The sequence below is a fragment of the Marmota marmota genome, unplaced genomic scaffold, assembly GCF_001458135.2.
Source record: "Marmota marmota marmota unplaced genomic scaffold, marMar, whole genome shotgun sequence".
In the NCBI taxonomy this organism is placed as follows: domain Eukaryota; kingdom Metazoa; phylum Chordata; class Mammalia; order Rodentia; family Sciuridae; genus Marmota; species Marmota marmota.
In genome coordinates, this window is record NW_026000174.1 from 61,037,282 (window position 1) to 61,143,783 (window position 106,502).

At 36.1% G+C, this 106,502-nt stretch overlaps 6 protein-coding genes, 1 long non-coding RNA gene and 3 pseudogenes across 7 annotated transcripts; 3 read left to right on the forward strand and 7 right to left on the reverse strand.

Moving 5' to 3' along the window:
• The first annotated feature begins 2,478 nt into the window (after nt 1-2,478).
• LOC107159844 (olfactory receptor 5B17-like) lies at nt 2,479-3,426 on the forward strand. Its single transcript, XM_015506494.2, has one exon. It carries the CDS (start codon nt 2,482-2,484, stop codon nt 3,424-3,426), a length of 945 nt encoding a protein of 314 aa, XP_015361980.1. The 5' UTR covers nt 2,479-2,481.
• Nucleotides 3,427-15,802: 12,376 nt separating this feature from the next.
• LOC107159851 (olfactory receptor 5B3-like) lies at nt 15,803-16,729 on the forward strand. Its single transcript, XM_015506505.1, has one exon. It carries the CDS (start codon nt 15,803-15,805, stop codon nt 16,727-16,729), a length of 927 nt encoding a protein of 308 aa, XP_015361991.1.
• Nucleotides 16,730-23,550: 6,821 nt separating this feature from the next.
• On the reverse strand, nt 23,551-24,492 carry LOC107159864 (annotated as a pseudogene).
• A 10,696-nt stretch (nt 24,493-35,188) lies between these two features.
• LOC107159871 (olfactory receptor 5B2-like) lies at nt 35,189-37,011 on the reverse strand. The gene is made up of 2 exons (XM_015506524.1): nt 36,956-37,011; nt 35,189-36,146 (listed from the first exon to the last, which is right to left on the reverse strand). The coding sequence occupies exons 1-2, from the start codon at nt 37,009-37,011 to the stop codon at nt 35,189-35,191; spliced, it is 1,014 nt and encodes a 337-aa protein (XP_015362010.1).
• Nucleotides 37,012-43,537: 6,526 nt separating this feature from the next.
• Nucleotides 43,538-44,323, reverse strand: LOC107135388 (annotated as a pseudogene).
• A 2,229-nt stretch (nt 44,324-46,552) lies between these two features.
• LOC125612118 lies at nt 46,553-86,980 on the reverse strand. The gene is made up of 4 exons (XR_007342439.1): nt 86,823-86,980; nt 76,568-76,626; nt 69,160-69,287; nt 46,553-49,132 (listed from the first exon to the last, which is right to left on the reverse strand). It is a non-coding gene; the product is annotated as an uncharacterized LOC125612118 (long non-coding RNA).
• LOC125612117 lies at nt 55,469-58,509 on the forward strand (annotated as a pseudogene).
• LOC107135389 (olfactory receptor 5B3-like) lies at nt 65,829-67,299 on the reverse strand. Its single transcript, XM_015477266.2, has one exon. It carries the CDS (start codon nt 67,202-67,204, stop codon nt 66,266-66,268), a length of 939 nt encoding a protein of 312 aa, XP_015332752.1. The 5' UTR covers nt 67,205-67,299; the 3' UTR covers nt 65,829-66,265.
• LOC107135390 (olfactory receptor 5B17-like) lies at nt 72,288-73,677 on the reverse strand. Its single transcript, XM_015477267.2, has one exon. It carries the CDS (start codon nt 73,626-73,628, stop codon nt 72,687-72,689), a length of 942 nt encoding a protein of 313 aa, XP_015332753.1. The 5' UTR covers nt 73,629-73,677; the 3' UTR covers nt 72,288-72,686.
• A 5,198-nt stretch (nt 86,981-92,178) lies between the features above and the next one.
• On the reverse strand, nt 92,179-93,105 carry LOC107135391 (olfactory receptor 5B3-like). The gene has a single exon (XM_015477269.1). It carries the CDS (start codon nt 93,100-93,102, stop codon nt 92,179-92,181), a length of 924 nt encoding a protein of 307 aa, XP_015332755.1. The 5' UTR covers nt 93,103-93,105.
• Nucleotides 93,106-106,502: the final 13,397 nt, after the last annotated feature.

Below are 106,502 nucleotides of genomic sequence, written 5' to 3' on the forward strand. Positions count from 1 at the left end.
TCTGCTGGTGGGTCGCAGGCCCGCCTACCTTGCAGGAGTGATTGGAAGCTCTGTTCAGCCGTGGGCCACTGGGCCTTTTCTGCTGGTGGTCACCGTTCCGCCTACCTGGCAGGCGCTGGGGGTGGGGGGCAGCTCTCGAGATAATTTCATCATTTTATTCCTTGAATGAGGAAGCTATGTTTGGCAGCAGGTAAATAACCTCCAAGTGCACAGGAAAGTCCAGAGTGCATGACAGTTCTATACCCAGGCTTCCTAGATCCATTGTAATGATCCTACATCTCTTCATGCCTCAAAGAACTGTAAACTCTTGGACAAATATGTAAAAAAGAGAATATTTTCCAATATCATTTATATGCCCTTCTCAGGATAAATTTCTGATTTCAGACCCACAATTCAGGATTTCTTTTCCCTTTTTTCCAAGAGCAAGGTAAGTGTCTATAATCATATGCACTTTCAGCAAAATATGTAATTAACATAGAAGCCATGGATCAACTACATCTTCTGAGAGTTTTTGAGCTCAGATTTGTTTGTTTCAACACCTTTTAGAGACACTAACATAGGAGGGGCTGGGGAATGTATCTCAATGGTAAAGTACTTGCCTACCAAGGGCAAAGCCCAAAGCACAATCCCCAGGATTATCAGGATTACACACACACACACACACACACACTTAGATATCTGGGGTTGGGGTTTAGAGTTCTTGCCTAGTATGCATTGCAAATATATATATGGAGATGACGTTATATGATTAATGCAAAAAAATTTAACCAATAGAAAGTGTACAGTGATATTTATAAAATGATATACCATGTTGATTTCCTTAGGAGGAGAGCAAAGACCTAGAATAGATGATGCTCTGATTGAGTAGGAGGTGAACAATCCTGTTTCTGCATGTCAGGTTGTCACTGAATGGTCAGCTCACCTGCTCTAGGTGCAACAATACTTCTGTTGTTCTGGATGAATTAAGAGCCTCCCTAGATCACTTCTCCATTTTCACTATCAGTTCCCCACAATCTTGCTGTTGCATTATTATTCATCTAGAAAATCTGGCATTGCAGAAATTAAAGGCACAGACTTAGAAGATATAAGATGTGGATTTTAATGTTGAATTAATCTCTAAATAGGTATAGAGTTTGAGGAAAGCATATGATCCTGCTAATCTCCATTTTCTTAACAGTAAGTGAGGCTACATGTATGAGCATGTTTATGTGTAAATACTGTCTTTTCCCTGATTCACTGATAACCATCTATCTATCTTCCAAGAGACACAACTGACTCAAAATCATTAAGTTAAAGCTGTTGGTAACTTCAAGAAATTTGATTTAGGAAAAAAATGTATTTCTTATGCTTGATCTTGACAAATTAATACTTTTTTCTGTTCCACTGTTTTTTTTTTTCATATTCACAATAGTAAGTTGACTTCTAATCTGTGAAGACATCTCAGCCTCAGCAATGTCTAACTCTGGAGATAATTTACCTACTATACATTGCATTCAAGCCCAGTATGTCAGCTTAATAATAGCCTCCCAAAATATCTGCATTTTTATTCCTGAAACTTATGGTTATACTGCCTTACATAGTAAAAAGAATTCTTAATTGTGATGAAACTGGAGATTTGACAAGGTGAGATTTTCCTGGTTCATCCACATGGGCCAATGACAATATATTAGTTATCACAGAATATAAAAAAGGCATTAAAAATATAAAAATTGTAGCACACATTGTTAAGTGGGGGGATATGTTGGCTAATAAATAATTTAATACCCTGATATGTCAAGTGAAGTACCTGGATTCTCAAGCAGAATGGTTGATACAGACTCATCTGGGAAAGGATAGAGCATGCTGGAAATTTTGTTTTCGTGAAGATAATGTGAAATTTAAATTAAGTAAAAATAAAATAATTTCAAATTCATTTACGACATTTAGGTTCAAATTATTCTGTTTTTTTTTTTTAATTTAAACCTTGGTCTATCTGCTAATGCTTGTGTAGTTGTAAGTTATTTATCCAATCTTTTTGCTACCAAGTGTCTTCATATACAAACAGACATAATAGCTAATCAGTTTAATGGAACTGATGAGAGGATAAGTGAATACATACATATAAATACTGACATATGAGATGGAAGCATAGCTGTTAGACTCAAAAGTTCTTATTTTTGAGATAGGCTTAGGTTATATTTCTGACCTTGTCCAACTCACAAAACCTTTCCTGTGACTCAGTTTACTCATAAACAAAATTAACAAATTGGGAAGACCATCCATGAAACCCTTACTCTTCAAAAGCAAATTATTGTTTTGATAAATGGTTCACTACATTGTATGGTCAGGCCAATACTTTAGATCTAGAGAATACTGAAAAATATCATCATCATCATAAAGTAACGCTTACACTTTTCCATTTCTGTTCAACTGAGTTTTGCTTTTCAAAATCAAAAATTTCCTCTTTGCTACACAGCACCTGGTGGTTCTCATGTACCACCCATGGAGAATAACACAGAGGTGAGGGAGTTCATCCTGCTGGGACTGACCAGCGCCCCACAACTGCAGCTTCCCCTCTTTATACTGTTCACTGTCGTCTACCTCATCACTCTGGTGGGGAACCTGGGGATGATCACGTTGATCCTGCTGGACTCCCGCCTCCACACCCCCATGTACTTTTTCCTCAGTCACCTGTCTCTGGTGGACTTTTGTTCCTCCTCAGCTGTCACTCCCAAGGTCATGGCTGGCTTGCTGATGGAAGACAAGGTCATCTCCTACAATGCTTGTGCTGCTCAGATGTTCTTTTTTGCACTCTTTGCCACTGTAGAAAATTACCTCCTGACCACAATGGCCTATGACCGCTATGCAGCAGTGTGCCAACCCCTGCATTACCCCACCATCGTGACAAACACTGTGTGCACTCGTCTGACCATAGGCTGTTATGCCATTGGTTTGGTGACTGCTTCTGTGCAAACTGGAGACACGTTCTGCCTCTCTTTCTGTGTGACCAATGTGGTCCATCACTTCTTCTGTGATATTCCCGCTGTCATGACTCTGACTTGCTCTGAAAACCACATTGCCGAACTCATTCTTGTTCTTATGTCAACTTTTAACGTGATTTTTGCATTTCTTGTTATCTTGATTTCCTACCTGTTCATATTCATCACCATTTTGAAGATGCACTCAGGTAAGGGATACCAGAAGGCTTTATCCACCTGTGCTTCTCACCTCATTGCAGTTTCCACATTTTATGGGACCGTCATCATCATGTATTTACAGCCGAGTTCCCGGCACTCCATGGACACAGACAAGTTTGCATCTGTATTCTACACTATGGTCATCCCCATGCTGAACCCTGTGGTCTACAGCCTGAGGAACAAGGAGGTCAAGAGTGCACTCAAGAATGTGGTTAAGAAGGCAAAATCCTCTCTAGGTTTAGTCCTTTAATGATGTACAACCCATGGAATGTGGTTTCATTCCTCTTAAACAACTGCATCAGTAATCCAAATGGTAAATACCTTGTGGTATGCAGAAAATAAAACCATCTAATATTATTTCTTTAGTCCAGAACAGTTCTAAGTATCCACAGATTTGAAAATATGATAATTGTTTTAATGAAGCTTATTAAAATATATGTTCTTGATGTCACGCTTTATCCAGATACAAATAATGACTTCATCTTAATAAAAATTCAGCCACTACTAGTTTCTTTGGTTTGATACAGCTTATCCACATGACAATTTTTAAATGATGAGTATTTATGTTAAATTTAAAAGGAAGAGGAAATTAAACCATTTTACCTTATCCTTTATGACTTACCAGGAAATTCATAAAGGTAGGAATAATATTGAGTAAACTATCTCTACTTTTGGATAATGTGAATTTTAGTACATAAATCATAAACAATCTACTAGAAATTATTGGAACTAATAAATAAAGTAAGAAAAGTTTCAAGGTAGGAGATCAGTGTATGACAAGTCATGTTTAATTTTATGAACACTTAATATTCTGAAGGTAAAATTAAGAGAATATCACTTACAAAATAATAAAAAATGATGAAAACACCATAGTGGAAAATGACAAAAGAAATGTAGTGCTTTTTTCAAGTGTTTTTGAATTTTTACTTTTTTTATATTTTGGAAGCAAAATTAAAATTTCTATTTTTCTCATTCTTAGTTGACCTAACAGATAATGGTTTGCTCAAAAACAACAATATCTTCCTTGACCTGCAGTACTTTAATCATAAAGTTAAATGACAAAGTGCTTCATTATATGAAACAGCTATTAAAAAGTTCACTTGTCCCATGAATACAAATATTTTATTATTTTTATCTTAATTACACATATTTATGGGATAATTTGAAACATGTATACAGTATGTTTTGATCAAATCATGGTATTTACCATTTGCATTGCCTTAAAATTAAAAACATGATTAATGTACAATAATTGTATATATATAGATACAATGTGATATTTTAATTCATGCAATGTATGTAGATCCACTTGGGGTAATTAACATTTTCATCTCCTTTTCATTACTTTTATATTTGGAGCCTTGAGCCCTATAGTTCTTGGTAAGACAGATAATAGGTTATTGTGAATGACAGTCATTCCAGTGTTCTGTGGAACATTACCACTTATGACTTCTATTGAAAATACAGGGACACTAAAACTTCACAGATTAGACATTCTACTGCTACAATAAACTCAACCTAAAGACAGCACACCTAGCTTCACACACAAATAAATGACACTCAGTCTTCAGCTATACTTTAATAAAATGAATACAAGAGACAAAAAACAAAATTAATTGTTACACTATGTAATTCCCATGTCATTCAAGTTGGAGTGATCATTAATACACTAGAAAATTTATTATACACTTGCTTTTGAATACCTGACCTAAATCCCAGCTTTTTTAAAAAAAATGTTGGTAATGTTAAATGCTGACCCCACCATTCCTATATGGGTGACAAATAGTATTACAGACATCAAAGTAGACACCAGACTTTTAACATGAAGTTGGACATTTGTTGCCAGCATTAGTGCCACTCCTGGATCCCTCTCCCTCTACAGGGGCTGGAAAGAGATTGGACACTGAAGGATCCCAGAGACCCTGCAGCTGAGATATACTCTCTTCTCAATGAAGCTGCAGTGAATCACACCCCCACACAATCTTACTCCAACTAAAAGAAGGGAGGAGACAAAACCCCAAAACCAGAAAGGACCCAAAGAGGAACAACCAGAGAGGGAATTCAGGTCCCACCCCTAGGCATCTACTATGTATTAAAGCCAGAGAGAAGTCCTAGTACAAATAAATTAAGTACATATATAAGGGCAAGTATTAAAAAGAGATAAAGGAATTCACCTCCATTGATGCACAAGTTCAAGAGCTCTGAAAACATGAGGAACAGGCAACAAATCTCCCTCCCAAATACACAATCCCCAACAAAGGATCCCACTGATAGAGAGGTGAATGAAATCCTGGAGAAAAATTATAAAAATTGATTACTAAAATGTTCGATGAACAAAAAAAAAAATCTAAAAAAGGAAGTAAGAGAGTAATTACAGGTGATTAAAGACCACTTTTATAAAGAAGTAGAAATAGTGAAAAGAAACCAAGCTGAACTCCTAGAAATGATACCATCAATGAAATAAAAATCTCTCTTGAAGACATCCCTAACAGATTAGAACACATAGAAAATAGTCCCTTAGCCCTTGGAGACAGAACTTCAGCCTTGAAGACAGGTTATATGATTTTGAGTACACATAGGGCAATAAAGGGAAAAATATAGAACCTGACCAGAATATACAAGAACTCTGGAACCACATCAAAAGACCAAACTTAAGCCTCATTGGTATAGAAGCGAACATGGAGATACAAATTAGAGGCATAAGGAGCAATTTAAAAAACACACACAGGCTGAAGTTAAAAGGATGGAAAAAATATATTTCATGCATATGGACCATGAAATCAAGCAGGATTCACTACTGTCATATCTGACAAAGAAGATTTGAAGTAAAAATTAATAAGTAAAGACTTAAAAGGCCACTACATGCTAGTCAAGGGAAAAATTAAACAAGAATACACAATGATAGTAATTTGTGCCCCAATTGTCAATGTTCCTAATTATGTAAAAAAAAAAACATACTCCATGACATTAAATCCCACATAGACCCCAACACAATATTGGGAGATTTTATTCTCCCTTATTACTAATAGGTAATCAAAACATAAAATCAATATAGATATTGTCAACCTAAACAACATTAAATCAAATTGATCTAATGGTCATCTACAGAAGGTGAATTTACCTTCTTAACTCTGCATGAAACTTTCTCCAAATTAGATTACATTGTAGGCCACAAAGCAAACCTTAGCAACTATAAAAAGACAATTTAATACCATCTATCCTATCAGATCATAATGAAATGAAACTGGAAGAAAAATAATAGAAACCACATAAAGACAATATGAATGTGTTAAATATCACTGAACAGTCTGCTTAAAATGATTTAAATGGTGTTTATTTTACCATAATCAAAATAAATGCATGCAACACACACATGCACACACACATTCACTTTGAATTCATTCCAGTCCAACTTCTTCAGGGAATGTGATGACATCTATCACATTCACACTGAGATGCAACTAGCTGTATCAATTTTTTCAAAGAATTTTGTAATTATTTATTTATTTTTATGTGGCGCTGAGGATCGAACCCAGGGCCTTGCACATGCTAGGCAACTGCTCTACCGCTGAGCCACAACCCCAGCCTGTATCTATTTTTTTAATTGATTTTATTTTTTTAAATACATGACAGCAGAATGCATCACAATTCTTATTACACATATAGAGCACAATTTTAATATCTCTGTTTGTATATAAAGTATGTCCACACCAATTCATGTCTTCATACATGTACTTTGGATAATGATGTCCATCACATTCCACCATCATTGCTAACCCCCTGCCCCCTTCAGCTGTATTTGTTAAATTCCAGACATTTTCATTACCTACACAATGTACACAGTTATACATTTCAACATATTAGGATGTAACTTCCATGCCCCTGCCCTGCCCTCTGTCCAAGGTGCTCACTAAACTGCTTTTGTATGAATTCACCTATTATGGGCATTTTTTATAAAAAAAAAACCATCATCAAATAGATAAAATTTTTGTCTGATTAATGTTACTTGTTATGATTTCAAGGCTCACCACTACTGCAGCATGTATTGGAAATTTATTTTTTATGAATGAATAATATTCCATTGTGTGGACATGCCACATTTATTTATCCACTCCTCAGATGACAGGTTTTTGGACTTGCTTATACTTTTCAGCAATTGTGGATAATCCTGCAATGGAGATTGTGTAAAAATCTTTGTGTAGCTGCTTTCAATCACTGAGGACATAATTAGGAGCTTCATGGTTGAGTCATATGGTAATTTGACTTTCTGAGGAACTGCCAAACTCTTTTCCACAGAAGCTACACCACTGTACACTCCCATCAGCAATACACGAGTTTTTTTTTCATCTCTCCACATTTTTAACAACACATGTGCCTCATTTTTAAAATAGGAGAGTCATGCTAGTATTTATAAAGTACATTTCATTGAGGTTTTGATTAGAAACTTCATAGTGACTAATGATGTTGCTTATTGGCGATTTGCGTATATTCTCTTCCTTTCTTTTTGTTTCTTTTTTTGGTCCTATATGGGCTTTTTGTTTGTTTGTTTGTTTGGGGGGTTTCTTGTTTGTGTTGTTGTTATTGTTTTGGGCCGGGGCCTTCGGCCTGCTAGCCAGGTACTCAGGTTCTCTACCACTGAGCTCCATCCCCAACTTTGCCATTTGTATATATTCTCTAAAGAAATGTTCATTTAAATATTTTGCCCATGTTTTGGTTGGGTTGCAAGTATTTTTGTTGTTTCTTTGTAGACATTAAAACCTTTCAGAGATGAGAGCTACAAATTGCCACAGTCTGGCTGGGCACAAAATAACTGAGCCACCACACACCTTGTAGATTCAAACAGCAACTCTTTATTCTCGAACTGTCACCGGCACGTTCTGGGAAAATCCACACCCTCCACCAGCTCTGCATACCCAAAACCCTCTGAATCCCTCGAGAACTCGGGAACTCAAGGAGCGGGTGCCTGAGGCAGCAGGATACGCCCTATTCCCAGCAGGATCCACCCTAAACCCAGATCCACCCTAAACCCGATCCGCCCTAATCCCTGAGCAAGGTCACCTTTCAAGCAATGTCACTGCAAATGACCTGGGTCCAAGGCAAGCCCATTTCCACAATGGAGAGTCCTCCCTCTAAGCAACATTGGGTAGGCTGACAAGGAAATTGCCATGTGTCATTCCTACTTGGCTATGGCTCTCGGCAACAAATAGTTTCCCTTATTTTGTAGGCTGTCTTTGCTATGCTTGATACCCAGTGATGAACAGAAGTTTTAAGTTTGGATGAAGTCCAAGTCATCATATTTTATCTTTTGGTTCTTATTATTTTTTAAAATGTTTTTATGAGTGCATTATAGTTATATGTAACAGTGAGACTGATTGTGACATAATCATAGTTGCATATAACACAGCTCGTTCCATATATCAGAGAAAACATTTGGCATTTGTTTTTTGGGGATTGGCTAACTTCACTTAGCATTATCTTCTCTAACTCCATCCATTTACCTGCAAATGCCATGATTTTATTCTCTTTTATTGCTGAGTAATATTACATTGTGTATATATATCACATTTTTTTTTATCCATTCATCTATTGAAGGGCATCTAGGTTGGTTCCACAGTTTAGCTATTGTGAATTGTGCTGCTATAAACATTGATGTGGCTGTGATCCTTTAGTATGCTGTTTTTTAATTCCTTTAAGTATAGACCAAGGAGAGGGATATCTGTGTCAAATGGTGGTTCCATTCCTAATTTTCCAAGAAATCTCCATACTGCTTTCCATATTGGCTGCACCAATTTGCAGTTCCACCTGTAACTCCCCCCTCCCATCCTTGCCTACACGTATTGTTGTTTGTCTTCATAATAGCTGCCATTCTGACTGGAGTGAGATGAAATCTTAGAGTGGTTTTCGTTTGTATTTCTCTAATTACTAGTGATGATAAACATTTTTTCATGTGTTTGTTGATTGATTGTACATCATCTTCTAAGAAGTGTCTCATTAGGTTCTTGGCCCATTTATTGATTGGGTTATTTATTTTTGTGGTGTTTAGCTTTTTGAGTTCTTTATATATCCTAGTGATTAGTGCTCTATCTAATGTATGAGGAGGAAAGATTTGCTCCCAAGATGTAGGCTCTCTATTTACCCCACAGATTGTTTCTTTTGCTGAGAAGAAACTTTTTAGTTTGAGTCCATCTCATTTATTGATTCTTGAGTTTAATTCTTGTGCCACAGGAGTCTTATTAAGAAAGTTGGGGCCTAATCCCACAAGATGGTGATTAGGGCCTACATTTTCTTCTATTAGATGTGGGGTCTCTGGTTTTATTCCTAAGTCCTTGATCCATTTTGAGTTCAGTTTTGTGCATGGTGAGAGTTAGGGGTTTAATTTCATTTTGTTGCCTATGGATTTCCAGTTTTCCCAGCACCATTTGTTGAAGAGGCTATCTTTTCTCCAATCCATGTTTTTGGCACCTTTGTCTAATATAAGATAACTGTAATTTTGTGGATTAGTCTCTGTGTCCTCTATCCTGTACCATTGGTCTAATAGTTTGTTTTGGTACCAATACCATGTTGTTTTTGTTACTATTGCTCTGCAGTATAGTTTAAGGTCTAGTATAGTGATGCCACCTGTTTCACTCTTCCTGCTAAAAATTGCTTTAACTCTTCTTGATCTCTTAGTCTTCCAGATGAATTTCATGGCTGCTTTTTCTATTCCTATAATTCATAGTGGGGTAGGGAGGGGGAGCATGGGATGAATAGACAAACTCCAGATAGAGCAGAGGGGTGGGAGGGGAAGTGAGGGGGCATGGGGTTAGAAATGATGGTGGAATATGATGAAAATTATTATCCAAAGTACACGTATGAAGACACAAATTGATGTGAATATATTTTATATACGACCAGAGATATGAAAAATTGTGCTCTATATGTGTAATAAGGATTGAAATGCATTCCACTGTCATATATAAATACAAAATTAATTTTAAAAAGATTACAAGCATAATAATAATAAAAAACAGCTTGCTTCTTTCACTTCCTTGTTCTTCATTCCCCCAGTCAGCTTACTCTATTCTATTGGTATTCCTTCTATTTATTTTTTTAAAGTGTTTAATTATACTTGTATATAAAATCAGAATGCATTGTCATATATTCATACATGAACACAGAAAAATATGGTCAACTTCATTCCCCAGTTTGTCCTCTTTCCTCCACTCCTTCATCACCCTTGCTTGTATTCTCTATGATTTTGCAATTTTAGGAATGTAATTTCCTGTCTTAACCACTTGATACGTTATCAGCATTACTCCATCATATGAGGTAAAGTGCTAGCCTCCAGCCAGTAAAAAATGGATTTCTACACATTTAGGGACCTCTTAAAATTTTCTGTTGGAAACAGTCAGACACCTCCCCTCCCTTAAAACTGAAGCTGTAATAAAGTAAATAAGAATATTCAGGGGGCTGGTGCTGGGGCTCAGCAGTGGAGGGATTGCCTAGTATGTGCGAGGCACTGGGTTCAATCCTCAGCACCACATAAAAATAAGTAAAAAAAAAATAAATAAAGGTATAAAAAATCACAACAATCTTAAAAAACAAAACAAAACAACTCTAGCAACATTGCTGAGGTTCCATCTCTGACACTCGGTACAACCACATCTCCCATAGCAGAGGTCATTGTGATACACTGTTGGGGTTGGTTCTTATCATTTTAGTTTGTATCCTAGAATCCATTACTAAATCCGAAGTCATGAATTTTATCCATAATTTCTTCTAGCAGTTTTATGGTTTTAACTTATTTTTTTCTTTCTTTAGTCCCTGATATATTTTGAGTTGATCAGGTATTTCCACTTGTCCTAATGCTATTTGCTGATGAGAATGTTTTTCTCCATTGAGTAAACTTGTCACCCTTGTCAAAATCCAATTGACCTTGAACACATGCTTTCCTGGACTCTTAATTCCATTCCATGGGTTCACTTAAGCCAATCCACATTGCAATGACCATGGTGGTTGAGGAATACATTTTGAATTTTTTTTTCGAGAGAGAGAGAGAGAGAGAGAGAGAGAGAGAGAGAGAGAGAGAATTTGTTTTTTATATTTATTTTTTAGTTTTCGGTGGACACAACATCTTTATCTTATTTGTATGTGGTGCTGAGGATCGAACCCAGCGCCTCTCGCATGCCACGCGAGTGTGCTACCGCTTGAGCCACATCCCCAGCCCCTACATTTTTAATTTGTGATAGTTGAGTGCACCTATTTTGTTTTTCTGCAAGTTTACTTTAGTTGTGGAACATTCATTGAAATTCAATATAGCTTTTTGTATTGGCTTTTACATTTCTGAAAACAAGCCATTAGGATCTTGGTAGGGATTTCCTTAAATCTATAGATACCTTTGGAAAGTGTTGCTATATGAAAAACTAACTCTTAAAGCCCATGAAAATTTAAAGTGTAGGGGTTTTGGATTTCAGCAATTTTTCTTTTGTATGTTCAAGATACATGTGTATAATTCATGTTGGGCAAAATCCATTTCTGAATATTTGATTGACTTAGATGCTGCTATAAATGGTTTTTATTTCCTTGTAAATTTTTTTATTGCCTGTATGTAGAAGTGCAAAAGAATTTGGTTGATGATCTTCAATCCTGTGACATTACTGATTAAGTTTATTAGGGAATACTTTTTACATATACACTTAAATATTTTTGTTATAGAATTTCATGTCACCAGAGAATAGACATAGTTTCCTTCTTTCCAATTTGGTATCTTTTATTTCCCTGCCCCTTGGTCTGCCTTCAACTTCTGGTACAATTTTGAACATGAGTGATGAGAGCAGCAATCCTTGTATCTGATGTTTGGGGAAGTCTTCGGCCTTTTCCTTTGGATTATGATCTTAGCTGTGGTTTGTCCATGTTCTCTTTAGTTTGTGAATGTTCTCTTCAGTTCCTAGCATTCTGAGTATTCTTTTCAAGAAAGAATTAAAACTTAAGTGGGTGCTTATTCCAGATTACAGAAATGATCTTGTTGTTCTCTTCACTATAATAATATGGTTAATTACAAGGCTTTCTTTTTCTTTACCTAAGCACCTTTACATTCTTGGAGTAAATACAACACAGTCATGATTTATAGTTATGTTAATTTATGGATTTGTCCTGTGACTGTTTTTAACATCACTATATTAAAAAGGGGTATTGGTCTATAGTTTTATTTATTAATTTTTTTGGTCTAGCTTTGCTGTGATGTTACGCTGACCTCACAGGACGAGTGAGGCAGTGTTTCCTACTCAATGAAATGAAACCTATCTTTGAAACAAAACAAAATAAAACAAAAAACCCTTAAGGAAAAGAAAAGTAAGAAGTCCTTTATTTTTAACCTCCAAAACTGAAAACAGCATTAATGTCCCTCAACTAGGGAATGTAAATAAAACTCAATATGCGTAATGAAAATTACTGATGTACATAACAGTATGAATAATTCTTGGTTGCATTACACTAATTGAATTAAATATAGGTAATATATTCTAGGGGTCTAGGTTAGGACATTCTTGAAATGGCAAAACCAAAAGGAAAAAATTGATGGTGTTTTCCAGGGCAGTAAGTGGGTGATATAATTGACCATCATGGTTAAGAAAATTGATTATGGTTGATTGTGATAGTAGTTATACTATACATTTGGAAAATAATTAAAGCTCTATATTAACAATTGTGCATACTGGTCTTTCATTTATATACTAAAGATTGAAAACGAAATATAATAATACAATTATACTTGTGCACACAACTATCTAGCTGAGTCTCAGAGATAAGTTTAATTGCTTCTTTCCTTAAAAAGTGAGATGAAGCACTGAAGTTTCCCTTGTGGGAGGACATCCCAGGAGAGCTCTGTGTATACATCATTCCCTGCTGATGTACATGCATTTGTCTCTGAGGTCTGACATAATTCCCCGTGTTTATTTTAGAGGGAGAGGATGGCATGCACTGTCATTATTAATTCATATGGATATTATTATCTGTTAGCGTAGGAAGGTTTTCTTCCAACTTCAAGCCTTGCTGTGAGTGCACAACTGTAGTCAAGAGAAATACCCCAAGATTGAATTCTATTGATTTGACTCTGAAATCATAACCACTAAGCTAGCTGTGTTTAAATTTTATTATTTGCAAGAATACTACTGTAGATGATGTAGGAGATGTAACATTGTAATGTTTCTTTTGCAAATCAGGAGGAGATGAGTCCTCCATAGACACAGTAAGAATACATTGTAGATTCAGGACCCAGATGCTTACTGGTCTTTTCTCCACATGGGACCTTAAAATATTTTGTTCACTCCCCACAAGAGAGCTGCTCCCACCATGTGTTAGTCAATGGAAGAATTTCTGGTTTCAGATTCTCTGTTCAGGACTGACTATCATTTGGGTTTGAAGAGCAAAGTAAGCTTCTATAATCAATGTGAAAGTTACTGAAAACTGCTGTTCATGAAAGGTGGTAGGACAGCTGGACCTTCCATGAGTTACGTGAGCACAGAAGTTGGGGTTGTGACCGTTTTTCTAAAACACTGAAGTGAGGCTGGAGTATAAATATCAAAAGGTCATCAGGACAAAATTTAGTGATATTTATCAAAGATCATCTTTCTGCTTTCTAAAAATATGTTTTAAAGGTTAGATCAAACTCTGAATGAATAAATGGTAATTTCAATTTGTTCACAACCTGGTGGTTTCTCACTAGAGATTAAAAGGCACAAACAGAGAGTGCAGTGGCCCTTCTTTAAACAGGAAGGGACCTAATGAATTAGCAAGATCTGAACTTCATCTTAACATTCTGCCCATAATCCCATTCTTATTCTTATTACTAGTGGCAGGTCTACAAATACTGACGGGGATGTAGCTAAAGTTATGAGCTTTTAACTAAGATTCAACTCAGTTTGAGTATTGATTCTTGAATCTTTTTCAATCTACTTTTGGAATTTTAGAATATCGTTTAACTTCTTAAGTTATCATTTGTCTTAATAGTAAGAAAAAATAAGAAATCCTACATATACAGAGGCACAAATGCACACACAATCACCCAGGTACTTATATCTAAATCTCCTGTTGCACACTGGAGAACACTCTGTGTTAAAAATATATGGATGTTAACATCAGCAATCATAAGGCCTGCCTGGGCTGGACTTGTAAAGTTGCCAAGAAAAGGATGAGAATAATAGGGAATCATTGTTAGGAGCAAATGAGTGTTTTCAAATGTCTCAATTTAAAATTAAAAGATTTGAAATACATGGTCAATGTACTTCACCAAATAAAAAATTTAAAGTTGGAGGTTTCAACCAAAACAGATCTGCAGGCTAAAGTAACCCTGAAAATATGAATATCTGACCACTAATATCTGTGATTCAACTATAGATTTATAGTAAAGAGAAAATGAACACTCTTTCAACTCAAGAGAAAATATATGGACTTCAAAGAAATTAAACAGAAGAGGGGCTCAATGGAATGCCTTCAATTTTATGGGCAGTTCAAGGACAGGGTGTGAACAGAAGGCACATAAAATATCAGTGGACTTGGGGGACTAGTGAGAAAAAGAAACTTAAGGAAGAGGCTTTTAGATGACTGACCTGACCCAAATTTGAAGCCCCCCCTGTTAGTACCCACCTTTCTCAAACCACAGTGACACCCTAAGTCCATCCTTTTAATAATAGTATAGATAGCACTTTGCAGGTTGTTTTAAACACTCTGCATTCACTTGTTTTTCATGTATTATCTCAATTATCACAATGATGACTTGAGGGAGGGTCCATACCATCTTCATTTTGCAAGTAAGAAAATCTGGTACAGGGAAGTTAAGTTATATCAGTGATTCTTAGCTTGTAGATGTAGGGTTGATGTGCACCTCTGCCCAGAGACCAGCCCTGCACTGATGCTGTGCCCTCTCCTACCAGAACTGTCTCCATGGTCCCTGTTATCTCACCGCCTCCACCATGCACATATCTCAGGAGACTGCTGCAAAATCCCAAACACTGAGCTTGGACCAATGGAGACAATGAGTAATTGTAAATTCCAACTCACTTCTAGTTTAATATAGGCCATCGGTCATGGTAACCATTATGTATGAGACCAAAGTTTTCCAATTAATACTTCTAGAAACACACATACATTACTCAGCCTCTGGTGTCACACAATCTAAATTAAATTAACAACTGTCCAACTTCAAAAACTTGTTGAGGAATCAGGGACTATAGATATAATGTCCAGAATCCAGACAAATTCCTGACACATGAGCTATTCAGAAGGAATTTGTGACTTCACCAAGACAGGAAAACATGAACTGATTGAATTATTAATTCCAACACTGTCAAGTATAACCTACTAAATTTTCAAAAAGCTCTCACAGATATCAAATTCATAAATCATGAACATGATCCATGTAGACTCCTCATTCAACATTCTGGAGCTGTAGAGATAAGTAATACACTCAGTTATATTGTTAGGCTCATTTTAAGTTATGAGAAATTTGAAGTACATAGTGTGGCTACAGAAATAAAATAATGCACATGGTACATAAACATTCTGATCTCACTGCAGTCTCTACTATGTTCAGTGCCCCATTTTTATTCCTCTCTGCTACAGTGCATCTCCTGATTTCCCCAGCGACATTGATGGAGAACAGGACAGAAGTGACAGAGTTCATCCTCCTAGGACTCACCAGTGCCCCAGAACTACAGGTGGCCCTCTTTATCATGATCACCCTCATCTACCTCATCAATGTGGTTGGGAACCTGGGGATGATCATACTGATCCTCTTGGATTCTCGTCTCCACACTCCCATGTACTTTTTCCTGGGTAACCTGTCTCTGGCAGATTTCTGTTACTCCTCAGCGGTCACTCCCACAGTCATGGCTGGGCTCCTTCTAGGAAACAGCAAAATTTCCTACAATGCCTGTGCTGCTCAGGCCTTCTTGTTTGGAGGATTTGCCAGTGTGGAAAATTTATTCTTGGCCGCGATGGCCTATGATCGCTATGCTGCAGTGTGTAAGCCCTTGCACTACACCACCACCATGACAACACGTGTGTGTGCGTGTCTGGTTGCAGGCTGCCACCTGGGAGGTTTCCTGAATGTCTCCATCCATGTTGGGGAATCGTTCAGTCTCTCCTTCTGTCAGTCCAATGTGGTGCATCACTTTTTCTGTGATGTTCCAGCAGTCATGGCTCTGTCTTGCTCTGATAGACACGTCAATGAGCTGGTTCTTGTTTATGTGGCCAGCTTCAATGTCCTGTTTGCCCTTCTAGTCATCTTGGTGTCCTACCTATTCATATTCATCACCATCCTGAAGATGCGCTCAGTTGCAGGATATCAGAAAGCTTTGTCCACCTGTGCCTCCCACTTCACTGCAGTCTCCATTTTCTATGGGACAATTATCTTCATGTACTTACAGCCCAGATCCAGTCATTCCATGGATACAGACAAATTTGCCTCTGTCTTTTATACGATGGTCATCCCCATGCTGAATCCAGTGGTCTATAGCCTCAGGAACAAGGAGGTCAAGAGTGCATTCAAAAAAGTTATTGGAAGCACCATTTATTGAAGAGGACGTTCCTTTGGCCATATGATCTTTGCACCTTTGTCAAAAATTGGCTCTGTGTATGCATATGACTTAATTTCAGAGTTCCCAGGTTCTGGCCCATTGGTCTACATGTAATGCCAGGAACATGATAATCTGCTATCACCAAAGTTTTAGTTGTAACTTACATATTTTGAAGTCAGTTATTGTGATAGCTCCAACTTTTTAAACCCCACCACCAAAGCTTAGGATTGTTTTGATTGTTCTGTTTCTTTTGTGGTTCTATCACATTGTTAGTTTTGAAGTCTAATTATTTATGCATATTAATTATGCAAACTTATGTTTTTTACCACGATATTTCAATAAATGCATATGTCGTGCTTTCATCTTACTCCTGCTACTCTTTTATATTCTCCTTGCTCACCAGTCCTCTTTCCCTTCCCTAAAAGTCTCTCTACTGCTTTCAGGCTGTCTCCCCCTGCCACCTCCCAGGCTTCCACATTAAAAGAAAACAAGTATTTCTTGTTTTCTCTTTCTGACTTATTTTGCTAACATGATAATCTCTTATTCTATCCATTTTTCTGCAAATGGCATGATTTCATTTTTTGGTGGATAACACTCCTGTTTGTGCATGTATGTGTCTATCATATTTTCTTATTCATCTTTGATGGAGCATATATCCTGATTCCATAACTTGGTAATTATGAAATATACACAGGAAACATGGATACGCAGGTACCTCTTTTGCTTGGTGACTTTCCTTTAGGTATATACCGAGATGTTGTACAGCTGCATCATATGGTAGATCTATTTTTAATTTTCTGAGAAACAACTCACTCTACAGTTTTCCAGTTTTTGTACTGTTTTACATTCTCACCAAAAATGTGTGAGAATTTCTTTTTTCTCTAAAATTTTCTAGAATTTGTTGTTGTTATTATTATTATTTGTTCTAAGATATGCATGACCGTAGAGTGCATTTTGACATATTATACATACATGGAGTGTAATATTCTAATTAGGATCCCATTATTGTGGCTCTATGTGATGTCACTTGTGGAATACTCATATATGAACACAGGAAAGTTATGTCTGATTCATCCTACTATCTGTTGTATAACCATTCTGACTAGGGTGACATAGAATCACAATGTAGTTTGAATTTGCATTTGATTGATGGCTAAAACTTTTGAGATTTTTTTCACACATTTATTGACCATTTGTACTTTTTTTGAGAAGTGTGTGTCTAGATCATCTATTATTTTGTTGTTTGGATTACTCAATTTTTGTTGCTACATTTTTAAAGTGTTTTATTAAAGCAGTATTGTTATACATGCATGGAATATAATTTGCTCCATTTCAGTCTTTAGTACTTCCTTTTTTCCTCAATTTTCTATCGCAATTCCCCCTTCCTTTTCTCACCTCTTCTGGTCTTCCTTCTATATATTTATTTATTTTTTCAAATTAGTGCCTTTTAGACATACAAAAGTTGAAAGTCTTATTTTGGTGCAGTTCCTGCATATGAGATAAAAATTTTGACACTTAACTTTCTTTCTTTTTTTTTCAGACAATCTTAGTTGCTTTTTTATTGATATACATTTACAAAAATGATCTTAAATAAATGTATTACCTACATTTATGTGAGTTATAAAGCTATAAATCTAACAAAAAATCTTATGTTCATATTTATTAAATATCAGACCATTTCATTAAAAATGTGATATAATCTCACTTCAGTTCGGAAGAATGCAATATATTGTGGAATCTAGAACTAGTGGAGTCCTGTACTTCTTTCTTATTAGGGTACTGTAGTTACACATAATACTGGGGTTCATTTTGGCATAATCATACCAGCATGGAATATGATTTGCTCCAATTCAGTCCCCACTACTTTCTCTTTCTTTTCTCTCTGCCCTGTTCATTTCTTCTACTGGTCTTCTAATTATTTATTGTTTTTTAAATTTTTTTTATAATTATACATAAAGGTGAAATTCACTGTAGTATATACATATACACACATAGGATAGATATGTCCCTCCTCTTTCTCCCACAGCCCCCTCCTCTCCTCCACTGATTTCTATTTTCATAGGATTCATCCCTCCATTTTTTATCCTTATTTTGTTTTGGCTTCTACATATGAGAAAACATTTGACCCCTGATTTTTTGGGTCTGGCTTATTTCATGTAACATGATATTCAGCAGTTGTGTACATTTATCAACAAATATCATAATTTAATTATTCTTTATGGCAGAGCAAAACTCCAATGTGTATACATGCCACAATTTTTCTTATCCACTCCTCTGTTGACTAGTACATGGGTTGATTCCATAACTTGGCTATTATGAAGTGGGCTTCTATAGACACTGATGTGTCTGAATCACTACACTGTGCTGATTTTAGTTCTGGATATATACCAAAGTGTGGGTTAGCTGGGTCACATGGTGGTTCCATTCCTAGTTTCTTGAGGAATCTTCATAATGCTTCCCAGAGCAGTTGTACTAATTTGTAGTCCCACCAAAAATGTATGAGTGGATGTTTTCTCCCCACATCCTCAACAGCATTTATTGTTATTTGTATTCTTGAATGCCTTTTTAAAGTGGAGTGACATGAAAAGCCAAGGTAGCTTTGATTTACACTTCCATGATTGTTAGAGACGTTGAACATTTTTTCATATTTGTTAGGCATTTGTAATTTTGGGAAAAATACCTGTTTGGTTCTTCTGTTCACTTATTAATTGGGTTATTTGTTTCTCTGGTGTTAATTGTTGATAATATTCTTGAATTCTTTATGTGTGTGTGATATTAATCCATTGTCATATGAGTAGCTGTCCCATTCTGCAGATTGTCTCTTCACTCTGTGGACTGCTTCCTTTGCTATGCAGAAGCTTTTTTTGTATTTTATTTATTTATTTTTAGTTTTATTGATTTATTTTTTTAATACATGATAGCGGAATGCATTACAGTTGTTACTACACATATAGAGTACAATTTTTTCATATCTTTGTATATAGAGTATGTTCATGCCAATTCATGCCTTTATACATGTACTTTGGTTTTTTTTTTGCACTATACAATTCTTATTACACATATATACCACAATTTTTCATATCTCTTTATATATAAAGTATGTTGCCACCCAATTTGAGTCTTCATACATGTACTTTGGATAATGATGTCCGTCACATTCCACTGCCCTTTATGCAGAAGCTCTTTAACTTGGTGTAATCTCATTTGTCAGTTCTTGCTTTTATTTCCAGAACTGTTATTCCTGTCCAGGAAATAACAGCCTATGGGTCTTTCCTGTGTGTTTCTTGTCATAATTTCAGAGTTTCAGATCTTACATTAAGGTTTTTGATCTAGTTTGAATTGATTTTTTGTACACGATGAGACCTAGGGATCTAGATTCAAAATTGTGCAAGTGAATATACAATTTTCCCAGCACTAATTTTTGAAGAGGATGTCTTTAATCCAATGTATGTTTTTGTCACCTCAGTTGAGAAACAAATGGCTGTTGATTCATGGGTTTATATCTGTTACTTCTATTCTAGTCCATTAATCTACGCATCTATTTTATGCCAATGTTATGCTATTTTGTTTATATGCCTCTATAGTATATTTGAAGTCAGGTATTGAGATGCTTCCAGCATTGCTCTCCATCTGTGTGGGATTGCTGTGGTCATTTGGCATCTCTTGTGCATTGGCACGTTTCGAAGACTGTCATTGGAATTTTGATAGTAATTTCATTGATTTATTGATTCCTGTTGACAATATGATCATATTAGCAATATTAATCCTTCCCATTCATGAACAAAGGGGATCTTTCCATCTTCATTTATTCTTTCATTGTTTTTCAGTTTTTCATAATTTTCATTGTAGTGGTCTCCCGTATCCTTGGTTAGGTTTATTCCTAGGTAGTATTGCTTTTTTGGAACAATTGTGAATGGGATTGTTTTCCCTTCTCATTTCTCAGTCAATTCACAGTTGGCATAGGGACCAGCTTCAAATATTTATATGTTGATATTAACCTGCGACTTCGCTGAATTTGTTTATTATCTGCAAGAGTCTTTTGGAGGAGTCTTTAGAGTCCTCTAAACACAGAATCATATTATCTGCAAACAGGGATAATTTAACTACTTACTCTACTATTTATATCCCCTCTATTTCTTTTTCAAGCCTCAGGGGCTCTGTCTAAAATTTCGAGTATTATATTGTATAAGATTGGTGAGAGTGGGGACTTTGTCTTGTCCCTGATATTAGAGGAAATGCTTTCAGTTTTTCTCCATTCAACATGATGACGGCTATAGGGTTTTTCATATCATAGCCTTTATTATGTTAAGGTGTGATACTTCTATACTTAGTTTCTTCAGGGTTTTTCAGTATGGATGGAATTGTCAATAATTATGATAAGTACAATAAACAAAGCACAGAAAGACACATATCACTGGATATACTTGTATTCCATTTATATGTGAAACCCCAAACAGTTGATCTCCTAGAAGTTGATAGTAGAGTGTTAACTACTAGAGTGGGGAGGAGGGAGCGAGAAAGAGAGAGGTTAATCAGTGGGCACTAAGTTGCAGTTAGATGACAGCAAGAAATACTGCTGTGCGGAGCAGGTGACCACAGAGAACAGTGATGTGCTGTACATCCCAAGAATCTAGAAGAATGGACTTTGAATGTTTATACTATAAAGAAATGACAAAATGTGAGGAGGTGTGTTTAACCTGATTTAAACATTATACAGTGAATATATGTATCACAGCATCATGGCACTCTATTAATATGTACAGTTTTCATGTTTTTATTCATCATTTAAAAGTACATGTAATTTATAAAAAGATAATCATACTATATACTGTCAATTTGTGCAATTAAAAATAATTAATAATAAAGAAATAAAAAGACAGTTATTACAGCTAGTGAAAGATTACCATACAGACGGTAGTGAATATTCGTGTCATATCACACGGCATAAGAAGTACTAACTTCAGCACTTTAGCACATTCAAATATCATCTTACAAGTACTGAGTAGTGAAAGGCACTAACTGTGTAGAGAATGTAAATTAGACATGAGTGCACATTCCCTTGAATAAGTTTTGTGCTATATAGAGCTCTCTGGTGATTAAAAATTACAAATATTGTTCCCTATGTCAGCATATGGAATGTATGTTATTGTTACAGCTGACAGATATTGTTATGCTCTGTTTTTCATGAATATTTAAAATAATTTCACTTGTTTAATTTATATGGATGAAGTAATTTTACAATGTGATCAGGTATTAAACCTTTAATCTTATAATTTATATTTTTTTAAACAGTTATCTAATTGCCATGTTACTTGTCAGTTAATGAGACCATTTCTAAATACGAATTATGAGATAGTTTCAAATGAATTAATTGAGGAGGACATTTCCAGAAAAATCATCATTTCAAAAAGTGGGAAGGGAAAGAGGGGCTGGAAATGCAAATAACAATATTGATGCAAAGCAGAAAAATCAATGTACCTCCTGAAATTTTCTAGAAGTATACCTACATGGCTTTTCTTATTGCTGATAGTGTATAACCATAAATGATTCAAAGATTCAAAAATATTGATACAATTGAACTCAAAGCTTAATTATTTTATTCATTTAACAGATATTTGTTGAGAATCTACTATGAAACAAACATTCACTTAAGTTTTGAAAATAATGAATATGGAACAAAATAAAACAACTGTACCCATGGGGTTTTAATTGTAGTGGGAGAAATAAACAAGAGAATAAATAAACAGATACAATGTGTGAGAGTTGATAAGGGGTATGAAGATAAACATAGGGAGAAGGGACAGCTTACATGGTGAACAGAAAGTGACAATTTTATAAAGGTGGTTAGGGAAGGACTCTATGGTAAGGCAATATTTAAAAAGACCCAAGTGGAATAAGAACATTCTATGTAGTAACTTCAAAAGCCTTGAAGTGGTACATGGTTGGAGTTGTGAAGAAATAGCAAGGTTGGCAGTGAGAATAACATGAGGAAATAGAAGACTGTAGGGATGTCAAAGATATGCAACGCAACTAAAGTATAAATGAATGAGCATCATTACCAAAGTCAAGTCATTTGAAAAGAAAAAAAAATGTCTAGCATTATTGGTACCCGCTGTATATTTTGAATAGTGTGAAAGTTGATGTTTATATGAATATGTTGAAAATATTTTTATTTTCCTCCAATTTTCTGGTACTCTGGCTATTTTGATTTTGAAAATTAAACTTGAGTAGGTTGGTTATATAAAATGACTCAGCCAAGACAGAAAAATCAATTCATTTAATATGTAATATTTTTTAATCTCTAGGTAAAATGTCAATTTTATTCTTACACCCAAACTCCTAGAACACTTACTCAACTAAATGAATAAATAACATTAGTCAAATTAATTCTCTAATATCTCAATTACTTATTTTTTATCAAATTTATTCACATTCCATTTATGTCTGGTAAATTTTCTCCTCATTTAGATGTGCTCATATGGGTATATTTATGAATTAATAAACGTAAATTTATGTTCACAGCCACAAGTTTGTTCTGGTAGAGTAAGTGAATACTGATCAAGTAAATTAACCAAATATCCTTAATAAGATTTTTTTGATAAGCCAGAAGCAAAATAACTTGTGACTCCTGTCACCATTGTTGTACAGATATTATATTTCTGGATATATTTCCTTGTTCTACACAATAAACTGACTTTTAAGGAGGTAAGTATTTGACTTCAGGAGCTTGACTTTGATATGCACCTTAATATGTGGTTCAGCACATGGAGAAGATCTGAGAAGCATGACATTAAGTTATTATGCATCCTACAATTTTAAAATCAAAATCTTAGAAACACTTTTGCCTCTAAAACTATCTTTTTGAATACGCTCTTGACCTCCTTGTTCCTGAGGCTGTAGACTAGAGGGTTCAGCATGGGGATGACCATAGTATAAAAGACAGAGGCAACTTTGTCAGTGTCCATGGAGTGACGGGAGCTGGGCTGTAAGTACATGAAGATAATTGTCCCATAGAAAATGGAGACTGCAGTGAGGTGGGAGGCACAGGTGGACAAAGCTTTCTGGTATCCTGTAGCTGAATGCATCTTTAGGATGGTGATGAATATGAATAGGTAGGACACCAAGATAACTAGAAGAGCAAAAAAGACATTGAAGCTGGCTACATAAACAAGAACCAGCTCATTGACATGTCTATCAGAGCAAGAGAGAGCCATGACTGCTGGAACATCACAGAAAAAGTGATGGACCACATTGGACTTACAGAAGGAGAGACTGAATGTTTCCCCAACATGGATGGAGGCATTCAGGAGACCACAGACATGGCAGCCTATGACCAGACTCGCACACACACTTGTCATCATGGTGGTGGAATAATGAAGGGGTATGCACACGGCAGCGAAACGGTCATAGGCCATAGATGCCAAGAGGAAATTTTCCATAGTGGCGAAGGCTGCAAAAAAGAACATCTAAGCAGCACAAGCATTGTAGGAGATGACCTTGTGTCCTAGAAGGAGCCCAGCCACGACTGTGGGAGTGACAGCTGAGGAGTAGCCAAAGTCTACCAGAGACAAATTGCTGAGGAAAAAGTACATGGGAGTGTGGAGACGAGAATCAGTGAGAATCAAAACAATCATCCCCAGGTTTCCAACGACATTAATGAAGTAGATGAGGATGATCATGATAAAGAGGGCGACTTGGAGTTCTGGGGCACTGGTGAGTCCTAGGAGGATGAACTCTGTCACTTCTGTCCTGTTCTCCATGTGTGTTATTTGGGAGTCAGGAGATGCTCTTAAGCAAACAGAACTGGAGGACAAAAGAGTGAAGAAGTTTGTGAAATAGATATTGCCCTGAACCTGAACCATGTATATACATCATGTGAATTGTTTTATTAGCATAATAATACACATTTCAAGCTTCACCACATGTAAATGTAAGCTTAACCACAAATTTTAATGCATTGATTATTTATGTAGTTACAAACTTTTGAATTTTAAAATTCAACCCAATTCAAACCCTATTTGTCAAATTTTATATAATTTAAATTAACATTTACTAAATTTTATAAATCTTATGACATGTGGGTAAGCATGTATATAATTTTACATAAATAATTATAATATATATAATATAGTATAATATGTATCATGCTTCACACACACATGTGTACAGATACATATACAATTGTCTGCCAATTATGTTTTCTTGCTCTAGCTTATACCTTTGAATTGATCACTTGATAGGATTGCTCTAGATCCTTTATATTGAATTCTTGATTTAATAATTTAGTTATGTTTACAATGTGTTAATAACAATTAATAACATGCAATCTTCAAATCCAAGCAGAGTGTTTCCCAAGTAAAATTGTCAAAATCACATATAAATCTAATTTTTTTTTAGCTGAATTTGTAGTTACTCATTGTCTTCATTAGTGTAACTTAGCATTTGGGGTTTCACAGTGCAGTCACTGAGGTATGTGCACAGTTCATGTCGTCAGGCACCTGGGGCAGTGGGAGCATGCACAACCAGCAGAAGATGTGGCATCTGATAGATGTGTGGGTTCTAGAAAAAGTTACAAATTAGACCTGCCATTTACCACCTATGAGTCAATTTTCCTAATCCAACTCTGCCAAGCTCATCCTTTCAATGTGCAAAATAAAGAAGTGAATGGTATTTAACTCAAAATAGTATTGTGAGAATTAAATGTGAAAATGCACAAAAATAATATCTCAATTCTGGGTGATTATGATTTTGTAAGTGTCAGCTATAATAATATTCAAATACAATGATAGACTTTATATATACAGGCTTAGAAGTAGATGGTCATATGCCAAGGTTCAGTAGTGTGTGGGCTCTGTAGTCTTGGAGTCTCCCTCTTGATTTATATTTTCTCTCACAGAGGGTTGCTGAGATTTTTGATGCCTTCTAAGTAACTCTTTCTCTGTTGTTCCCCACCCATATGATTGGCTGCCCTAACACTATGACATAGCTGGTTTTTCTGTTGTTGTTCAATTTCTTCCTTGAAATTCATATTTTAGCTGATGCTGAAAGAATATCCATGTCTTATACCAAGTCTTTATCTCTATGGTATATTCACACAGTTGAATCACTGAGATTGAGGGTTGAAAGTTCATAGTTTTGACTTGATGTTAATCTGCAAAGCTTTTTTTGTAGCAAACTGAGTGTTGTAAATTAAAGCACCACATGTACTCCTTAAGTGTACACAATTATATGTTCATTAAAATAAAATTTTAAAGAATACTCAAACTTTAAAGAATGTTCTTTGAATCTCTTTCTATGTAGGATCAATGCTTTAATTCTTTGTATTTAAATATAAAATCTTTGGAAGGTAACCACCCAATGGTAACTAGTATTCCCTACCATCTTCTTCTTAACCTTCAGCAAACTTACTGCATCAACTAAACACTTGAAGGCATTGTGTTTGCCAGTTTTAACACACGTGTCCACTTTTTAGCATAAGTTTTATTCTATGACAAGTGGGGAGGGTCTTTATACAGGAGTGTGTGTGTGTGTGTGTGTGTGTGTGTGTGTGTTATGCATGTGCAAGTACTTTTATTTCACTAGTAAGGCAAATGTATATTTGTGCAATTATGTGATGTGAGGCTATATTATTATACATCTGGAATGAGGAAGATTTAAGATTTAACCCAGTTTGGACCTAATCACCAGTCTGTTGTTTTAGTCACATTAATGTCAATGTGTATAGATGTGTTAGAAATAATGACAGTTATGGAGAATATATTAAAACGAAAAACAGAACTTACTTAATTTGTCTGGTTTCTTCTGTAGATAAAATAGGGGCCATTTCACTTGTCTATTTTTTGTTTATCTCCAATAATAAACTTACATACACTGAAAATGAAATTACCACCTAATTATCCAGAGCATCATTCTATACTAATATTTATGACTCAAATTTCTTAGTACAGAAAAAATAATGATATTTCCCAAGTATCACAAATCTCTACCAATGTGACTTTTGACACATATACCCTACATCCACATCAGTTTTAAAGAAAAGCATTCAAAATCCATTTCTGTGTCAGTAAGTCATAGTGAGTATAGGTGTCCTATGATTTTGTTAGAATTACAGTTTTTACTGAGTCTTTATTGAATATAGAAGCTTACCTTCCTCCTTGGAAACATGCAACAATCTTGAACAGGGAGCTTGAAATCTGAAATTCAACCTCAGATTAATGCTTCCATTAAGTTAGAGAAGCTCTCTGTCTCAGGTAATGGTTAATGGTCCCAAGCTGCCTAAGGCAGGAAGGAAACAATGGAAGCAATGGTATTAACAGGGATTCAAGTCCTGAGCCTCCCATGCATTTTTTCTAGGTTTTTGGAGGAGTCCTTTACGTCCTCCTCAATTGTAAAATAAATGCACTAAAATGACCTCTTCCACAAAATTCATGTAATTATTCTTTTAAGTAGAAAAGAAGGAGCTGTTTATAAAATAACTTATCATTTCAAGTCATTTAGTATAATTTTTATTTTGAGGTATTCCCTTAGTCATGTTGCAGGCTCATAGCGGATCCCCAAATTAGGATAAAGCCTATGTGCATGAGCAACTTTCAACATTCAGATAGATAAATAATGAATGGTCACAGGCAGTAGAATTGAAATCTAGTCCCTCTGAAATGAAGTCACCTGAAGTCATGCTGAATTCCAGAAACTAATATACAGGGACCAAGAGTAAAATATGAACACATGGATGTCTCAGAGGATGCCCCTCAAGGGAGCATTTATAACTCCTCTTTCCTCTTTCCTAGGGAAGAAACAAGTAAACTGTGGGGACCAATTTGGATTTTATATAATAAATGTGATATGCATACTTTTTAGCATAGAGTTTGTACTTTTTGTTAAATATATAGTTATGTTACCACTACTCAAATCACCTGAACTAATTTTCCAAGCTTCTTGGTGGCCAACCTCTTCTTTCACCCAGTGTCCTGGAAACCACTCAACAAAATTTCTATCTGATTTTTCTTTTGCAAGAATGTCTTTCAATAGAACACGTGGGTTTTGATTCTGGCATCTTTCACTTAGCAGAAATTCGTTTGGAGGTCCATGAATGTTGTTAACTGTATCTTTAATGGCACTTTTAACTTTTATGAACTTATGTTTCATAAGATCAACTGTGCACATTGTTTTTATCATTTCCTGATGCAGGACCATTTTTGTTGATTCCACTGTTTAGTGATTATGAATGAAGTTGATCTAAACATTGGCTGACCGTTCTTGTGCAAGCATAGGCTTTTATTTCATTAGGGCAAATACCTAGGATTTGGATCTCTTCATCATATGGTAAATATGTTTAATTGAACTATTTCAAATATTAGCATTCAGATAAATGAAGGATGGTCGAAGGGAGGGGAATTGAAATCTAGCCCTTCTGAAATGAAGTCACCTGGAGTCATGTTGAATTCCAGAAGCTAATACATAGGGACTAAGAATGTTTACAGAAAATCCCAAATAGTTTAACTGGACTGTTTCTATCAGTTTTAATTCTCAAGAGCAATTCACTCCAATTTCATCATATCTTTCTTTGCACTTAATTTAGTTTTTATTTTACTTTCGTGTTTTTTGTTTCTCAAAGATGGCTCAAGCTTTCCCAGAAAAATCTTTATTTTGTGCCTTTTTATTTTTTATTTGACAGATCATAGCTGAATATCATTTGGGGTATGTAGTGTGATGTTTATATTTAGACATTGTGTCTCAAACTTATAACACAAGTTATCCATCATTTAAAATAATTGTTATTTCTTTGTGATGGGTAATATGCAAAATATCTTCTACTAATTATTTTTGTATTTTTTATTTGTTCTAATTAGTAATACAGTAGAATGCACTATGATACATCATACATAAATGGAGTGTAATTTCCCATTCTTCTGCTTGTACACAATGTAGACTCACACCAGTCGTGTACTCATGTATGTACATAGGGTAATAATGTCTGATTCAATCTACTGTCTTCTACTGCTATATCCCTTCCCCTCCCTTCACTCCCTTTTCCCTCATCTAAAGTAACCCTCTTCTTCCCTAGTCCCCCACCACTTATTGTGAATCAGCAGCCGCATATCAGAGAAAACATTTGGACTTTGTTTTTTGGGGATTGGCTTATTTCACTTAGCATGCTATTCTCTAGCTCCATCCATTTACCAGCCCTGCCATCATTTCATACTTCTTTCAGGCTGAGTAATATTCCCTTGTGTACATAAATCACATGACACGATTCTGTATTTAGAAGATCTGAAAATTTTCATCAGGAAACTTCTAGAACTAGTAAATGAATTCAGCAAAGTAGTAGGATATAAAATCAACACCCATAAATAAAACGCATTTCTATACATTAGTGAATATCATTCTTCAACTCTACTGGTCTTCCTTCTACATATTTATAGTTTTTTTTTTAATTAGTGCTTTTTAGACATACAAAAAGATGAAACTGTCTGTGGTATATTCATATAAGTACATAGGATTGCTGGGTCTGCATCATTACACTCTTCCTCCTTTGTCTCTTCCCCCCTCCCTTTTCCTGTCTCTCAACCCTCCCCTGGATTCCCTTCCTTGGCTCCACTGGTGTTCTTTGTAGTTTCATGGGAATCCCTTGCCCTTTCCCCCTATTTTGGTCTAGTTCCTTATATACAGGAGAAAAAAAAAATTGACCCTTGACTTTCTTTCTTTTTTTCAGACAATCTTAGTTGTCTTTTATTGATTTACATTTACAAAAATAATTTTAAGCAAATCTATTTGTTACATTTATGTAAGTTATAAAGCTATAAATCTAACAAAAAAAATCTCATGTTCATGTTACTTAAATATCAGACCATTTCATTAAAAATGTGATATAATCTCACTTCAGTTCAGAGGAATGCAATATATTGTGGAATCTAGAACCAGTGGAGTCCTGTACTTCTTCTTATTAGGGGACTGTAGTTAACACATAATACTGGGGTTCATTTTGACATAATCATACCAGCATGGAATAGGATTTGCTCCAATTCAGCCCCCACTATTTTCACTTTCTCTCTTCTCTATATAGTAAATAATATAGAACATATATAATAATATATAAATAATAGAGACTTATATAATAAAAATTATAGAACACTGGAGTGAGATGGAATCTCAGTGTAGTTTTAATTTGTGTTTCTCTAATTGCTGGAGATGTTGAACATTTTTTCATATATTTGTTGATCATTCGTGTTTCTTCTTTTTGAGAAGGGTCTTGCTGCAGTCTGGCTGGGCAAAATAACTGGGGGGTGACAAGCAACTTGTGAAGATTGAAACAGCGGGAGCCTCTTTATTACAGGACAGCAGAGGGATATATACCCAACTAATTACACACAGGTTAACTCAATTAACATCATCTAGATACAGCAGTCAGTCATTAAGGAATCCTCATCATCTTAATGGCTCTCTGGCATTGCTTCACAAACCACTCCTCCTGGCAAAGTGCCAGGCGCCATCTTGACTTGGTTGTGGCCCTCAACAGGGTCTGTTCAATTCCTTTGCTTATTTATTGGTTGGGTATATATATATATATATATATATATATATATATATATATATATATATATTGGTGTTAAGCTTTTTGTGTTCTTTGTATAACCTGTAAATCAACACCCTCTCTGAGGTGCAGGTGGCATAGATTGTCTCTGATTGCGTAGACTCTTTCTTCGTGCACTTGATTGTATCTTTTGCTGTGAAGAAGCTTTTTAGTTTGATGCCATACCATTTATTGATTTTTATTTTATCTTTTGCTTTAGGAGTCTTATTCAGGAAGTCATTTCCTGTGTCATATGTTGAAGCATTGGGCCTAGCTTTTGATCTAATAGGTGCAGTATTTCTGGTCTAATTCCTAGTCTAATTCACTAATGCCTAAGTGATCCCACCATTATGCCCAACCACAATAATGGTATCCTAATTAGTATAAGATATTTCCCATGCTCATATAATTTTATCAAAGTGGATTCTTGTCATACATAACTAAGAAGAACTAATAAAACAAAAATATAGAACTTTGGGGAATAGAAATTGAAGACAACCTTGGAGGATGGAAAGACTGAAAGACTTCTCATGTTCTTGGATAGACATAATTAATTTTTTTCTACTTAGAGTTGATTTTTGTGCAAGGTGAAGGATAAGGGCTAACTTTAATTTGATTACATATGAATTTCCAATTTTCCTTTTACCATTGGTTGAGGAGTCTATCTTTTATTCAGTGTTTGTTTTGGGCACCTTTGTCTAGTATGAGGTAACTGTATTGGTGTGGATTTGTCTCTGTGTCTTCTATTTTGACTTGTTGGCATTCTTGTCAATTTTGGTGCCAATACCGTGCTGTTTTTGTTACTGTACCTCTGTAGTGCAATATAAAATTTGGGATTATGATGCCTCCTGCTTTATATTTCTCACTAAGAATTGCTTTAACTCTTCAGGGCCTCTTATTTTCTAAATGAATTTGATGACTGCTCTTTCTACTTCTATGAAGCATGTCATTGCAAGTTTGATGGAAGTTGAGCATTGAATCAGCAACCCCTCTGGAAAGCAGCATGGATATTCCTCAAAAAACTAGGAATGAATCCACCATTTGACCTGGTTATCCCATATATCCAAAAGATTTAAAATCAGTGTCGTACAGTGACAAGCTTGTTTATATCAATGTTTATAGCAGCACAGTTCACAATAACTAAACTATGAAATCAACCTAGATGCCCAGGAACACATGAATGGAAAAAGATATTGTGGTATCTATACAGAATGGAATATTACTTATCCATAAAGGAGAATGACTTTATGACATTTGCCAGTAAATGGATGAATATGGAGACTATCATGCAAGTGAAATTAGCCAATCCCCCAAAACCAAAGGTTCAATACTTTACTGATATGTGGAAGCTGAACCATAGTAAAGGCAGGGAGGGGACGAGAAGAAGTTCAGCAGATTAGACAAAGGAAAATAAAAGGAAGGGAGTGGTATAAGAATACTAAAGATAGTAGAATAAATCTAACATTGTTTTCCTATGTACATATATGAAAATACCTAAGTGAATCCCACCATCATGCCCCATCACAATAATGGGAACCCAATTAGTATAAATATTTCCCATGCTTCTATAATTTTATCAAAGTGGATTCTACTGTCATACATAACAAGAAGGACTAATAAAACAAAAATAAATAGAACTTTGGGGTATAGAAATTGAAGACAGCCTTGGAGGATGGAAAAAGACTTCTCATATTCTTGGATAGACAGAATTAATTATTTTTTAATGGGATAAATTAAAAGTGATACATAGATTCAAAGCAAATCTCCATCAAAATACCAATGTAATTCTTCAGATTAAGGAAAAAAAGAGTCCTAAAATTCACACAGAAGAATCAAAGACTCAGCAAAGCAATCCTGAGCAATATGAGCCAGATTTTGCAAGACTTCACCTTGAGATATACTGCAGATCTGTAAAACCAAACCAGCATGGAACTGGCATTTCAGCAAACATGAAGACCAATGGAGTAGAGAACACAGAGACAAAGCCTCACAGATATGTTTGTCAGGGTTTTTAGCCCCCCATTCCCTCCTGACCTGCAGGAGAGATTGCGGGAGCACGCCCAACCAGGACGGGCCAAGAAAGGTAAAGGTCGACTGGCCGCCCCACCCAACTCTCCCTCGCCAGAGGACAATCAGACGTGCCAGGGAGAACAGTCAAAGCAGGATCTCATTTATTGAGAAAACACACACGGCTAATATAATGTACAGGAGCCAATCAGGATAAAGGTCAGCAGGGTGGGGAGAGTTCACGTGTACACCCATCCTACAGGCAGTAATGGGAGACACGAGCTGTCCGTGAGGGCAGAAGGGTTCTGAGCCTATCCTAAAGGTGGTCCGATTCTTCATCACAACCCACGGCAATGCCTTCTGGCTAATCACCAGGCGCTATCTTAGCCACCTGTGGCCTCAGGACTGGGAAGCGGGAAGCAGCCAGCAAGTTAAGTTTCCTCTTTTCTGATGCAACATGTCCCACGTTACATCATGCCCCACAATGTTCACTTTGTCACTGATAATGTTGCCAAGAACATAAGGTGGAGAAAAACAAACAAATGGTGCTGGGAAAACTGGATAGCTATTTGTGGAAGAATGAAGCTGGGAAGTTAGATTCCTATCACCCTGCAGTAAAGTCAACGCAAAGTGTGTGAAAGACCTGGTCACAGATACCACAAAACAGAGGTTCCACACTGCAACATAGAGGCACAGTAATCATCTTCATCTTCACCTTCCTTAGTAAGACACCCAAAGAATAAGAACAAACCAAGAACCAATGAGTGTGATAACATCCAAATGGAAAGCTGCCTATCTCTTGAGTTGTTTTTGTGTTTCCATACCTTTGCTTTCTAAACTGTATTTTGAAAGTTTAAAAATCTAACTTGTATATGTTAATTCTAAATTTAGTTTCATCTAGTTTAATATTTATGCTTTCCATCAAGGTATTTTATATAATTGTTAATATGCATATATTAGTTCATGATTTCTCATTTATAACCTTTTAATATATCATGTTTCATGTTATTCACTAAGAATATATATAAATATATATATATATTTATGTTAGCTTATATACATATATACATATATATTTTGGTTGTACTAAGGATTGAACATAAGTATGCTCTAACATTGAAAACATTGAACTCAGAGGCACTCTACCACATCCTCAGCCCTATTTTGTATTTTATTTAGAGACAGAGTCTTAGTGAATTGCTTAGTGCCTCACTTTTGCTGAGGCTGGCTTTGAACTTGCAATCCTCCTGTCTCAGGCTATAAGCTGTTGGGATTACAGAAGTGCACCACTATGCCTGGCTTATTATTATTTTTTGAGACAGGATTTCATTAAGTTGCTGAGGCAGATCTCAAGTTTGCAATTCTCCTGCTTCAGCCTCCTGAGTCTCTGGAATTATAGACATGTGACACCACACCTGGCAATAACAATATATTTTGTTTCATTTATTTTCACAATTTAAGTGAAATTATGTTTTAACCAGCCTTTTCACTGCTGTGACTGAAAGACATGATAAGAACAATTGTAGAGGAGGAAACATTTATTTGAGGGCTCATGGTTTTAGAGGTATAAGTCCATATACTTCATTCCATGACTTCATTCCTCTGAGCTCCAGGTGAGTCAGAACATCATGGAAGAAGAATGTGGTAAAGGGATGCAGCTCACATGATGATCAGAAGAGGAGAGAGAAACAGAGACTCCACTTGCTGGATACAAAATATATGCCCCCAAAGCATGCCCCCAATGACCCATCTTTTCCAGTCACATGCTGCCCACTTTCAGTTATCACTCAGTTAATCCCATCAGGGAATCAATTCACCGATTGGGTTAAGGCTGTCATGACCCAATAATTTCTCCTCTAAAACTTATTGCATTGTCTCACACATGAGTTTTAGGGGTATACCTCACATCCATCCCATAGCAAGTTAAAACTCACGTAGCATGCTCTAGAATTCACAGTCTTTACCATTGTGTCTGTTAATTTTTTGTAACAAATCCACTAGGATTTGTTACAGAAATCTGGTAAAGCCAAAGGTCGAATACTTTTACTGATATGTGGAAGCTAAACCACAGTAAAGGCAGGGAGGGGAAAAGGAAAAGTTCAGTAGGATTAGACAAAGGAAAATGAAAGGAAGGGAGTGGTATAAGAATACCAAAGATAGTAAAATAAATCTAACATTGTTTTCTTATGTACACATATGAAAATACCTAAGTGAATCCCACCATCATGGTAATACAACCAAAGAAAGTGACATCAGAATGTCAGAAACATCTGCACACCTGTGTCCATTGCAGCACAATTCACAACAGCCAAGAAACGGAAGCAAAGTGCCCATCAACTGATGAAAAGCCAACGAAATGTGACATACATACAAAATGGAACACAATACATTCATAAAAAAACACGTTTCTGTAATTTGCAACAATATGGATGGAATTGTAGATAATTATGGTAAGTCAAATAGGCAAAGGCACAGAAAGAGAAATATCACTGGAGACACTTATATTCATATTAGTATATTTATGAATATGGTCATAACCCAAGTTTGTTCTTGTTTTACATGTGTGCTTTTTACTGGTGTGTGCTAGAGAAAATGTATATAGATCAAATGAATCAATCAAATATCCTTAATGAGTTTTTTTTTTTTTTTGATAAGCCAGAACCAAAACAACTTGTGACTCCTCTCACCATTGTTGTACAGATATTGTACTTCTGGATATGTTTCCTTGTTTCTACACAATAAACTGACTTTTGAGGAGGTAAATATTTGACTTTAGAAACTTGACTTCCATACGCACCTTAATATGTGATTCAGCACATGGAGAAGATCTGAGAAGCATGACATTAAGTTATTGTGCATCCTACAATTTTTAAATCCAAATTTTAGAAACACTTTCCTTCTAAAACTATATTCTTGAACGCACTCTTGACCTCCGTGTTCCTGAGGCTGTAGACCACAGGGTTCAGCATGGGGATGACCATAGTGTAGAACACAGCGGCAAATTTGTCAGTGTCCATGGAGTGACTGGAGCTGGGCTGCAAGTACATGAAGATAATTGTCCCATAGAAAATGGAGACAGCAGTGAGGTGAGAAGCACAGGTGGACAGAGCTTTCTGGTATCCTGCAACCGAGCGCATCTTTAGGATGGTGATAAATATGAATAGGTAGGATACGAAGATAACCAAAAGAGCAAAAATGATATTCAAGCTGGCTACATAAAAAAGAACCAGCTCATTGTCGTGCCTATCAGAGCAAGAGAGAGCCATCATTGCTGGAACATCACAGAAAAAGTGATGGACCACATTGGACTTACAGAAGGAGAGACTGAATATTTCTCCAACATGGATGGAGCCACTCAGAAGACCACAGACATGGCAGCCTATGACCAGACGGGCACACACACCTGTAGTCATGGTGGTAGAGTAATGTAAGGGTTTGCACACAGCGGCAAAGCGGTCATAAGCCATAGATGCCAAGAGGAAATTTTCCACAGTGGCAAAGGCTATAAAAATGAACATCTGAGCAGCACAGGCATTGTAGGAGATGACCGTGTCTCCTAGAAGGAGCCCAGCCATGGCTGTGGGAGTGACAGCAGAAGAGTAGCCTAAATCCGCCAGAGACAAGCTACCAAGAAAAAAGTACATGGGAGTGTGTAGACGAGAATCAGTGAGAATGAGAACAATCATCCCAAGGTTTCCAAGAACATTAATGAAGTAGATGAGGGTGATCATGATAAAGAGGGCCACCTGTAGTCCTGGGGCATTGGTGAGTCCTAGTAGGATGAACTCTGTCACTTCTGTCCTGTTCTCTATCCATGTTATTCGGGAATCAGGAGATGCTCTTTAGCAAAGAGAAATGAAGCACAAGAGTGTCAATAGGTGTTATGAAATAGATATTTTCCCCAAAATGAAACATTTATACAACAGGTGAATTATTTTCTTACAGCAATAATGTAGATTTTAAGCTCAAGAATGTGTAAATATGAGCTTAACCACAGAAGTTAGTGCATTAATTATTTTTGTAGATACAAACTTCTGAATTTGAAAATTCAATCCAAGTCAAACAGTATTTGTTAAATTTTATGTAATTTAAATTAATATTTGACAAATTTTATGAACATACAACAAGACATGTTGAGAAACATGTATATAATTATATATGTGTGTATAATTATATCGTATGTTATTGTGTGTGTGTGTGTATATATATATCTCCTACATCACACAAAAAAAATGAAGAAAGTGATGGTATCTAACTCAAAATATTATTGTGAGAATTTAATGTGAAAATACATAGAAAATAACATCTAAATTCCTGGTGATTAAGACCTTGTAAGTGTCAGCTATAATGATGTTATCCAAATGCAATGATGGACTGCATTGGTATTGGCTTAGAAGTAGGTGGCTGTATGCCAAGCTTCAGGGGTGGGTGATCTTAGTTTAGCAAAATAATGATAATTTCCAAGTATCACGAAACTCAACTGATGTAAACTTTGACACACACATCCCAGATCTATTTCAGTTTTAAAGAAAAATATTCAAAACCCATTTCTGTGGTCAGTGAGTCATAGTGAGTATAGCAGTCCTACTATTTTGCTAGAATTTTAGTTTTTTTTAACTGAGTTTTATTGAAAATAGAAGCTTACTTACCTCCTTGGAAACATAACAATCTTGAACAGGAAGCTTGAAATCTGAAATTCAACCATAGATTAATGGTTCCATTATGTTAGAGAAGTTGTCTGTCTCCCGTAGTAGTTAATGGTCCCAACCTGTCTAAGGCAGGCAGGAAACAATCAAAACAGTCCTATTCTCAGGGATTCAAGTCCTGAGTCTTTCATGCATTCTTCTTGGTCTTTGGAGGAGTTAACTAACCTCCTTCTCAATTGTAAAATAAACACAATAAAACTATCTATTCCACAATATTTGCAGAATTGTGCTCTTAAATAGCAAATAAGGGAATGGCCATGAAACAACAAGCTAACAGGGGGTTATCATTTTCAAGTCACCTAATAAAAATTTTATTTTCAGGTATTCCTTTAGCCATGTTGCAGCCTCAGAGAGAATCCCCAAATCAAGAGAATTCCTGTGTGCACAAGGAACTATCAAAAATAAGGTGAATAAAGGATGGTGGAAGGGAGAAGAATTGAAATCTTGCCCCTCTGAAATAAAGTAACCCGGAGTCATGTTGATTTTCAGAGGCTAATACAGAGGGACCAGGAGTAAATGATAAAGACATGGATGTCTCAGAGGATGCCCCTCAAGGGAGCATCTGTAACTCTTCTTTCCTCTTTCCTCAGGAAGAAACAATTAAACTGCCTGTGGGGACCAATTTGGAAATTTTGAGTATGCACAAGTGTTTTGTATCACATGTTAATTTATCAATAACAGTGATATGCACACTTTTTAGCATACAGTTTTGACTTTTTGTTAAATACATAGCTATGCAACCATTACCAAAATCACTTGAACTAATTTTCCAAGCTTCTTGGTGGCCAACCTCCTCTTTTACCTAGTGTCCTGGAAACCACTCAGCAGATTTTCCATCTAATTTTTCTTTTGCAAGAATGTCTTTCACTAGAACACGTGGGTTTTGATTCTGGCATCTTTCATTTAGCAGAAATTCATTTGGAGGTCCATGTATGTTATTAACTGTATTTTTAATGGAACTTTTAATTTTTTGGACTTATGTTTTATAAGATCAACTGTACACATTGTCTTTGTCATTTCCTAGTGCAGGACCATTTTTGTTGATTCTGGTATTTTGGTGATTATGAATAAGGTTGATATAAAAATTGGGTGACCTTTCTTGTTCAAGCAGAGGCTTGTATTTCATTAGGGCAAATACCTAGGAATTGGATCACTTTATCATATGGTACATATATTTATTTGAACTGTTTGATTTATCAACGTTCATATAAATAAAAAATGGTCAAAGCGAGTAGAATTGAATTCTAGTCTCTCTGAAATGAAGTCACCTGGAGTCATGTTAAATTTCAGAAGCTAATACATAGGGACTAAGAATGTTTACAGAAAATCCCAAACAGTTTATAGAAGTGGTTCTATCAGTTTTAATTCCCAAAAGTAGTTCTTTCTAATTTCATCATATCTTTTTTTGCGCTCAATTTGGTTTTCATTTTACTAAAATAAATTAATTTCCTATTTGCGGTTTCTGAAAGATGGCTCAAGTTTTCCCAACAAAATCTTTATTTTGTGTCAAGTTATTTTTATTTTTTAATGTTTCTTTTTATTTTTTAACTGAGAGATCATAGATGAATATCTTTTGGTATATATAGTGTGATTTTTATATCTTGCCCTTGTTTCTCAATCTTAGAACACAAGTTATCCATCATTTAAAATATTATTATTTCTTTGTGATGGCAATATGCAAAGTCTTTTCTTCTATTTTTTGTATTTTTAATTTGTTCTAATTAGTTATACCTGACAGTTGAATGCACTATGATACATCATACATAAATGGAGTATAATTTCTCATTCTTGTGGTTGTATATGTTATAGAATCATACTATTCTTGTAGTCATATATGAATATAAAGTAATGATGTCTGTTTCATTCTACTATGCTTCTCACCTCTATATGCCCTCCCCTCCCTTCACTTACCTCTCCTTAATCTAAAGTAACTCTATTCTTCTCTAGATCCCATTGTTGTGAATTAGCATCTGCATAGCAGAGAAACACTTGGGGTTTTTTTTGTTTGTTTTTGGATTGGCTTATTTCACTTAGCATGATATTTCTCAGCTCCATACATTTACAGGCAAATGCCATAATTTCATTCTTCTTTAAGGTAAGTAATATTCCATGGCATATATACACCACATCATGTGATTCTTTATTTAGAAGATCCAAAAATTCCACCAAAAATCTTCTAGAACTAATAAATGAATTCAGCAAAGTAGCAGGATATAAAATCAACACCTATGAATAAAACACGTTCCTATTCATCAATAATGAATCTACTGAAAGAGAAATTTGGAAAATGATCCCATTCACAAAAGCCTCAAAGAAAATAAAATACTCAGGAATAAATCTAACAAAAGAGATGAAAGACCTCTACAATGAAATTTTCTAGATATTTTTAATGATATAATATTGTTACTTATTAGCTCTAATTATCCCCAGGGTAATGCATTTTCCATTTTTCTCAACGATATCTCAAGAGTCTTTTCATCAAAATATAAAATCACACAGACTTACCATATCATCCCATTCGAGATCTGGGAGTGTTTTTATTTTATCATATATTTTTACCATATAGAAAATTGATCCATTTTCTCTTTTACAGTGTACTCTGAGCCTTTAATTCCAGGCATGTGCCATGGTTACATGTTTGTCCTGTTTGTTAGATTGCCTGAATTCATACCAAGTAATTCAACTTTATCAAATTTCAGTGTCTTATCAGTAATGAAACTAATAATGTCATCTCTCATAGGATGGTGAAGAAGATTATCAGATCACATATATATCAACTGCAGAACAATTTCTTACATGTATCAGGTGTTCCATAAATTTCAATATATTAATATTTTATTGTTTATAAAAATTGAGGTAGCAGGGGTCATAAAAATAGTGTTGCCCAAGACTTTCAGCTACCTCTTTGCATGTTCTTGCCCTCTGCAGTATGACAGAGACAGGTACTAGCTGTGTCATTTCTGGGTAGGTTGGAGCACATGCATTACCTCCAGGTGTCTCTCTTCTGTCATGGATATTGAAAAGGCTTCATAGTCCACCAGGTGTAATTGCAGATGATGAAGCCCTTATCAGCCTAATGACTACATAGGGAGAGCCTTTATTTCACTACAAAACCTGTGTTCAAATTCTAATATTTTTTTTTCCATCAGTGGAAAAGTTAACAATAAAATTTACATGTAAGGGCCAAGGATCCTGAAGAACCGAGATAATCATGAAAAAGATTTCTTGATTTCAAAGCTGAATACAAATAAAAACGAATTAAAGCAATTTAGTATTGTCTTAAGAATATAGTTCTAAGTCAATGAAATGCAATTGATGCTCTTAAACCTATATGACTGTGGACAATTGATTTTTTTATATGGCTGGATTTCTATTTAATAGGAAAAGAATAATTTTCAACAAATAGTTCTGGGGCAACTGGATAATTGTGTACAAAAGTTGGTTATTGTATACTGAATATTTGCCAAGAGAGTAGACTTTGAGTAGCCTTAACACACACACAAAGGAAAAATGACAGTATCAGATGATGAATAGGTTAATTTTCTTGATTATAGTAATCACAATGTGCTTATACATTGTGCATATAAATCACATTGTATGATTATATCATATACATCATATTATATACCTTAATGAAATAAAAACAGTAAAGCTTCATTCCTACTTCATATCATTTACCAAAATCAACTCAAAATGAACAAAACTTATATTTGAAAGCCACAGACCTAAAACATTTACAAAATTTTGGTAAATATTCTAGACTTTAGGCTTGGCAATGATTTCTTGTGTATGACACCAAAACCCAAAAGAAAAAATACATAAACTTAACATTACATGTTTGTGCCTCAAAGTATACTATCAAAAATGTGAAGATGAAACTATGGAATAGTAAAAGAGATATTTGTAAATCATACATCTAATAAGGGTTTATCATAGAGAATATATAAAGGATTTATACACCTCAGCAGCAGCAATGACAAAAGAAACTTAAATTTAAAAATGGGCAAAGCACTCAAATAGACATTTTTGCAAAGATTTGAAAAAGACCAATAAGTACTAGAAAAGATTTTCAAAATCATTGGTCAAGAGGTAAATGCAAATCAAAACTACAGTCTGATACCTCTTCACACCCATTAGAATAACTATTTATATGTATAAGCCCCAACAGAACAGAAACTAAAAGTGTTGGCAAGAATGTAGAGAAATTAAAATACTTTGACATTACGGATGGAAATACAAAGTTTTCCCATTGCTTTGGAAAACAGGATTGACTGTAATCGTCTTCAAAACAAACAGAATTACCACATTCATGAGCCATTCTACCCCTAATTATATATCCCCCAAATGGGAGCAAGTTCATAAACAATATTTGTATGTAAATGTTCATAGCAACATTGTTAACTATTGACAAAATATAAAATGACCCAAACACCCATCAAGTAAGAATACATGTAGAAAATGCATCACAACACAAATCAAAAGAAATCAGAGCAATTTGGTATTGCTTTAAGACTAGAGATACAGTAATGAAACATATTAAAAGTCCAGAAACACATGCATTTATCTATGGACTATTGATTTTTCCCAAGTGTGGCATGTTTCAATAATGGGAAAGGAAAAGGAACCCAATACAATGGAACATTGACACCCACTATAATACAGATGAACCTTGAAAGCATTATGCTTGGCTGTGATGTGGCTCAGGGTTACAGCACTTGCCTAGTATGTGTGAGGCCCTGGGTTTGACCCTCAGCATGACTAAATAAATAAATAATAGGAATAAAAAGGAAGAAAACATTGTGTTAAGTAAATGACATAAAAGTTTACATACTGTATGATTTCTTACATATGGCATATCCAAAATAAGTAAATCCACGGAGATTGAAAGTAGATTATTTGTTCACAAGATTAGGTGGAAGAGGGAGTGAGAAGGTATGATATATTTGTGAGTGAAAAAACAACTTTTGGAATTAGAAACATGTGATGGTTAAAGGACATTATGAATGCAACAGAAACTACTAAGTTGCAAACTAGTAAATTTTATTTTATGTAAATTCCATATAGGCCATTGCAGTCAAAAGGTAACTTTCCAAAGTGGCAAAGAGTACAAAAAAGAAATCTGGGCAGCACAAGCATTGCAGGAGATGACCTTATCGAGTGAAGATTATGGAGAGGGGAAGCTGCAGTTCTGGGGTGCTGGTCAGTAACCCAGGAGGATAAACTCACTCATTTCTGTGTTATTTTCCATGGATGGTATGTTAGAACCACCAGGTGCTGTGTAGCAAGAGGAAAATTTTGATTTTGAAGAGAAAAACTCATTTGAACAGAAATAGAAAAGTGTAAGCATTACTTTTTATGATAATCATATTTTTCAGTAGTCTCTGTTTTCTCTGCACTTTAGTAAAAGCATTATCCTTTCAGCAGGAAAGGACATAATTTTTATTTCGGCATGTTTCTCCTGCCTACAGTTGCTGAATCACTCAAAATACTCCATTTAGGGAAAGGCCAGGGTGTGTACTTGAAGTTTCAGCAATTCACTTGGGTAAATGATGGCCAAAAGGGCTCTAATTAGAGTTTTCTCTCTTTAAAATAATGTCATGTGGGACTATGACATGATTTCAGAGCCGAATGGATACAACTAGGAAAATTTTTGCAACCATGGTCTTCTCTGGGGAACAGACTCCCTTTTTAACATTTTCATCTCCTTATCATTACTTATATGTGTGAAGCTTTTGAGCTTTTGAGCTAGTTCTTGGTGGGACACACGATGGGTTATTATGAACTATACTCATGCCACAGTTCTGTAGGACATTAGACCTTATGACTTCTACTTAACATGTTTTGGCAATACTGATGCTCAAAATCATCAAACCCAATTGAAAGACATTAAATAAAATCTAAATTAGGAAAGACATCTTTTGTTCATGGCTCAAAGTCCTAAAGTTGGAAATACTCTTCAATGTGTCTTCAGTGTTGATGTCTTCTCTTTCCACCTTCAGCTGGCTTTGCAGAATATAGTAAACGGATCATAAAATTCATATTGGAAAATTGGGGTTACAGGTGTGCTCCTCTGTGTCTGAACACTTTTTTTGTTTGTTTGTTTGTTTTGGGGCTTTTCTTCTTAAGTGTTTCAAGTGTTTTCAAAACAAGCCTCTTGGGACCTCTAGATTCAAGTATGCTCCCGGACACTGTCACAGTTGCAAGAGTCTTAGGGAGCATTATATATGTGCTTGGGTTATTTATTCACCAACATTAAACCCCAGGACCAAAGATTTGAGAAAGCAGGACTCCTTTCTCTATGTTGATTGTAGAGGCAAAGGTGGTCAATGTGAAAAGCAATGGAATTTTCCTTGGAACTGGGCTGTGATGAGAGGTGCCTACCATGATCATAACCTACTGTTTCCTCCCCAGTCCCTTCCTTCCAGTTTCTGCAGGCAGGAAATAATCTTCTCTGAAGACACTTGATAACAGTCCCATCAAATGAAAATACATCCTTCCAATGCACTGCTTTCAGATGTTCTGGGTTTAGTTTAGCTGCAAGATATGCTGATTGATGCCTTCACCCCAATATCCAGGCAAGCCCATCTTCTTAAGGAAGCCCACTCTATTTCTGGTAACATCATGGGCCACAGAGAGGTGGAAAGGGGCCAAGAACATAGTGATCTCCCAGAAATACTCCTCCAGGAAAGCAATTTTATGAATGAGGTCTTCCAGACAAATGACATCAAACCCCTGGAGCCGCTCAATCAATGTGCTGTCTCTCAGCGGGATATTTGTCCATGTTTTGTCTTTGCTTGTCCTTGTTCAAGATGAGTTCCAGGGCAGATCTCAGACCAGATCTCAGATTTGGAAATCCCCAGGTCACATAAGTTTCTACTAAGCATTTTTAGGCTTTGAGAGGTGACTTTTAAGAAAGACACCACTAAAGATTTCCTTCAGATGAAGTCTTGCAATGGTCTTCTGCACCAGTAAACTCATCCCATCAATCCTTTGGATGCTTACAACAAAGGCCAACAAGTGTCTATCAGGCATTTCCAAAGCACAAGATTTTACTTCTAGTCATGTGATATGCACTTGGTCGCGTTTCTGATGCCAGGAATCATGTAGGAATGATTCCAGTCACTTAAATCTGAAGCCTTTTCCTTCTCTCTCCTTCTTTATCCAATGTGCCTACTTTGCCTGGGTAGCTTTAAGGGCCTGCTAATTGTTCCTCTTTTTCAGGAGATTTTCTGGAACCAGGGAGATCTTTTTACTTCGCTTTTCCTCCACCATCTTCCCAGGGCTGTGATTACTGCTCATGTGCCCTGAACACTTTTTTAATGTAAAAAAGCCATAGAGGAGTCTTCTAAAGGCACAAAAGAAGTATTGGCTCATTTGCCATATGAAGTAGACTTTCAAGCTATGATCCAAGTACTTCCTATAGGAAAAAAGTAATTGGAAAATGGGAAGGGTCAAGAGAAATGGAAGATGGCCAAGTAGAGGACAGCTGCCTTCCAAGTTTTTCTGAGTCTCAGGACCAAAGCAGGAGGGTGCAATTTTTCAATGAGATGATTGAAAGATGGATTTTACTACAATTCAATATTGGACATTCAAAGTGGCTTAGGGACTCAGATATTTGGGTACAATAAACATGGGAACCAACCCAGATTTCACATCAGCACTGAACAGTGGACGTTCACCACAGACAGAGGGAGGGAGAATACAGATTTCCTATGGAAAAACCTGAGATAAAAAAATGCTGTGTAATCTTAGCTGATCCTGCAGCTTCACTGTGCACTCCCTTCATGGAGCTGAGGTGGAAGCCATCTTAGGGCAAGTGGGCTGCTGAGAGCTGTAGCCGAGTAGGATGGCATTTTTGGTTGAAAGGTGACACCAGCAAGCCATTGAGATGATAATGGTTATGTTAAAATGTGTATTCAATTGGATATTAGACCCCTGCTGTCCGCCTTGGCCTGCTACTTTGGAGCTCTTGCGGGGATTCCCGGAGAGTTCCCATTGGTTGGGGATGTGCGGTAAGAGGGATTTCCGGAGGAGGGATTTCCTGTTGGTGTGGTGTGTCCCAGGAGAAGGCCGCATGCGTGGCATTTGCGGGAGTTTTGGAAATAAAGTTTGTTCCTGCTTGAGTGGCTTGTGATTTTGTGCCCAGCCAGACTGCGGCAGTGGGCCACAGAGGTGGCTCTGGGAGATGGGAGATCAGAGAAAACACTACTGCAAATCCAACCAGGTGACTATCACATGACCTAGGGTGTGCCTGGTGGGATGTGAGTGAAACAGGTGCCAAATGGACTCTGCCCTGGGATGTGAGTTGGAAGAGGGAAGGGAGCTTGATTCACTTCCCCTTTGGGTCTGCATCTCCCATAAGCAGCTGAAGCAGGCCAGAGGTCTGAGTGGGCAGGATGATACACTCAGGGACTAAGCCAGGAAAGGGTGTGCTTGTGGGCAGCAGTGAGTGGAGGACTGGCCCCACCCTGCCCCACAGTGGAATCCTTGGAAGCTCCTGAGTTCCAGACCCACCTAAGAGATTGGTTACTGTCTTGGGATGGGTCAATCTTGTCTCTCCAAAGAAGGAACCGCCCAACAACGTTCCTGAGAGCTGTCTAAGCCTCACTCACAGAACTCAGAAGCTGTACCCTGGGAGCTCATTGAACTGGTCTCAATGGACAAAATAACAACTCATACTGGTGAGAAGGGAAGTTGGGTCTTATATCAAACAGCTTCAATTTTAGGCCACTCCAACTGACAACTCAGAGAGCAGCAGAGAAATGGAAATGGGTTAAGAACTCCCACTGCTTGCTCTCTTAATGGTACAGAACTGAAGAAGAATTGGAAAGAAAACCTGTTGGATAGAGACAGTGCCACCCAAACTGGCTGACTATTTTGTCCACCTTCTTGGAGGGTTTTTTTCATTCTTTATTAAGAAATTTTTTTCTCTCTCTCTGTATGTTTGTGTGTATACATGTGAATTCTTGCTATGCTGATGACTTCAGGGACATAAATACACACATTTATTTGTTTCATTTTTAGAGTATTTAAAATGTAGTCAATTTTCCTTGCCTTGTTTTTGAGGATTCAGGATTTGGGGATTTGGTTTTGTATTATTTTCATGAGTTTATGTCTCTTGTTTTTCTTCTCCTGCTGATGGCCAAATTCTATTGTTCTCTCTCCCTCTCTCGCAATACTTGATTCTCCTGTTTGTCCCCCATTTTCCATGTAAACATCACCTGCTACATCTCTTTATCATTCTGTTTACTTTTTGAAATCATGTACTCCTTTTTAACTTCCTAATACATTTTCTTTTTTCCTAATTAACCGTACTTTTACCATGTTTCAGAACTAATTGGTTTATATAACTCTGCCCCCATCATCAATGCTGATGAAATCATTACTGCTATGGATGAACATAATTGACACCTGCTGTTTCCTTTAAAGTCTGATCTAGCTTATGGTTATTACTTTTACTGTTGACAATTGCTGAATCCACAATTCTTGTTTAGTGATGGTAATTATTATTGAGGGTGTCATAGTAGGGGCTGGGTATTTACTGTAATGCTGTGTATTGTTTGCAATGGTTCTTTCTATTCTTTATTTCTCCCCATTATGTGAGGTGCTGGAAACCTACAGGGACAGTAAAAGTTCACATATCACATATGCACTAAACTCAACCGAAAGACAGCACACCTTCACACACAAATTAATGACACCCAATTTCCAGCTATACTTTAATAAAATAAATACAAGAGACAAAAACCCAAACTACTTCCTAGACTATACAATTCCCACCCCATTCAAGTTGAGGAGATCATTAATACACTAGACATCTTCTTAGACACCTATTGCTGAATTCATGTTCTAGTTCCCAGCTCTTTGTTTTTGTTGTTGGTAATGTTGTTAAATGCTGACCCCACCATTCTTATATGGGTGACAAATAGTATCACAGACATCAAAGTAGACACCAGACCTTTAACACAGAGTTGTACATTTGTTGACAGCCTTAGCACCACTCCTGGCTCCCCCTCCCTCTACAGGGGCTGGAAAAGAGATTGGACACTTAAGGATCCCAGAGTAGAGACCTTGCAGCTAAGATATACATCTCAGTGAAACCACAGTGAATCTCACCCCTACCCAGTCTTATTCCAAATAAAAGAAGTGAGGAGACAAAAACGTCAAACCAACAACAAAGAACCAAAGAGGAAGAACCAGAGAGGGAACTCAGGTCATATCCCTTGGCATCACATATGTCAAAAGCAGAAGCCCCAGAACAAATGAAATAAGTACACACATAAGGACAAGTGTAAAAAATTGGTGGGGGGATGCAGCTCCATTAATGCCCAAGTTTAAAACCTCTGAAAACATGAGGAAATGGGCAAATAAATCTCCTCCCCCAAATCCACAATTCTCCCACAAAGGATCCCACTGATAGAGAGTTAGATGAAATACTAGAGAAAGATTATAAAAACTGATTACCAAAATGTTCAATGAATTAAGAGAAAATCTCAAAAAGGAATTAAGAGAACAATTACATGAGATTAAAGGCCACTTTCATAAAGGACTAAACATAGTGAAAAGAAACCAAGCAGAACTCCTATAAATGAAAGACACCATCAATGAAATGAAAATCTCTCTTGAAGGCATCACCAGCAGATTAAAATGTGTAGAAAATTGACCCTGAGCCCTTAAAGATGGAACTTCAGGCCTTGAAGACAGGTTGGTTATATGATCTTCAGAACACAGAAGGCAATAAAGAAACAAAAAAAGTATAGAACCTGACCAGAACATACAAGAACTCTGAAACCACATTAAAAGATCAAATTTAAGAATCACTGGGATAGAAAAGAACACGGAGATACAAATTAGAAGCATAAGGAACAATTTCAAAGACACCCACAGGCTAAAGGTACAAGGATGGAAAAATATTTTCATGCATTCAGACCATGAAAATAAACAGGATTGGCTACTTTCATATCTGACAAAGAAAATTTGAAGGAAAAATTAATCAGAAGAAACAAAAAAAATGCCACTACATGCTAATAAAGGAAAAATTAAACAAGGACATACAGTGATAGTAAGGATTTATGCCCCAAATGTCAGTGCAACCAAATACATAAAAAATTATATTCCATGATGTTAAGTCCCACATAGACACCAACACAATATTGGGGTATTTTAATACCCTCTTATCACCAATAGACAAGTCATCAAAACATAAAATCAATAAAGCTATTTCCAACCTAAACAACACTATAAATCAAATTGACCTAATGGGCATCTACACAATACTCCATCCCCAAAAAGCTGAATTTATCTTCTTCTGAGATGTGCATGGGACTTTATCCAAATTAGGTCATATTCTAGGCTACAAAGTAAATCTTATCAAATATTTTAAAAAATCAATATAATTTCATTTATCCTATCAGATCATAATAAAATTAAACTGAAAATCAACAGCAGAAAGATAATAGAAATTGTATAAAGACAATGTGGGTATGTTAAATATTAAAGATTAAAGGACACTTTCTACAGGGGCTGGAAAGAGATTGGACACTAAAGGATCCAAGAGTAGAGACCTTGCAGCTAAGATATACATCTCAGTGAAACCACAGTGAATCTCACCCCTACACAGTCCTATTCCAAATAAAAGAAGGGAGGAGACAAAAACTTCAAACCAACAACAAAGAACCAAAGAGGAAGAACCAGATGGGGAACTCAGATCACATCCCTTGTCATCAACACATATGTCAACATATGAACAGTACACTTAAAATTGTTTAGATGATGTTTACTGTGTTTATCATACCAAAATCAAAATAAGCAAATGAAATACAGACACACACACACACACACATATACACACAAATTCAATTTGAATTCATTCCAGTCCAACTTCCTCAAGGGAGTTCTGAGGGCCAGATGTCCAAAATCAGTATCACTGAGCTGAAATCAAAAAAGAGGGCTATGTTCCTTCCAGAAGCCTCTGGGCAAATTGGTCCTTGTCACCATCTTGAGGTGGCTGCCCTCATTCCTTAGCTTCTGCCAGTGCAAATCCGATCTGTCTCCACTGCCACCTTGCTTTCTTCACTTTGTCTTCTTTAACTTCCCTTTTCCTTGATCTTTTTAAATGCCCTGAAATTCACAAAACATATGAATTACTCCCTTTGAATGTACAACGTGATGACAGTTAGCACATTCACACTGAGGAGCAGCTACCTCTATCGATCAAATTGCAAACATTTTCATTATCTATACAGTGCACACAGAGTTGCACATTTAAACCCATTAGTATATAACTGTTTTATCCTATGTCCTCTGTCCAAGGTGATCACTGATCTGCTTTTGTATGTATTCATCTATTCTGAGCATTTTGTTTTTTTTTAAAAAATTATCAAATAGGTGACTTTTATCTAATTAATTTCAATTATCATGATTTCAAGGGTCACCATTACTTCAGCATTTTACGGATACTTTACATTTTTATGACTGAAAAATATTCATTGTATTGATATACCATATTTGTTTTTCCATTCCTCAGATGACAAGTGCTTGATATAACAATTGTGAATAATTCTACTACGAAAATCATGTACAAATATTTGTCTAACTACTTTCAAATCTTTGAGCGCATAATTAGGATCTTAATGGTTGAGTCCTGGTAATTTAGCTTTTTGTGGAACTGCCAAACTGTTTTCCACAGAAGGTGCACCATTGTATACCCCCATCAGCAATACACGAGGTTTGTTTTTTCTCCACATTTTTAACAACACATGTGCCTCAATTTTTAAAAAATAAGTCATGTTAGCAATTGTAAAGTACTATTTCATTGAGCTTTTGATTAGAAATTTCATAGTGACTACTTATATTGTTTATTGGCCATTTGCATATATTCTCTTCCTTTTTTGTTGTTGTTTGTGTTTTATTTATTTATTTATTTATTTTTGTTCTGAGTTTTTTGTTGTTGTTTGTTTGTTTGTTTGTTTGTGTTGTTGTTGTAGTTTTGGCTGGGGCCTCTGGCCTTCTAGCCAGGTTCTCAGGTACCACTGAGCTCCATCCCCAGCCTGGTCATTTGTATGTAGTCTTTAAAGAAATGTTCATTCAAGTCTTTTGCCTATTTTTTAGTAGGGTTGCAAGTCTTTTTGTTGTTAATTTGTGGAGGTTCTTTATATAATCCAGACATTAAAACCTATCAGACATAAAATTTGTAAGGAGTTTATTCCTTATTTTGTAGGCTGCCTTTGCTATGCTTGATACCCAGTGATGAACAGAAGTTTTAAGTTTGGATGAAGTCCAAGTCATCAAATTTTTTCTTTCAGTTCTTACTCTTTAAAAATGTTTTTATGGGTGCATTATAGTTATACATGACAGTGGGACTCATTGGGACGTACTCATAAATGCATATAACATAGCTTCATTTCACTCCCAGTACTTCCCCTCTTCTTCCCTTCTCCACCCTGCTTCCTCTACTCTATTGGTCTTTCTTCTATCTATTTTTTAATTGGTTAATTATATTTGTGTATGAAATCAGAATACACTGTGATATATCCATATATGAACATAGAATAATTTGGTCAAATTCATTCCCCAGTTCTTTCCTTACTTCCCTCCTCCCTCCCTCCCCCTTGCTTTGTGGGAAAGTGCTAGCCTCCAGCAAGTAAAAACTGGATTTCCACACATTCAGGAGCCTCTTAAACTTTTCTGTTTAGCACAGACTGACAGCTCACCTCCCGCAAATCTGAAGCTATAATAAAGTAAATAAGCGTATTCAGTGAAACTCCAGCAACAATGCTCTGACAGTCCATCTCTGACACTCAGCACAACCACATCTCCCACACAGAGGTCATTATGATACACTGTTGGTGTTGGTTCTCATCATTTAGTTTGTATCCTAGAATCCATTACGAAATCCAAAGTCATGAATTTTACCCATGGTTTCTTCTAACAATTTTATGGTTTTTCACTCTTGTTTCAGTTCCTGATATATTTTGAGTTGATCTGGTATTTCCACTTGTCCTAATGTTATTTGTTGATGAGAATGTTTTTCTCCATTGAGTAAAATTGTCATCCTTGTCAAAATTCAGTTGACCATGGACACATGATGTTTTCCTGAACTGTTAATTCCATTCCATGGGTTTGCATAAGCCAGTGCCACATTGCAATGACTGAGGGTTGAGGAGTGCATTTTGAATTTGGAATGAGTGTGTGCTTCTACTTTGTTCTCCTGCAAGATTACTTTGGCTATTGAGCATCCTTTGAAATTCAATACGACTTTTTGTATTGGCTTTTACATTTCTTAAAACAAGCCATTAGCATCTTGGTAGAGATTTCATTTAATCTATAGATTACTTTGGAAATTATTGCCATTTAAAATACTTACTCTTAAAATCAATGAAAATTTAAAGTGTAGGGGTTTTGCACTTCAGCAATTTTTTTTTGTACATTCAAGATATATGTGTGTAGCTTTTTGGTAAAATCCATTTCTGAATATTTGATTGACTTAGATGCTGCTATCAGTGGAATTATTTTGTATATTTTCTTTTAAGATTACTTATGGCCAGTATGTAGAAGTGCAGTAGAATTTGGTCAATAAATCTTAAATCCTGTGATATTACTGATTAATATTATTAGGTAATACTTTTTAAATACATATTTAAGATTTTTATTGTAGAATTTCATGTCATCAGAAAATAGATATATTTTGCTTCTTTCCAATTTAGTTTCTTTTATTTCCCTTGCCTATCCTCTGGCCTGAACTTCTGGTACAAATTTGAGTATAAGTGATGAAAGCAGAAATACTTGCGTCTGATGTTTTTGGGAGATCTTCAGTCTTTCACTTTGGATTATGATCTTAGCTGTGGTTTGTGTATGTTCTTTTTAGCTTATATATGTTCACTTCAGTTTCTATCTTCCTGAATATTCTTTATGAAAAGAAGTGGAACATTGGCAAATGCTTATTCTGGATTACAGAAATGATCTTGTTGCTCTCTTCATTATAATAATATGGTTTATTACATGGATTACTTTTTGTATACTGAAGAACCTTTACATTTTTGGAGTAAATTCAACTCAGTCATATTCATAGTTATGTTTATTCAGGATGGATTTGTCCTGTGAGTGTTTTTTTAACATTGCTTCACTATATTAAACAAGAGTATAATTTTATTTCACTAATGTTCTTGTCTAGATTGGTTATGAGGTTATGCTGACTTTGAAGAATGAGTGAGGCAGTATTTCCAATATATATACCCAGAAGATATAAAACATACATTAAAATAAAAAAATAGTGAAATGAAGAGTTAGGTTAGCTTTATTTGTAATCTCCAAAACTGAAAACAGCATAAATGTCCCTCAATGAGGAAATGTAAAACTCAATATGCATAATAGAGATTACTGGTATGCATAACTTGGTATGAATGGACCTTAGTTACATTACACTAGTTGAATGAAACAAATGTGTAATATCCTAGGGGCATCGTCAAGGATATTATAGGCAAATGTAAAACCAAAAGGAAAAAGTTGATGGTGTTTTCCAGGAGATACAATTGACTATCATGGTTAAGAAAATTTATTATGGGTGATTGTGATAGTGGTTCCATGAATATACATTTGAAAAACAAAAATTTAAAGCTCTATACTAACAAATATGCATATTGGGGTTTCAGTTATATATTAAAGATTAAAAATGAGAAATAATAACACAATTATATTTGTGCACACTTAAACTATCCAGCTTAATCCCATAGGTAGTTTAATTCTTCTTTCTTTACAAAGTGAGATGAAACACTAAAGATTCCCTCATGGGAGAACATCCCAGGAGAGCTCTGTGTATTCATCATTCCCTGCTGATGTACATGCATCTGTCTCTGAAGTCTGACAGAATTCCAGGTGTTTATTTTAGAGGCTGGCATGCAGTGCCCCTGTGGTCATTATTAATTCATCTGAATATTATTATCTGGGAGTACAGGCAGGTTTTCTTCCAGCCACAAGCCTTGCTGTGAGTGCACATGGTCAAGAAAAATACCCCAAGATTGAAATTATATTGATTGATTATGACACAATAACCACTAAGCTAACTGTGTTTAAATTTTATTATTTGCAAACATACTACTGTGGATGATATTGAAGATGTAACATTATAATGTTTCTTTTACAGAAAAGGAGGAGGTGAGTCCTCCACAGACACAGTAAGAATGCATGGTAGATTCAAGACTCACATGCTTACTAGTCTTTTCTCCATGTGTCCCTTCCTGCCTTAGGGACCTCAGAATCTTTTGACCACCAGAGAGATGCTCCCACCATGTGTTTTTCCATGGAAGAATTTCTGGCTTCAAACTCTGTTCAGGACTATCATTTGTGTTTGAGGAGGGAAGTAAGATTCTATAATCAATATGAACGTTTTGAAAATTGATGTTCATGAGAGGTAGTGGGGCAGCTGGACCTTTTATGAGTTACGTGAGCACAGAAGTTGGGAGAGTGACCATTTTTGTAAAACACTGAGGTGTGGCTGGAATATACATATCAAAAGGTCAGCAGGAAAGAGTTTAGTGATATTTATCAAAGGTCATCTTGCTGCTTTCTAAAAATATTTGTTATAGATCAAACTCTGAATGAATATATCATAATCTCAATTTGTTTACAACCTGGTGGTCTCTCACTAGAGAGTAAAGGGCACAGAGAGTGCAGTGGCCCTTCTTTAAACAGGAAGGGACTTAATGAGTTAGCAATATCTTAACTTCATTGTAACATTCTGACCATAATCCATACTCAGTCTTATTATTTTTGGCAAGTCTACAAATACTGATGTGATGCAGCTAAAGTTACAGGCTTTTGATTAAGATTCAACTCAGTTTAAATGTCGATTCTTATATCTCTCTCAATCTACTTTTGGAATGTTAGAATATCACTAAACTTCACAAATTCTCAGTTGCCTTAATAGTAAAATAATAATAAGAAGAATACCTATGTATACAGAGGTGCAAATAGAATCACACAGGTACTTACATGTAAAGCTCCCATCATGCATTGCAGAAACTCTGTATCAAAAGTGTTATGTATGTTAAGGTCAGTAGTCATAAAGCCCGCATGGGTTGGACTTGTAAAGTTGCAAAGAACAGGATGCGAATGATAGGGAATCATTGCTAGCAGGCAACGAGTATTTTCAAATGTCTCAAATGGAAGGAGATCCTCATGGTTTCACAAAATACATATACGATGGTGTGAGAGGGAAGGGAAGAAAAAAAGAGAGAGAGAGAGATAAGTGTCACAGTTGAATGGGTAGAGAGGTGATGGGAGGGGAAGGGAGGGGAGGGGGGAATAGGGAGGGCAGCAGAATACAACTGACACTAGGATTGCTGTATGTATACACATAGATGTATAACCAATGTGATCCTGCAAGCTGTACACATGGAAAAATGAGAATTCCTACCCTATTGGAATCAAATGTACGATATGTCAAGATCATTGTATTGTCTTGAGCAACTAATTAAAAAAAAAACAGAAAAAAAAAGATTTGTGTGCATGAAAAAAAGTTTTAAAATATGGGGTCAATGTACTGAAAAATAAAAGATTTTAAAGTTGGAGCTTTCTGCTGAATGTTTTCTCTGATATAAGGAGGCTGATTCATAGTGGGGTTGGGAGGGAGAGTAAGGGAGGATTAGACAAACTTTAGATAGGGCAAAGAGGTGGCAGGGGAAGGGAGGGGGCATGGGAGTAAGAAAGACGGTGGAATGAGATGGACATCATCACCCTAAGTACATGTATGAAGACATGAATGGTGTGAATATACTTTGTATACAACCAGAGATATGAAAAATTTTGCTCTATATGTGTAATATGAACTATAATGTATTCTGCTGTCATATATAAAAAATTAGAATAAAAGAATTTAAAAAAGAAAAAAGAAAGCAGGAGCTTTCCACCAAAACAGATTTGAAGGCTAAAGAAACCCCCCAAAATATGAATATTTGACCATTTATATGTGTGATTAATTATAGGTTTATAGTAAGGAGAAAATAAACACTCTTTCAACTCAAGAGAAAATACGGACTTCAAAGAAATTAAACAGAAGGTGAACTCACATGGAATGCCCAAAGCCTTCAACTCTATGGGCGGATCATGGACAGAGTGTAAACAGAAGGCACATAAAATCTCAGTGGAATTGGTGGACTAGTAAGAAAAGCACCTTGAGGATAAGGTTTTCAGATGGATGACCTCACCCACCTGTAAAGACCTCCATGTTGGCACCCACCTTTCTCAAACCACAGAAGGACCCTAAGTCCATCCTTGTAATGACAGTATAGATAGAACTTTTTAGGTAAACATTCAGAATTTACTTGTGTTTCATGTATCACCTAAATTTTCACAATAGTGTGCTGAGGATGTAGAGTCAATAGTATCTTCATTTTCAGATAAAAGAAAATCTGGTTCAGGGAAGTTAGATTATAGCAGTGATTTGTAGCTTGTAGATGTAGGGTTGATGTGCACCTCTGCCCAGAGACCAGCCCTGCACTGAGGCTGTGCTCTCTCCTACCAGAACTGTCTCCATGGTCCCCGTTATCTCACCGCCTCCACCATGCATACATCTCAGGAGACTGCTGCAAAATCCCAAACACTGAGCTTGGACCAATGGAGACAATGAGTAATTGTAAATTGCAACTCACTTCTAGTTTAATTTAGGCCATCGGTCATGGTAACTAAAATGTATGGGACAAAAGCTTTCCAATTAATACTTCTATAAACATACATACATTACTCAGGCTCTGGTGTCACACAATCTAAATTAAATTAACAACTGTCCAACTTCATAAACTTGTTGAGAAATCAGGGACTATAGATACAGTGTCCAGAATCCAGACAAGTTTCTGGCACATGAGGTATACAGAAGGAATTTATGCCTTCACCAAGACAGGAAAACAGAAACTGACTGACTTAAAAATTCCAGAACTGTCATGTATAATCTAATAAATTTTTAAAATCTCAGCTCACACAGATATCAAATTCATAAATCATGAACATGATCCATGTAGACTCCTCATTCAACATTCTGGAGCTGTAGAGATAAGTAATACACTCAATTATATTGTTAAGCTCATTTTTAGTTATGAGAAATTTGAAGTACATAGTGTGGCTACAGTAATAAAATAATGCACATGGTACATAAACATTCCGATCTCACTGCAGTCTCTACTATGTTCAGTGCCCCATTTTTATTTCTCTTTGTTACAGGGCACCTCCTAATTCCCCAGCAACATTGATGGAGAACAGAACAGAAATAACAGAGTTCATCCTCCTAGGACTCACCAGTGCCCCAGAACTACAGGTGGCCCTCTTTATCATGATCACCCTCATCTACCTCATCTATGTGGTTGGGAACCTGGGGATGATCATACTGATCCTCTTGGATTCTCGTCTCCACACTCCCATGTACTTTTTCCTGGGTAACCTGTTTCTGGTGGACTTTTGCTACTCTTCAGCTGTCACTCCCACAGTCATGGCTGGGCTCCTTCTAGGAAACTGCAAAATTTCCTACAATGCCTGTGTTGCTCAGGCCTTCTTGTTTGGAGGATTTGCCAGTGTGGAAAATTTATTCTTGGCCGCGATGGCCTATGATCGCTATGCTGCAGTGTGTAAGCCCTTGCACTACACCACCACCATGACAGCACGTGTGTGTGCGTGTCTGGCTGCAGGCTGCTACCTGGGAGGTTTCCTGAATGCCTCCATCCATGTTGGGGAATCGTTCAGTCTCTCCTTCTGTCAGTCCAATGTGGTGCATCACTTTTTCTGTGATGTTCCAGCAGTCATGGCTCTGTCTTGCTCTGATAGACACGTCAGTGAGCTGATTCTTGTTTATGCAGCCAGCTTTAATGTCCTGTTTGCCCTTCTAGTCGCCTTGGTGTCCTACCTATTCATATTCATCACCATCCTGAAGATGCGCTCAGTTGCAGGATATCAGAAAGCTTTGTCCACCTGTGCCTCCCACTTCCCTGAAGTCTCCATCTTCTATGGGACTGTTATCTTCATGTATCTATGACCTAGCTCCAGTCACTCCATGGACACAGACAAAATTGCCTCTGTCTTTTATGCTAAGGTCATCCCCATGCTAAACCCAGTGGTCTACAGCCTCAGGAACAAGGAAGTGAAAAGCACATTCAAAAGAGTTACTGGAAGCACTATTTCTTGAAGACAATGTGCTTTTTGCAATATGTTCTTTGCTCGTTGTCAAAAATTGGCTCTGTGTATGCATGACTTAATTTCAGAGTTCTCTGTTCTGGTCCATTGGTCTATGTGTTATGCCAGGAGCACGATAATTTGGTAACTATCACCAAATTTAAAGATGTAACGTATATTCTGAAGTCAGATATTGTGATTTCTCTAGCTTTTTTTTTTTTTTCTTTCCCTCCTCTACATCTCAGGGTTTTTTTTTTTTTTAACTTTTCTCTGTCTTTCGTGGTCCCATCATGTTGGTAGTTTTGAAGTATAATAATTTATGCATATTAATTATGCAAACTAATGGTTTCACTATAACCTTTCCATAAATTCATATTTCATGCTTTGATCTTACTCGTACTGCTCTCTGACAGTCTCCTTACTCACCAGTTCTCTGTCCCTTCCCTAGTAGTTCCTCTATTGCTTTCAGACCATACTCTTTTTTCCCCTTAGCTTCCACATTAAGAGAGAACAAGTAATAGTCTTTTTCTGTGTATGACTTATTTTGCTAACATGATGAGCACCTATCCTGATTCCATACTTCTCTTGACATACCTGCATGTGGTGACCTCCCTTCGGATATATACACAGGAATTGCATAGCTGTATCCTATGGTAGATCTATTTTTAATTTTATGAGAAAGAATTCTACAGTTTTCTCTAGTTTTTGTGCTGATTTATATTCTCACCAAAAATGTGTGAAAAAATTCTTTTTTTTTCTTTTTTTTTTCGTGGTGCTGGTGATTGAACCCAGGGCCTTGTGCCTGCAAGACAAGCACTCTACCAACTGAGCCATATCCCCAGCCAGAGAAATTGTTTTTTTCTATGTTCTTGCTAGCATGTGTTGCTGTCATTATTATTATTTTATTATTTATTTGATCTACTTAGATACACATGACTATAGAGTGTTTTTTGGTGTATTATACATACATCAAGTATAACCTATTCTAATTAGGTCCCCTTTATTGTCGTTATAGATGAAGTTTAGTGTCATTGGTGGTGTATTCATATATGAAGATAGGAAAGTTATGTCTGATTCATTTGACTGTCTTTCCTATAAACATTCTGACTAGGTTGATATGGAATCACAATGTAGTCTGGATTTCATTTCACTGACGGCTAAAACTTTTGAGCATTTTCTCACATATTTATTGATAATTTGTACTTTTTCCAGAGGTGTCTGTTTAGATCATTTTTAGATCATTTATTCTTTTTTTGATTGGAATACTCAATCTTTTATTTATATCTTTTAAAAATATTTTATTAGAGCATTATTGTTATACATGCATGAAATATAATTTGCTCCATTTCAGTATCCAGTGCTTTCTCTTTTCCTCAATTTTCTTTCTCAATTTTCCCCTTCCCCTTCCTCAATTCTACTGGTCTTACTTCTATATATTTATATATATATTTTTAAAAAAATTAGTCCAATTTAGACATACAAAAAGGTGAAACCCTTTGTGATATATTCGTATATGCACACAGGATTGCTTGGCCACTTTCATTACACTGTTCCTCCCTTTTCCCATCCCTCATCCATCCAAATATTTCCCCTTCCTCTGCTCCACTGTTGTTTCTTCTATTTTCATGGATTCCCTTCCCCCTTTCCTCATTATTTCGGTCTAGTTCCTGCATATGACAGGAAAAATTTGATACTTGACTTTCTTTCTTTTTTCAATCTTAGTTCCCTTTTTTTATGGATTTACATTTACAAAAATAATCTTAAGTAAATCTATTAGCTACATTTATGTGTGAATTATAAAACTCTAAATCTAAAAACAAATCTTATATTCATGTTTCTTGAAATAAATATCAGACAGTTTCATTAAAAATATGACAAAATCTCAATTCAGTTCAGGAGAATGGAATATACTATGAACTCCAGAACTAGTCGGTCCTGTACTTCTTATTAGAGGATTGTAGTTACATACAATACTGGGGTTCATCTTTTTTTAATGTTCTTTATTTGTAGATGGACACAATACCTTTATTTATTTATTTATTTATATGTGGTGTTGAGGATTGAACCCAGTGCCTCATACCCACTAGGTGAGCGCTCTAATCCTGAGCCACAACCCCATTTTGACATAATCATACCAACATGCAGTATGATTTGCTTCAATTCAGTCCCCAGTATTTCTCTTTCTCTCTCCCCCCCATTCATTTTCCTCTACTTTACTGGTCTTCCATATAGTTATTGTTTTTAAAATTAGTGTTTTATAAATATACATTCACTGTGAAATTCACTGTGGTATAATAAAGGTGAAATTCACTGTGGTATATTCATATACACACATAGGATAGATTGATTAATTTCATCCCACTGTCTCTCCTTCCTCTTCCACAACCCCCTCCTTCTCATCCACTGATTTCTATTTTCATGGGATTCGTCCCTCCATTATTTTATCCTTATTTTGTTCTGGCTTCTACATATGAGAAAACATTTGACCCCTGACTTCTAGGTCTGGCTTATTTCATGTAACACAATATTTGGCAATTGTGTACATTTGTCAGCAAATTTCATTATTCTTCATGGCTGAGAAAAACTCCAATGTGTGTATATATATGCCACAATTTCCTTATCCACTCCTCTGTTGACCAGTACATGGTTGATGCCATTACTTGGCTACTGCAAAGTGTGCTTCTATAAACACCGGTGTGTTTGAATCACTATAGTATGCTGATTTTAGTTCTTTTAGATATACACCAAAGTGGGGGTTAGCTGTGTCATATGGTGGTTCCATTCCTAGTTTTTTGAGGAATCTTCATAATGCTTCCCAACGTGGTTGTAATCACACCAAAAAATGCTTGAGTGTACCTTTTTCTCCACATCCTCAACAGCATTTATTGTTATTTGAATTCCTGACTGCCTTTCTAAATGGAGTGACATGAAACGTCAAGGTAGTTTTGATTTACACATCCATGATTGTCAGAGATGTTGAACATTTTTTTTCATATTTGTTAGGTATTTGTATTTTTGGAAAAAATACCTGTTTGGTTCTTCTATCCATTTATTAATTAGGTTATTTTTTGGTGTTAATTGTAGATAACATTCTTGAATTCTTTATGTGTGTTGGATATTAATCCACTGCCTATCATATAGGCAACTGGCAAAGATTTGGTCTCTTTCTGTAGGTCATCTCTTCACTCTGTGGATTGTTTCCTTTGCTTTGCAGAAGCTTTTTAATCTGGTGTAATCTCCTTTGTCAGTTCTTGCTTTTATTTCCAAACTGTTAGAGTCCTGTCCAGGAAATAATGGCCTATGTCAATATCTTGAGATCTTTCCCCTGTGTTTTTCTCGTCATAATTTCAGATCTTACATTAAGATTTTTGATCTATTTTGAACTGATTTTTTTTTTTTTTTTTGTACAGGATGAGACCTAGGGATCTGTCATGACACACGACTAAACCGGTCAGGGACACTCCAAGTGATTTTTGGGATGACTAAATAAAGATACAGACACAGAAAGCACCTTTTCTTTAGGTTCAGTGGCTGCTCCTCAGCCACAGCTCCCACAAGGGGGGGCCAGGCAGGCAAGAAAGAGGAGGAGCATGCCTCAAACCTGGGTTTCATTGGGGAGAAGCCATTCAAATGAGCAAGGGGTAGGGTTACAACAAACAAGTGGGTGTGATCCAACTCCATCCGGTGATGCCCACTCCTACAGCTGGACCTCTCTTATCCCAGTGGAGGTAAGGTCCAATTGCAGTGCAATGGGTACAATACCAGTTCAGTACCTCTTGACTCAGGACTTAAAGCTGTGTACATAGCTCCTGTCCAGAGCAGCTCCTGACAAGGGTCTAGTTTCAAAATTGTGCTAGTGAATATAAAATTTTCCCAGGACTGTTTTCTTTGAAGAGGATGCCTTTAATCCAATGTATGTTTTTGGCACCTCAGTTGAGAAGCAAATGGCTGTAGATGCATGGGTTTATGTCTGTGCCCTATTTTCTAGTTCATTGATCTACATGTCAGTTTCCATGCCAATATTAAGTTATTTTGTTAATGTGCCTCTATAGTATATTTGAAGCCAGGTATTAAGATGCCTCCAGCATTGCTCTGTCTGTGTGAGATTTCTGTGGTCATTTGGCAATTTTGGTGCTTTGGCATCTTTTGAAGAACGTCATTGGTATTTTGATGGTAATTTCACTGACTTTATTGATCCCTATGGACAATATGACCATATTAGCAATATTAATTCTACCAATCCATGAACACAGGAGGTCTTTTCATCTTCTAGTGTCATCTTTAATATTGTTTTTGAGTTTTTAAAATAATTTTTATTGTAGTGGTCTCTCACATCCTTGGTTAGGTTTATTCCTAAGTATTGCTTTTTGGGACAATTGTAAATTGGATTTCTTTCCTTATTTATTTCTCAGTCAATTCATTGTTGGTATATGAACCAGCTTCAAAAATTTGTATGTTGATATTACCCTGTAACTTTGCTGAACTTGTTTATTATCTTTGAGAGTCTTTTGGAAGTGACATAGAGTACTCTAAACACAGAATTATATTATCTGCAAACAGGGATAATTTAACTTCCTTCTTTAGTATTAATATCCCTTTTATTTCTTTCTCAAGCATGACTGCTCTGTGTAAAATTTCAGGTATTGTATTGTATGAGAGTGGGGAGAGTGGGAACTTTGTCTTGTCCCTGATATTAAAGGAAATGCTTTCAGTTTTTCTCCATTCAGTATGATGAGGGCTATAGGGTTTCTCATATCACAGCTTCTATTATGTTAAGGTGTGATCTTTCTATACTTAGTTTCTTTAGATTTTTTTCAGGAAGGGATATTGAAATTTGTCAACATCTATTTAGATCATCATGTTGTTTACATCCTTGATTCTACTTATATGCTATATTACATATACCTTTCCCTGTTATGAAACAGTTTGAGGAGCCTTAACACTAGATATTCTTTAAAAGTATGGTAAAATTCAGGCCTTTCTTGTAGGGAGACTGTTTATTACTGCTTCAATAATATTGCTTGATATTGATCATTTATGTTTTCTAAATCTTGGCTCAATTATGGCAGTTCATACATACCCAGGAATTTGTACTTCTTTTTTTTAGGTTTTCTGATTTATTGGCATATAATTTTTCAAAGTATTCCCTTATGATTTCGTGGATTTCAGTGATACCTGTTGTAATATGCCCTTTTGCCACCACCACTCAAATTTTCTACATTTGGGTCTTCTCCCACTTTCATTTGGTGATGTTTTCTAAGGACTTGTCAAGTTTGTTATCTTTTGGAAGGAACAACTCTTCATTTAATTGATCTTTGTATTTTTTAGTGTCTATTTAATTTGTTTTTTCTCTATTGTCTTTCAAAAATTCTACTGTTTGGGTTTGGCTATTTCTTGTTTTCTAAGACCTGGAGATGCATCATTAGTTTTTTTTTTTATTGGAGATCTTTCTGATTTTTAAAATCTAGGCAATCATAACTGTAAACTTCCCTCTTAGTACTGCTTTAACTATCCCATAGGTTGTGTTTCCATTTGCATTTGTTTCTAGAAATTCAAAACTTTCTACCTTGTTTTCTTTAATAGCCCACTGGTCATTCAAAGTCATTATTCAAAGACAGAAGGATGTCCGTTCTCACCCCTCTTATTCAACATATTTCTTGAAACTCTAGCCACAGCAATCAGGCAACATAAGTAATTTAATGGAATACAAATAGGAAAAAAATAAGTCAAATTATCTCTGTTTTCTGATGACAGGGTGCTATATTTAGAAGATCCGAAAAACTCCACCAGATTCCTACCCTGATGAATTTAGCAAAATAGCACGGTACAAGCTCAAACTGCAACATCTTTTCTACACACCAACAGAGAACCCAATGAAAAGAAATCAGGAGAACAATTCCATTCATAATAACATTAAAATAAATAAAAAGCCTTGGGAATAAATAAACAGGACCAAAGAGGAGGAAGACTTCTACAATTAAAATACATAGAATACTGAGGAGTAGAAATCGAAGAAACCTTGGAAGATGGAAAGACCTCCCAGGTTCTTGAATAGGCAGACTCATTTTGTCAAAATGGTCTTGTACAAAATGTGATATACAGATTCAATGCAATCTCCATCAAAATGCCAATGTCATTCCTCACATATCCATGAAAAAAAGTCCTAAAACTTCACACAGAGGAATCAAAGACCCAGAATAGACAAAGCAACTCTGAGCAATAAGAACAAGGCTGGAGACTTCATAACTTCCAACCTCAAGTTATACTGCAGAGCTATAATAACAAAACCAGCATGGGACTGGCATATAAACAAACACGAAGACCAGTGAAATAGAGGACACCAAGACAAAGCCTCATAGACATGTTCAGCTTGTCTTTGATAAAGTTTCCAAGAAGGAAAAAAGACAGTCTTTTTAACACACGGTGCTTGGAAAACTGGATAGCCATTATTTATAAAATAATGAAGGTCGATCCCTCTCACCCTGCACTAAATTCAACTCAAAGTGCCTGAAAGTCCTGGGTGACCGACCAGAGATTACAACTGATACAACAAAACAGAGGTTCCACACTCCTACCTACCTATAGGTGCAGCAAATATCTTCCTTAATAAGAGACCCACAGCCTAAGAAATAAAACCAAGAATCTATAGCATCAAAATGCTCTTGTGATAACATCAAATGGGAAAGCAGTCTTTCTCTTTATCGTCTTTTGTATTTCCATCTCTAAGCTGTGTTTTGAAAATTAAAAAAATCTAACTTGTATATGTTAATTCTAAGTTCAGTTTTGTATAGTCAATATTTATACTATCCATCAAAGCATTTTATATAATTTTTATATATATTAGTTTCATGATTTTTCATTTATTCCCTTTTAATATTTCATATTTCATGTTATTCATTAAGAATATATATTTTTATGTGTGTATACACACACACACACACACACACATATATACTTATGATGGTACTAAGCATTGAAACATATGCACTCCTATGTCCATTGCAGCACTATTCACAATAGTTAAGAAGTGGAAGCAAAGTACCTATCAACTGATGAAAAGATAAAGAAAATGTGGCATATATAATATACTTTATTCAGCCATAAAGAGCATGTTTCCAAAATTTTGGTGCAATATGGATGGCACTGTAGATCATTAGGCCAAGTAAAATAAGCAAAACACAGAAAGACAAATACCACTGGATGCACTGGTATTCCATTTATATGTGAAACCCAAACAGCTGTTCTCATACAAGTCCAGAGAGCAGTAGGTCCAGATGCTGGGGTGAGTGGGGAGGATGGAGAGATAGAGAAAGGTTGGTCAGTGGGAACTAAGTTGTAGTTAGTTGAGAGCAAGAAATTCTGCCGTGCAGAGCAGGTGATCACACAGAACAGTGAGTGATGTGCTGTAAATGCCAAGAATCTAAAAGAATGGATTTTGAATATTTATACCATAAAGAAATGACAAAATGTGGGGCTGGGGTTGTGGCTCAGTGGTAGAGCTCTCGCCTAGCATGCAAGAGGCACTGGGTTCGATCCTCAGCATCACATAAATGTAAAATGAAGATACTGTGTCCACCTAAAACTTAAGAATAAATATTAAAAAAAAAGAAATGACAAAATGTGAGGAGGTGTGTTTAATTATGATATAAACACTATACAGTGTGTATATGTATAAAAGCATCATGTTACTCTATTAGTATGTACAGTTATGTATCTTTTAAAAATTCATGTAATATATAAAAAGATAATCATACTGTACAAGATAAATTTGTGCAATTAAATAATGATTTATAATTTAAAAAGACAGTTATTACAGCTTGAGAAAGATCACCATATAGACAGTAGTGAATATTTGTGCCATATCACATGGCCTCAGAAGTACCAACCTCTACACTTTAGCACATTCAAATATCATCTTACAAGTACTGAGCTGTAGAAGGCACTTACTGTGTAGAGAATGTAAATTAGACATGAGTGCACATTCCCTTGAATAGGTTTTGTGCTATATAGAGCTCTCTGATAATTAAAAATTACGAATATTGTTCCCTATGTTAGCATATAGAAAGTACTTTATCTTTGTGGCTGATGGAAACTGTCATGCTCTGATTTTCATGAATATTTAAAATAATTTCACTTGTATAATTTATATGATGGAAGTAATTTTCCAAATGTGATCAGGTATTAAAACTTTTAATCTTATAACTTATGTTTTTCTAAATAGTTACCTAATTGCCATGTTACTTGATAGTTAATGAGAGCATTTCTAAATACAAATTATGAGATAGTTTCAAATGATCTAATTGAGGAGGATATTTCCAAAAAATCACCATTTCAAAAAGTGGGAAGGGAAAGAGGGGCTGGAAATGCAAATAACAATATTGCTACAAAGCAGAAAAATCAATGTGCCTCCTGAATTTTTCTAGAAGTATATCTAAATGGCTTTTCTTACTGCCGATAAAAGTATTACCATAAATGGCTCAAAGATTCAAAATATTGATACAATTGAACTCAAAGATCAATTATTTTATTCATTTAACAGATATTTATTGAGGACCTACTATGAAACAAATAATCATTTAAGTTTTACACTAACACTCTTAGAACACTTACTCAACTAAATAAATAAATAATATTAGTCAAATTAATTATCTAATACCTCAATTACTTAAATTGTTTTTCACCAAAATTAGTCACATTCTATTTATGTCTGGCAAATTTTCTACTCATTTATATGTACTCATGTGGGTATATTCATGAAAATATTCACAGTCACAAGTTTTTTCTAACTTTACATGTGTGTTTCTGCTAATCTGTGATAGAAAAAGTGCATATAGGTGAAATGAATTAATCAAATATCCTTAATACATTCTTTTGATAAGCCAGAAGCAAAATAACTTGTGACTCCTCTCACCATTGTTATACAGAATATTATATTTCTGGATATGTTTCCTCGTTTCTACACAATAAACTGATTTTTGAGGAGGTAAATATTTGACTTCAGGAACTTGACTTCGATATGCACCTTAATATGTGGTTCAGCACATGGAGAAGATCTGAGAAGCATGACATTAAGTTATTATGCATCCTACAATTTTTAAATCAAAATTTTAGAAACACTTTTCCCTCTAAAACTATCTTCTTGAATGCACTCTTGACCTCCGTGTTCCTGAGGCTGTAGACCACGGGGTTCAGCACGGGGATGACCATGGTGTAGAACACAGAGGCAAATTTGTCAGTGTCCATGGAGTGACTGGAGCTGGGCTGCAAGTACATGAAGATAATTGTCCCATAGAAAATGGAGACTGCAGTGAGATGGGAGGCACAGGTGGACAGAGCTTTCTGGTATCCTGTAGCTGAGTGCATCTTCAGGATGGTGATAAATATGAATAGGTAGGACACCAAGATAATTAGAAGAGCAAAAAAGGCATTGAAGCTGGCTACATAAACAAGAACCAGCTCATTGACGTGTCTATCAGAGCAAGACAGAGCCATGACTGCTGGAATATCACAGAAGAAGTGATGAACCACGTTGGACTTACAGAAGGAGAGACTGAATATTTCCCCAACATGGATGGAGGCATTCAGGAGACCACAGACATGGCAGCCTATGACCAGACGGGCACACACACCTGTAGTCATGGTGGTAGAGTAATGTAAGGGTTTGCACACAGCGGCAAAGCGGTCATAAGCCATAGATGCCAAGAGGAAATTTTCCACAGTGGCAAAGGTTATAAAAATGAACATCTGAGCAGCACAGACATTGTAGGAGATGACCTTGTCTCCTAGAAGGAGCCCAGCCATGGCTGTGGGAGTGACAGCAGAAGAGTAGCCTAAATCCGCCAGAGACAAGCTACCAAGAAAAAAGTACATGGGAGTGTGTAGACGAGAATCAGTGAGAATGAGAACAATCATCCCAAGGTTTCCAAGAACATTAATGAAATAGATAAGTGTGATCATGATAAAGAGGGCCACCTGTAGTCCTGGGGCATTGGTGAGTCCTAGTAGGATGAACTCTGTCACTTCTGTCCTGTTCTGCATCCATGCTATTTGGGAGTCAGGAGATGCTCTTTAGCAGAGAGAAATAAAGTACAAGAATGTAAATAGGTGTTATGAAATAAATATTTCCCTGAAAATAAAACATTTATACAAAACAGGTGAATTATTTCATTGCGGCAATAATACACATTTCAAACTCTTCCAATGTGTGAATTTGAACTTAGCTGCAAAATTTAGTGCATTAATTATTTATTGAGTTAGAAACTCTTAAATCTGAAAATTCAATTTAAGTCAAATACTATTTGTCAAATTTTAAATGATTCAAATTAATGCATGCTAAATTTTATGAATCAAACAACATAACATGTCGGGTAATGTGTATATAATTATATATGTATAATTATAACATATAATGTAGTATTTTATATATATATATGTATATCATGCATCACATACACAAAATGAAGAAAGTAATGGTATCTAAAGCAAAATATTATTGTAAGAATTCAATGTGAAAATAACATCTAAATTCTGGGGGATTATGACTTTGTGTCAGCTATAGTAATATTATCTATGTACAATGATGGATTGTATTGGTGTTGGCTTAGAAGTAGGTGGCCTTATACGAAGCTTCAGGAATGAGTGAGCTCTGCAGTCTTGTAGTTTCCCTCTTGATTTCCATTTTCTCTCACTTAGGGTTACTAAGATTTTCTATGTCTTCTCTTTGTTGTTCCTCCATCCATGATTGGCTGCTCTAGCACTACCAAGTGGCTGTTTTTTCTTTTGCTGTTCTTGTTCAATTTCTTCCTCGAAATCCATATTTTGGCTTACACTGGAAGAATATCCATTTCTTATACCAATTCTTTCTTTCTATGGTATATTCATCTATTTAAATCACTGAGATTTAGGGCTGAAAGTTCCTAGTTGTGCTTTACTGTAGCCTACAGATCTTGCATATCATGTAGTCCATAAATATACACAATTATTAAATTAAAATTAAAATGTTAAAAATATGCAAGCTTAATTGTTTTTAAGTACGAATTGTTTGGTAGTAGTGCTACAAATTAGTAACCCATCTTTTCCACTTAACAATAAATAATGAATATCCATGTTAATAAACATTTACCTACAACACCAAAAAAATGCAAACTTAAAAAAATGTTCCTTTGAATCTGTTTCTGTGTAGAAGCAATGTTTTAATTCTTTTTATTTGAATATGAAGTCTTTGAAGGTAAGCACCAAAGGCTAACTAGAATTCCCTACCATCTTCTTCTTAACTTTCAGCAATCTTACTGCATAAACTAAACCCTTGGAGGCATTATATTTGCCAGTCTTCACACACATGAGCACTTTTTGGTATATGATCTATTCTATGACAATTGAGGGGGTCTTTATACAGAAGTGTGAGCATGTGTTATGCATGTGCAGGCATTTTTATTTTACCAGGAAGATAAATTAATATTTGTGCAGTTTTGTTATGCTCTATTATTATATATCTAGGATGAAGAAGATTCAAGATTTAACCTAGTTTGGTCTTAATCACCAGCCTATTATTTTATTCACATAAAAGTCAATATATATAAATGTGATAGAAATAATTACAGTTATGGAGAAAATATTAAAATAAAAGTCAGAACTTTATTCTTAATTCTTTATAACTTAATTTTGTGTGCTTTCTTCTCTGGCTTAAATGAGAGCCATTTTACTTGTTCATTTTTTGTTTATCTCCAATAATAAGCATACATACAGAGAAGGTGAAATTACCACCTAATTATCAGAACGTCATCTATACTCTTGTTTTTGACCGAAATTTCTTAGTTTAGCAAAACAATGATATTTTGTAAATATCATGGAACTCTGCTGATATGACTGTTGACATTACACCCCATATCCACCTCAGTTTTAAAGAAAAACATTCAAACTATTGAGTATAGCTATCCTACTATTTTGCTAGAATTTCAGATTTTACTGAGTCTTTATTGAATATAGAAACTTACCTTCCTCTTGGGAGCATGCAACAATCTTGAACAGGGAGCTTGAAATACGAAATTCAACAACAGATTAACGCATCCATTATCTTAGAGAAGCTGTCTGTCTCAGGTAGTGGTTAATGGTCCCAAGCTGCCTAAGGCGGGAAAGAAAATGGAAAGAGTGGTATTAACATGTGTTCAAGTCCTGAGTCTATAATGCATTTTTTTCTAGGTCTTTGGCAGAGATGGTCTCCTCCTTCTTAATTGTAAAATGAAGACAATATAAAGATCTCTTCCACAAAATTTCCAGAATTATGCTTTTAGATAGCAAATAAGGGACTGCCTATACAACAACAAGTTAAAGGTGGGTTATATTTTCATGTCATTTAATATAAATTTTATTTTTAGGTATTCCTTTAACTCTGTTGCAGGATTCTAGCAAATCCCCAAATCAGGACAAGGCCTATATGCATGAGCAACTATCAACATTCAGATAAATAAAATGGAAAGAGTCGAAGGGAGTAGAATTGAAATCTTGTGCCTCTGAAATGAAGTCATCTGGGGTCATGTTGAATTTCAGAAACTAATATACGGGGACCAAGAGTCAATTATGAAGACATGAATCTCTCAGAGGATGCCCTGCAAGAGAGCATCTGTAACTCCTCTTTCCTAAAGAAGAACAATTAAACTGCCTGTGGGGACCAATTTGGAAATTTTGAGTATGCACATGTGTTTTGTATTACAGGTTAATGTATCAATAACAATGATATGCATACTTTTTAGCATACAGTTTTTGACTTTTTGTTAAATATGTAGCTATGCAACCACTACCAAAATCACCTGAACTAATTTTCTAAGCTTCTTGATGGCCAACCTCTTTTTTCACCCAGTGTCCTGAAAACCACTCAACAAAATTTTTAATTTTTCTTTTGCAAGAATATCTTTCACTAGAACATGTGGGTTTTGATTCTGACATCTTTTACTTAGCAAAACTCATTTGGGGGGGGTCCATCAATTTTGTTAACTGTATCTTCAATGGAACTTTTATGGACTTATGTTCCATAAATCAACTGTAGACATTATTTTTGTCATATCCTGATGCAGGACCATTTTTGTGGACTCCAGTGTTTAGGTGATTATTAATAAAGTTGATCTAAATATTGGTGACTTTTCTTGTGCGAGCAGGGGGTTTTATTTAATTAGGTCAAATAGGAATTGGATTGCATCATCATATGGTAAATATGTTTATTTGAACTGTTTCAACTATCAACATTCAGATAAATAAAGATGGTCAAAGGAAGTAGAATTGAAATCTAGTCCCTCTGAAATGAAGCACTGGGAATCATGTGGAACTTCAGAAGCTAATACACAAGTACCAGGAACATTTACAGAAAATCCCAAACTGTTTATGGAAGTGTTTCTATCAGTTTTCATTCTCAAGAGCAATTCATTCCAATTTCATCATGTCTTTTTTTGCACTTAGTTTTTATCTGATCTTCCTTTTTGCTATTTCTCAACGATGGCTCAAGTTTTCCCAGCAAAATCTTTATATTGTGTCATTTTATTTTTATTTATTTAGTGTTTCTTTTTATTTTTTTAAATTGTCAGATCATAGCTGAATATCCTTTGAGGTATGTGGTGTGATGTTTAAGCATAGTTAGTCATTGTGTATCAAACTTAGAACACTTAAGTTATTCATCATTTTAAATATTTATCATTTCTTTGTGATGAAAATATGCAAAATTCTTTCTTCTCGATATTTTAAATTATATAACACAACATTGTTAACTATAATCATCCTCAGGGCCATGCAGTTTTCTTGTTTTTCAAAGATATATCAAGGGTCTTTTCCTCAAAATCTAAAAACACACAGAGACTTATATATCATCACATTTAAAGTCTGGAAGTGTTTTTATTTTATTATAATTTTTTTTCCTATAAAGAAAATAGATCCATTTTCTTTTCTACAGTCTACTCTGAGCCTTCAATTCCAAAAAGACTCATCACACCTTTCTCATTGCAACCATGTGTAGTAGTATTTAAATGTTTATTCTGTTTACTAAGATGGCCTGGTTTCATATCAAGCAAATTAACTCTATCAAATTTCAGTGCCTCATCTGTAATGAAAGTTATAATAACATCATCTCTTCCTTATAGGATGGTCAAGAAGATTATCATATCACTTATATACAAGCTGGAGAACAATTTCTAGCATGCATAAAGTTAGATACATTAATATTATACAGTTTATAAAAATTGAGGTAGCATGGGTAGCATGGGTCACAAAAATAGTGTAGCTAAAGCCTTCCATCTACTTTCTTGCATGTGCCTGCCCCATTGCAGTGTGACTGAGACATGAGCTACCCGTAGAAAATGAACCATAGGAGGGCTGAGTACGTGTCATTTCTGGGCAGGTAGGTTGGAGCATATGCATTGCCCTCTAGGTATCTCTCATCTGTCATGGAGATTGAAGAGAGTTCATGTTCCAGAAGGTGCAGGTAAATATGGTGAATTCCTTATCAGCCTATATCTTTAAATGACTACACAGGGAAAGCCTTCATTTTGCCAGAAAACCTGCGTTCAAATTCTAATAGATTTTTTTCCATAAGTTGAAAATAATTTATATGTAAGGACAAAAGATCCTGAAGAGCCAAAACAATCTTGATGAAGAACAGAGTAAGACTCACACTTCTTGATTTCAAAGCTGAATACAAATCAAAAGGAATCAAAGCATTTTGGTATTGGCTTAAGAATACAGGTCTAAGCCAATGAAATAGAGTTGATGCTTCCAAAATAATCCCATATATGTATGGTTAATTGATTTTTCATGAGGCTGAATTGTCTATTTAATGGGAAAAGAACAATCTTCAACAAATGGTTCTAGGACAAATGGATAATAATATATAAAAGAGTGAAGTTGGGTATTTTATATTGAATATTTGCCAACAAAGTAGACTTTGAGTAGCCTTAACATACACAAAAGAAAAATGATGGTATAAGATGATGAATAAGTTAATTTGCTTGACTTTAGTAATCACTTCACAATGTACATGCACATAAAACATCATATTGTATACCTTAAATGCAATATATGCAGTGAAGCTGCATTCTAACTTCATATTATTTACAAAAATCAAAATGATTAATAACCTAAATGTGAAAGCCACAGCCATAAAATTGTTGGAAATATGGGCAAATCTTTTAGACTTTAGGCTTGGCAATGATTTCTTGTGTATGACACACCCACAAGAAAAAACAAAGTCATTCAACATTACACTTTTGTGCCTTAAAGTATGTTATCAAGAAAGTGAAAAGGAAACCCATGGAATAGTAAAAGAGATATTTGTAAATCATACATCTAATAAGGGTTTACCATAGAGAATATATAAAGGATTTATACACCTCAGGCAGCAATGAAAAAAGAAACTTCTATTTAAAAATGGGCAAAGCCTTTGAATAGACATTTTTGCAAAGATTTGTAAAAGACCAATAAGTACCATGAAAGATTTTCAAAATCATTGGTCAAGGAGCAAATGCAAATCAAAACTACATAATTAAAAAACTAAACCTAGATAATATTTTGCCTTCTCAACAACTTTTTTGAAAGCACTCTTGACCTCCTTGTTCCTCAGGCTGTAGACCACAGGGTTCAGCATGGGGATGACCATAGTGTAGAACACAGATGCAATTTTGTCAGTGTCCATGGAGCGGTTGGAACTTGGTTGCAAGTACATAATAATAACAGTCCCATAAAATATAGAAACTGCTGTGAGGTGTGAGACACAGGTGAACAAAGCCTTCTGGTATCCCTCACCTGAGTGCATCTTTAAAATGGTGGTAAATATGAACAGGTAAGAAACCAAGATAACAAGAAGTGCCAAAAAGATATTAAAGCTTGAAATAAGAAAAATGATCAATTCATTAAGGTGTTTATCAGAGCAAGCCAGAGTCATGACAGCTGGAATATCACAGAAAAAGTGATGGATCACATTCACACAGAAAGAGAGACAGAACACGTCTCCAATGTCAATAGCAGCAGTCAGAAAACCAAGGATGTAACAGCATATGGCCAGATAAGCACACACCCTTGTGGTCATGATGGTAGGGTAGTGTAGGGGTTGGCACACTGCTGCATAGCGGTCATAGGCCATTGTAGTCAAGAGGTAACTTTCCACAGTGGCTAAAAGTACAAAAAAGAACATCTGAGCAGCACAAGCATTGTAGGAGATGACCTTGTCTTCCATAAGCAACCCAGCCATGACCTTGGGAGTGACTGTTGAAGAGTAACAAAAATCCACCAGAGACAAGTTACTAAGGAAAAAGTACATGGGGGTGTGGAGGCGGGAGTCCAGCAGGATCAACGTGATCATCCCCAGGTTCCCCACCAGAGTGATGAGGTAGACGACAGTGAACATTATGAAAAGGGGAAGCTGCAGTTGTGGGGCGCTGGTCAGTCCCAGCAGGATGAATTCCCTCACCTCTGTGTTATTCTCCATGGGTGGTACATTAGGACCACCAGGTGCTGTGTAGCAAAGAAAGCTAAAAGAATACATTGATGAACAAAAGTCAGTCGAACAAAAATTGAAATGTATAAGCATAGTTTTATTATATAAATAAAACTATAAGCATAATTTTATTATAACAAAAATTTTCTTTCAATATTCTGGCATCTATGGTACGGAATGACAATGCAATTTAGTGGATAACTTATCTGTGCAGCAATAGACTTATGAAGAAGCAGTATCTACTTGTTAAATTTCTGAACGGATTAACTAAATTGCAGGAAAGAAATGGGAGCTATCCAAGGTCACATGCTTAGAAGAAGTCTTTCTCTAGTTTAAGATCTTTTTAGTCTAACTGCTTGCACTTATGAAGTTCTCACACATAAAGAACTGTGTACATATATGTGTATGTTCACTTAATCCTTTCATCAATCCCATTGGATTGATTAGTTATGCCTATGTATACATGAAGTAACTTAGTAGCAAAGAAGATGAATAAATTATTCATGATTACGCACATATTAAAGGACAGACAGATCCAAGATTTAAAACCAACCATAGTGGTTCCTAACTTATATGCTATTGGTGAATTTGAACTGATTTTTTTTTAAAATTTAAATTAATGTTTAAGTGATATATAAATATGTAGAATTATTACATATTGATGGGATAACATGATGTTTTGATACATTTTGTAATTTTGATATGTTGAATATATCTATCTCATCAGTTTTAAAGTGAATTTATTTTAATTTTATTAAGTTTACACTTAATCATTGTTTCTGTTGTAAGAAGCCTAATTATTGCATGGAAGAGAGATTCTCAAATTAATTCATGGTGAATGCAGTAGGGTAAATGCAGCATTAGAGACATGCACAGCCAGCAAAATTCTTTCTGAAGCTTGGTGTGGTGATGCATGCCTGTACTCCCAGCAGCTTGGGAAACTGAGGCAGGAGGATTGCCAGTTCAAAGCCAGCCTCAGCAACTTAGTGAGGACCTAAGCAACTCAGCAAGATCTTGTCTCAAAATAAAATATAAAAAGGGCTGGGGATGTGACTCAGTGGTTAAGCATCCCTGGGTTCAATCTCGAGCTACAAAAAAACCAATTAATTCTGAAGGAAAAATATAGTATCGTGGAAAATCCAGGGCTCTGAGAAAAGTGTATTTGCATCACATATCAGCTCTGTCCTTTATCTCTGGGAGACATTGGTTCTTCAAGGGATCCTCAAAACCTCTCTTATTTAGTATCTTCCTGGAGACCCACATTTTGGCTTATGTTAAAAGAGTCCCCCTTGGATTCATCCTCATCCACATTGCTGTCAGTCTAAGCTGGATCACAGATGTTGGGGGTTACAGGCTCACTGTTGGGGAGTCAACACTCTCACATTAGTTCTTGCGCAGGCATGATATTTAAATCTCTTTATTTGGAACTTCGAGAAGGATATCCATTCTTTTGTAACCACTATTTACTGCCTGCTTACTGGCTCCAAAACCCATCATTTTACATTTTGAGATTTAAATTGTTTGCCAATGACACAATTACACTTGTAATACACACAAAAATGTAAGCTAAGATTGTATCATATGCATATGTGTGTGTGTGTGTGTGTGTACATACACATTTCCTGTGATTATTAATGTGTTCCCTTTAGGCCCCACTCTATAATCTAGAAAAGCTTACCATCTCAAAATATTTAACTTAATCACATGTAAACAATCTCTTTTACCATGTAGGGCAACATACTTATATGTTTCAACAGTTGTAATGTAAATATTTCAATGGTCATTATTCAGGCTACAACAGTCTAATGAAATCAACATGTGGTAGGTAAATTATCTCAGCATTAAAGATTTGGGGGTGAGGGGTACACTTGGGATTGAACTCAGGGACACTCAACCACTAAGCCATATCCCAGCCCTATTTTGTATTTTATTTAGAGACAGGGTCTCATTGAGTCACTTAGTGTCTCACTATTCCTGAGGCTGGCTTTGAATTTATGATCCTCCTGTCTCAGCTTTCCGAGTCACTGGAATTACAGGTATGCATCACCATGTCCAGCCATGTTAAAGATTTTGAAGCTGAGACATTGTTACAGATCACAGAACCAATTTCTTTGCATATCTGCAAAGGAGATTCAGAAAGAAGTCTAAACCTTTCCCTGTTCACATACCTAAAATGAATTCATCTTCCAAAGCAGATCTACCAAGTTTAGTAACAGTTTAGACTTAAATGCTTATTTGAAATTTGTCCCATATAGATGATAATAGGCATATAAGTGATAAATAATAGATACAGTTGGATAGCAGTGAGAGAGGAGGTAGTGTTTATGAAGAATACTCTCACAAATATATGAATGTAACTTCATTTACGGTTAAGGAAAACAGAAGATTTAAGAAGTTATATGCTTCTCTAAAATTCCAAACCTAGTACAAGCTATTCAAGATATAAATCCATGTCTGGCTGATTGCTTTGGTGTGCCTTAAGTCTCTGTCTGCCAGATTTACTGAGTGCACAAGCAATGATAGGGTGAGATTTCACTTAAAATGAAAAGGAGTATGGATCTGGTAGTTTCATGATGAATTTTCTGGTGTTTAAGAATATGCTACTTCAGTGTACTGATGAGTTATCCCTTCAATGATAAGGAAAATATATTTAAGCAGAATGAATTTACCACCTGCTCAAGAAGAACATCATCTATCCTAGGTTCTGCTCTTCCTGTTAAGGATGGTAGTGTGCCATTTTATAAATATCAATTGTATTATTTGTTGGGTAAAATATTCATTTTATTTGAATTCTCAGTTTATGTCAAGGTTTGAAATACAGTGTTCAGCTATATTTGAACTAAAACAACTCACATAATAGTTGTTCCATTATTTGCTTCAATTTACATTTTTCACTAAAAATGTTTATTGAACATAAGTGCTTAGCTTACCTTGCAGGTTGATAAGAAGGGAAAAGCAAGCTTGTGCATCTGAAATCAGAAACTCATCCCTGGAAGAATAAATAAATAATATTGAAGAAACTCTTCCTCTCTCATGTATTGGTCAAAAGGATTCAAATTCACAAATAGCATTATAAAGGCAGTACTAGGAAACCCATCTTTAAATTTCGTATCTACCATGGATTTGTTTACTCAGAAGAGTGAAATACCTTGTGCTGAGTTCAGTTTCCCTATTTGTGATTTAGAAATAATAAAATTACTCTCCCATGTACATCACAGAATTGTCTCTGTATAGCAAATGAGGATGGGGTGTATGGTCTTAGGAACCACCCTTTCCACATGAACCAATACAGTTTTAATCTTAAGGCCACTTTCCCTGCCTGTGGTTGCAGATTAACTATGAATACTCAGTTTGGGGAGAGACTGCTCTATAATAAGAAAATAGCATTTATTTCAATAAATTATGTCCATAGGCTGTGTTCAGAGTCTCGTCTCTTTAAAATAATGTCATGTGGGGTCACTGTGGGATCTCAGGGCGTGACAAAAGGGAACCAGGTGAACCTGGTACAGCTGTGGCTCTCTCAGGAGAACCTCCCTCTGAGGTCCACCACTTCTCAACCTACGTGTGGAGGGAAGAAGCCACTAAACTATGTGCAGGGACATGGTATCCTCTGTGGAATAGCACACACATGGATTTGCATTACTGATTATTACTGGTTTTTTTTCTCCCACTTTTTATCATGGTGCCATTTGATTATACCAGGAGTGGACTTGTTGAAACCATGTACATTTATTGTGACTAATAACATTTAAAATATCCCAAACTTTATGTTATTTTCTATCACCATGACTTTTTAACTTTGTTTGCATCCTTTTTACTCTTTTAGGTGTTATAACTAAATATTAGACTACTTGAAATTTTAGGAGATTGATAAATAATATCCTCATTTTCCTTTTCTGAGTATACAATGACCAGGCAAATATAACCCAACTGTCAGGGAGATGAGGATTAAAATTCACCCCAATCTTGATAAATCTATTCAAAAATTTTCTTCATATGTATTTTTGGCAAGTGAGCTGCTTCTTTATTTTTTAATACTGAAGCCTGGATCCAGGGGTTATTGACCACTAAGCCCCAAACCCAGCCCTTTTTATTTTTTTTTTTATTTTGAGACAGGTTCTTGCTAAGTTGCTTAGGGCCTCACTAAGTTTCTGAGGCTGGCTTTGAACTGGTGATCCTTCTGCCTCAGCCTCCCGAGCTGCTAGAATTACAGATGGGTGCTACCACATTGGGGCGGCAAGTAAGTTCTTTTCTGAGTTATCCTCCTGCATCCAAGACTATTGGTTCTCTATTCATAGACACTTAGCAAATGGTCTCCTTGTACCTGCCAATGCGCATTTTGAATAAAATATTACGAGTCTGTAGCTCCTAAATTGAAGGCTTATTTTGATTCAAGAATGTGATCAGCCCATGTGTGGACCATCTCATTGCTCTGAAGGCAAGTGTGAATACATGTCAGAAGAAGTGGTGCTTACTTCCTCCTTTATGACTTTCATACCTTTTATTTATTTTTTCTTATCTCATTTACCTGGTAAGAACTTCCAGCACTATCTTCTGTGTTGAATAGAATTGGTAAGAAAGGAATCTTTATCTGATCTTAGAAGAAAAAACTTTCAGCTTTTCACCAGTGAGTATGATGTTACCTAATGGCTTTTTATATATGGGTTTTATTAGGTTGAGGTACAATTCTGTTAAGATTTTGATCATAAAGTATTTGAATTTTGTCAAATGCTTTTGCTGCATTTATTGAGATGAGGTGATCATGGAGTTTTTATCCTCTATTCTGTTCATATGACATATAATATCTATTAATTTGAGGGTGATTAATTATCTTGCATCTCTGGGATGAATGTCACTTGATCATGGTGAATGATCCTTTAATGAGATGATGAATTCAGTATGCTAGTACCTTGTTAAGAATTTTTGCCAGTGTTTTCATCATTTTCTATTCTTATGAAGTCCTTTCTGCCTTGGATGTCAGTGCAATTACAATAGCCTGATGTATACACACACACACACACACACAAAAAATAAAGAGTTAGTTGTAGTAAAGCAAATGAACCTATCTATCATTCCACGTGACTATTTTATTCTTGTATGAAGAGACTGTCTAAAATCTACTCTTTTAGCAACAATTCCAAATACATTATTACAAACTATAGTCTTCATGTTGTACATTATATCACTAGAATTCTTCATTCCAATTATCTAAAAGTACATAGGTCCCTGTGGCTGTGAAACTCAGGTATCATCCACCTTACTTTCAGCCTGTGCCTCCAAAGGAATGCCACCACATTTCTTTTGGAAAGTGAACATAGGAAACACAGGACTGTGCCCTGAAACTTGGTGTTTGGATGGTAAAACACTGGGCAGGTCCTAATGGTCCCTATCACTAAGATCATATCCACAAAACTCCTGGACTGAACCCAATACAGGTGAAAAGCTGTGCACTGGTCTATTGAATTCTCGCTGCAGTCAGCATCAAACATGCTGGTTGCAGTAGTCTTAGTCCACAAGCCTAACTCTGCCTCTTGGTACTGACTCTATGCTCCACTGATCTCAATGGGCTATGGGCTTTTAGTGTAAACCCATGATGTTGCAATAGTGGTCAGGAGACTGCCCACTCCATTTCTTATTTAAACCTATGCAGTACCACTGCATATGGAGAGAGCAATTGTTTTCTGGAGAGAAGAAAAGGGAGGTGGGGCCCAAGACTGAAATATATATATTTACTCATTCAATTTTCAGACAACTTTGCATGTCATTCAGCATCAAGAATTTTTGGAGAACCATGACCTCGTTTAACACAAAATAAGTTGCTAAACCCAAACTTATAGCAACTAAGAACTGCAGACTCTGGTGGAAAATTCAAAAGTCCTGTTTTAAGGAAACTGAAGACAGAAGTGATTCAAGAAAATAGAGAAGTGATTCAATGTTCTAAAAGAGAAATTTAACAGAGAGATAAAGTGAAAATCCAAATGGAAACCTCTGAGCTGAAAAGTACCCTAAGCAAAATGAATATTGCAATAGAAGGTAACAATAACAGAATATAGCAAACAGAAGAAAGGTTTCGTGGTCTTGAAAACAGACTGTGAAGATACATAGTCGAAACAAAATGAAATAAAAGCACAAAGAGGAATGAAGAAAACTTATGGGAATATGGGAAAACATTAAAAGAACAAATATTCAGATTATTGGTATTCAAGAAGGGCTGGAGAGGGCCAAAGGGGGTAAATAGCTCATTGAAAAAAAATTATAACAAAAGTTTCACAAACCTTAGAGAATTAAACAAATATCCTGTCACCAGAAGTTCAATGATCACCAATAGATTTATCCCAACCAAGTCTACTTCCAAATATAATATAATTAAGCCCTCAAAGTTTAAAGATAGTGTTCTCAAAGCAGCAAGAAAAAAACGAACATATAATACATAAATTTGTTCCATTTTGTTTGACAGCAAGCTTCTCAGGAGAGAACTTACAGACCAGGAGAGAATAACATGGGATTTTCATGCACTGAAGGAAAAATCCTGCTAGCTGGAAATACTTTGTATCTCTATGGAGAGATACAAAATTGGCCAAATTATGCTACATACATATATGAATATACCACAATAAAGTAAAGCACTGATTAGAAAAACAATAAATAAAGAGAAGGAAGACCAGTAGAAGAAGGTCAAGAGAGGGAGGGACAAGGAGAGGGAAAGAGGAAGCACTGGGTACTGAAGTGGAACAAATTATACTCCATGCAATTATGATTTTATCCAAATGAAATCCATTACTATGTGTAACTATAATGCACCAAAAAAAAAAAACATAAAAGTGGAGTGATAAAGACATTTCCAGACAAACAAGAGCTTTGATAATTTATAACCATCAGATCTGTTCCACAAAAAACTGCTTAAAGAAATTCTTCAAGCTAAAAGAAAGGGATGTTAACAAGTAAGAAGAAATTATTAGATGGTCTAAAACTTACTAGGAACATATCATAATGATCCCCACTAATATGTGTAATTAGAATGCATCAATAAAACATGTAAAAAGAAATTTATTTCTACAAAAGAAAAACTCACTAGAAAGATTCAGAATGATCTAATAGTTTAAACACCATATATAAACATGCATATCTTAAGAATGAAGTTTAAAGAACAAAATTAAAAATAATAAAACCCCATGATTATATTTATAGAAAGACAACATAGGAAGAGGTAGAACAGGGCGTCAAAAATTCAAAATGTGAGTAATGGAGCACAAATGTGAAGCTTTTATTTTATTTTATTTAAAAAAATTTAAATTTATTTATTTTTTAAAATATATTTTTAGTTGGACACAATACCTTTATTTTATTTATCTATTTTTATGTGGTGCTGAGGACTGAACCCAGCACCTTGCACATGTCAGGCAAGTGCTCTACCGCTGAGCTACAAACCTCATTAGTAAAAGCTTTTATTAGTAATTTTAATTTTTTTCTTCTTTTTATGTCTAATGCTAAATTTCTATTATTTCAAAATACTTTGTGTATCAAAAGATATTTAATGTAAGCCTCATGGTGGGAAAATCTATGATAGACACATCAAAAATAAAAAGCCAGCAATCAAAATATTCTTAGAGAAAATCACTGAATCACAAAGAAAAATTATAATCACAGTGAAAAATCACCTCAGCCAGGTTCAAATAGTTACTTTCAAAAAACATTAAGGATAACAAATACTGCTGGGGCTGTGGAGAGAAAGCAACCCTTGCACACAACTGGTGAAACATAAATTAACACTGCCATCATAGAAAACAGTATGGAAGTGTTATGCTCGAATTCGGAACCCCCAAAAGACCACCAGAGACTAAGATCCATGTAAGCAACAAAGAAGTGTTTATTGTGAGCTAGCTCGGTCCTCCACACACACACACACACAGCAACTGATGACGCTGAGAGGCCCCGAACCCAGGGTTTGCAGCAGTTTTATACACTCTTTGGGGAAGGCAGGGACCCCACATACATCATAGCATCTCTTAGCAAATCATCACACACTGCGGGAAAATCAAATAACAACTCTAAAACATAATTAGCACATTCACTGGCGGGAACAAGTTGGGTAGGGGTGATTGGTTACTACAAGAGGGGGATTCATTTGAACTGATTGGTTTAGGCCATGAGGGGAGTAGTGCTGAACTACATGGTTTCCCAACACGTTATCAACCACCATAAACTACTGGGAGGGTCATCTGGCATCCCAGGTATTTTCCTGTCTCATGCTGATTGGTGGCTGCTAGGGGGTTGCTATGGGTCCCCACCTAGCCTGACTGAGTCAGGGACACCTGGCACAGCAGATCTCTCCTGTTATTTGTAGATAAGCAACTCAGCAGGGTGGGAATGTGCCTAGGAGTGCTCTGTGGGTCTTTCCAAGGACAAGGGTCATGCCCCCTTCCTTGGATAGGGTTTGCTCTGAGGTAGAGGCTGGTTTTTCAGAAGTTTCTCAAAAAATTTTAAAATAGAACTGTCCTATGATTCAACAATCTCACTTTCATGTGTGTGTACAAATGAAATACAATCCAAATGTTAAAGAGTCCTCTTCTCTCTTTTGTTTATTGCAGTACAACTCACCACAACCAAGGAATGAAAATTACTTAATGTCCATCCACTGATGACTGGGTAAAGTAAATGGATACATACACAATAAACTTCTATTTTTCTATAGGAAAGAATGACATCCTGTGATTAGTAATAACACCATTGGAAATGGAGATCATGATATTAAGTGAAACAAATCACACAGAAAGAAGTTACAATGATGTCACTCATAGGTGGAATTTAAAAACAAATCTCATAGAAATTGATGGTAGTATTGTGTTTATCAGAGGCTGTGGAGAGTAGAGAGAGAGGGGTACTATGTAATAATTAGGAGAAATAACTTCTGGTGCTCAATTGCATAGTAGGATTAGTCTGGATTATGACCAAGTGATGTGTATATATTTTTAACAGTTACAAGACAGATTTGAGTTTTTCCCATAAAGAAATGATAAACGTTTGAGAAGGCAGATACGTTTACCATAATTTGAATATTACACAAAAATACACATGTATCAAAACATCACAGGGTACCCCACTACTATGTAGGACTCCAGAGAGTCCTACACACATCCACCTCTTGACTTTGGACTGGCAGTAGGGTGACATCAGACTTTCAAGTCCTCACTGCCATGGCAACCCTGGGTTATCTTGGCCCATGCTAACTAGTTCTAATTGCATTCTTAATCATACATTCTTAGAGATTTTATTGTTAAGAGAAACTATCCTTACCTTTCAGAATCTGATCTATGAAAGTGTCACAAAATTTTCTCCCTTCAAAGCAACTTGGGTTTCTCATCAATGTTATTTCCTGCCTGTTATTTCCTTGCAGATAACAGGTAGTTTGGTGAGGAATGTGGCATATCCTGTCCACTTACACCAGGCAGGAACTGTAGGCAATTTGCTTTTAGGCAAAGATAGCACTTGGAGGTCAGCACTGTAGTACCATTTTATAGAATTATTCTCTCAACCTTGTGTTCCCACCATCTTCAAGTTTATTGTCATAATCAGGAGCAGAAATCAGATCACAAAGATTGAGAAAACTTGCAGTTTGGCTGGAAAACTGTGAGTAAACCTGGGAGGAAGGAATGTGTGGTTGGTTGTTAAAGACTTTACAACCACTAAGGAAACACTAAAGACTTTGCCAAGAGACAGTAGAAAAGATGCCTTGAGGGTACTTCAGGAATTAGCATCTCAGGCTCAAAGGCATAAAAGTAAAAATTCCTTTGAGAAGAGACACCAGTGGGACACCCTGCCTGCACAGAGGGGTGAAGGGAGTTGCCCAGCCACCCAGGCACTCAGAGGCTGATGCAACCATGATCCTTGGAGCTTGACTACTGCTCCAGATGGAGACAGAACTTGGCATGTGTAAGGATGGCTTTAGGCCTTAGCCTAAGCAACTCCATTTTAAAATAAACCTGCAGTCTCACCAGGTAAACCCACAGAGCCCTCCAGTATGTCATCAGGCATTGCCTGATAAAAGCAAGTCACTTTCCACAAACCTGGTAAGAGTCAGGGTAAAGTCACAGGTCATTTGTCATAACCCTGATAAGAGTCAGAACCCTGATATCAGGAGAGAAATCACCAAAGCACATGTCCTGACTCTAAGATGTTAGATGTCACTAAGAAACCTGGTAATAGCCGATAGGGACCCAGAGGAAGAGCAAAAGCTCCACAAATTTAGTATAAATGATGGAGCAAATGAACAGACATTCAGCCAGCCAACACTGATGCACACACGCTGGAGAGCCTGACGAGGACCTGGACTGACATCCCAACTCTTCTCATCATCTGCCTGATCCTCTGCCTTGTCCTCACCACTCTCAAACTCTATAGCAGCCTCTTGACCCTGGTGACCCTTATGACCATTCCTCAGCCAGCCGTCAACTCCACCCCAGGAGAAGCCTCTGTTGGTTCTTGACCTGACCGCTGTGGTCTGAGTGAGTGTGCATCTGCTGGACTTAAGATCTAAGACTCGAGATTCTAGATCTGGCACTTAAGCTTGGCACGCAGAGGGAATGTCTGTAAAAGGTCTGTCATGATTGAGTGTGTTTGCAGGGCTTAGAGTTAACTTAGAATTGATTATGTCTATTGCAGTGCCCAGCATTAAGGATTGTCATTTCCTTGATTAGGAACCTATAGAGTGAAATTGTTTGAGTGATTTTGAGTGAATAAAGCATTGGAAAGGGCACTAGGGCATGAGCATTCGTTATCTCTCCCCTCAACAGCAGATGTCGCACTTTTGCCTGTGGCGACAGCGTGGTACAGGTTCTGCAAGACTGAAGGATGCTGGAGTTAGGGGGTCATGGAGGTTTCCACCAAGCTTTCAAAGGAAAGCCTTGAAGGCCAGGCAAAATGCTGCAGCATCAGAGTCCCTGCAGGCTGCCCCTGAAAGTGCAATGTGATAGGGAGCCTACATCATGGGAACAAATCTTTACTCCTCACACTTCAGATAGAGCCTTAATATCCAGAGTATACAAAGAACTCAAAAAATTAGACAATAAAATAACAAATANAGATAGAGGATAGGAAAGGCAGCAGAATACAACAGACACTAGTATGGCAATATGTAAATCAATGGATGTGTAACTGATGTGATTCTGCAATTTGTATACGGGGTAAAAATGGGAGTTCATAACCCACTTGAATCAAAGTGTGAAATATGATATATCAAGAACTATGTAATGTTTTGAACAACCAACAATAAAAAATAAAAAAATAAATAAATGTTAGGTGTCCCCCAAAAGCTCATGTGTGAGACAATGCAAGAAAGTTTAGAGGTGAAATGATTGGGTTATGAGAGCCTTAACCTAATCAGTGAATTAATCTCCTAATAGGTATTAACTGAGTGTTAATTAAAGGCAAAAAGGAATGGCTTGCGAAGAGGATCTTTGGGAGATGGTATGCTTTAGGGATAGATATTTTGTCCTTGGAGAGAGGAACATTCTCTGCTTCCTGGTGAGATGTTACCAGTTGCTTTTCTTTGCCACACACTTCTGCCATGGTGTTCTGCTTCCCCTTGAGCTCCAAAGAATGGAGTCAGCCATCTATGGACTAACACCTCTGAAATGCTGAACCCCAAATAAACTTTTCTTCCTCTAATTGTCAGGTCTTTTAGTCACAGCCGTGAAAAAGCTGACTTAAACAATCTGTTTGACAAATTAATTTTTCCTGTAAAAATTTAAAAAAAGAAAGCCTCAAATATAAACAAGAAGATAGGAAAATAAACCAACAGAAGATATTCTAAATAACCGGAATAAAATTACCAAAATTATGGGAATAGGTCTTTAATATCAACAACAACTTTGAATGTAAACAAACTGAATTCCCCAATTAAAAGATGGTGTAATGTGATAGATATCATTATCCAAAGTACATGTATGAAGACATGAATTGGTGTCAACATACTTTGTATACAACCAGAGATATGAAAAATTGTGCTGTATATATATATAATAAGAATGATAATGCAAAAAAAGAGATGCAACCTTGATAAATTAATAAAAAAATGTGCCTCAACAACATACTGCCTACAGGAAGCTCATTTTATCGATAAAGATGCACACAGATTGATTGTGAAGAGATTACAAAAGATGTTCCATGAAAATGGAAACCAAAAGTGAGAAGTGGTTATTATTTACATCAGATAAAATAGACTTTAAGTAATAAACAATAAACAGACAAGGTCACTAAATAATGATCAAAGGGTCACTGCAAGAAAATGTTATAAATATTGTAGATTTATATTCAGCTAATTTTGGAGTATCTAATTTCATTTAGCAAATATTATTAAATATAAAGGGAGAGATAAGCAATAATACAATACTAGTAAGGGGCTTTAACACTACACTTTCATCAACAGAATGATCATTCAGACAAAAAAAGATCAACAAAGTAACAAAGAAACACCAGTGTTAACCTGAACTATACCATACGCTAGACTGAATGAACTTAACAGAAATTTATAGAATATTCTTTTCTAACAATAGCAGAATACATATTCTCCTCATCAGCACACAGAACATCTCTAGAAAAGACTTATATGAAGCCACAAAAATTGAAACAAATGGGAATGGAAACACAGTACAGACAAACTTATGGGATATAGCAAAAATACTTTTATAAGTGTATGGTAGTAAGCACCTACATTACAATGTAACTTATACAACATTATACTTAGAAAACCTAATGCTATATCTAGAGGAACTAGAAAATCAAGCAAACAAACTCAAACTTACTGGAAGGAAATAAAGACAAACAACAGCAAAACCAACAACAAAGGCACAAACAAAAAAAATCAATGAAATAAAGAGGCATTTTTCAAAGTTAAACAAAGTTGACAAAACTTTAATTAGGTTAACCCAGTAGAAAAGAGAACATTACAACTGACATTGAATGAATGTCATCTGAGTGTATTCCATCTGAATGAAATCCAAAATAAAAAAGAGAACATTACAACTGACATTACAGAAATATAAAACATGATTATTGATATTATGCCAATAAATTGGAAATTCTAGTAGAAATGGATCAATTCATGGATACCTATAACTAGGAAAGACATAGAAAACCTAAACAGTTCAAGAATCAGTCATGAGATTAAATCTTTAATAAAATGCTTACCCAAAATGAAAAGCACAGGACTGGATGACTTTGATGATAGTTTCTATTAGACTTTTCAAAAAGAAATAACATCAATTCTCAAACTATTCCAAATATTGAAAAAGAGGAAACTTTCATTCAATGAAGCCAGCCTTATCCTGTTGCCCAAACCAGATGTTAACATCACAACAACCAAAAAGAAAACTATAGAACAGTATGCCTAATGAACAATGATTAAAAAATTCTCAAATACTAGCAAATCCAATGGCAAAAGAATTGTTCAGTCTGAACAAAGGGGATTTATCCCAGGAATACAATGGTGGGTCAAGAGATGTAAATAAGAAATGTGACACATCGTGTCAACAGAGTGAGAGTAAAACATCATGTCATCATCTCACTAGATGCAGAAAAAACATTTGATAAAATCCAGTATCATTTGTGATAAAAATTCTATAGTTGGGAATAGAAGGAACATACATGAACATAATAAAGGCTTTAACACATCATACTAAATGGGAAAAGCTGCAAGTATTTTTCTCTAAATCTGGAAAAAGACAAAGGATGTCCACATTCACCACTCTTACTCAACATAGTTCTAGAAGTCATAGAGAAATTAGGCAAGAGAAAAAATGTAAGGCATGCATTTACGAACAGAGGAAGTAAAATTATTCCTGAAGATGTCATGATTCTATGTATGTAGAAAAACTTGAAGGGTCCATCAAAACACTATTAGAATTGATAAATTATGTAGTGAAGTAACAGGATACATAATAGCAGGCTTCATTGTGACTTATTCATGTATGCACATAATTTGCTTCATTCATTCCACAGTACTTCCTTTACCTCTCCCTTCCTCCTTCTCCCCATCCCCTTCCTCTACTCAACTACTCCCCATTTTACATATACATTTCATTACATTTCTCTTTTTGGCATCTAAAATTTTTGTATTTGTACTGTTTTTAAATAGTGTTTACAATAATGTGACCCAACAGGAAAAGATATCAAATGAATTTCTCAAAAATTAGTGTGATTCTTTGGACTCTTATTGGCCAATTTTCAGCCATTTGATATTTGAAAATTTATTTTCTCTGTTATCTCTATTCCTCTTTCTGGATTTCATAAAATGATATGTTGAAATTGTTCAATTTGCTCTACCTCAAAATTACTTTCCATTTTCTTTTCTTGTGCTCTCTAAGCTGCATTTTCAATATTTTAAAATTCTAACCTCTATATTCAAATTCTAATTATGAATTTAATTTTGATTCATCTAATATTCATTCTATTCACTTAAAGGACTTTGTAAATTGTTATTATATCTTTTATTTCCAAGTTTTCTCAATGGTTTCCTTTTTCACATTTTGTGTTACTTATTATTAAATATTTTTCTTTCATTTATGTCTGCCTTTTAATTAACACATAATAACTGCACATACCTATGGGGTATAGATTCTGTTTTAACATGTTACATTATGCAATTACCAAATCAGGATGTTTAGCATATTCATCATCTTAAACATTAATCATTTCTTTGCAGTGAGAAAATTCACAGTCTTCTCTTTTAGGTATTTTGAAATACATGACTATAAATCACCATTCTATGTGACATAGTTCCCCCTATCCAACTGTCACTTTGGGCTCACTAACCAACATTTCCCTATATCACTCTTCTTCTACTCTTTCAGTTTCTGGTAAATACAATTCTACTCTGCTCTGAGATCTGTTTTTATTATTTTAAAAAATATTTCATAGATGGGGGCCGGGGTTGTGGCTCAGTGGTAGAGCGCTTGCCTAGCATGCATGAGGCACTGGGTTCAATCCCGGAAACCACATAACAATAAACAAATAAAATAAAGGTATTGTGTGCATCTACTATATATACTCTTTTAGCAATAATTCCAAATGCATTATTACAAGCTATAGTCTTCATGTTGTTCATTATAACATGTGTATACATATGAAATACATAGTCATGTATGTATTTCAAAATACCTAAAAGAGAAGAATTTTATATATATATATATATATATATATATATATATATATATTAGATTCCATCATATGGTACCTGGTATCTTTCACTTAATATTTTGTCCTCAAGTTTCCCTCATGGTGCTTAAAATGACAGGACCTCAGTCTTTTTGATTGCTGAATAGTATTCTAGTGTGTACATCCAGTCATGCTCCACACAATAACATTTCAGTAGATGACAGATTGAACAGATGATGGTGGCCCAGTAAGGTTATAATGGATCTGGAAAGTGCTTATTGTGTGGTGATATAGCTTTTATAACATTTTAGTGCAAAATATTACTACTTGGTGATGCTGGTCTAAACAAAACTACTGTTCCTGCAGTCATATAAAAGTAGAGCACATACAATTATGTACAGAACATGATACTTGACAATGATAATAAACTACTGTTACTAGATTATATATTTACCATATTTTAATCATCACTTTAGAGTGTTTTCCTTGAAATTATTAAAATAAATTGCTAGCTGTAAAATGGCATGCCCTGTTATGACAGCATGAGCCTCAAAATCTGTTTACTGTGTCTCCTAATTTCACTTATAAGCCACATCAAGTAGTTCATGTAGACCATCCGGGGTTTTGTATGTACTCCAGGATAGTCACACAATGATCAAATCACCTAATGACATATGTCTCAGAAATCTCCCTTGTCCTTAAGTGATACATGACTGTGTATCACATTTACATAATCTATTCATCTGTTAATGGGCACTTGTTGACCCCACAAAGTGACCACCTATGAGATGGGAGAAAATATTTTAAAAAACCACACAACTGATAAAGTGGAGTGTACTAAATAGAATATACAAGAAATTCAAGCAACTCAATAGCAAAAACAAAAACAAACAAACAAACAAAAAACCCACCACAAACTAAAAAACAAAAACAAAAACTAATAAGAAATAAGCAACAGACCTGAATAGGCACCTCTCAAAAAAATGACATAAATGGCAAACAGGCATAAGAAAAAAATGCTTAGCATTGCTAATCATTAGGGAAAAATGCTCATCAAAATCACAGTGAGAGATCATCTCACTCCACTAAGTACTGCTATTACCAGAAGATTAATAAATAGTGCTGCAGAGAAAGTAGACACTTGTACAGTGTTGGGGATGTAAATTTGTACAGCCAGATGAAGGAAATATAGAAGTTCCTTAAATAATTGAAAGTAGAACTACTATGTGAACAAGCAATTCCCCTACTGGGTTGGTTGTTTTAATCAGCTTTTCCCTGCTGTGACCAAAAGACCTGATGAACAGTTGTAGAAGAGAAAAGGTTTATTTTGTGGCTCCCAGCTTCAGAGTTATGAGTCCATAGGTGGCTAACTCCATTCCCCCTGGGGCTCGAGGTGAGGCACTACATCATAGGGGAAGACTGTGGTGGAGGAAAGCAGTTGGGAGCAGGGCACCAGGAAGCAGAGAGAGAGAGAGAGAGAGAGAGAGAGAGAGAGAGAGAGAGAGAGAGCTCTGCTCAATAAAGACAAACTACATACTCCAAAGGCATGTCCCCTCAACCCCTCCTCCAGCCATACCCTACCTGCCTATAGTTACCACCAAGTTCATCCCTAGCAAGGGATTGATGCACTAATTAGGTTAAACTTCTTATAAGGCAATCATTTCATCTCTTAATCTTTCTTGCATTGTCTCACACATGAGCTTTTGCGGGAGACCTAATATTGAAACTATAACATGGGCATATACTCAAAGAACTAAATCAGTTTGTTGAGGAAATACCTGCACTCCATGTTTATTGCAGGACCATTTCCAGCTCATGAATGAGATTAGAACCCATAAATGATGGCGTAAAACACACGAGCTTCACCATCCTTCCAGATGTTATAGGTTGAATTAATTAACTTCCCACAGATCAAAGTATGAAGTAATGAAATGCTATAAATAGAATATAATAGTAATAAATAAAATATAAGACACAAAAACATTTTTAAGAGGCTGATGTAGGGTTTTGAGTGTGAGAGAGTGTGAGACAAAGAGAAATAGAGTGAAAAATTGAGAGAAGATTTGGAAGGCAAATGTCTCGGATTCACGGAAGACTCCAGGAGACCATTCACACTGAGTGCACTATAAAGGGCGTCCTTATGTAGTAACTTACCTGGGTGTACAGTCAAGTTTCACTGATTAGCCACTTAGATGGAAATAGCCTTGAGAACACTACTGCCCTTCTTTGAATCTCAGGTTCATGCTCTGTGAAACCCCAGTTTACACAATGCCCAAGGTACTTATATAACAGCACTGTAAAATTAAATTAAACATATATAGATCCCTATTGACACAATGCCTGGAACAACAGATGTCTTTAGCGTTTGTTTCCCTCCTAGTCTTGATGTTTGGACTTTGCACACATGCCAAGTTTTAGAATTAATAATTACTTTATAGAAAGTATGTGATATACATGTACTAAGAATTATTATTTTTTTTTAAATTCTAACACACAAGGCACATCTTGAATCACCTGGATCGAATTCACTCATTTTAGCAAAGCATATCAAGCTCCACTGTTAGAGTCTGTAAACAAGTCAAAATAACACCTGGCATTTTGCCAGGGGAATGTTAGAGTTCGTAAACAAGTCTGGATGGTGCCTGGTAAAATGCCAGAGGGAGCGGTTTGAGAAGTAACAAAAACAAGCCATTAAGTGTGGAGATTCCTGATTGGTTGACTGATGTATCTAGTTTATGCTAATTAGATAAGCTGTGTGGAATGTATAAATACTGCTCCTGTCCTGCAATAAACGGCTCCTACTCCTGCTGTATCAACGTACACAAGTTATTCGTCACCCCTCCGCTTATTTTGCCCAGCCAGCCGGGCTGCGGCACTCCACCCCTGTTCCAGGAACTGTTACTGTTTTTACAGAGAGAGGAAGTGACCCCTTAGAGGTTCTGTGGGTAGCGACAGAAGCTCTCCAAATCAGCATTAAGTAGTGAGTGCTATCATCAAAATAAACATGAAGTGCTATTAAATCACCATGAACATGCTTGTGAAGTTTTCACTGAGGCAAAACAGATGAAAATATGTATCTGATGATAGCTAGTTCATAAAACAGCGAATTTCTGCATTCTGTTGACAGAGGAGTGGCTAATGTATTGCCTATTCACAAGATTCTTTGTAAGGGTAATGACAAGCAGACCCCAAGATGTCTTAGCCATTTTTCTGAGCTTCACACAGTTTCTTTTTTTCTATATAACAGACTTACAGAGGTAAGGGTATAATTTTAGGAACTTAACTTGAATGTGTTCAACTTAAAAAAAATGACTCATTTCCTGAATAAGATTTGAGAGGAATGAATTCAGGTATTGCACATCTTGTATCACTAAAATCAATACCCTAAAATCTATTTTGCCTCTAACAAAATTTTCATGAATGCACTCTTGACCTCCTTGTTCCTGAGGCTGTAGACCACAGGGTTCAGCATGGGGATGACCATAGTGTAGAACACAGATGCAAACTTGTCACTGTCCATGGAGTGACTGGAGCTGGGCTGTAAGTACATGAAGATAATCGTCCCATAGAAAATGGAGACTGCAGTGAAGTGGGAGGCACAGGTGGATATAGCTTTCCTGTGTCCTGTACCTGAGTGCATCTTTAAGATGGTGACAAAAATGAATATGTAGGATATCCATATAACTAGGAGAGCAAAAATGATATTAAAACTCACAACATAAACAAGACCCAGCTCACTAACGTGCCTATCAGAGCAAGAGAGAACCATGACTGCTGGAATATCACAGAAAAAATGGTGGACCACATTGGACTTGCAGAAGGTGAGACTGAAAGTATCCCCAATGTGGATGGAGGAATTCAGAAAACCACAGACATACGAGCCTATGGTCAGACACGCACACACACGTATTGTCATGGTGGTGGTGTAGTGCAGGGGCTTGCACACTGCTGCATAGCGATCATAAGCCATTGAGGCCAGCAGGTAATTTTCTACAGTAGCAAAGGCTACAAAAAAGAACATCTGAGCAGCACAAGCACCATAGGAGATGACCTTGTCTCCTAGAAGGAGCCCAGCCATGACCGTGGGAGTGACAGCTGAAGAGTAACAAAAGTCCACCAGAGACAGGTTACCCAGGAAAAAGTACATGGGAGTGTGGAGACGGGAGTCCAGGAGAATCAACAGGATCATCCCCAGGTTCCCAACCAGAGTGATGGTGTAGATGAGGAGGAAGGTCACAAAGAGGGGAAGCTGAAGACTTGGGTCATTGGTCAGTCCCAGCAGGATGAACTCTGTTACTTCTGTCCTGTTCTCCATCAATGTTATCTGGGAATCACTGGATGCTCTGTAAACATGAGGAAAAAAAGGAACAAAAGACCAGAAAAATTAAATCAAAATCAGAAAAACTCAAGTTGTTCTTGAGTTCTTAACAAAAAAAAAAAAGTATGAGCTTGGAAACCAAATTCCATGCATTCAATGTACATGAGGTACATACTGCTGAATTTGACAACTCTGAATGGATCATCTACCCAATATAAAAAGTTCGTAATTTGTAAATTGAGCTCAGAATATTTGGTAACAATGCATGGGCTTACCTGATGAATGGATCTGCTAACTCAATTCTGAGCTTAGGAAATGTGGACGCTTCCATGTTGCCCAACAGCCAGGAGCTGCTGTGGACCCTGGATGTGAATTCACTATTTCCTCTTAGTATTATAAGTTTGGTTGATTGCTACTTTTATATAAATTACGAGGCACAAGAGTTTGACTTATTTATTATATGTACTCAAGTATTAATGGGAAATCTCTGCTCTGGTCCCAGGCCAACCTTAAGGTCATGCTGAGTCTAGACTGAATTTCAATCAAACAGAAATTCACTCAATAACCATTTTTCCTTGTCTTCTTTGGTTCAAACTCAGATTTTGGGTTTTCACAGGATACTGAGTGAGTGATTAGATGGTGAATTCTTCTTGTTGATTATCTACTTCCTTGTCATCAGGGTCAAAACAAATAAACAAACATAAAAACCAGAAGAGTGAAATAAATCATCCTTTAAACTACATAAGGGATCTAGTTAAATTAACAGTCTCTGAACTGCAATTTAACCTTTCCCCCACAATCTCAGGCTTGTATCACCAGCACACTGACACTTGCTGAAACCATAAGCTTCTGACTCCATGGAGGAAGGTTTAACTCTTAAATCAGCATAGCTCCTCTCCATGCCTAGTAGATGTGGTGGGATAACCAACCGGGGTGGCGGGAGCATGTTCAACCTGCAGGAGCAAATCTGAGATATGGGAAACAGAGAGCTTTGGTTCTTGGAAGAGGTGCGTGTTAGTCCTACCATGGACCAGAGGAGTCCCTGATCCTAACCCCACGCCCTTGTACATTATGTCCACCTGCCAAATAAAGACAGTAATGAGAGCTGCTAACATAAGATAATACACAGAAGACAAAAAATTGCTCATGTAAGCGAAGGCAGATGAGTGCTGTTATCACGTTATTTTTTAGTGTAACAGTGGTCCTTGCACCTTCTCAGTATAGTCCTCATTGCACTAAGGCTTATTTAAAAAAAAAAAAAAGTTTTATTCTCTCTTCTCCCCACTCCCTAACAAGATTAGGGGGACAGTGTTATCTTTTCTTCCCTTAATAAATTGCCCTTGAACATACCCACTACAGGAAGGAAATGCCTGCTGAGGATCTGGGAAGTGTCTCCCAAATTAACAAGTGAATCCTAAGGGACCCTCCAGGACCCCCTGGGATCCCCTACCACAGCACACCTGGAGGAGTTCTTTTAAAACCACCCTGTCCCTCCTGATGGGGAGAGTCAGATCCTTTGGGACAGGAGTCCCCAGTGTTTCTCCTTTGTGAGCAAAGCAATAAACCTTTTTTTACCTTTTTCTCAAAAAAATTGTGTCCTCACTTTTAAATAGGCATTAATTGGCATCAGGGACAGGGATGGAGATTTCGGTTACATTTGGATGGACTAAGTTTTGTTGGTTTGAAGGTAGAGGCAGTCATGTAGGGTTTCAGTCCTGGGTATCTGTAGTCTTGAGGGCTTTTCCTAAATTTGCCTTTTTTTCCCCACAAACTAGGTCCACCAAGGATTTCGGAGTTCTCTGGTGTTTATCTCCTTGCTTCAAGTACAGGACTGCTGCCCCTGAAATTCCATGAGGCATTCTTTATATAAAAGTTTTTTCCTTAATATCCACATTTTAATTTGAATAAAAGACTCCAATTTTTTTCTTTCTTTTTATTGTTTGGGTTTAATTTCTGTTTATTCACGTTTATGGCTTGTTATACTTCCTCAATGGGATTATTCAAAAACTAACACAATGGACTGGGGCTGTGGCTCAGTGGTCGAGCACTTACCTAGCATATGGGAGACACTGGGTTCAATCTTCAGCACCACATAAAAGTAAATAAATAAAATAAAGGTAGTGTGTACATCTACCACACACACACACACACACACACACACACACACACTAACAAACTGAGATCAGACTGTCTGAAATTTAATTTTTTTAGATTTAGAAAACAGGTTTATTATTTAAAGTAGGAAGCAAAGAATTTATTCATTTTTACTGCTAAGAAGTGGGTATCTCCCTTAGAATTGAGTCTGTGTCGACATCACAGTGACCAGGATTTGAAGTTCCCACGTTTTGGTTTGTCTTATCTCACATATTTGCTTTGGTGGCCTTTTCCCTTTTTCTGAAATATTTTATGTGAATCTGTTACTACACAGTAACAATATTTTAAATGTCCTTAATTGTTTTTTTGTTTGTTTGTTTTGAGCCTGGGTTTTGCCATGTTGTCCAGACTGGTCTCAAACTCCTGGGCTCCTGAGTTCCAGTGATCCTCCTGTCTCCACCTCCAGGAGGCTGGGACAACAGGGATGTGTCCCCCCACACACACCTGTAGAAGTATTTTAATTGGAATTGAACCCTTTGGAAGAATACCCCATTCCAAACTATTATTCCTACCATCTTTCTGCTAAAGTTTAACAAGTTCAGTTTATGAGCCTACCCCACGAACACATTATATTGGCTAATGTTTAACAGGCATGATCGAGATTAGTAAATAAAAGTTTTATACCCAACTGCAAGGGCTTTCTATATGTGTGTGTGTGTAAGGTAGGTAGTATTATTATTTATCACTAAGTAAGTTGAGGATTTAAGAAGTTATCTCATCCTCTAAAATAGTACAGCTAGTATGAGAAAGACTTACAAATCGAGTTTTAAGTCTATCTTCAACATAACGAAAGAATGTCGCCTTTGGTCACATCATTGTCAACAATCTCATAGAGATAGAGCAAAATACATTTGAGATTTTTGGAGAAAGGTTAAAATGCAATTCAGAGATTCTTAATTCATTAGGGTCTTTTTGTAGTTTAAGAAGATCATTTCACAATTATGGAATTTTTTTCTTTATTTGGTTTGGCTTTGCTCTTTGGTTTTTATCTCTGATGTTAGATGAATATGTAATAAAAAGGCAAAATCACCAGCTCATCAGAATGTCATGCCTTATTTTTGTTCACGTGTCTAGAGAGAATTCCTAGCCCCCTTATGACAGTCATACAAAAGATTTTTCTCAGGTTTTTAGAAAAAGTTGAAGCCACCTATTTCTCTTTTTAAATCATCTCAGTAAACCTTTTCCTACTTCTGCATCAATCACAGACTAAAGTACACAGAACACACAGGCTTACCTTCTTGCTGGAGGTGAAAGAGCGGTCCACCCAGGAGGTCAGTCTGATCATACAGTCAGCCTTGGAGTACCTCATACCTTCTCTTAGAGGATCTCTCTCAGGTAGCCATCAGTTTCCATGTTGTCTAAGGCATGGGAAAAAAAGAGAAAAGAATATTAGCATGGAAATCAGGAAAGAGCATTGATATGGATCATGTTCTGAATTTACTTAATTTAATACTTTGTTTCATGGAAAAATCTCTTATCTCCTCATTTGCAAAATAAACATGATAAAATTACTTCTATCATATAATTCATAGAATGTGTCAACAGCAGAGGTCTACAAGACATCCTGTGAGAGGTTATCATTTAAAAGTCAATCAATATAATTTTAGCCATTAAGTGTCTGCCTGACTGTGGGGGAAGACTCACAGCTGATCCTCAGGTCAGAAGAAGGTCTGAATGTGCTCACAGTGATTGTCCTTTACAGGAGTAAACAGTGATCAGAGAAGTACTCCTTCTAAAGCACTGTGACCTTGAGTCATGCTGGGACTTCAGAGACAAAGGCATGGGGATCTGGAGAGAATTACAGAGACTCAGAGATCTCTAGATGTTTCCCCATGAGACCAGCTCAGCTCCACAATTAAACAGTCTGTGGGGATTCAGTTATTTATTTTACTGTGTATCATGTTTTGGTATTAGTTTTTTTCAGATTTTATAAGTGACTCCTAATTTACATAAAGCAATACCCACATATTTTACTGTATAGACCCAAAGATTTTGTTTAATGTGTAGTCATGTAACCACTCAAAAAATCACAATTCATCTGAATTTCTATGCTAACTTCTCCTACCTACTGTGCCTGGCATCAAGTAAGTTGAATAACATTGAATGTAAACAGTCTGAATTCTTCAATCAAAAGACATAGATTGACAGACTGAATTAAAAACAAGACCCAATCATGTATTGAATTTCTCTGCCAACTTCTTATACCAGAGGAAACATTCGGCATTTGTTCTGGGGGGGATTGGCTGACTTTACTTAGCATTATCTTCTCCAACGCCATTCATTTATCTGCAAATGCCGTGATTTTATTTTCTTTTAATGCTGAGTAAAATTCCATTGTGTATATATGACACATTTTTTCTTTATCCATTCATCTATGGAAGGGTATCTAGGTTGGCTCCACAGTTTAGCTATTGTGAATTGTGCTGCTATAAACATTGATGTGGATGTGTCCCTGTAGTATGCTAATTTTAAGTCCTTTGGGTATAGTCCCAGGAGAGGGATAGCTGGGTCAAAAAGTGGTTCTATTCCCAGATTTCCAAAGAATCTCCATACTGCTTTCCATATTGGCTGCACCATTTTGTAGTCCCACCAGCAGTGCATGAGGGTACCTTTTCCCCCACATCCTCGCCAACACTTATTGTTGTTTATATTCTTAATAGCTGCCATTCTGACTGGAGTGAGATGAAATCTTAGAGTAGTCTTTATTTGTATTTCTCTAATTGTTAGGGATGTTGAACCTTTTTTCATATATTTATTGATTGATTGTATATCCTCTTCTGGGAAGTGTCTGTTCAATTCCTTGGCCCATTTATTGATTGGGTTATGTAAAACTTGTACTCCAATAAAATAGAAAACATTGAAGGCATTGACAAATTTCTATAGTTATATGACTTGCCTAAATAGAATCAGGATGATATACACAATTTAAACAAATCAGTTTCAAGCAATGAAATACAAGACACCATCAGAAGCCTACCAACAAAGAAAAGCCCAGGACCAAATGATACACAGCTGAGTTCTACAAGACCTTTAAAGAAGAACTAATGTCAATACGCCACAAAATATTTTGTGAAATAGAAAAAGAAGGAGCACTTCTAAACTCATGCTATGAGGCCAATGTCACTCTGATTCCAAAACCAGGCAATGACACATCAAAGAAAGAAAACTTCAGGCCAATATCTCTAGTGAACATAAAAAACATTGCAAAAATCCTCAATAAAATTCTGGCAAAACAAATACAAATACATATCAAAAAGATTGTGCATCACGATCAAGTGGGATTCATCTCAGGGATGCAAGGTTGGTTCAACAATGTGCCAGCAAGTCATGCAGAAGCATTTGTAAATGGGGTTTAAATATTCTACTCCTGTCGGTTGATTATGGGGAGCCCTGGGAGAGAAGGCCTTGCAGCAGGAGCAGGAGCCGTGTCTTTCGGCCTGCTTCTCCAGGTAACTTACTTAGCCTTTGAGGCCTACTGGGGTTCAAATTATCACCTTCAATTGATAATGGAGCACTGAGTGTGTATCTTGGTGGGTCAACTAACATGCCTGAGTGTATATCTTGGCGGGTCAACTAACATCCAGTTTATGATAAGCAGCAAAGTTTGGCTGGTAACTTGGGGCCCATGGTTAGGGTTTCAGTATCTATCCAAGTCCAGTTGCAGGTCAGTAGCTGTTTCTATCTCTCAATATCTGTGTCCTAAATAGAGAGATATTATCCACAAAGAATGGCAGGGCTTTCTTGAAAATCCCACCTGCCCTGCATGGAATTCACTAACAACTATCAAAGTCCCTGGACAGTACCACTCTGCCACTAACAACTCAAGAGCAGTTGCATTTGCTAGATCACATGGCCCAAGTGGCAGAGGAGCTGGCACAGCACTCAAGGAGTATTGAAATGCCTTCTCTGTTCTAGTCCCCACTCAAACCTGGGAGCTTTTCAGATCACTCAGTAAATGGGCTAGCATAACACTCCCAAATGGAAAACATATCATCTCCTAAACATAAAGAGGACCACTGGGTGCTATGCATCTTTTTCTTTGTAAGAGGGACCAGATTAAATAATTTATCTATTTTCTTGGAAGCGATATCTCAACATGTCCCACACCACTGCTCTCTAGAATGTTCTCTGAGTAGAAGAGTTGATCTTTTGACTTAGTTCATAGTAGAAGTACTATATCGTTAGCTTTCCATACTACTATATAGTTATGAGATATCAAGGGAAGGACTGAACATCTAAGTTCTTTGCATCCTCTTGAGGAACGTTAGTACGTTTTGGGTTTTATCAGGGAAGTCATTATGTTAGCTGGGTGTAGACCATCTTATTGTTTTTATATGAGGATTACATATGGTTTAGAGAGATATGGGAGCACCAAGTTGGCTGAGGATAGAGTTACAATGATTGATTTTTAAATGTCAACTTGGCAGCTGTTTTTAGACTACATTAACATTTAAACCTGAATAATGGCTGAGGCAGTTGTCCTCTGTCATATTGGTAGGCTTCACCTAATCAGTTGAAGGTCTGTATACAACACAATATTAGCCTTCCTTAGCAAGAGGTTATTCTCTAACTGATGACCTTAAGACTGACTAAATTACCTGCCTTCTGTATCTTTGTCTGTGTTCTTCAGACTGGATTGAACCATGGGCTTTTATGAGTCTTTGCTGGGTGACCAATCATTCAGTTTCAGACTTACCTATCTCCATAACTTCATGGACTCAATTCATGTCTCTGTCCCTCTCTGTCTGGCTGTGTACACACACACACACACACACACACACACACACACACACCATACTACACAACCCAAACACAGCTTATTACTTCTACTTCTATGGAGAATCCTGAGTCATGTAACTATTAATAAGATTAATACATAAATTAACTGCAGAAACAAAAGATGCACAGCATCAATTACAAATCAATGAAACACAAAAAATGAACTGTAATAGAATATTTGAGGAATGAAATGCACCAAATATATAGACGGAAAAGAGAAAAATTTGCAGATATAAGTCTTTCCTTATCATTGATTACTTCAAGTGGAGAATGGAAAAACTGGCTGAGGAAAACAGGATTAAACTGTGTAATGTCTACAAAAGATCCACTTACCTTAAAAGATATAAATAGTATAAAAGTGAAAGGATGAAAAAAATCTAAATAGTATAAAATTGAAAGTATGGAAAAAAATCTATATTCTATGCTCATGGAAATCATAAGAAGATATCTGTGGCACTGTGCTAACATTAGACCAAACAGATTGTAAGTTAAAAATTTTAGAAGATTAAAATAAGGGCATATAGATCAATAAAGGGTCAATCAACCCAGGAGATATAAATATAAAGGCACCTAACAACAGAGGCCCCAAATAAATAAAGCAAATGTTGCAAAAGTTAAAGGGAGAAACAGACAATTCTACAATAAATGATTTTAATATCTCACTTTCAGTAATGAAATGAATGACTAGAGATGTTAAAAAGAAATAGAGGATGTGAACACTACCAAAAAAAAAAATTCTTCACAGACATAAAGAATGGAATTCTCAAGTGTACATGACTTATTTCCTAGGATAAACAATATGTTAGGCAAAAAATAGTATAAATAAAGTTATAAAGATACAACATTGTAGTTAAACAACACATTTGAACTAGAAATCAATAATAAAGAAACTTTGAGTATGAACATGTATGTAGAGAATGTACTCGTATGTAGTCAGTGGGTAAAAATTACATCAAAAGAGAAATGCTTAAATAACTTGAGAGAACATGAAAGCACAACCTACCAGGTTTTGTGGTAGGGAGAAAAACAGTGGTGATAGAAAATTTTAACTGTTAAGAACCTATATTAAAAATCAAGAAAATCCCGAGTGCAAAACATGTTTTAAGTCTTAGGGATTTAATTTTAAAATCGAAAGTTAAAAGTAGTAAAAGAGAAACAATATTAAAGCCAATAAACAAAATAGAATAACTGAGAAAAATAATATAGAAAAATCTACAAACTAAAAGCTGATTCTGTGGCAAGATCACACCTAAATGATAAACCTTTCCAAATTGAGTTTGAAAAATGAGAGAAAACTCAAATTACCAAAACCATAAATGAAACTGAGTTTATACTTATAGCCTGATACAAACAAAATTGCTCATAAAAAATGTTATCAATAAGTGTACATGATCCATACAAGAAGGATCATGACAAGACAGCCAGCACTGAATAACATAATTAAAAAATACAAACTCCTAGAAATACAAACACTGATAAAAACTCACTTAAGAGAATGAAAATATGAATGTATGTATAAAAGTGAAGCAATTCAATTAATGACAAATAACTTCCTAACAAAGACAATCCCAGGAAGAGGAGGCTTGATTATAACACATAAAAAACCTGGTGAGTATTTGTATTAAGTTCCAATGGCTGCCAAACAGACTACTGAAATCTTGAGGTTTACGATAACTTGTATTTATCCTTCTGCAATTATGGAAACCAGAAATGTAAAATCACCTCCATGAATCAATGGTCCCTCAGAGCCCTGGTACCTTCCTAGGCTCCAGGGGACACTGCATTCCTTGCCTCTTCCATCCTCCAGGGGCTGTGGAATTCCATGCCCTGTGGTCACATCAATTCAGCATCATTTCCCTGGTGACTTTGTCAACTCTCACCTGGAGTTAAATCTTTCTAATTCCATCCCTCTTAAACTTTAGGGGATTGCTTTAAAGGCACCCACAGACAAGCCTGGATGATCTTTCAATATTAAAATCCGGAAGCACAATTGATCAGTCCTTTTGGGCCACATTGAACATTGAAATGTTGCAGCATTAGGACAGAGATCTTCTTTGTGGGCCATTATTGAGCCTGCCATGTTGTGATATGGCGACAGTCTGTACTATCTTTTAAATTCTTCCAAATAAATCCATAAATCTGAGATAGTTCTATAACACCACAATATCATTAAAATAGTAATTAGAAATGGTTCCAGCTGGAGAACTTTCACCACAGAAATGGAAATGAATATCTATACTGCTCCATGTGGGACATCACAACCACACAACAGTATTAGAGCCCAGTATTACAAAGGTTGAATTAAAGCCTCCGGCTTCACAGGAGTAACAGATACCAGGGGGAGTCACATTCCTATGGGTAGGTTTTGTATGGTCTTGAGTTTCCTCAATCAAAATTGAAAGCATAAAGATTGTGCTTTACATTAGCGTAGTTAATATATCATGTTTCAAATCACAAATATTGTTGTGTTTATATTCTACATGGAAATTTATAGTCATTTCCTATAATTTGTGTACATATAGTACTTGTTCAAATGTAAACAGGAATGAGTGCTTTAAATAATTGTATATTTAATGTGTCCTTCTGAATTATTATAATTATTTGATACTATCAAGTGTAACTTGACACTTAATGACCTATAAACATTATGAGAGGGCTTAAAATAATCAACTTCATGATGGAGTTTCAAGAAAATCATTTTATCTAAAAATGAGGAATGTAAGAACTGAGAATGTAGAAAAAATATTTCATTAGAGCAGAAAATTAGATGTGTCTTTGGATTGCACTGAATATTGATCTAGAAGGTTTTTATTAGCAGGATTCATATCAAAACCAATGATTCAAAGATTCAACGTATTGATACAATTGAACCTTAAAGCTCAATTAATTTGTTCATCCATTTAACAAACATGTATTAGAAGATATTATGAAACAGATGTGTATTCAGGTGCTGATGTTTATGTTGTGGACATAACAAGGTCATTGCTCTTGTGAAGTTCACATTCTTCTTGGGGGAGATAAATAAGATACAGCTGAAAAAATATATAGTAAGTGAGGGTTGATAAGAACTGCAAAGAATGATGCAGGATGAGGGGAAGGTTTATGTAGTGAACAGACAGGGTCCAATATATAAAGGTAATCAGGGAAGGACTGGATGTCCAGGAAACATTGAAGCAAAGATCTGAATGGGAGTGATGTCATTCCCATAAAGGGAACCTCAAGTGCAAAGCCCCTGAGGCATGAGCATGTGTGGAGTTGTGAATAAATATTAAGGAATCAGTCAAAACAGAAGAGACAGGAGAATAATAGAGAATGTAACTCAATCTAAGTAAAAATGAATGGTCAGCATTAATTTCTTTTTTTTAAGCATGTCTGAAGTTTGATAATTTAAATAAATAATTCAGAGAGGAGAGTGGTTTTTTAAATTCTTATTGTTCTTTTTCGTTATACGTATTGATAGACTGTATTTTGACATACATACATGGAGTATAACTTCCTATTCTTGGGGTTGTACAGGATGTGGCGTTACCCTGGTCATGTATTTATATATGAACATATGAAAGTAATGACAGATTCATCTTACCATTTTCTTCCTATTCTTATCATCCTCCCTTTCCTTCCTTCCCCTTTGTTTAATTCAATTAACTTTATTCTTCTCTCCCCTAATTATTATGTGTTATCATTCACATATCAGAGAGAACATTTGGCCTTTGGGTTTTTTTTTGGGGGGGGGTGGCTTATTACACTTAGCATAATAGTTTCCAGTTCCATCAATTTACCAGAAAATGACATAATTTCATTCTTTTTCTATGGTGGAGTAATATTCCATTGTGCATATATGCCTTATTTTCTTTATCCATTTAAGTGTAGAAGGCACCTAAGTTGGTTCCCAGAGCTTTATCTAGTCTGAATTGAGTTGCTATAAATATTGATGTGGGTATGTTACTACAGTATATTGATTTTAAGTCCTTTGGCTATATGATGAGGAGTGGGATAACTGTGTCAAATGGTGGCTCCACTCAAAGTTTTCTGAGGAATCTTCATGCTGCTTTCCATAGTGGTTGCACCAATTTGCAGTCCCACCAGCAATGCAAGAGTGTACTTTTCCCCCCACATCCTTGCCAACATTTCTTGTTGCCTGTGTTCTTGATGATTGCTTTGTTTCCTTTGCTGACTAGAGTGAGGTGAAATCTTAAGAGTAGTTTTGATTTGCATTTCTCAAATTGCTAGAGATGTTGAACATTTTTTCATATTTTGTTGACCATTTGCATTTCTTCTTCTGTGAAGTGTCTATTCAGTTCCTTTGTCCATTTATTGATTTTTTTTGTTTTTTTTTTTTTTGGTGTTTAGTTTTTTGAATTCTTTATATATCCTGGTTATTAATGCTCTATCTGAGGCTCAGGTGGCAAAGATTTTCTCCTATTCTATAGGCTTTCTATTCACATTCCCTGAACCACTTGTTGAACAGGCTTTCTTTTCTCCAATGTGTGTTAACGAAGCCTTTGTCTAGTATGAGTTAGCTGTATTTATGTGGGCTTGTCTCTGTGTCTTCTATATTTTACCATGGTCTACCTGTCTGTTTTGGTGCCAATACCATGCCATTTTTGTTACTATAGCTTTGTAGTATAACCTGAGGTCTGGTATTGTGATGCCTCCTGTTTCATTTTTCTCTCTGATTGGTCAGCATTAATTCGTTTGTAGAACATAAAAATGTAAAATAATATTTGTTTGTCAGTTTTTCATTTTTAAACGAAATGTAAGTTTGTAGTAATATACAAAGACACTAAAATGCTTTTCTTCCCTTAATGTTTTTATTTAGTTTTATCCTTTCAAAATTAAAATGTGAACCCATGAATGCACAAAATAAATTGATCAAACAAAAATATGAATTCATGTGAGATGACATATTTATGAGTCTCTAAATAAAATGTCCAAAGAAAAAGCACATGCTGTAATAGTAGATCATGTTTTTTTCTCAAAAGGAATCCTAAAATAACAGTGTAGGAAACAAAGAAATATCAGGCAAAATTATTCTTCTAGTACCTAAGTCAACTATTAATTGGTGATCATTAAACCCAAGCATGTTAGTCTAGGTTCTCTAGTAAAATAGAATCAGTAGGATATAGAGAGACAAGTAAGAGAAGATTTATTACAAGTATCAAATCATATGATATTTAGGTTGGGAAGTCCCTGCACGCAAGATGAAGAACAAGAAAAGCAGGTGGTTAATTCAGTCTGAGTTCAAAGAGCTGTAAAGAGAAGTTGAGTGTGAATGGTGTAACCTAAGGGAACCCAGGGCCAAGAGGTAGCTCTGGCATCCAAGAGTGAGAGAAGATGGGTGAGAGAGGAAGAGATGGGGGACAGGGGGAAAGACAGAACAAGAAAGAGGGAGACAGAAAAGGAGACAAAGAAACACACAGCTGGAGAGAGAGAAACAGACAGAGAAAAGAAAAAGTGCTTTCTCTGTTTTAGCTGCATTCATGGAAGACCTGAATGGAGGGAATTATGGCCACTCACATAGATGAGGGCAAATCTTCTTTACTAAACCTACTGTTTCAAATACTAGGGAAACACATATACATATGCAGAAACATGTTTTGCTTGCTATTTGGTTATCCCTTAAGCTACTCATAAAAACAAATAGAATTAACCATCACCAATAGTGACATTACAGATATGTCTGACAAATATGCCACATCTATCTGTGAGTGACATTTCTTGTGTTTATCTTCTTTGTTGATTGACTATTCTGCATATATTTGCATTGACACATGGTATAAAAAATGTGTAAAAATGAGTAAATATAGCAACATCATCAATAAGTGCTTTCAGAAGCAGACTGTCACGACCCCTTGCCCGCAAGGAAGACGCAACTCAGGAATCTTCTTTCAGCAGTTTATTCAGGCCTTGATTCATGTATCTTCTTCCAGTGACCCCGCCCAAGCACAGCCTAATAAAGCCTCCCGCATACCAATCCCAAGCTGCCACGTGGACCTTTCTCATAGGGTGGGAAGGGATTGCGTGCCAATTCTCCATATTAGGAGTTGTTTATCACAGGCCACAGTGGAAGCCGGCGCCATCTTCTAATGGCGGCCACGGTCTAATTAGAACGGCTCACCACAGTTCCCCCTTCTGTTTTATAAAACAATGCAGGCGAAAGTAGAGGTCCTATCCCACTGTGCAGAAGTGGCTGCAATGTATGGTTCAGTCCTAAGGAGGGCCCTTCCCTAGACCTGGTCCCATATCAGCCGACGCCTTTTTTCGTAGGGCGGGGCGTGGATGTCAAACCCGCATGCAATAGGACATGCTTTCCTTGAGGTCCGTTGAGGGATCACTCAAGTGCAGTGCCTTGCCTCGCATCCTGCATCGTGACGACGGCGAGAAGTAGGATAACACAAGTAGCCTGGTAGTAATGACAAGATTTGAGTTGGCAACACAATCCCTAAACCCCAGAGGAAGGTAAA

Coding starts and splice junctions, on each gene's coding strand:
- LOC107159844 (XM_015506494.2), top strand. CDS start 2,482: ATGGAGAATAACACAGAGGTGAGGGAGTTCATCCTGCTGGGACTGACC.
- LOC107159851 (XM_015506505.1), top strand. CDS start 15,803: ATGGAGAACAGGACAGAAGTGACAGAGTTCATCCTCCTAGGACTCACC.
- LOC107159871 (XM_015506524.1), bottom strand. CDS start 37,011: ATGGTTGAATTTCAGATTTCAAGCTTCCTGTTCAAGATTGTTATGTTT. Junction 36,147..36,955: donor ATTGTTATGTTTCCAAGGAG/GTAAGTAAGCTT, acceptor TCTTTGCTAAAG/AGCATCTCCTGATTCCCGAA.
- LOC107135389 (XM_015477266.2), bottom strand. CDS start 67,204: ATGCAGAACAGGACAGAAGTGACAGAGTTCATCCTACTAGGACTCACC.
- LOC107135390 (XM_015477267.2), bottom strand. CDS start 73,628: ATGGAGAATAACACAGAGGTGAGGGAATTCATCCTGCTGGGACTGACC.
- LOC107135391 (XM_015477269.1), bottom strand. CDS start 93,102: ATGGAGAACAGGACAGAAGTAACAGAGTTCATCCTGCTGGGACTGACC.